The sequence below is a fragment of the Cynoglossus semilaevis genome, chromosome 6 (genome assembly GCF_000523025.1).
Source record: "Cynoglossus semilaevis isolate Cse_v1.0 chromosome 6, Cse_v1.0, whole genome shotgun sequence".
Taxonomy (NCBI): Eukaryota; Metazoa; Chordata; class Actinopteri; order Pleuronectiformes; family Cynoglossidae; genus Cynoglossus; species Cynoglossus semilaevis.
In genome coordinates, this window is record NC_024312.1 from 7,988,505 (window position 1) to 8,105,662 (window position 117,158).

Consider the following 117,158-nt stretch of genomic DNA (forward strand, 5'->3'; position numbering starts at 1 on the left):
TTTTGAGCAGAAGAGCACGGGGGCAAAGCATTTTGAAACAGAGGAGTGGCAAATCTTACCGTCCTGCATTGCTGACATGTTCTGCAGTGTGTGTGAAATTAAATGTCTCCAACCATATATAATGACCATATAACATCAGAGTCTGTAAATATGTCCTGGCCTTCTCCTGCAAGATGAACCAAAACTCCATCCTTAAATGTGTCCTTTTTTTTTAATTCAATATTTTTCACTCTTTCTTCTCTCCACCATAGGTCGAAGGTCGGTCCTCTGTTATCGAGACCTTCAAGCAGCTGGTGGCAGAGGAAGGAATCTGGGTGATGACTAAAGGGCTCTCAGCCCGCATTATATCCTCTACACCAACATCTGTACTCATCGTGGTGGGATACGAGACCCTGAAGAGACTGAGCCTACGGTCAGAGCTGATCGAGTCGAGACACTGGTGAAGGGCCCGTGCAGTCGTACCTGAGCTGACACCTCAGGGAATAAAGACAGTCTGCCCCCATTCTCAAGGTAAAAAACTGCTCGACTGGGTGACTGCTGCTGCTACAAGCCTTTTCAGATTGTATTGTTTTTATTATGCCTACATATGCCACTGGTGTTTGTCTTCAGGTGGTTGACCTCTCTGCTTTCCATTTTTTAAAAATCTTTATCTATAAATACATGGATTAAATTGACAATCCTGGAATATGACCGACTGAAAAGTCCCGCCTGCTTGTTCTGTGCTAATAAGTGCATTACAAGGGACTTTTGTAAAGCAAAGGTTTCTCAGTGGTTGAAAAGAAAATAGTAATAGATAACGACATGTGGCCAGTCTAATTGGTTTTTAACGTGCTAAATTAGACATGTTTAAATGTGTTGTTTCTGATAGAAAAAAAAGCACAAAAACATGATGTGTGTGTTAGTGCATTCCAGTCTAAATGAATGTTGTTGAATTACAACATATTCCACACAAGACAAACTTCCAAATGTTTCTTCTAAATATGCAAATAATGTGTTAAGGTTTTCTGTAAGTTGGCCCCAGTTAAGATCATGTGTGCGAAGGTAAATTCACAGATTAATTCAATCAACTTCACTGTTACCATCTGTTACATAATGGTCCAGAAAGTGGAGAAGACAGCACTAACAATAATTTGGGAATGAGGATGCACAAAACTGTTACAGACTCCAACATGATGTGAATCTAGTTTTTTACCCCCCTCATCACTAGTTCATAGTTGACATGTTAAGTGGTTGACTTCTGCTGGTGTGATTTAAGGAGAAAGGTAAAATGTTTTTTAGTTATTCAAACACAAAAATCTTGAAACTGTGCTGTCAAACAAACGTCTGATGTGTCTTATTTAACTACAATGAAGTCAACATTATGTCAAATCAATGTTACAAAAGACCAGTTAATGCTGCCGTTTAACTGTAACTGCCAAAAAACATTTTCTGGGTTGGACACCTGTAAACTATCCTGAATGTAAATATACACCTGAATGTTTGATTTGTAAACAGCCCCTTTTCAGCTTCTACAAGTGGACATGATTACAGGACTTCCTCAGGAAATTCATCAACAAAACAAATGAACCATTTTACTTGAGGAAATACAATGCCTGGATTCACCACTTACCTGCAGCAATGTGTTGGAATCATTGTGTGTTGAGCACTAATGGACATTTGGTTTGAAGTAATAAAGAATTCTAAGTCACTGTGTAATGACTTTATAAATTCGTGCATAACTGGCCTTTTTATGTCATGGCTGCACTGGTTGAGGAAGAAACTGCAATACATAAGCCGGCCACTAGATGGGACTAGGTTGGCAACTACACAACATGTACTGCAAAATCATAATTTGTGGAAAAAAAATTCAAGTTTTTTTAACTGAATAGAACAAGTGGTGGACTTTACCATAAGTGACTGAGGGCTGTTCATGATGGGTTTTTGATCCTTGAAGCACATACTGAGATCTGAGGAAGGTCTGAAAGTAGTAGGGGAACAAAAGCTACAGAAACAAAAATACAAAACAAACCCTTTTATTTGACCATATCCGGCCAGTGCAAAAGACTTCCATCCTTCCTTCTTCAGTTACGAATCTCCTCTCCAGTGTTGGAGTAAACCACTTTGAATAAATGTCCTCTAATCACATGGGGCAGTCATAGATGTGGATGGCGCGGTCGTCTCCAGCTGAGATGATCTTGGAGCCGGTACTGTTGTACTTCACACTCCATACCTGCAGAGGGCAGTGGTAGGACAGGGCATTGACAGTGAGCATGCAAACATTTAAAATAACATCGTAATGGAACTTGACTCAGAGTCAATACACTTAAGTTTTGTTAAAGATCCGAATTGCTACGACATTTCCAATCTTAGTTTTCCAGTTTTTCCTGGATAAAGCCATCAATTCCTGACATTTTTTCCAAGTTTCCACACTGAATATTAGTGGTTTTTTTAGAATTCCCTACATTAACCAATATGCACCAAGATGAGAGTACATACAACTCTCACTTCATGGTCATAGTGATGGAACGTAAGACTCTCTTATGCATCATCAAATGTCCCAGCTGATATCTGATAATTTTTTTTACAATTATCTTGTTTTTACAACAATAACAGAAACAGGAACCTGATCTTGATGATCGAAGAAAGTGTTGATACAGGCTCTGGAGCTGGCATCCCACACCTTTACACTCTTGTCAGATGAGCTGAAGGCAGAAAGAAGAGAATTCAAGTCAAGTCCATTTATGTTTTTTAACTTACAAAAAAATACCACCATAAAAACATCAAATAACATTACTACACTGTTACAAAAACCTTGACAATTGCAATACAAAGTTCAGCATAATAGTAGACAAAAACCACTTTAATTCTCGTTATTGTGATTTTCAAGCTGCTCTAAGACAAAGATGAAAAGTTGGTTTTACCTCGAGACAAAGTGTGTGTCATCTGGCGAAAAAGCAACATTTAAAACCCAGGATCCATGTCCACTCAGTGTTCCAGCCAGGTTAGCATGTTGCCTGTGGGACATTAAAAACAGATTTATTACAACAACATTTTTTTTATAACTTAATTTTTATTTATTTTACATGTTACTGATGGACAAACATGAAATTGACACAGATTTATCTCTGTGTGGATCTTATTCACATACACGTCATAGATCTTGATGTATCCGTCGTCTGAGGCCGTGACCAAGAGCTGGGAGTCGGGGGAGAAGGTGAGGGATCTGATGGGCATGGCGTGACCTAGGAGAGAAGAGAGACCAAAGTCAATGCAGTTGTATTTACAAAAATGACTGATGAACGGTGGCACCGGGAGTGGTACTTTTTTTTCACATTTATTGAAAAGAATCAGTTGCACAGGTTTATATGCACAAGTCACTGAACTGAAGTGAGGACATGTTATTTAAGGGTGAAGTTAGCTATTACACAAATATCGTGGTCACTCATTCTGAAATTTTGTTAGCATATCTGGTAATGACAAAGTCACACAAAAACATTTTTTGCTGTTGTGTTACCTTCCAGCGTGTGGAGGAGTTTTCCTGTGGCGATGTCAAAGATGTTGATGATTCCATCAATGGCACCACTGGCCAAATATTTACCATCAGGGCTCTAAAGGTAAAAATCAGATATGAATTGATGAAGCACAAAGTCATTTTTTAAAATATGACAATTTTGTCTTTGAAAAGAGAATTTCAGACAACAGGCAGTTTATGGTTCCTTACGTATGCTATACTCAGGATGAATTTTCCTCGAGTATCCAGGGAGTATTCTTTTTTGCCACTTTCCACACCAAAGATGTTGACCTTGCCAAGATGGCTTCCTGTGGCGATGTATTTAGAGTCTGGTGAGAAGGCAACTGACCAGGCATCAACTGAGGAGAAAAGCAAAAAGACACAGTAAGATATAGTCATTGTTGAGCTTGTTTTTTTTTTCTTTTCATTGTGATAAAATAGATTTCAGCCAAAAGCACATTCCTCTGTCAAGAACAAATCTTTGCCTGGTCTCTTCTCTGTACCTCGTGTTCTAAAGAGCCACACATTCCAGAGTACAGTATGTTCAATAGAAGAAAGGGCTAATCCTACTGGGTGAAGTGGAGTATCACTAATGGAAAATGACAGGGCAATTGGATGAAGAAGAACTTGGCTTAAGATTCCCAGCAACACTTATCAGGGTGAGAGAGTTCATAAAAGATGAGGCTGAAAAATGGATTTGCATATTTAGGTTTGCAGCATAAAAGACTGGGTCTGTTTTAATGTGCTTGGAAAACAGGATATGAAACTTCTCAATATAATCAATTAACCTCCCAGGAGTAAACGAAAGTGTTGTTTACTCAAAATCTGCTTCAAAATCTTAACTTAAAAAACGCAGATGTAAAATGTCAGAAAATACTGGAGCAAAGATCCAGTTAATGAGCTGAATAAATATTCTAATTTATTATCTGCAGAGCATTCTGACCCGGTCCAGCATCCATGGACTTGATCTGTTTTCCAGACTCCAGGTCCCACAGACGGATGTGAGCATCCAAGGAGCTGGAGGCAGCAATGGCTCCATTATGACTGATGTCTACTGACACCACACCCAGCTGGTGTCCCTCCAGAGTCCACTGGAGCTCCAGCTTCTCATCTGACCTGCAGTTAGAGTGGGGCACAGGGGTTAATACAGTAGAGTCAGGAATTAGTTAGGTTTCTGAAGAGCTGGGAGTCGATTAAACACATTTCTACTTTTAAGTTTAATAAAATGATAAATAACAAAGAGAAACACCAAACCCGTTGAGTTTAAGTGTGTGTGTGTGTCAGACTGTATCGTTTTTCGTTTTCAAATCACATTGGAAAGACTGTTTCGATCACAAAACAAATTCTTTGGTAATTTGATTATATTAAAAAAATCCATTAAAAAGTTGTTAAGAAAAAAAGCAGTGATACCAGCTGAAAACTTTTTATGCTTTAGCACAAATATGGGTTTCATATACATAGATATGTTGTCAAACACACCATTTCCAGACTTTCACCATGTCATCTAATGAACCTGTGACGATAGTTTCTGACCCATCCGACTCGCTTTTACCCCAAGCTGCTGTCCATATGGCATCATCGTGTGCTGAGAATAACAAACACAAGTCAGAATACAACTAGACAATTTTACAGTAAAAACAAAAGAAAAGATAAAAACAGAGTTGAAAATGTATATGCAATTTTTCTGATGCTCTTAACTACAGATTGTCATTTACTTTGTTAAATAGTTGCTCCTTTCACAGGTCATTACAGCAGATCCTCTGCCACCAACCAACTTAATGAGTCTTTTCCAAAGTTTTAACCGTTTGCTTCTACCTCACAGGGTATCTGAACGTAACTTCTATTCAAGTTTCTGCACAGTTCCAACCTTATATGGCCTGTGAAATCTAAATTTTAAGCCTATTTATCCTTCTCCTGTTTATGTAAGCCTCACATCACCGTTTGTCCATTTGACAGTGCAGAAAAGAGGGGAAGAGAAGGTCCATATTTGTGCACTGTCAGCTTTGGCAAGGTGCTCCCTAAAGTTACTCATCTTTATTTCCTATACCTCAATTTAGTTCACAAATATTTTCTGTATGTGTATTCCACCTAATACCTACCACAGATAAAAACTACTAGGTCATTTGGTTAAAAGTCTGTCTGGGAATGATCTGTCAAGCTAATCATTTAAAGGAAAAATATAAAAAATATAAAAATAAAAAGAACCATTCCAGTGAAACTACTCACCATGCTCTTGCTTGAAAAGGATGCTATACTAAAAGCAAAGACAATATATCGTTAATATATGATGTCAGGCACATGCAAAAGAAATACACCTGGTTAAACGGAGTCATTACTTACTTGAGTGCTCATTGTTTTTGCCTGAGAATACAGTTAACTTGTTTCCACCTTTAAGAAAAAAAATGTTTCGGTTTAGAAAGAACAGAGTTCGAAATTGAACAAAAACGAGTATGTCTCAGTTCTAAAAGCGAAACGCACAAGACTACAATCAAACTGACATGAAGTTGCTGCGAAAAATAGATCAAAAGTATTTTATGTTATTTTGATTGCAAAACTCCTAAATAATTTGTTAACATATAGCAGCTAGCGAGTCTACTTCTATGGTGTGGTACTAGCTGCGCTGCAGCCGGTAAACATACAATATTACCGTTTTCAGCTCAGATTAAAATAGCTATAAACAAACCAACGTTTAACATTCACGACAATGTGCTGGGTTTGGTAATAAAACACTTGCGTACCTTTAAACCATCCGAAAACGTTGTTTTTAAGTATTATTTTCCAGATGCCCGCTGAATTACATGTGAAAAGAAATAACATTCGACGTAACTTCCGGTCGTTTTCTTCTTCTCTTGTTTTAAACGTACAATTCATGCTCACTCGTGCCACCAGCAGACAATGGCGAGACGACAGAGCAACAACGTGGTATCTGATCAGTGCAAATAAAGCAAAAGTGTTTTTTGCTGCAAACATCGAATAGAAACACAAGGAAAAAAAATCCTAAGACCTAAGACATTTTCAGTAGTTGCTAAGAATTGATTGTAGAAGTGCAAATACGTATTTTTCAAAAACATAAAAAAGCAGCTAAAAAGTAAAAGAGTAACTATAATAATAATAATAATAATAATAATAATAGTTAATATAGGACTATTATGACCTGTGAACGCAATGACTTTCAGCTTTAATGTCGACACATTATGTTGACATGTTTGTCCTGTCTCAGTTATAAACAACCAATCATGTTCATCAAACGCTACTGCTGTGCAGACAACCATGTTCATCAAACGCTACTGCTGTGCACAAAGAAAATATACAGTTGAGAAAAATGACAGCTACAACCAGTCCAATATACAGTATACACCTCTGAATAGAGCACCATGACCAAAAATACATCTGCATGTACAATAACTGTAGTGGAGCTATATATCAACCCCCATACTTTTCTGTTGACAGACTTCTCTGTCTACTGCTCTACAGTCACTACCATAGTAAACTTAAACTTAACTTTATAGAAGCACACAATTGACTGCAGTGAATAACTGACTTTCATTAAAACCTCTACATGGTGCTGAGAGACAGATGAACCTGGGTCTGAAGCACCAGCAGTAAAAAAAAAACAATATTTTGACAATCGCTGCTGCAGCATTCTGGGATTCACAATTGCTGAAGTGAAGCTCCAAGGGGCAAACACTCCAGAGAGAAAGTACGGCAGACACTTCCTGACGGCTCAGTGAGTTGAGTGACATTCATAGAAGTGCACCTGTGTGAAGGAGACTTCAACATCTCTGCACCAAATTATATTCAAATTTGCTCAAGTATTCCTGGAGTTAATGTTCACTCCAATTTTAAATGAGATTTTCTTCCAAATGTAACAGACTTGTATGGACACCATGAGATTTTTAACACAAATTTAACTATATACTTAAAAATGCACTTATTCCATTACTTCAGAATACAAACTCCTGGAATTGGAATAAGTTTCAAAGTCAGACAAATCCTGAATGCAAATGCTGACTGGTGTAGTGAGACAGACTAAAGTTTTCACCTATTCTTTTAGTTCCTCGTCACACACACACTTGTTTATTTCCTTACATTAGTCTTCCAGGCAGCAGTTCTACTAATGACTCTACTGCTGCTATTTTCAGCCAAGTGATTCATTTATGTTTTCAGAGAAATATTAATGCTGGGTAATGAACCTAGTGCTATCACATTAGCAGTACCGTGCTACAAACAGCGCAGGGTTTCTTTTGTCATTTCATATAGTCATTTATCTGAAAAGTGAATCCATTTTTGCTGCAGAAGAAACTGGCAAAGGGCCACCGACAGAAACTGCCACATTGTGATTCTCTACAGTGACTTGTGCTCTTTGTCAGGTTATCTAGGTCAATGTCGGGATTGCAGAGGTAGACGACTGCACTTCACTGTTCATCCAAGAGGCTTTTTTTAGTTTGTGTTTCTCAGTCAATTAAAAGGCTTTCAGAATTACTTTCTACAAAAATGTTCAACTGTCAACTCTTGAGTCTTCATTCATAGGTAAGATTTACACACCTGACTGACCAGCTATTTTCTCTCAAGTCATATAATTAATTCATAAATGACCTTTTCACCTTAGTTTAACAGGTTTAATTCTAAAAATCCTAAATATACAAATAAAACACCTGAAATAAAATTACAGAAATTCATTTAAAGGTCAAAAATCTCTATTCTTGTAAAAGAGTTTAGGCCATTAATATTTTTATATATATATTATATATATTATATTTATACTTATTATGAATTGGAAAGTTTTGTGGAACTTTTAGAGAAAACAAACTAGAGAAAGTCAGTGCAAAAAAAAGAAAAAAACTCCCTGAACTGCAGCAGTGCAACTAGAGTTCAGTTGATGAAACCTTTACTGCAGTTCACAATCATGCAAACTAATATGTAATGAATTTAATTTTACTTATGAATGACATGGTACCAATTACTTCAATCATTTATTATGCAATATAACAACATAATATTGATTCCTGCCTCAGGAATGTCTCAACTTTGGTCGAGAAAGACCTCCCTTGATGTCTCAACTTTGGTCGAGAAAGACCTTTAAACGTCATTAGTGCAGATCAAACTATACTGAAATCAGAAAAGGTACAGAAACAACGCAATTTGGTGTGGGTTTTTTTTGGGGTGCATCTTAAAAATCCTCTGACCTTGTCACACCACCCTTCCTGAGTCAACTCAACAACCAAACAACTAAATGCATTGTAACATGGACCATTTCAGACTAAAAGTTTTGGGATTTAGAGTGTTTTTGGGATCATTTACCCAGTGATATTTTTCCCAGCAGTGCAGCTGACGGCACCCAGAGTTTAAATACAGCATGAAAAGTTTTAAAGCAAAAAAGTTAAGCTTAACAATCATGTTTTCCGACAAGCAATTTTCAACTTTGCCGCAAACCCTCCAACCCCAGCTTCTGGTTTTCTATGTTAATAAGGAGTGGGGGGTGGCTTTCTTAAACCAAACATGTCAATGGTGATGAAAGCCCACCTTCACACACTATGAATACACCCCTAAAGAACAAATTCAGCCATTTTGATTCCCAGAGGAGTGTAGTTACGTCAGTCTTGCCCAACTGTATTAATGGGAAAAGGCTTTCAGGGGGAGGGACCTGCCCTGACTCCCATTAAAGACAGTGGCTATAAAGGAGCTTAAGACAAGGCTGCAGCCGGCACAGTGACACAGGCACAGACCTACAGTCAGTAGAGTGTGTCTATGTGCACGTATGTGAGAGTGAATAAATAAAAAGGCACCCAGGGAAACACTTGGATGTAAGTGTGTGAGGGAGAGTCTGAGCCCAGAGCAGAGGAGACAGGAGCACAGGAGAGAAGAGGGCGAGAGAGAGAGCGAGAGAGAGAGAGTCAGAAGAGAGGGAGAGCGTACAAAAGAGAGAGAGAAAGAGAGACAGACAGAGATAGTGGGGAGACAGGGACTGAGACATCAGAGTGTGGAACAGGTTCTTTGTGCAGCACTTTGGACTCAGCCTCAGCAGACATGCCCAACTTTGCCGGCACCTGGAAGATGAAGAAAAGTGAGAATTTTGACGAACTTCTCAAAGCTCTGGGTGAGTCGTCTGTCGTCTCCTCTCTCTTTTCTCTTTTCCACCTTATATGATAGCCACAACTACCTCCCTGCGTGAGGTTGACTATCCATTCATCACAGTGAAAACAGGCTTCTTTTCCACTACTACATTCTTGACTCAACTGCAAAATCTTATCGTCCAGAGAAACTGCCCCGGAGAAAGAAAGATAGAAAGATTCCCTGCAGAGAGATGCTGCTGAAGGGAAACCCCTGGTCTTTACAGGAGGTGTGAGACAGTGGATGCTGAATTCAAGTCTAAACAGACATGGTATTGTTTTATAAGAAGAGGAGGGGGTACAACATTATTCATGTTAATCATTTAAGTAGGGCATTCATTAGCTATGCCAGCGGAGGTCTCTGTGGAGCCCTGCGTCACTCTCCCGCATCTCATCATTTTCATCTCCCTCACTCTTCTAGGATCTGAACTGATGTTTGATGTGACTGAGATTTAGACCAGCTTATCTGGGTCTGTCAGGTTTGAACCCGGGCGGTGGTTGATCATTTTTTAATTTTTTAGATATGGACAGTTTTGTGGTTTCTTTCAGTGATTTGATATCTTTATATATTTCCTCTTTTTTTCCCCGCAACCGTTGCGCTTAGTTCAATTAGGTTAATTATATAGTTTGTAGAAATAGTTTTTTGTACGTTAAAGAGAATTAGAAAGAAGATCTATAGTCACTGCCAATTCAATTAGTTACAGTCAGTCCAGTTGTTACAAAAGTGACCTTCATTTGTGCTTTTAATTTGTTTATTTAACATCACTTAATGACTGAATTAGTGTACTCATAATGAAAAGGTGCTTCTCAAAAGTCTTTTACAGTAAACAAAAGTTTTACAAAATGTATGTTGTTCAAATAATCAGTCTGCATGTTTATGCTCCGAGAAACACTGACACTAAAAAATATACTAAAACATATCCTGTCAGAAAACAGGTATTTGGTGAATATATCTTCTCTTAAACCTATTACAACAATTATTTAATCTAATCTAATTTAAATCCAACTAATCGAGTTTTGAGGCTGAATCACATTTTCTTCTTAATTTTTCCTGAAACTGAAGCAGTTTCTCCCCTGATTTAAAGGACCCCGTCTCCAACTGTCCATCTATTAATGAATGTATGGACCCCACCTGCTGGGCCAGATCACTCATCCACTTCTATGTAAAGAAGTGGTCAATGGAGAGTTTTAATGACGGGTCACTCGTGTGGACGCTTGTGCTGCAGGGTCGCCACTTTACATCAACATCTTCATAATCATCTGTTGACTCACAAAATGTGGTCCAACCCTCAGCAGAAATATCTGCACATTAATAATGAAGACCCCAGTGCAAAAATTGCAAACTAAAAATAGAATTTTAAACTTAGAATGTAGGTGTTAGTAATATACAGGTTTTGGTGAGTGATAAAAATGCTTCTGTTAAACATAAATGTGTGCACAAACACCTAACGTCCAACATTTTTTTGCATATTTTTCCATTTGTCCTTTACTTTCACTCATAAAGTAATTTACATGATGTAAAGGAATTAATATGCAAAAATGCTAATAATGTTTGGAGGGTGATAAGGGGAAGAACACTTTTTCACAGATGCACAGGTAAAGTGGTGCGATGCCTTAGATCATGGGTGGAGTAGAGTGTAAGATAATAAATCAATGTTTTTATATTTTGGGTGTTGACCACACAAGAACTCAGTGGTTTTTGTGGGTCATAAGAATGTCTCAAATTTGATTAAAGTAGATTTGGAGGGTTTGGAAATCTAGACTTTTTATATATGTTTTTAAAACCGAAGGAAGTAAAAAGGGTGGAATAAAATCTCCAGGAACTTTGACAGGACATGTTGCTAAACGCAATGTGTGGCGACATTTTTCTGCAAGGTCATCGATTTTCCACCTGACAAACAAAGTGCCGGATTTTATCTACCCTGACATCCACCTATGAGTTTCCTCCCCCAAAACAGACTTGGTTACAAACTTCTTCACACAGACTTCAGAGCCAAAGTTCCACTGACTTCTCTGAGTTGTAAGAAAAAGCTGAGGTTTCTGTCACAGCCACAGCTATTTCATTTTCTGGCTCCACTGAAATATCTGCATTTATGTCATTTTCTATTTTTAAGCACACACACATCAATGCAAAGACGTCACCAATGAAGGTAAAGTATGAGTCACAGGGACATCAGTATATTTGTTGCCTTGTGTCAAATATAGAGAAATAAATATACAAGGCAAAGAGAGAAAGACATTAGGGTAAAAGAAAATCTGTGAAGAATAACCTAAAAAATCAGTCTTTCTAGTTCAGATCCTGTTTATAGGAAAATATAAGATAATGTGATAAACTGACCGGTCTGGGTGGGGGTGTATACAGGTATACAACATGTCAGACTGAGCACTGGACTATACAGTCTGCTGCAGTGTTGCAACAATGTTGATGAAATGTGCGGTGCATTTAACAGAATTCAATAAGACCTTCACGTCGTCTTTAAAAATTACTTTTACCTTCCAATAGAATCAAATTCCACAAAATGTCCAATGTAGACCATAAACTCTGTTGACTAACAGGCTTTAAACTGTATGTACGTACCTCATCAGGGGTGAACAGCATGCTGAGGAAAGTAGCCGGGGCCGCTGCCTCCAACCCCCAGGTGGAGATCCGTCAGGACGGAGAGCAGTTCTACATCAAGACCTCCACCAGTGTGCGTACCACCGAGATCAACTTCCACATTGGAGAAGAGTTCAACGAGGAGACAGTGGATGGACGGAAGTGCAAGGTAGAGTTTCAATTGAAAAAAAAAAAAAAAAATTTTAAAGCTCTTTAACAGCTCTGATGATCTGTTGAAATAATCATGGTGTTTTGAAGATATTGGAAATACACAGTTGCTTTAATGAAAATATTCATAACAAACGCAACTCTGTTGGGATGTCCCCGATAAATGCAAACTGGATAAATATTAGCAACAAAATAAATATTTAAAATTGGTCACAGAATTCATTGAAATAAGCATACAGGTTATTTAAACACATTTTTTATGTGACTGAAAAAAATATATATTTGTAAATTATATTTGGAATGTTAGGAAGGTTACGGAAGGAAGGGTGGGGGAGTGGGGGGGGGGTGTTGATGATTAATACACAGGAATTTTAATTGTAAAGAAAAAAAGACTTTACTCTTCGGATCTGTGGCTGTGTGAGAAACTCCCTCCTGGGCCTGAAGAGCTTCAGAGAGAATCTCTCCTCCTGCCGTCGCTCCTTTTTCTCCTCTTCCTCCTCCACCTCATCCCCCACCTGACTGAAGCTGCCTTTAATCCACCTGCAGGTGTGAGCATTTTACCAATAGATGTGAATACGTGGAGGCACTCATTTTTTTATTAAAACTGCTAACGGTAGCAGCACCAAGAGACCGCAAGAAAAACAGTTAAATGTACAACTTCAACAGACCAGAAATATAAAAGAAGTTAAAAAGTGTAACAAGAGCGGGAGAGTGGATTACACTTTGGTAAAAACATCTTATAATCTACTATTAGCTTAGCATATAAACACACAGTTTCATTGATAGCACACCCCTGAAACTGGGTTGTTTCTGTTACCGCCAGTGTCATTTCAGTTCACTTACATACATACATACTTCTCTCAATGGTTTAATTGCACTAAAACACTGAGTCATTCAGACAATGTCATGGTTCACTGTGAATAATGCGAGTTTGTACAATCTGAACAATCTGGAAGCCAATCTCAGTTTCTGTCTCTGAGAGTCCGTCACCACTTAGTGGGGAAAAAACATTTAAATACAATCAAGTATTATTCACATCAACAAATGTCCATTATTCCCGTCTATCATGACTGATGTGGACTTTTTTTTTAAAGAGTATAAGTGATTTGTGTCTTGCCTTAAGGACGTAAAAGCATTTGTGGACGTGGTGTTCATATTCTGGTGGTCGTCATCTGTGGAGAACAGAACAATGTTAAAATAAAATGAGTCGGTGTATGAAGCGAACATAGCGACAGTCTGCTTTGTTTCACTCAATTCTTAACCACTTAATATTAATACTTAATAAAATACCTAATATTAAAATTAAAAAAAAATTGACATTAAAAAAACCTACGATTACAACGGTACATAAAGTCTAAAACTGTCTTTTCTGTTTTAAACCAACGTCTTTCTAAACAGCAGGAGTAATTCTAAAGACGGTGCCACGGCCAGAAGAACCTCCTCATTAAAACCCAACAGTCTGTCTGAGCAGCAGATGCTCTGCTGAGACATCGCTCTGCTCTACTCGTCTGACCACAGTCACTTTCTGAAAAACCATACGGAAACACAGAATAAATATTATTTTTGCCAAACCTCTCCATCTCACTGCAAAAGTATCCTCAACTTTATTACTATTAATTTATTATCCTAAACATTCCTGTTCAGTGGAAAGCAGTAATATTCATGCCTGTGGAAAGAAAATATATATACTGCTGCTCGAAATGGAAAAGTAATGAAGTAAAAAAAATAAATAATTTTAAAATAAATAATTTTTGACACAAATGACATGACGCACCAATAAACAAAAAAAAAACACAAAATCTGGGTTTTTTTTGGAGAGCAGGAGTACAGTGTGTCTCATTCTGTCTCTGCCCTGAGGCATGATGGGAACTGGTAGGGTGAAAAGTGAATCCGCTCTGTCCTGATTTTTTAGTTTTTGTCACATACTATTTTTCATGAATAAGTTTTGGCTTCAGTATTTGAATATTCACCGGGTTGTGGTCAGAATATTTGTTGTTACCCACTAATTTACTCAATTTTTAATGGACAATGTGGACATGAGTATTAGGAGAGTTTCCCATCGCTGCCCACCTCAAGAGGTTGGATTCTAATGAGCTAAATCCCACTTTTGATTTTGGATTCCAACCACAAACTGCACATAAGAATTGGACAAAACTTTGGGAATTTTATGAAGACAAAACACAAAAACTAAAAGCTCTTACAGTTTTTCCCAAATGTATTTATTTTGCAAGAAAAAAAAAGCCAAACGATACTCAGATTTAATTTGGCAATTTCTAATTTGTCTCCTTATGTCTAAATGTTGGCCTTCATATTCTAAATGTATTGCCTATAAAAAAACCTTTAGAAAATATTTTTCTAAACAAAGAACCTGTTACTACCAGTTTGCTTTGGTCCATTTTGAATTAGTTAATATTTACACCAGGCAGAGACCAATACTATTTTTTCAGACTTTTTTGATTTGTAAACTTAACTCATGTTAATATGATTTGGAAGACTAAAGACTGGAAATAAATCCATGTTTACTGTCACTGACATATCACTGAGTTAGTTGTTGTGATGTCACGCTGATGCCATGGGAATCTTAGGTAAAGCACCGTGGTGCAGGGACTCCAGTGGGTTTTGGCCGAGGCAGTCCACCCCATAGTTAAAGGGATTACACACTGATCTGTGTCTGGCAAAGAGCAGAGGGTTGATTAACAGGGCCACTAGGTTAAAGATCTGCAGTTAATCTGTGCAAGTGCATTGGGATCAGAGTGTCTCGACTCACATCCAGAGGCAGAAGGTGAGAAGATGTTTGCTTTTAGTCGCAAGGGCAACAGTGAAACAGACCCTGATCCAGCTTTAGTGGAATGGAAGCTGTCATTAAAGTGTTTAAGTACTGTTACTGCTCTGACAGACAGATGGACCGACTATCACCGACACATGGGCTTTTTACACCATCTGGAAGAATAATTTAGGTCAACACTATCAAAACAACATGAGCGATGAACGTTAAAGTTCTTCATCATCTACACCAATCCTGATGATGAAATCTGATAGCTGAATTCTTCTAAAGGTGTAACTGAACCAAAGTTAAAGCAGAACCAAATCGTACCACTCTGTCAGAACCATAGAAGCATCTGGTAGGACCGTTGCTTCTGCCCAGTGGTTGTTTAAAGGAGTGCATCTCTCTTCAGGTATTTGAAATGTCCATTTAATAAAATAATTTATTTTATGCTAGAAACTTTGGCCGAAAGCTAAAACTGAATCACGAAAGTGATGACAGGAAGAAGAAGGCGGTCCAAATGTGGGAATAAAATGATTCCAGATGACTTGTGTTCAATAGTAAAGAATATTTGTCAAAGACAGAGGTCGACTTCTGTGGGACAAAACTGACTACAACTAATCTACAGCTAATCAATTCTCAGTGGTCCAGAGTTCTATTTATCTCTTGGTGTTGACTTTCTAACTTCACTGCATCTCACCCTGCAGAGTTTGGCTACCTGGGAATCTGAGAACAAGATCCACTGTCAGCAGACCCTGTTGGAGGGACCTGGGCCCAAGACTTTCTGGACCAGGGAGTTGAATGGAGATGAGCTCACACTGGTGAGTACCAAGCAAGGATTATTGACTATCAAACTGTTTTGGTTTTGTTTGTTTTTGCAGAAAACCATCAGAGCACATTTTAAAAAATGAATATCATTGTGAGATCAGAGGCCTGTACTCCAATGAGAAACTAATCTTTGGTTTGTCTGTTGCGTGGCTCCGACTTGATGGAGTCAGGAGATGCATTGAAATGAGAACACCCCCCAACCCCCACCCCCGCCCTCACCAGGCAGTGAGTCTACTGTGTTTGAGCAATGGTTAATGAAACAAGGCAGAGAGTGAATAAAGTCACCCTGGAGATTTATCCTTATAGGAAATGAGAGAGGCAGTTTCCCAAGAAACCCAGCTTTCATCCACCCCGCAGAGACATGTGAAAAGAGAACAAGAGGAGCTGCGACGCTGACACCACACTAACACCCCCTGTATTTAGTTAGATTAATATGTGCAGGAGTCAATGGGTCTAAAGCTCCTTGAAGGATGTGCAGAGAGACGTCCAAAGACCAAAGGATCCAGACGAACAGCTCTGAAGAAATCAACGGTTTTCTTCTGTCAAAGTTCAGAGCTCCCCCGTTTTGCTTTGTTGTTTTCTTGTGCATTTTTGTGCATACAAATGCATGACACGGTGAGATAAAATTATTCTGATGGTGGAAAGTAATTACAGGATGTCAGGAGAGAATTATTACAATCTAGAAACATAGTCTGTCAGGGAAGGCCTCAGACATCTTCCTCATATCCAAAAAGATAAAAAGATAGAATATATTATTTTTTTCTCTGTGTGGAATACCGAGTGACTCCGGCTGATGTGTTACTGCAGCTTATGTTGGCAGCACTTTTGCCAAGATGCCCTGGAGGAACTGAACCATTTATGCTCTAATGGAGAATTATTCAGCCCGGCTGGGACAGTGGCAGAAATCTGCCTCTCTCCCTCTCTGCTTGTCTCACCTCAGTGCTCAACCCCTGTCACACTCGCTTAACACAACTACAGACCACACTTTAATCGTAGCTCATGAAAGCATCAAAGCAGATCCTGAACCATAATTAATCACGAAAATGCTCATGTGCTGAGTCACACTCATCATTTTTACATTAGATCGTCCAGATGCCGCAGGTTCATCGAGTTAAACTGATTCAGTTTGTTGCCATGACAACACCAACAAGTACATTTGTTCATCCCACACTGGGAGAAACCTGTCCTAGTTTCAAGTTCACAGCAGCTCAGACAAGTCAGAGTAAAGGACGACCTGATGAAAAGGAAGTGACACATTTTACTGTTCGGGATGGTTCCAACTTTCAACTGCCACGGATGAAATACGACTTCACTAAGTGGAAGAAATGTAGATTTTGAAACAGACAGGCTGGTGAGAAAGTATTTTTCACATCTGTTTTACTGCAAAACATACATCTGCTGAAATCCTTCTTTCTGTCCACCTGGCAGTGAGACAACAACTCCTGCCAGTGAGACAAAGACTTGAAGGCAGCAGTAGCTGAGTGAAATGCTGAGTGCAATTGAAACCACACGTCTTCATACACAGCAGAAAAAGACAAATAGTTTCATTCTAAAATACATTTTTTTGTTATTTTGTCTAAGTTTAGAGAGATAAATTTAAAGAGATTTTATTTAAAATATATTGTTTTTGCTGTGATATTTATTTATTTATTTTTCTGTACAACAAACTTTAAACTGGAATTTTACCTTTTACTTCTGCTAACATTTTTTATGAATTAAAATCAGATTAAATTATTCTTAATCCACTTTTAAAGCAATGGTGTTTTTTATTTTATACCAACATTTCTTTATTTTATGGCCGATGTCAGCCACACAACTTTGTATCCTCATGATACCATCTATTTCTGGAAGGGCAGCAGTCATATCTGCGTGCAAAATATCTTAAACTATTTTAACCCTTGGAATAGACTCTCGTGCTAAGAAACTTCCACTTTTGTCCCCATAGAGCATGTGTTCCAAGTTGTAACCCACGTTGCTGTAGGGCTAGCCTTAGTGTGGACATTAATAACAAACAGCTTCACGAAAGGTGTTGCTCTGTTTTGTTTTTTAAATGCACGTTTCGCTCCACAACATGTTAATCTCTGGTACTTTACAACAAACTAAAATAATTAAAAGACGAAACCGCTTACCTTCTAAACGAAATTTAAATGAAAAAACAGACCCAAATAAACGCCTTTCCGACCTGTCAAAACATATTACAGCTCCAGTAAAAGGCCGCCATATTGGACAAGTCCAATCGAAGGTAAACTGATGATCAACCAATCACCAGTCGGTAATGCAACCAATCATATCACAAGTTAGAAGCAAACATATTTGCATCCGAAATTACTCGTGTACTGACAAAGCTACAGTACAGAGCTAGTGTATTAAGACAAGGTGATAGAGGAGGCAGAGCTACACGATTAAATAACGTACATGGAAACGAGTACAATGTACAGTGTATTAAGACAAGGTGATAGAGGAGTAGAGTTTTCAGAACGATAACAAATAAATAATCTCTAAATGAGGTCTGAAATTGTAAAAAATAATCTCTAAATGAGGTCTGAAATTCTGAAGACTAAATGTGTTCTGTAGCAGAATCCCATTGATTAATTAAATCAATTTTGTGCCATATTTTGGAGAAAATAATTCCTGTAAGAATCATGATATGAGCATAATACATAATAAATCTCGAAGATGCAGATTCAGCTGACTTTGAAGGGCAGTCTTTTACACCGCTGTTGTTTCAAATGCAAAAATGTCTTTGTGTTTCCTGCAGGTATTCGGGGCAGACGACGTCATTTGCACAAGGATTTATGTGCGGGAATAATAACGCTGATCAGGAGACGGCACAAACACAACTGGACCACACTTTGTCATGCTAATCTAATGAAACACACCTATCCTGTGGCAGGCGTTAATCTGCGTAGTATTCATATACAGTAGCATTCAATGTGCCAGTAATCCCGTAGTAATTTCTGCAGTCAGTTTGCAGTAGTTTGCATACTTTTCATCAACAAAAGTCATCATCAGTGAAAACAATAAAAACTTTCAAATCTCAACAAACAATGACTCCTCTTTTTTCCTCGTAATATTATATCTGTGTTCTGCGAAGTTCCCTCGGTTAAAAAACAAAAGATTTACTAGAACATTGTGGAATGTGTCAGTACATCTACTTCATGCTTTCTGTGCATTGTTCTGAAGTGGTGATCGTTGACCCAGTTATTCCATCACATCAAAACTTTTACACATTGCATATTTATAAAACCACCTGCTCTCATTTCAGTTACTTAATAACTGAAAAATAGGAGGAATTATGAATTAGCATTACTCTGTACATGCAGTACATACACCTCATACTTCAACAAATCAAGATAAAAGCCTTGTATTATTTTATGTCACCCTCTCACTCTGCCTCCTCCTCTGCGTCCTCTGCCCAGACAGCCCTCAAGACACTTCTTTGTGTCTGCAACAAGATGAAAGACTCAGTGGGACTGAAGCCAGACACCCTCGAACAAATATGGTGACAGGTTTCAAACCAGGATGCTGCCGTCTGGCACTAAAGTCTTAGCAGATTTGTTTTCAGACCCAATGCATTTTATGCATTTTTCTGCTACTCTCAACATTAATCAATCAGCTTCTCCAGCTAAACTAAAGCTGTGGTTAGTTGTAATTCACCACTAGTAAATAGAACATAATTTTACCAAGAATATTAGTTTGGCAAATCTATATCATAGATATTAATGATTAATAGAAACATTTGATTAATTATTGGACATACAAATGTAAAGTATCAGATGTTTCTAGTAAGTTGTCCTAATTGTTTTTCCTTTTTGGGAATAATTAATTATACTCCTATGGGGCAGCTAGTTGGGATGAGAACAAACTAATCAAGAGGAGGGTTTCCCAACCACCAGGCTGAGGACCAGTATCAGGCCGTGAATCATTTGATACCGGACCACAGAAAGGATAAACATTTTAACATTTAATTTATGTATTATGCATAGCATTTTATTTTGAAATAGGATCTCTTCTGTACCTTCCCTCCCAGCCGTTCAACTAAGGGGGAAAGGCCTAATGATGAGACAATAGAAATCTCCAAAACTGCCACCCAACATAGGGCACAAAAAAAGGTTGGGGAGCACTGATACAGCGGTAAAAGTGTTTCACTCTCTACTGTGGTGGGGAGCCTTGGCATGGACTTCCCGAGGGTGAATATGGGCAGAGAGTGGCACAACTTAAAAAACAAAAAGCCAATCTGTCTCTGTCCTCCACGGCTGCCAGGGATTAAAAGCTTGTCCTTTCAGCACTCAGCCGTGTGAGCTCTCACCCAGCGAATGGCGGCCGTTTCCGAGGTTGCCGGGACATGTCTACACTGTCCCTGGTTTTTCACCTGATATTCTCTGAATGAATGGGCTTCTCTCTGAGTGCACCACAATGCTCTAGGAAGCATGAACCAGGGCGGATGCACGCTGTGATGTTAATTTAATGACGAGCTGCTGTTCAGATGAAAGGGGCCAAGCAGTCAAATAATAGGAGTGTTGTGAGGACCTCGCCCCTGCCCCTCCCCACCCCCCCCCCCTTCCCCCCCCACCCCCCCCTTTGCCCATCATACCACTAGTTATGGCAAAAGACAGTGGAGCTTCTATTAAAAAAAATGCATTTTTTGAGTAATGAAGCTTTACTCAGTCTAATGATCACATTTTTAGTTTAGTTTAGTTTCAGCCGTTTTGAATGTTAAATAAACAGGTAACTTAAAGTGTTAAATTTCTTTGCAAGATGGTGAAATCAGTGTAAGGAAAACTAGTACTGTGCTGTTAAGTAGAAAAACAAAGTTAAGAAATAAATCTGTTCAACTAATGGCTCCAAGAACAAAAAGAGAAAAAAAAACTTGGTTTGATTTCTTGTCATTCATTAGTAAAGTAACAGTTTATTATTAACTTTACTCTTATTAACCTCATGTGTAGCATTTTGTTATTAGAGAGTGACTACTGTGCGTCCCACAGGTCTTCGGGATAAGGACATATAAACTCTTTGCTCCTGTGTTTGTCACTGTCAGCTGGTGCTAAACCTCAACGCTGCTTGAAAAGGTGTGACATGCAACACACTAACACATCAAGTGGATCAGAACGCCACGGGAGAAAGGGAAAGGTCAAGTTCAGCCAAGTGTGTTTGGGGTTGTGTGGGGGTTGCTGTCACATTAAATTACCCAGCCTGCTTTGTGTCTGTGACGTCCCTAATGACGTTCTCCTGTGATTTATTTAGTCACGCTCAAGTCTTGAGAAAATGGCTTTTTCAGGATGAGACACACACACACACACACACTGTGGATGCCAAAGCTCTGCAGGGATGCTGATTGAAGAGAAGCAGAGCACAGCAGGTGGAAGACAATAATACTCACACGTATAAACATATATACACTTAAATACACCTATTTAAATATATATACGTATATATATATTTATTTTTCAATTAGCACCAAATGATATGATGGAACAGCTAACAAGCTTCTTCTCCTAAAAACAGCAAAGCAGTTTAACAGTAAGTTGATCATTCTCTATCTCAGCATGTTCTCACCATATTAATCCAAATTAATATATTGAGAACTGCTTCTTAGCAAGAAACCGCTGTACATGAATAAGCTTATTAAAAAAAAAAAAAATTAAGTGATTAATGCTCTGGCCTTACAGTATTGTTAGGAGTCCAAGTGCAAACTAACTACATCTTCTCATCATCTACAGATGTGTGAAATACAGCACAATCTGCAAAAAACTGAACTCCTCATGATCTGTCACTGACGTATGAGTAGTCGAAATCCATGTGCTCACTCTCTGTTTGTTAATTGCCCTGAATTGTGAGCAACAAAGGCCTAAAAGCTGCAGGGACAATGGAAGCTCTGTTGCAGCGACAATAGCTCAGAAGTTCAGCTAATGTTGAAAATTAGGAAGTTAAAAGCTTTTGAAAGTTCACAAGTCTGAACACCGAGGAAGTAGTCACGCAGAAAAGCTTTCAGAAGAGAGAAGGGTTGGGGGACCTCCGTCCTTTGTAGCCAGCGCTGGCTTTGGAGCAACACTGGCTGAACTCATTATTGGTGTTGCCGGGGGAGGTTGGCTGGCCTCAGTCCTCACCAGGGCCTCAGCACAGTGGCAGCCAAATGGGTGAAGGATGTCCAGCTCTGAGTGGAAGTCTTATGTTGAGGGCATGAAAGCAGCACGTACGGCTAATTGGGTGAAAATGTTCACCCAAAGCTAACATGGACCCTGGCTCTAAACAAAAACATTGCTGCCAGGAAGGGACACAAAAGATGGGCAGATTTAAGAGTCCTCCAATAAACTTGTGAAGAAATATCTACATATTTACTTATGTAGACTCAAACAATATTTACACAATACATTTTTCTTTTCATGATTATTAATTGAAGGTTGTATATTTCAACACCTGTTTACCAAATCTATTTCTTAAGACAAGCCGTTTAACTAGCTTAGAAGAGTTTCTGTATCACAGGTTATTTCTACAAATCAATTCTCAATGTGAAACAAGATGCGGTTGTTGTGAGTGGAATGGCTCCCTCTGCAGGACATTTTTGATTATTAACATTTTGATCAGAGCTGGTTAAAACTTGCTGCCTCATTGATTCACTTTGTTTTTAATAAAATTAAAAAATCTTAGAAAGTCCTATGAACTCAGCCAATGCACAAGTGAAATCAAGCCAACAATTCAACAACACCAGACACATGTAGGCTACAAATGTTTTTATTATTACTTTAAATAATGTCTAAATAAAGGGACTAAAGACATGCTTCTGTGAGACTTCTTCCATTTATCAAAAATATGGTGTATGGTGACATCTGCGGCAGAAATCTATCCAGGAGAGGGAAGTGTGCATCACCAGGTAAGACTGAGGTGGAGTCCATCCAGACCGAACTTTTTAAATAAGTCTCACCATCGCCATGGACGGTGCTGGTCGTCAAAGGTGGGCAGTGATTTTTTTTTTTGGCCGAAACAAATATCCTTTTTGTAGGAAATGTCATTCTTCAAATATAAAAACCAAAAAGGCCTGGATACATTTCTACTCTTCTGAGTTTTGACTACAGAATTTAAAAAGTAACAGACAAAGAACACACAAAGGGGGGAACAGCTATAATCAACTCCCTTTGGTAAAAACTGTAATAAATGGTTTTGCATTTGTCTTTTCCGTGAACATACTAACTTTAGCCATTTATCACTAAGTCCACAGTAACCTTGTAAAGTATTACTAGCACAACAACACAGATTTGTCATAAAAAGTCTGAGACTATGTACAGTGTATTTACAATGTGAGTGGACAGTCCTATCAATGAAGGGTGTGTGTGTGTGTGTGTGTGTGTGAAAGCTGGTGGCAGAGGGCGTTCTCTTTAAAAAGGTTGGACTTCCAGGGCGGCAGGGATCATGTGTATTTATAGAACTATATATAATATATATACACAACACATACACTGGAATTCATGTCAGTATCTGACATTCACGAGCTATACAACTTTTTCAGTCTGAGACCAAACAGTGTTGTGAGGCTACTTTCTTTTGTACATTAGATGCAACAGTGCATTTGGCGATAACCTGACAATATTGTTTGGGGCTCAGGCACAGTTTCTAGTAATGCTGCCAAGTGTTTGTTAGGAGAAAGCAGAGGAAACACCCTTTGTTTCTCCTCTAGTGATAGGTACATAGTTGTGATTTGGCCATAACACAGGAATGTCTGGACCAGACTTTGTTTGAGCTTCCTCCAACATTTCACTTAAGGGGGAAAAAAAAATCCTATTCCTAAATAAGTGCACTTGTCCTCATATTGTTTTACATTGTAACTGTATAATAACACTATAGTAAAGAAAATCCCTGTACGACTGACATACGATGGATGGAGCGTGTTCAGTCAAAATCGGAGTATAAAAAGCACCACTCTGTCTCTCTCAGCTTCACAGCTTGTGTTGCTGAGCCCTGCAGAAATAAAAAAAGCTCAGGGAACTTTGTTTGAGACGTGGTTCTGAGTTGCTGGTAAGAGCTCAGGTCCAGGACTGGAACAAGACCATTCCTAAGTTTTGGCACTGAAGGCCCTGTGAGAAAAAAAAAAAGTGGGCCCAGCTAAAAACGCTGGTAAAATCAGTAATCCTGCCGCCCCGGGTGCAACGCGACACGGCAGCTAGCTAAATTGTGCTCCCATGTCAGCCTTAAAATCACATTAATAAGCCCTCATCCCTCACTCTACTGCTGACCTGTTTGACTTCAGACCAAACACAACCACAGGAATCAGTCTCTCTTTCTGCTCCCTCCTCAGCTACGGTGCTTTTCCAGCTGTGCCGTATTTGACGCGGTACTTGTTGATGTTCATGAAGTGTACAACCTCCGGCTGACGAGCGGTGGTGCAAGGCAATAACCCTTCGCGCCCCTCCCCCATCAGCCACTTGTTGGTCTCAGTGCTCATGTCGCGGGTGACATGCTCCTTGACCCAAGCATCCACCCAGGCCTGGAAGCGATTGTGTAGCCGCGTGCTCACCCTCTCATGTGACTGTTAACATAAAGATATGTTTCAATTTGTGAAACTGAACACAAGAGACATTACAAATAAACACACACACACACATTTTCATATAATTCTATACACACACATGTTTAGCACATATATACATTTAAGTAATTTTAAGGTAATAATTATTAGAAAATCTTCAACAGTAACTTTGATTTAGAGCTCCCTCTACTGGTGAGCTTAAGAGGAGTCGACTTTCACTACACCTGGTTGAATCAACCCTGCATGTAAACTAGTCAGTAAAAGCGGACCAGTGCAGATATACATAAGGCCAGGAAGCAGGTACAAATGTACTAAGATGACAAAAGTGTGCAGTAATTACCTGGTGTGCTCGCAGCAGGGCCGTGCGTCTGTACATGTAATCCTCCGACTTGAAGACGTAGACCATCTTGTAAGAATTGAGTTTGAACATACACTCCATTTTTTCTTTTTCCAGAGATTTCTTTCCACCCTCACAGGCTTCCTTGTCCAGTTGCTCTCGGCCCTTCTGGTACTTCCGGATGCGTCTAAGATTCCTGGATGGGCATAAGAAGAATGACTAATCAAATCCAATTCTTGCAAACTTTTCTGCTTTTCCCCTTGAAGCCAAACCTTCAGGAAAGATGCTTTAGTTAATAAAACTCTAGATCATGAAGACTTTTCTAGACTTTTGTTTTAAGACAGCATTGCTCTGGTGGACCACATAAAATCACCAGTCAGCCATGATTTTGACATTCATGTTCTGTGCTATTTAGTAATTGTTTTTTATTTTTATTCTTTAAGAGTGGCAATAACACACCTGGGAAGAAAGACAGGTTTCTGGGCGAGATGCTCCCTCAACTCAGGTGTGGTGGAATCTGGGTTCAAGTAACGTTCTACATAATCTGACCAACGCTGCACAGAGAAGATAAAACCAGGTCAATGACATTTTAAACAATATTCAAGAACAATTAAAACAATGTAGAAATACACATAATGTTTTATACATAAAATGATATGCGGAAAAATAAAATTACTTTGAAACATTTGGAAAGTCAACAACAAAATATGAGTCCTAATAACAGCACATAGTAGCCCTTTTCTGATTGGTCAGACACAAAGCTTTTTACCTCTGCTTCCATTGGCTCTTCTGAGTTCTCCTCCTCTGTGTCCAGAAGCTCCACTGTGAGCTGCACCTGTCCACAGTTTCTCGAAAACATCACCTAAAGGAGTGACACAGAGAAAAAAGTTCACACAGACTGTGACAGTTTCTTCATGACAGAATGGAAGAGTCACTCAATCAAGAGGCAATCAATAATATTGTGCATACTCGGTAAATTTAAATATTTCTTTTACTTCCCCAAATTATCTTTTTCTGAAAAAAAAAAAAAGGCAGTAGTATTCGCGTGTATACCTTGAAGCAGTTATCTTCAGACATGAGTTGTTCGCCTTTCCGCTGATAGATGACCTCGGCAGAACTTCTTGAAGACAGAGTGGACAGGCTTCCTCCTGTGGCCCCATTGGAGCTCTCTGCCAGGTACAGGTTCATAACTTGGATGCAGATCTCATCACTTACGATGTGTTGGAGCTGCAAAAGAGAAAAACGTCACTGACAGACAGAAGCCAACATCTGACGGGTCAGTTGTGAGCTGAACTGAACTAATCCTCACCTGCCGAACGATGCTCTGGATGAGCTTGTCCATGGTGAAGGCCATGTAAGCGTGGATGGTGAACATTTCCCTCAGCGAGTCTTCGTACTGAGAAGCTTCCATGTTTCCGTCCAGCAGATTTCTGACCATCTCCAGGAAGGCAGAGTAGTAATCCTCCACCTCGATGTCCACTGAAGGAATCACATCGCCAATAATAATGAGACATTTTCATACATTTTTCATACATTGCTCTTTGTAAGCACTTCACCTGGTTTTTGTTTGTTTGTTCTTTGTATCTTGTTGTGTCAGATGCACTTAGCACAAAGAAAATGCTAACTAAAGCGTCACTGATCTCAAATTAAAGATAAGTGCAGCAAACAACTCCACAGATCTTCACTTAAAAGTACCGACATGGCTTGGAAAAATAATAAAATAATAATATTATTTGATTAGGTTTTAGTGGGAATTTAGCATACGCATTGTTTAAAAAAAAAAAAAAAAAGTACTCACTGGGCTCTTTCAGTCTCAGCTGGATGGCCGGATTGTCACTCTTCTCCTTCTTAAATCCGAGGACTTCCCTCTCCCAGTCACGTTCCCTGACCTCCTCTTCGATCTGCCGTTCTGCCTGTCCGTACAGACGTAGCAGACGTGAGCACAGCGTCTGGTGCAGCCGCAGGAAGATGTACCAGTTGTTGTTGATGTAGAAGAGGTTGTAGGCATCGTCGCAGCTGCGCAGCTTCTGCGCTGCAGTGTTGCTGAAGAGCAGCTTGGATTTGGAGGGGCTCCCGGTGCTGGGCACGCCGTTGTGCTTTTTGGATGCTCCCTCCTCCAGATCCATCTCCTCCTCCTCCTCTTCCTCCTCTACGTCAGAGAGCTCACCTCGCTGTGAGAACAGCATGTCTGGGATGAAGTGGTAGATGATCTGCTTGATCTTGTATTTGTCCTCCTTCTGAATGCTCGACTGCCTCTTGACATGATGGATGATGAGAGCAGCAGCATCCTCCAAGATCTGACTGTCTTCGTAGGCCAGGGTCAGCTGAGGACCCGTGGGTGGGCTGGCGTTTTCCTCCGAGGCCTGCTCCTGGCGCTATGGAAAATTAAATTATTCAGTATCAGCTTTAACATAAGTAGTAAAAACTTAAAAAACTGTGAGAGTCAATACTTTTTAATGCTTTACCTCATCATAGATGCTCTCTATTTCATTTAGCAGGGACTTGGATCGAAGCACTTTGGTGTCGTTCTGTTTGAAGTTGATGCCTTGATGGTCCAGAGATTTGAGGTAATACTTCTCATTCTGTTCTCTCCAGATCTTGTTGAAGCCTCTTTGGGCTTCCCGCCACTCCTCCTCCTTTGTCTTTAACCTGGTAAAAGCAACAGTGAAGGCAGACAAGCAGAACATTTGTCACAGATCTGAAACATGTGATGTCACAGATGTTTGTTATTCTGGTGGTTGTCTTTCACTTTTTGTAATTTTGTTATGAGTATTCACATTTCGTTTTACACACACATTTATCACATTCCAAAATAACAGTTTATGAGCCAAACTCAGAAATCCCTGCAAACATCCGAGATATTTTATTGGGACACTTTCAGACTAACCTCTTTAACACGATGGGAACAGAGATCGCTGGGTTTTTCTTTAAGCCGTCTATGATGTCAAGGGCTTTGTCCCCGTATATCCTCTGGATGGCCTTGCGATGCACAACCTCAGAGGAGCCACCTAGTGTGTTGTCCAAGCGGAACTTGGCCTGTTCTTCAGCAGACATTCGGGACAACTTCCGCTGTACTGTCTCCAAGACTCGGATAGTGGCCAGGTTAGTTTCCAGTACTACGTCCAGCTGTCAGTAGGAAAACAAGAAATTTTTTAAGATAGTTTAGTTTAGTTTACTTTCATCATGAATTAGGGAAAAAATTGTATTTATATATTAAAGGTAGAATGTGAATTTAATGACTAAAACACACAATTTGAGGATAAGACATTCTAATTGAGATAAATAGTAAGCACTGCCCACCAATAAAAACTGAAGTAACACCTTTACATGCTTACACACAGACAGCTGAAAACCCAAACTTGTCTAATTGTAATAAGAAAATGCAGTTTTAAATAAACTATAATAAATATACATTGTGATGCGTCTTAGCTGAACAGTAAACATCTGTGCTATTTTGATGTGTGATACTGAAGATTTTAGAGCCAAATACTTTCAAAGGTGGTTTCAGTGTAATACGTTTGAGAACCACTGTTAGAGGTCAATTCCTTAGAACCTTTAATATGTATATAGACTAAATGCAGGGGGAAAAAAGTTCAAATGCTGTGGGAAAATGAACATTACAATCAACAGTTGAGTTGTAATTCCAGAAGATTTCTCACCTCAAATCTTTCATCCTCACATCTGTAGATGTGCTCCTCATACTGAGTTTTTTTAGAACTGACAAAGGTGGAGTCTTCAGACCAGGAGGGGAAGGACACCCAGGTGTCATTCAAAACCTGGACACACACAGTCAAGATTCAAATCGTCGGGAATGTGATAGTCATGTGCATTATTTTCAGTATGTCTACCTCTTAGAAACCATCTTAGAGTTTGTCAAATGTTTTAACAAAATTCTGGGAAAAAAGCAGTCATTGTCTGCGATTTGTTTCTTTACATTAATTTCAAAAAGTATCACAAACGTGAGCAGAGGGTCGTTGAGCAACGCCTTTAATAACACAATCCATTTCTCCTTTCTGACCTCTTTACATAGTGGAGTTCTCCCAGTGCATTTGGGCTGCTGGTAGCTTTTGGGCAGGGCTCTGTAACTGGAGCCCAGTCTCTTACAGGAAGCATAGTCAATCTCCATGGCGATGCCCTCGGTGGCCCGTTCTTTAGGATAAGATTCGATATGAGACATTTCACGATATCCCAGGAAGTTCTTGAACCAATTAAACAGCTCAGGAAATTTTCTGTAAACCAGATTTAATTTAGTTAAAAGACATAAAACAAAACAGGACAAAAAAAAACTGTGACTTGGAACTGTCAAATCAGAACTCACCCTAAAAATGGCAGCACCAGCTGCACCAGTTCAGCCCTGGAGATTACCTCCTGATTGAAGATGACCAGACATCGCAGGAAGTTGTCATAGGCCTCTGTACTTCGCAAGGCTTTTCGGACCTGTAACACAAAACATTTTTAATGGGCCTAAAATGTGGAAAGCCGCACATTACTTTACACGTTTAAAAGGATTATCAACTCACCTTCTCGAAGAACAGAGATTCTGTGCCTACTCCATGCTTGCTCGCTTCCATGACTGGTGAATCTTTCAGATTAAGTAATTTGGGTTTCTTCTGTGTCAATACCAAATCAACAAATGAGAAAAGAGGTACAATCATGAAGAAACACTTCAACAAAGACAGTGAATGTAGATGATGAGTTAAATGATGTGACTGTGTGTGACCAGAGCTTCAGTGGTGAGACTGTGTACATGTACCTTGACGGGCGGCGTGGTCCCTGGAGTTGGATGACGACGGATCTGACAGCCGTTCTGATTGGGCCTCTGTTTGTTATTGAGCTGCAGCTTTTTGGCAGTGCCACCATGGTCGTTCCGTACAGACTCTACCTTCTCAGCTGTGGTCTTGTTTAACAGCTGTGGGAAATGAACAACACCAGTGAGACTGTGGTGCAACAACATCACAACCTGTTCCTAGAGTTGAACAACTTGATCAAATGTCCAGTTTTAGAGCGGTTTATACAAAAATATATGATCATAATTTGGCTCTTTTAAGGAAGAGAAATGTTAATTTAAATCTGGTTTTTCAAGCCACAGTCATGGGAAGTAACTTTTGCAACAAGTTATAATCTTGCTCCAAGAATTTTCTTCTTTCTCCAGATGTTTTTTTCCAAACTAAAAACATTAAAAAGGAACTGGATTTCAGATGAGACAAGAAGCAGGTTGTGACAAAGAAAGAATTCTCAGATACATCTCTTGTGTTGATGAACTTTGGGTCATGACCGAAAGAACAAGATCCCGGATGCAAGCGGCTGAAATTGGCTTTCTCCACAGGGTGGCAGGGCGCTCCCTTAGAGATAGGGTGAAGAGCTCTGTCACCCGGGAGGAGCTGGGAGTACAGCTGCTGCTCCTCCACATCGAGAGGAGTCAGCTGAGGTGGCTTGGGCATTTACATCATATGCCCCCCTGGACGCCTCCCTCGAGAGATGCTCGGGTCTTGACCCACTGTGAGGAGACCCAGAGGAAGACCCAGGACATGATGCAGCAACTATGTCGCTCGGCTGGCCTGGGAACGCCTCAGGATCCCCCCAGAAGAGCTGGAGGAAGTGTCTGGGAAGAGGGAAGTCTGGGTGTCCCTGCTCAGACTGTTGCCCCCGTGACCCGGCCCCAGATAAGTGGAGAAAAGAGTAAAATATGTCAAACAATATCAACCCTCCTACTGTTATTGTTTTTTCTTACCAGCTGTGCTCAAAATGTCACAAGTCAGAAAGGCAGTTGCAGAGGCAAATAAATAAATAAAGTGGAGTGGGCAGACTTTTTTTCACTGGCTTTAAGCAAAAAACAGGTTAAATTACTTGGTCAAATTTTTGAACGTTCTAACATTGTCATGTGTGTGCTCACCACTGAACTGTTGGCATCAGGAAGAAATTGACCAAATTCTGACAGCAGGTCCTCTTGGTTCTTGAAGAGCCTGGCCACCTGAGCGTAGACCTCCTGTTCTGTCAGAGCTGGTGTGTAGTTTCCTGCCGCCTCCTTTGCGTTACGCTGCTCCTTCTGCAGTGAATGAACAAAAAGGTTATAGTAATGTGGTTGGAGGAAACGTTGCAGACGCCAACACAATTTTAATACTGTGCTTCTAGATTACGTTTGACCCTAAGCATATGCATTCTCTTTCAATTATGTTTGACTGGCAGGACAGTCATTGGTTGACTTCAGGTGTTTCAGACCTGGTAGGTGTGCAGAATCTCAAGGAAGGCTTTGTAAATGTCAGGCTGGCCCTGGAATCGGTTCTTTATCTTGTTGACGTAGTTGATGGCATGGTTGAACTCCACAGGCTGGTTGTTCTGCATGGGCGGACCAGTGGGGGTCCCACTGAGTGGCTGGTGGAGCTGAATGGGTGGGGAGCGGGGAGAAGTGTACGCAGGTATGGACGGATTGCTTTGGCTGCTCTGTGTCAAGGTCTGGGGCTGGAGAGGCTGGAACATGGTAGAAAAGATTAAGACTGTTAAAAGGAAGGAGCAACTGAAACAAGCTTTATTAACGTAAACGTAAAAGTGTCAATACTCTTTAGGTAATGACTACAATTTACAATTTGGTAATTACCACTTCCCACTCTGCATTTGATTCTCACCTTGGACACCTTGGCAGGGGGAGGCTGTGTTAAAACAGGTGGGGTTGTGGTGGTTACTGCAGGTGGGAGCTGTGCCTGGTGTTGGGCAGCTGCCGCTGGTAAGGGCAGGTTTTGGACTGAAATGCCATGCGGGGTGATGTGGTGAATCTGACTGGGCGTTGTCACGTTGACCAAATCGTTAGTTTGGACCTCAATCTTGTAGCCCGGTGGTAGGAAAGTGTTAAAGCCCATGATGAGGTCAGGATGTCCTTTAAACAGCTGTGACACTCGGTTTATGACCCCTGGAGTGTCGATACTGGAAACAGACAAACAGAATTTAAATCCAACTCAGCTGTTACACATGAAATGTGACTCAGATAATAATCTCTTGAAGCTATAAAGTCAGAAGGTTTTTTTTTACTTAAACAATGGAATGAACCTTTTGAACTTTAATTTATTTAAAACAAATGTTTAACTTTGCTGTTCAGTCCAAGACACTGACTGCCACTTTTAAGGCATTTAAATAGTTTTACATAGAGACTATAATATAATAATATAATAACAGCTAAAAGGTTTGGAAAATATTAGAGACCTCTCTACTTTGTCTGCAGTGAACGGACTATTAGGACTATTATATTATATTATAATATTAGGACATTTCTATGCAAATTACAAAAACTGTGTTTTTGCACTGATGAACCTGTGCAACAAACAACCCCCAAGAAAGTCTTTGTAATGACTTATCGTGTTTTCTCTCTAAAAAAGATAGCATCCTCACCTTTGGGACTTGAACTCTTTCATTATATCCAAGAAGTCGTTGTAGACCTGAGGCTGGTTTCCAAACTGCAGCTTCACTTGGTCCAAATAAGACAAAGCATCTTCCACCTTTTAAAGACAAACAGTCAACAGTCAACTATCATAAAAATGCAACAAACTGTACTTTTGACCCTGAAAACAGCTTCTGTATTTGAATCACATTTTGTAGCCACAAAAACCTTTGAGAGTTCAGCAGTAAATAAATAAATTATCATCCAAAGTTTAGAGTACAGCACTTCTTGTACATTTTTTTCTTTTAAAGCCTGGTAAATCTCTCTGTAGTTTCAGAATCTACTCTGCTTTCAGTGGCAGGTTTTATCTAAGCTGACAACTCTGCCAGAATATGAAGGAAAAACCCAATCAGTGCCAAACAAAACCTTCTGATCCTTAATATGAATAAACTTCAACACTGGGATGATTCACTAAAGTCTCAAAATGACAGTAAAAACTGCAGTTGTTTATTTTTCTGGAAGAAAAAGCTTTTAGATTCAAACAACTTAAATAAAGTGGCTCGTAGTCTTTGCTGCAGGAATTTTATTTTTACTGCTAAAAATTATGTACACATAAGTTGTAAGGTATCTGCACAAACAACAGAACATGTGTGTTGTCACATAAAACATTGTTTAAAAATGTTTTTTAAACTTAATTTAATTGTTTTTTTATTAAATGTTTAATTTATCATTCAACAAACCTTGAGCCTTTGGAACTGCTGCTGACCCTGTGCTGAGGCCTGAGGAGCAGCTGAATGACTGTGACCTGACATCACTGAAGCCCCATGAGATTGGACAGAGGGACTGTGGTGGTGGGAACCCCCATGGATGGCTGGACTTGGGGTGTGCCCGTGCCCACCACTGTTCTGGGACACAGTGGGAACCTGGTAAACACAGAGCAATTTATAGTAACAGTAACCGTGTTACATCAGATGAATAAAACAAGATTGATCTCACAGAGTCTGACAGACAGTTTGTAAAGTTTTAAATGTTAGGATATTAGTAGAAGAAAAAGTTAATTATACTGCAATATGTTCTCACAATTACACAAGATAAATATACCTGGTAACCCTGTGGGACGGAGTACTGGACACCTCCTGTGGGCTGCATGTTGTCCGACACGGCCTCATACACTGCCGGGGTGGGAGCAGGGGCCAGGACACGATGCTGAAAAGCCTCTGTGTTGCCAGCGAGGCGCCGCTGCTGGGATGCAAAAACCGTTTCCTGATCCTCCAGTCGGCGCTTCATTATGAACTCATGCTCGTGAGAACTGAGAGACCTGGAAATGAAAACAGTAACAGGTGGATCATACTACACACTAGAAGACCTTTATTTATTTGAGTATTTATCAAACTATCAGATTGGGTTTTTGGATTCATCCACCAAAATGACGATAAGCACTTGGCAAGATTCTATTTGTACTTCAGATGTGAATTTATGGATTTACACAATGCCTGCCAGGGAGCCACTTGCAGCATTTGGCAAAGTAACAAAAGTATTAAGTAGTTTGCAGACTGAAATCAGCTACAACTTTAAATACCATTCAGGTTCAGAAGTTAAATTTGCCATTTCATTTGCAAGGTAAACGAAATAAAAGCTCAGGTTTGCTTAAAAAGATTAATGGCTTTGCTTTTGATTTATCAAAAAGTATGCTGTCTGGCTGATTACAGATTATAAAAATATATAACTTGTAAAAAGATATTGTATGATAGTGATTAAATGTGTATATGTTAACGTGTATAGTGAATGCTTTTAATGGTGATACACAACATAACAATAATTATTAATTATTGTTGCTTTTGTAGATATAACAACATATAAAAATATCACAGTAAGTGACATCAAGGTATTCAAAACTTAATTCTGAATATTTGACCAATCTGTTACGTCTATAGCGCAGTTTCATAAGAAAATTCAGAAAGATACTGGTTGCAAACTCCCTCCCTCACTCCCCCCACTCACACACGCACACAGAACGTCAGCAGCCTTGCAACAAACAGGTGTTGCAGAAACCTGGAAGACCCTTCAAAACTTCCTGCTACCAACAACTGCTACCCACTTCAGCAAACGTTGTTTATAAAGCAAAAAAGTTAACCACAGAACGCGGGGAAAACAGAAGAAAACATACAATTTCTAAAACACCTTGCCGACGAACACAAGTGACACAACGACAATGAAGCTCGGTAAAAACCTTCAAAATTCAGATTCAGCACATTTATTGTATCGCTAGGATAATTCGGTAGTATTTAGACAGATCAGCTTGGCTCGACTTTAAAGTTCTTATAACAGGACAGCTACGACAGTAGCAACTACATGCTAACCACCGCATCCAACCCCCTTTACGGCCTAACGACACAAGCACCGACCTCGAGTTATACGACGCTTGCCCACGACGCCCGCCATTTAGATCGTGGCACTAGAGCGCAGCTAAAAACATACAATTTGATTGATGCAAACTGCGTAAGACGTGGACTCTTCAGCCCGGGTGCATTTCATACGATCAGTTTTTGAACTGTTCACTTGTCCTTCACTTGCAACTTGTTTAATCAGCAGTAGTTATGGGCTGCTAAGTTGTTGCTAGCTAATGTAAACAACATGGGAGCCCGACGACCGTGCAGCGTCCGTGGGCTAGGGGGAAGCACATGCATTCGCAATGGAAGAACTCAGTTGCATTGAAAAAAGAAATTGCGGCTTTCGACTGCTCTTTAGGGGTTCGGGAAGGGTTAATCAGATAGACGTCAGCCTCCTGTGCGCGTTCACACCAGGCGTCTCTCTGAAGATATGAAGGCAGCTCGCTGTTAGCTTGCTGAATGAATTCAGCTCAACTCACCGCCTCTCCTCGAACAACGACCCGAACTTCACCGATGATGCGTGTATTATCCTTAACTGTTGGTTTGCCCACAGTGCCTTGAGGACTAGACTATGTCGCTGAGAAAAACGTAAACTTTTCCGTGATTTAAAGTAAACAATTAGGTCTAAAGAGAGTAGAGTGCAAATCTCCCCGAGAGAGGAAAACAATCTCCCTTCGGTTAGCAGTAAAGGAAGGCGTGGTTTCCTTAACTACACCACCCCTCGTCGAACGCTATTGGTCGAGTCATTCTAGGTATCAACGAAAGGCGGGGCGAGCGAATCAGATTGTGCATTTTAGCTGTCAATCACAGATTAATCGTTCAGTCACCAAGCACGCCCATTTTGACTTGAAGCGCGACAATACCATCACAGACTACAGTTCTATAGTGCATGCTTCAGCTCCAGTTACACTACATACTATAGTGTATATACGGTATTTTTTAACGGCAGACCATATAGCTCATGCTCATTTTTTAAACTTATGCAGTAAGAGGCTGTAGTGTTTTACACTAAACTTTTTAATGTGCCCGTTATGTCCTATATATGTATATATTGGGAGTTTCAACGACACAAAAACTTCAAATACCCTCTTATTTTAATGCAAAAAATACAAGTTTGAAAACGTTTTACTCATTTATATAAATATTCTAAAACGGTGTTCTGTGACACAACAATATTAATATATAAGTTGCAACAGTCAGGTGTTGTGGTGTAACACTGTGTTTGATTGACAGCTAGAACCAACCATAGTTTACACAGTCTAATTAGGCTAAAATTGTATGTAAATCACTTTGTTTCATTCATATGTGTGAACTCCGATGTACATGAGCTCTAATATCTATAACTGTATTTTGAGCATTAGCAAATATGCAAAATGTGTACCATTAATAATAAAACAAATGAATTATATCTGCATCACTAATGAGCCAACAAGAAAACGTGTACAATAACAACGCAGTTAATGTTAATTTTGTTCATACGTACATTTTGCACGTACAATAAATATGTCAAACGGGCTTTGGTGGCACAAAACGTTGTCATCATCTTCTTTTCACACATAGAGCCCTCAAGTTTTAAACCAAGGTGTCATAATTAATAATATGCATAAGCGATTAAACCACCTAAATAATATTGCTAGATGCATCGGCCGTAGGGAAATTGTGGTATTACTTTTTTTAAAAACTTTTTATGTTGTTCAATCAATTGTACACATAGCATTAACTCATTTTCACTTCTTATAATCAACTGCTACCTTGTGTTTGACATGCTTGGTTTATCTTGGCTGCTGTTGCTGGAACATAGCGGTTATCCAGTGTCGCATCTATTAATATTTATTTTTATTTGTTTTCAAGAAAGAGAAAACAAATGTATATTATCAAACGTATCTATTTATGGGAATAGCTCTGCTACAAACAGAAATTTTAGGGTGAAACGATGACGTTCTGCCGAGAAAGTCAACGTAGTCGTTGTTGAAATTTGAAGACACGAGACCTTTAAGATCCGCCTCTAAATCAACTTCCTGGAGTTGTGTGTCACGTGACCATACAAGGGGCGTGTATTTGCGCTCTTTTCCTTATCCTTCCTCTTTGTGGACACTGTGGCCAATCATTGCACGGAACGGTCTTTACAAATCCAGAAAAGGTGGAACTTCCAAAATAAACCATCGCCCACGACAGGCGGAGCTGCAACAGCAGCCCGGGATTCCTCCTGTTTTTCCTGCCAGTACAGTCACTGAGCCTGTAGGCTGCGGCAGCAGTAAACACACACACAAACACACATAGAGTCACAGTCTAACTGCTGGTTTTATTTCAATGTCACTGTGTGCGCATTTTACGCAATAACGAACCGCTTCAAACTACTATACACCACTACGCACTACGTTCTTCGAAACGCGTATCGTCGTAGGTTTCTCTGCTACGTAACAAGTCCTTTTTGTCCGAGTTGTGTACACAATCATGTAGAACAGTGCCGTAGAGGAGCTCACTCCACTCAAGTGCACGGTGGTAGGAGGGTCAACTGGCCCTGTCCGCGTCAGCCTCGATCGACGTGGGTGTTTGCATGCCGTCAAACAAAAGGCTTCACGGTGGCATTAAACGCCTCCTCTGCCAACCGAGGCGTTGCGCTACGGTAGCGCATGTGGACACGGGTAAAGTAAGGCCCGTGTGGCTCAAGTTGCATATTTTCTTAGTGGCAAGAGCCGAGTCAAATGCCCTGACTGAACAATGCCAAAGTCACACGAAACGGGAAATAGAAACGGACACAGCATAGCTGCGCGGAAACCTCGGTGGATCAGCGTCGTTCTCATCTGCCCTTTTCAAACAACTCGGCACCATGTTTCCCTGAAAACATGCGAGGATCAGGACACGTCCCCCTCAAATCCCATTCTTTGTTTACTTCAACAGTCTGGGAGTAAAATGTCTAACCTGCCTCACCACAACAACTCCCTCCCCCTAACGATCCATTTGCAAACAAGCGTTACATGCTCACACTGTCCGTGCACACTCACTGACTTCCAGACAGAGGACTTGTACGGATTACCAGCGCACACTGATTTATTATTTGTTTTAAATATAACCAGACACAATAACGACTTGCACGTTTATACACCTCTGTCTCCACGTTATGTTTTCCCTGCAGTTCTCTTGTCGTTTACGAGCAGCAAAAGCAACCCGATAGATGGGTCTAAGCGCACAAAAGGCATCAATAGCCACAAATCACTTCAAACCTTAGTAATAAACATCATTAACTTGTCATCGCCCCGAGGCCAAAATAAATAATTTAGTTTAAGCAGCTGTTACATACCCCAAGAAAAAGACTCCACACTCCGGATTCGTGTTTGTAACAAAATAGTTGGAGACGCCCCCCTCAGCTGGTATTGGCGCACACTGCAGTTCACGTCATTTTACTTTGAATATAACCCGCTAAAACCAGTTGAAAGTGCTCTAGCAGTACATTGAGAACATCACTGATTTGATCCTCAGTCGTAACCGAATGTCCTTCCATTTGGAGTTTCCCTGTTTGAACGCGGATTTCCTCCAGGTACCATAGTATTACCCCACTGTCCAAAATATCTGGGTTAGGGAATCAGGTTAATTGGACATGGTTGACCATGGATGTGAATGGTTGTTGTGCTGAGGTATAGTCTGCCTGGTGACTGCTGCGATTGGATCCATCTCTCCTCATGATCATAAAAACGATTCATCAGTAGAAGATGAATGAATGACTGCTTCCATCACAATTCCCCAACTGTGAATGACCAATTGTCATGAAGACAGGCTTCACTGAATGACTAGGACTGTATATAGGCCTAAGAAAGAGGAGGCACTTTCTCACTTCCATATGATTTCAGCTAACATTTTCCTGGCATCCTTTTAAAATGTTTTAGGCCTTTGTAGATAGATAGATAGAACGTTATTAACTATTATAGACAACTTTATTGTCTATAATAGACCGTTTATGGTAATTCCATTTTAAATAAAATAATATATAATAACAATATACAAGAAAGTATTTAAGTTTTTCTTTATGATTAATTAACCACTAGATTGTCCAGTAGGAGTCTGGTAATATCAGTGACTTTCACTGATGACATGACGATGTTCATATTGCTTTGGACTCAACATCACGTCATTGTGTAATATAAACTAGTTACTAAAAAACTGCCGGGGGTTAATGAGTGGGTTTGTGCTTGATCTCAGAGGAGTTAGGACCTGATGTGACCTGACGACGGTGTTAAAATGCTCCAACACTAGATGTGCATTCAGGTCTTGAGTAAGGGTTATAGATAACTGTCCATTAATAAACCATCTATAATTATTTATGGTCTTGGGTCAGAACAGTTTTTCAGAGAACTGTCAACATATAAAATCTGTTATGAAAAAAATACAATGCTGTTTATAGCTTACTACAAATATACTTATAAAACTACAACTACTTTTTGGGGTCACACATTTTCACCAGTTCCTATTAAGTGTTTGATTGATTTGCAATTTGGCCTACGTGGAACCTACAAACGTTTCTTTTTTTGCCATCCTTGTTTTTTCCATCGCCTTTTGGAAACAAATGTCTGTAGTCAGTGGTCCCTGGTCAGATCCAGTCCAAAATTTGACAAAAAAAAACAAAGACTTTGAAGTCACGTTGGTTCTGTTCCCTTCACACATTTGTAGATTTGTGTCTTTGCCGCTCACGTGCTAACAGCGTTTTGTGCTAACTAGCCATGCTGAGTGACACCAACTAGTGTAGACTGGTGCAAACTTTGCCAAAAAGAGAATTTTAGGTTAAACAAAATCACACAAAACTATTTTCTTTTTTTTGGACTCAGCCCAAGTGTTTGTGGCAGATATCTGAAATTAAATCCATGTTTTCTGGTTGGATGACAACTTCCTCTGTTGTTGCCAAAAAAAAGAAAAGAAAAAAGAATAAAAATAAAGACACAAATGACATGCATACACACGGACATGGTTTGTTTTTAATACAGTATAGCTTGGTTCATATCCATACAAATGATAAAGTAATAGGTTATAACATAACAAATATAAAATTAACGCAGATAACTGTATAATCCTGGCTAATTGTATGAAAACTGTTGTTGAATACAATAGAAAAATAAAACGGGGCACATTTTGCATCTGTCACAAAAAAGAAACATAGATTTAAAATCAAGAGTGCATACGGATGGCAGATTTAAAAAATGCTTCACTACAAGCAAATTCAATATGAATTCTGTAGTAAAGGACACATTTTTTTTACCCAGCAACAACATAATGCAACATATGACACACATACACCTACACACACGCGCACATGCTCAGTACTCGTAGACATACTCTATGTATATTTATGGCAAGACACGGACCAGATGAAGGCACTGATTACCACCGCAGTCTGGTCAGCTTGAAGTAGCACGATAGTAAAAGCTAAAATATAACTGACACTATTTTTGACTCAAGTGCCCATGAAAGACTGTTGGGAGTACAAACACATATTTGTGCATATTTTACTCTATCACTGACTTCCTTTCTCCCTAAGAAGTCCTCTTAATTCCTCTAAATAAAGGTCTTTGCAGATGTTTACAGTGAATCCGAGTGTGTCTGTGTGGTGTGTGTGTGTTACTAGATATTTCATATTTAAGCATTATTACATTGAACAACAATCAAGTTATCCCAGCACTGGTGTATATCTATACAGAATTGCTAATTTAAGCATTAAGTTCTGTCATTCCATCCTGCACAGCCCTCTGTATCGACTCCTCTCTAAGCACACTGTGAAATATACATCATAAACAAACAGACTAATGAGCACAACCTTGATTATTTCATCTAATGTCCCTGACCACAGGCACTGGAGTAGTGGGTTTACTCTGAGATATGTTCAGCAGAAAACAAATGGAAGAAGAAGTCACATTGTTGGCGGACAGAATGTTGTCACAGTGAAGCATCATGATGTCAGCGTCACAGACATTTATTTGCAGCTCATGTCTTGGTCTGCCAACGAAGAATGGCCTAGTTTTTAAATAACACAGCTTCCTTCCTGACTTTACTAATTGGTCACGTAACACGGCTCTGGGTTAACAGACTGACCACAGAAATCTTGGAGTGGGTGGGTTTGCTAGGGCGGAAGCTCACTGATTGGCTGGGAGCAGGCCCTGTCTCTGGGCGTGCTCCAAGATGGCATTGTAGCAGAAGTGGTACTGGTCCGGCGTTTGGATGCTGAAGGCTCGCTGTGTTCGCATGCGCCGCACCGTCTGGCAAATGTTTAGCGAGCCTACATCCTGGAGCTGAGAGAGACAAATGTCCAGGGCACAGAAGGTACCTGTGGAAGACAGATATGTTCAAGAGATTGACAACATTCAATTAATTAAATTTAATGTCCCAATAATAATATTTTAAGCTACTAAAAAGACTCTTTAACATTCCCACCTGTTCTCCCAATCCCTGCACTGCAGTGGACCACCACAGGGGGTCCCAGTTGGTGGCCGGTCCACTGTGCACCCAGAGACTTTACCATTTTCTTCTGTTGTCTCTTCACAGCTCCCAGGAAGTCCACGAGGGTGACAGCAGAGGTGGGAACGCCGTAATCAGGCCAGCTGAGGTACTGGAAATGACTCACCTGTCTCTGTTCACAAGTCTGTGTGGATGAAGAAGAAGAGAAGTGTACTAGTGACCACTCTGATGTACTGCATCCATAACAGTCTGTATTATCATACAGTCATCAAAAGCAGTATGAAGGTGGAAAGAATTAAGAATTGGTGATGAAACCTTAGTGAAGGGTTTAAATGAACGACACTCACTCTCCGGTCATTCAGCGTGTGCCTTTCTCTGCGGTCACCTTAGTGGTAGTCTGTATGGTGGGCTTGGCAGATTGCTCTCTTTAATTTTCGCATGATAATTAGCATGTTTTGTCAATTGCCATACTTCTCATTTATTTTCGCTTTCAATTCTTCCCACTTGTTTAGATTTTTGGTTGTTTTTTAACCGTTTTTTATAGTGTTTTAACAATATTCTTGTCTAGTCTATTTATTATTCTAGTCTAGAGTTTATTTATTAATATCCAGGTCCTTAAAACTGCAAACTTACACCATTTCCTGTTTAGCATGTATGGCCTGACAACAATAATAATAAAAAATAATCACTAAATCCTTTTTAGTAATGCAACTCAATCTCGAACCCTCAAACCCAATCTCAGACCTTTTGGTAGCAGGCCCGAGCCACACCACTGCACTCCACTCCACTCTAGTCTAGTACCAAAATACTCAAACTCGTACATTTGTTTTAAAACCACTGACAACAGTTGAACAACTGCCAATTCGAAGCTCTAAATCTCCTGGACATAGAAACAGCTCCAGCAGAGACTGTATCTCAGTGTGTGCCAGTCATTGGCAAACAGGAGGAGTTGAAATACTGAATGAACTGCATCGTGTCCTTTTACCTCAGTGTTGTGCAGCTCCAGGTTTGTGTGGTTGTAGTGGCTGTGGTGGTCCACCCTTTGGTTCACCACTGCCATGTGGCCGTAGACCTCCTGTCCACCTTCCTCCAACGGCCAGTACTGTCCACATTTTCTGCGAGTGCCCTCGTCTGTCCTGCAGTGCAGAGACGTCAACGTATGTGATGAGGTAAATACTTGTATAACAGTAGTAAGTTTAATTAACAAGATGTCTCAACATCTTGTAAAATACTGTAACAAAACTATTACCATTGAACAAAGCATTTCAAATTACAAATCAATGACAATTGCCTGCTGTGGAACGATTAATGATAAAATTGAAACTGAAATTTATCTAGTTTGCTGTCTCCCGTGCAATAGCTCCATGCCATCTAAGAGTGGCTCAACCCCCACTTTGGGACTCTATGACAGCGATGGTAGGACAGTCACTAAAATACTCATGAATATGGCGTTCTGGTGCAACTATAATTTAAGTAATAAAAGAAAACTCATACAAGTCACGTGGTTTGGACTTCGTATTAAATTTCCATTTACACATTAATAAATAACTGACAGGTATTTACTGGGAGAAACAACACAATCGTCTCCTTTGTGTGTGTTGAATTTCAGAGTATATCAGTAAAAGGTAGAATGGAACTTATTAAATGTATTTAACTACTTAAGCTAGCTCAGTTTATTGCTAGCATGTCTGCTAACCTGGTAGTCATGACAATGACAAGCACGTTTTGCTCCCAGACCATTCTCCAGAAATCACTGTAAGTCTTTTCCAATGGTCCTTCAAAGAGAAGAAGAAGACATAGATTATTATAGTATTAACTTCTGTGTGATATCAGTGGGTTCAAATACAGTATGAACAGTATGTGACATACCCTGTGTACCAATGTAGGCGTTCTTCTGTCTGTAGCCGTCCATGAAGCTGGCATTGATGTAGTCGGATCTCTGAAGGAATAATAATAATAAAAAGTTTTATGTACTAACTGAAGGAAGGGATTCTTGCAGAGATACAGTAGTTTGGCTCCGTTGTCCACAAGGGGCAGTAGGAGCCTTATATCATTTATATGGCATAAAAGCATAAGAATCAAAGCACTTTGTCTAAACATTGTCCTCAGACTGGCTGCCTGTAAACACATTCAACTTTAGCATATATATATATATATATATATATATATATACACACAAATAACACACACATATATCACACTGACCTCATTTCTTCTGGGTTTCAAGCGAACTCTGGTTTGATCAAGGCACAGCACGTCACCGTAACGATTCTTCTCCTGATTAAAAACTGCTCTGTGAACAAAATGAACAAAAGGATTTCTAGCCAGCACACAGTGACCCACATAATCAACAGTTGGTTGACACATCTGAAGGTGTTTGAAGATGCAACTACTGCAGTTCAGTTCAGGCTGAGGTACATGTTCAGAAGTTAGATGATTATCATGGTTTAGGCTCAGCACATATGGCATCAAAATATGAGGGGGCGGGAGGGTCACAAAGTTCTACACAATTTATTTACAAAATTAATTACTATATTTATCTAGCTTTTCTCCATTTAAATCGAATCATACACATACGAAAATAGCATTTTAGTGAGGTATTTTCTTTGTTGAAAATTGTATGGGGTGTCCTTCACATTTGGTCAGAACCTGCTTGTTTCTCTCTTTTAAAGATTGAAATATTATTTCACCTTTAGAAAAAAGATTAAAATGCAACAATATTGAAAATGTGTCTTTTAGGTAGCCTAGAGATCCTATCTTCATATCTTCCAGTATCCTCCTCTTTTCCTCCTGCCTAGCAGCTCCATCACCAACAGCCTTTTTCAAATGTATCTCCATCTGTTCTTAGCACATGTCCAAAACACCTTAACCTTGTCTCCAATCTGTTTAATCTGTTCCCTCCACTGGTGAGTTCTTCAAATTAAACCTTCAGCCCTTTTATCCTCACTTCCTCTGGTTCAGCCTCCTGTCGTGAAGACAGTGCTGGTGTCTCCACAGTCTCACTGCCTGGTGGACTTGTTTGTTTCACTCTTTGTCTCACCCTGCACATCTGAGCCTTGTGTTCTAACCTTTCCACCTTCACTATTCAAACTATACAATTCTTACGAACACATGTCTGATCGCCAAGACAAAAAACAGTTTCCAAATAAAAGTCAACTCACTGTGAACAGCGGAAGGTTCCAGACGGCGGTTCTTTGCGGAGCTCCTCATACTCCTGATGGATTCCTGTGCGCTGAAGCCTGCCAAGATGTGCCAGCAGCTCCTGCGGTCTCATGGACTCAGATCCAGGGATGTGTATGGAGCTTTCCTCCAGAGGCACCGCCACCAGTTCATCCACGGGGTCCACTTTACCATTCTGACCGGCCAACAGCTGCTGGTTCCAGTTGTAGGCGTCTAGTGGCAACAGACCACCAAGGTGCTGGGGGAGACAGTCTCTGGGGAGGTGCTGACACAGCTCGGCCATTTTAACCATCTGAACCTGGTGTTAAAAAACATGTATTTTAATGAGATAAATTGGAGAAATAATTTATTAATGATGATGAGGACACAATACACAATTTCAACTGAACTATATTCAACTGCCGTCACCCAGACACAGATTGTTTAAACTTTAATAACATGAAGCTAAGGGAAAACAATCATTATCATCTTCATCATCTCACCCTCTCCCTCAGCTTCTCTTTCAGCAGCAGGCTGAGCAGATTGTAGGGCACTCTGAACCAAACGGGAGCGCCAACGATCAACACTTTCTTCAGCCTGGCAGGGAACGCCCCCTGGTGGAGAGATACAGCACAACTTCAGAAACACACTACTGTATTTCAACTTCCGGTCGTTAAGTTCGGCATTTACGGTCAATAGAGGAAAAAAAAATGTTATATTGAGATAATATTGCATGGCATTTTTGACTACGTCATCGTCCAAACAATTAACCACAAGCGGAATTATATTTAACAAGACATGTTTTCTTACCTTTAGCAGGTTGAGGATTTTTTTGCTCAGGTCCAGCTCAAAGTTAGTGTAGTTGGAACCAGCCATGTCATAGATGAAGACCAAACCATTCCTCTGGGTCTCAAAGCTACACAAACATCAACACTTTTATATGTTAGAATCCTCTACTGTTACTGACTTTATACTGGCAGATGGAAGATTCCTAATGTCAGTTCTATTAATAATATGACAATCTATTTTGCTCCAAAGTTTTACAATGCAACTAGATGACATGTATGATTGTTTTAATGGATATCTTTATTAGATAATTCTAGAAGTTTTAGTTAATGTTCTTTATATTGATAGACATACATTATTGTGTGTGTGAAATCTAATTATGATTTTTAAAGGAAACCTGCTTCGCACACGTAGAATTGGGCATTTCTGTTTTATGGTTATTTAATTTTTTTACACTAATTTTCACAGTTCTAACAATCTAGTAGATTTATTTCACTGCAATCGTTTTAAAGTTTCAATATAATGGATTATCTTTTAATGCTACGTAGTTTATTGCGAGACATTACGCAACGTCAGTGAATGAACGTGCAGGATGACAAACCCAGTGATGACTTACACAGGCAGGACTTCCTGTGATATTAATAAATTAAAAATTGATGCCGTGCGTGGGGAGCAGAGACGTCACTGAGTTATACAGACTGCACATTTGTGCAAAGTAGATGGACGAGGTTAGTGAGTTATACAGACTGGACATTTGTGCAAAGTAGATGGACGAGGTTAAATATAGGGTGACAGTCGATTATACCTTTCCACTGCCCGATCCAGGAGGTAGAAAAGCGCCTGAAGAACCACATGGTTGCCCGTTTTGTTGGGGTGGTGGAGTTTGGCTGTGTACAAAGCAATGGAAGCCCCTGAAGGGTCTCTTACACTCTGGAAACACACGACAAAAAAAAAAAAAAAAAAAAAGAGGCTGGGAAGAGCAGGTGATGACGGTTTTTTAAAAAAATTGTCGATGTTGGACTAATTTCAGAAAAACACACGTGTTCTCTGTTTTTGCATGGAAAATAGATGTAAAATGGAAGCTGCTCGCGGAGAGACGTATTGACCGATGGCCACTAGAGGGCACTGGAGTTCACATACTGCTTATTGGCAAAATGCCAAAGGGGGTCTGTCAACAAGTCAGCAGGAGGAACAATTCTTGTCAGTACTGATGCTGCATGTTTTCTTTCTTCCTAAAAGAGGCTGTAACACATGTTTCACGTCAGACCTAAATGTGTTTGGAAGCTGCCTACGTCAGGAAATATAAAGGGTCCTCATTTGAAAGCCAGTGCTAACTAGAGAAATTATTACCTGGCCCTTTATGAGCAAAGGAGACTGTATTAGTGAGGATGCACGGCTTAAAATAGCTCAGACAGGATATGAAGCTCACTGCTGAGGCTGGGAAAACGCAGACGTCAGACAAGAGGATATTCAACATCAATGCCACTGTGGCACGTCAATAAGGAAGGAAGAAGGGAAGCGCAGGAGAGTGGGAGTCAGCTGTATGGTTGTGATTTGGCTGACAAAAGGCTTAATTTAACCAGCACAGGAATGTGTCTTGGACTGAAGATCAAACGCAGCTCCTGATTGGGCGTTTGTGCTCAAATAAATACCACAAATCGTCCTGTCAGGGAACAGTTAAGATCAATACACAACATGACTGTAACCCATTGAGGTTTAAGTTTAGGCCAGATGAAAGCTTAATGTCTTTCAAATGGATAAATGGCGTCTCAAGGGAAAGTCAACAGAAGACCAAAAGTTCAAGTTTAGTGTCTGCGTGTTTCCCGTTCCAGTCTGAGTGATTGTTTGCAGATACAGTAATACTGAGAGCTCGGCTAATTCAAAAAAGATAACAAGACTATTGTGGTGGTCTGTAGGAAGAGGAAAAAAATAAGTTACACAAACTAATAACTGAACAACAGCTGAATGTGGGATGTGGGTCAGCGAAGACACTCGAGGATAAAGTCCATGTTATTCTTCCTGTCAACAAATCCATGACAAGACAAAACCAACAGTCTGTCTTCCATTATCTGACATCAGCAGCATGTCTCAAGACACTCAAACACAGCCACACTGATTCCTACTGAGGATGTGAAAACAGCAATAAATATACACAACAGTTTCCAGTGGGTATGTTTCAAAATCAGCAACAAATGTCATCTTTTTAAACACATAAAATCAATTGAAATTTGTTCTTTGTTCTCAACAACAAATGTACTGTATATCTGTGTTATCATTGGCTAAGACAATTAGAATTATTGCATCTACCATGCGTGTATTTGTGTAGTCTGTTAATATCCAGATTTGGAAAGAAATATCCTTAAAATACATAGTTAATGGAGCTTAAAATACTTGAGTGTAATATTTATGTATCTTCTGACTGACCGAAAAAACTAAAATAAATCTGTGTAATTTACTATTTAGAGGATGATTTTTTATTTGCTCAAAATAAACACGTTAGCCAGAAATGAGAGAAGCTAAAAGTTAACCAGACAAAAGCTAAACATTGGTCAGACAAAAGATACAGATTAACAAGACATGCAAAAATGTAAAAACTGCTCTCAAAAAGGCGTTTTACCACTTGAATTTCATACTGTAACACATCTTACAAAATGTTAAAATGTATTTTTATGCTAAATTGTACATGTACAGCACAATTTAATTTATTATGCCAATTATTAAAAAGTTAGCAAAAACAGGCTAAGGTTAGTGTTGTTGATCTGTTGCAAAGGATACATAAGAATAACCAAAAATAAATATACAGCATATGAGCCCACAAACAGCAAAAGCTATGAATACATTTATAAAAATTTGGTTTAAAAAAAATTATATAGCTAACAATATAGCAGAAATAGCTATACTGTATATAGTATTTATAATGTATAATAATATATATAATATATTGTATTTATAAAAACTGCTAAAAGTAGCTAAAATGCTCCTAATAATCTATTAATAAAAAATAGCAAAGACTTATTCAAAAGCCGACCACAACACTGTATTTGTACAATATGAATTTTCTTTGTTTGGAGAGGCAGGTGAAGAGTCTGAAAGATGTTTGTTCTACATGAAAACACAAAGGACTCGACGTGGGCGTCACAAACCTAGAAGACACTCACCAGCACAGTAAACTTTCCACTGAGCAGCTCTGAGCGCAGCGGCTCCTCGTGAGGCTGCAGTCTGACAATTCCTTCTTTCAGGCGTGTTTCCTGGTGAGAACAGATGACAGCGTGTAACAGAGCGTCACTTTGACGTGAATTCTTTTCTGTGAACAATAGGATTTATGAGACTGACTTTCCTGTGGAGAGAAAACCCTCACTACACGCTTCACATTCCTTTTCCATCTCCTGAAGATGCTGTGTGGGAGTTTCTTGGACCTACACTCAGGCCCAACCCTGTCATGTTTGATTTACTCGTGTCAATACAACAATCGGGGTCACACAGTGCGAGTGCGGTTGCCTTACAGCAAGAAGAACACAGGTTCGTGCCCTGATAGCATGGAGTTTCTCCAAAAACTGAAGACAGAGGATTTAGTTAATCATTTCTAAAATGATACAAAAGTGGATCATCGAAAACCAGTTAAGGCACCAACTTAGATGTATTAAAAATGTGCAGATCTCAGGGCAGCCATTACCAACCATGGGTGCTGGTACCAGACCAGTGGTGCCGTCTGCGGGAAGTTTATGAATATTACATGCCAAGTCCTGAAAAACAGAAATGTTGTCTGTCCTCATACAGGTCTACAGTGTTAGGGAGGAGGTCTACGGCACCAAGACCATCTGAGAATTCTTAACAAAAGTTTTCCTGGAAACTTTCCCCCTGAATTTGTTTAGACAGATTACTTTGTCGGAGTCTCTGTTCCTGCTGCCGACACAGCACTGAATTGTGTTAAATCAACTGCGGAACAAGGAGTTTGTTTCATCCTCCTCAAAGGCAAGGTCAGGGCCATTTTGATGCAGGCCACCGTTCACAGTCGGAATAAAACTAACCTTGGTTGCTGGAAAAAACCTGAGTCTGAAAACCACAGTTGGTAAAAGTTCTGCTCCATTCAGGTAATTAGACTTAGAAACTTTCCATTTGCTGCAGCGCACGAGCTGCTGCAGATCTGAGCAGATAAATCTAATTTGGGAGTTTTAAATTTGGCTTGAATTAAGTTTATAGCCCTATAGACCATTTGGGGCTAAAAATGAGGCTCCTCTGCTGGTAGTCATTACGTGGCTTGGAGGAGAAGGCCTCGGTTATGTTATTATCTGGATGCTATTTTCGGATCTCGCGGTGAGTGGGACCTGTATTTGATCTGCCTTTGCAGGTTTCATTCTGTTCATCAATTTCCTGTTTGATGCTTATAATTTCACAGAGGTCATAAATGGAAACTCACTGCAGTCACTTTATTTAATTACCCGCTGGTCTCAGTGAGTAAGAGGCTGTATTAGAAATAGATATAGCCGTCCGGTTTTATAACAGGCACCAGGGGTGACTCAGCTGGCTGCAGAAAGGATAGAAGTTAATGGGAATATCAGTGTTGGGGAGGAGTCTCTGGTCGTAAGAACACCATGTTGATTCCGTATCCCATAAAGAGCTGAACAGACAATTATATGCGCTCTGAATTGTGGACTTAAATGGAAACCGTGACTAATTAATGAAGTAATAATAATAATAATAATAATTATGCCCACTTTGCAACACGGACCTTGCCAAAAGAGAGTGTTTGGTGCCGAGCTCCAATCTCTCTGCATACACCTGGTCGCTGCCTCTTGAAAGATGAATCTCCAGTGGTTTAATTAGGTTTGTTGTTATGGTGTGTGCAAGTTGGAGCGTGCATGTGTTTGGCTTCAGGTCTGTGACTCATCCGCTCTGCAGATCTCTCACTTGGCTAGACCTCAGTAAAAGAATGGTCTTTGTGCAGCTGTGCCCTGGGTGTGGTGAAGATGCTCAATGTTGTCTTTATCAAGATCGACCTGCAGGTGCACGATGATCTCCTGTTCCCTTTCTTGTTTAGACAAATTCCCCAGTCAATGTTTAACACGGCATTTGAAATAAATATGTCATGAACAAGCTGCAATCTGTATCTGTAATAAAACACATGTACAGTTTAGGTTCTTTAAAACTAGTGTGATGTTCCTAACTTTAGATCCTGCACTGAAGCACACAGCAGGAGCTGGGGATGAGTCACTTCATCTAAACTGTGGTGAAGCACAGAGAACTCAAGGTTTTGGTAGCTTTGGTAACACACCAAGAGTTTGTGCTTGGGGTGAGAGCAGCCTATATTTAAAGTCAAGCCACCCTGGGTCGTTTTATTAATACATTTTTTTGTGTATTTTCTAGCCTATAAGTCACACTGTTTTAATTAGTTCGGCTAATCCTGCATCTTATATTCTGTATAAGTATATATAAAACAAAATCCCATATCATCTGCACACACAAGAGGGCAATGTTGCCATTCGTGACAATTAAAAATGAAAAATTAGACATCTACAGTATAGACAAATTTACACATTTTTATCCTAAGATTAAGATTAAGAATCAGGTATGATCTGAACAAAAGTTTTAAATTGAAACTTGTCTTTTATCTCCGTCCCCTGATGCTTTGAAAGTGCGGCCCTAGCTGACAACGGAGACGGCCTGCCTGCAGCCCACGACCCAGATGTTTTTCTTAAGAAGTGTCTTCTGCAGTTTAATGTTGTTAAGAATACTTAACTAAATGTAAATGAAAATAAAAACCCTTTATATGTTGACCTGGAGGTGATGCCAGAGGGATTATGGGTAATTAAAAAGCAGTCTATATTTCTCCTTCACGTGTCAGTGCAGCAAAATGTGTTTAATGTTCTTTACCCTGTAGCTGTGGAACAGCTCGATCGCTCGGAGTACGTCGAACTTGCGAGCCATGAGGAACTTAACAGCCAACTCTCTGGACAGCGGGGACACGCCATGCTGACTTGTCCACTTGTTTATTTCCTCCAGAAACTGTCTTGTGGCCTGAAAAAGACACATACAAGAGGCCACAATTAAGTCAAACAGGAAGGAAGTGAAACTTGATATACTGTATCCTCAGGGCAAGAGTCACCTACAGCCTCACACAGCTGACTGTGACGCACGGGTATGAACAGGTAAATGAGGCTGTGTGTGCACAGTATATACAAACACAACTCCAATTTCCTAAATAAAAAGATTTGGAAAAACATAGGAGCCACATCAACATAAAGTCCAAAAAAACAAAACAGAACTGTAACGACTCAGGCGAACGGTAACATGCTGTTGAATTCTGCAAACTTGAAGCGTGCGAGGGAAGATGGAATCCTGCGGAACTGGAGTCTGTGACATGACTGTGAAGTGCAGTAATGACAGAGTAACTTTTGGCAGCAGTTGACAAAGCCAGTTTTACACGTATTTGCCAAAGACTGACAATATAAATTAACACAACACTGACGGAACACGTTTTCGTTGACCTACTCTTGGTCCTGAACAATCACTGAACCAAACTGTTGACATATTTCACATGGGACTGAAAAATGCTGAGTTGTTCATTTCAAAATCTAAACCCAACCATGAAAAACTAAAGAGGAAGAATGCAGCAGTTGGAGACAACAAAACACCATTATGAATGACAAAATAAGAACTTTGTTTAAAGTTAAAAAAGGTCTAAAATTCATAGAGAGAAATATATTTTTAGGTTTTATTATTGTATATTATATTTATTTTAGAAGAAATGAAAACAAGAAGAATACATTTTATATTATCCCAGAACAATAACAATATGAATTCACATCTTTAGGCGGCCATGTTGAATCACTATGTGTTTTTTTTTTTACTTTCTTCAATGGCAAATACACACACAGAAAGTAACAGAGTAACAGAAAAGTAACAAAAACTAACAGATTGAACTACATGTCCACCCACATGTTTGAAAAGGTCAGGTTACAAATATTCAACCACAACATCACTACAAAATATGAATGTGAATTTAAAGTGTTAATCTAATCCTCAATCGTGATGTTCTTTGACAGTAGATACCAAAGAAAACCCACGCACACACTGGCTAAACATGCAAACTATATAAACAGACCAGCAGTCACTACTGGGAATCAAACCAGTGATCCACAGGCAGTAAGCACTTTACCACTACGTGCCTTCCCCCCCCGCCATTCACTACATCTGTATTTGAAAAAAAAAAAAGTGTTTTCCATAATGCTTTCCAGCATCTTGCAAATAACTTGCATTTCTCCAGGACTCCTCCCCGAGCTTCCTGTCCTCCCCTCTGCTCCTATTTTACACTGTCCCTCAGGTCACCACCCCCCACCGCCTGCTGCACCAGCAGAACAGGCAGCAGCACCCAGTGAATCCTCAAAAGGCAACACAAGACTCGATGAAAGCTCACGCTTTAAAAACACAGGGTTCCGCTTCTCTGGTTCAGACAAAGCAGTCGCGGGGTGTGCATAGGAGACAGGAAGTCAAGTTTCGGGGATTCGCCGGCTCTTTAGGAATACAAAACGATCACTGACGAGCACCGAGCCTGAAGACAGACTGCCACTGTCTCCTCTCAGGAAAGCCAGGGCTTTCACAGACAGGAGGGAGGATTGGAGGGGGGTGGGGGAAGAGGGGGGTTGACTGCAGCTTCTGCTCAGTTTGAATGGTTTAGAATTCAAGGGATGTGGGAGAGCTGCACCTGACAATTTTTAAATAGTCTATTTATGTTGTGCTATTCTTGTCCTGATGTTCACTGTAAGGCCTGTTCACTGCAACACTTCACAGTCACAGCCACATTCAACACCTCTGTGTATAATAGACGTTGCCCTTGCTCTGCGCCCTGTGCCTTTTTTCTTTAATGCACTGCATACTGATAGCCCTGGGGTTAGAGTCAGACCAGGAAGTCAGCGCCACTGCAGCTGAACAGCACATTTGAAATTCCTCTCCTACAGCCTGCTATAGAATCAGAATCACCACCAAATCCCTCCCAGCAGCTTAGGTGTGCAAATTATATGTTTGCCCCTTTTTTTAACGACAATGCTTGTGTGGCTTTGTAAACTGATCAGGTGCACACTGCACGCGTCAGCATCATCTGAGCTCTGTCTGTGTAGTAAACACCACATATTAGTTGCACTAAAATATTAGGTTTGGTTGGCAGCATACAGAGGATATTGGTCCACTTTTGCCTTTTGGGGTTGAATGAGTAAACCACCAAAACAACACAGATGTGAAAATGACACTCAATACAGACTTTACAACTACGATTAATTGATATGTTGAAAAGCGTCCGAGGACTAAGACAGGCCTTGTCTAACAAATGCCCTAAAGCAGGAAGTCTGGAGAGCCTCTCCATTCATGAGTGACCTAATAAACATTATTTCAGTTGTGAAAAAACAGAAACTTTAATGTTGTGCCAGAGGCTCCATTTTGCTATTGATGAGTTTTGTTTTTTTTTTGCTGTCAAACAAGCTGTGGATGACTCGTGACTAATCATGACAATAAATAATTGCAACTAATCGTGATTAATAGAGACAATACATAACCACGATTATTCATGCAATACATAAATACGATTAATCACGATTAATCATGGCAATACATAATGATGATTTGTCATAACTATTCATGATTAATGACCATACATAAATAAAATTAATCATGATTAATTATGACATAATTACAGTCAATCGTGATTATCTAAGATAAATCAACTTTTTTTTTGCATACTACTGGAACAGCTTTTTTTTTTTTACATCTGCTCCTAAAAAACGAATCAGTGATCTTTCATTTTAAATCAGCATTATCTCTAGACATTCTGAACCAACATGGGGTTCAGTGGTGCATTCTTTAAGTGCCTCTCACATTTTGCCCTTAAACCAAGCCTTGGTCCATTATATCAACAGGAGCTGGCCTTTGTGTGAGCTCGAGAACCAGTGATGAACTAACGTGGCCTCAGTTGACGGCGAGAACCAGACCTGGAGCCAGTAAAGAGCTGGACAGAGATCAAGGAAGCTATTCACATTTCATCTCCTACAGAGTTGTGCACAGACATAGGTCGTGATCTCCATAAAAACAACCTCTTATCCCATGACTGATGCTGAAGACTGGGGTCACATGATAAGATCTAGCCAGCTGCTTCCACTGAAAGACTGTTGTATTTAGTAAAAGCCACCTAGAGCCTAAAGGATAGATAAATATTTACCAGTCCACTTCTGATTTTACCGGGGGTTTTCATTATAAACCCTTTATAATTTAAACACCTAGTTCTGGCTCCAAATGGCTGACAAGAAATATAAATAGAGTGAGAGTTCCATGCAACTACAGAATCAATCTGGACCCAGCCCAGAGTCTCATTTCCCATCCATCTTCATTTCCTCTTTTTCTCTCGTGTCAAGCTGCGTGAGACATTAAAAGCAAGTGTTTTTGGCCTTTTAATGGACAGTTGATGTTACTTTATACTGTTTGTTAGGATGGTAAATTGATGTTGTTGACATTAACAGCCAATCACTCATTGATCCTCTGCATTTGGCAGCTTTTGCGGTGAGACCCAAAGGGATGACATGATATAAGTCAAGTCCTGTCCATGAATATAGACTTCAATTTTCTTCAGATTTAACTGTTTATCCACAAACAAAAAAAACCCTATTGAAACTAATTGGATTTCGTACACTATGTTTGTGAACAAAGAGGACTGTGTTTGGGTTTCTGAGGTCACACCGTGTGCTGTTTTTTTCTTCCGTTTGATGGTCGCTTGCGGTTAAACATTTCCCAATCATGTCCATGCACAGGATGCTCCAAGCCCAACTTAACCTGGATCGACTTTAAATGCCCTTGGGGGTCCTCCAGTAACAGAGGACTACAATGTTAGGGACACAACAGTCCGATCAGTGTGTCTCGGAAGGCAAACTGCTTAGGATAACATCAGGAGAACTGCCTGCAAATGTTTGCTGAAAACCACCACCAATGGGAAGAACAGAGAATGTGTCACCTTCTTTGACTACACACACTGTTCGACACACTTTGGCTGCGTTAAGCATTCAACTCCAAGTCGAACACTTGGAGTTCAACTCCAAGCATTCAACTCCAAGTGTTAAATACAACATTTAAACATAAACATCTTTCTTAACATCTCTAAACATCTCTCCTGTGTGGTGGAAGCTAATAGGGGAGGCCTATGCTGCTATATCCTAACAGTGGTCATCATGGTTGTACTCAGAGAGCTCAATGTTTTCTCAGGTGGTACAGAGTATATAACGTTGGTGAACTACTGCCTTAAAAAACAAACAAAAAAACATCTCCATGTCTTTTCAAATTACATTCAGCAACAGCAATTTTCAAGTCCTACACATGAAGTATAGCATGGAATGACCTCAGAAGAGTCTGGATGCAAAAGTTTAAACAGAACAAAGAGTTCAGAGTCCCTGCTCTACAAGAAACACTGCTCCAGCCAACACCTTTGATAAAGCAGGTAATTATCCCTGCTTCGCTGGAAGTCAAATTTGAACACTCCTTACACGTGTTCTCACTGTTCTTTACTCTAGGTCAGGCACAGGTGATTCAAGTTAGTTTTTTTTCCATGCAATAATCCCAAATCTTTACAAATTAATTAACAAGATTATTGCAATATTTTCCTAAATAATACACATTATTTTAATTTACATCACTGTTACAGACCTTTTTTTTAAAAAAAAATCCTTTCACTGATGACATCTCCATCCCACCGTGGTCTATTTTGGCTTGTTCTGCCAGTGCTACCCACACCAGTGTTGCACCACATTTGTGCAGAGCGATCTGTACTCGTTGTTGCTCTTGTGATGAAAATAACCATGACGACACAGGTTGTTGACTGAAGCCATCATTAAACATACACAGTTATTATCCTCAACACTATACCACACAGTGGGCTGTATTTTACTGACGTGTCAGTGCCAGGATGATGTTCTCACACATGCCGACTTCTGGAAATTTCCGGGATTATTATTACTGTTACTACCGTCATGGTAATTTTTACGAGGATTTGTCACCGATGCCCCCTATTGATAACAAAGGTTTTGTATTAACATTCCAGCCAGAGGGAGTCATCGTGTAGATGGGAACTGCACTGAATGGGTGACAGAGGAATTTCTCCTAAAGCTGGATTGTAAACATGTAGAGTGACGTTGGAGTCACGATGACACCTTGATCCCATTTCCTCAATGTTGATGTGGGTACTTTTAACAGGAATCCTGGACATCGCTGTTGCCAAGCGCCTACACTTCACTTCAGCGAGTCCCACCGGGCACCAGTCAATACCAAAACAGGAAGTCAGTAACGTCACTCTCTCTCCCTCTCTTCATTCCCTACTTTCTTTCACTCTGCTGCTTCCTGGGAGTAGACACCACACACAAGCATATGCACGCACACACTGGAGAGCACATGATAGAAACACACACACACACACACACACTCCAGCACAGAAACTCCCCTTTTCCGTGAGTCTTGTGGAAATGCTTTTAACAGCTGCGTTTAGAATTAAGTTCCACTACACCCATGTACATTCCCATGAGATCCACCCCGCCACACACACACAAACACACACACACACAGACACACAAACCACTCACACACACACCATACAGCCTCACACCCCCCACACGGCTGTAGATGTAATGAGGGCGTCCGGTGCCCTAGTGGAGGCCCTGACTTACACAGGAAATGGAGTAGCCAGATTAGGCTTTCTGCTGACCAGATGATGTGAGGAGAGAAAACACGGAGAGATGAAGATTTTAGTCTGAAAATGATTCAGTCTCCGGCTGAAATGTTATCTGAACTGAATAAAACCACAACTTTCGAATGAAAAACTTATGTTATTTATAGAGCAAGGTCAATATTAGTGGATTTCTTGTTAAATGCTATGAAGATAGTTTAAAAAGAATACATTCTATATAGTTACAGTCACTGTGATTCACTGATAAAAACAATGATGAACAATAAGTCAATGATGTCCAAAATAAAAAATAAATGTTTGACTGTGTTTATAGTGATTACAATGTTCCATCACTTTCTTTTCACATATTTACAGTAACATTATTGGCGATTCATAGCAGGTCTCACCGTGCAGGACATTTAGTTAAATGCTTCAACCTTTAGATGTTTTTGAAAACAGCTGGATCATGGATTAGATTAAATTAGAATAGATTGATGTATTGATCCCACACTGCGGAAATGGTTAACAATCACTTAACCTGTGGCTGACCTACAACAGCACTTATAGAATTCAAGGGTTTTTATAGTCAGAGCAAACATGTTCAAACTTGAAATGGTGTGAAATTGCATTTTTAAGGAAGCAAGATTATAAATGAACTTTAGAACAGGTTAACAAATGGGCTAGATTCAAATACAGTACAATAATAAAAAAACAGTGAAAATATAAAATGTAAACAAGTGAAACATTTGCAGAGCATGAATTCATTTTGAATTACCTCCAACCTCAAAAGGTCAGAGCTAAAACAGCTTCTTCTATTGTCTTAGAGTATTTCAATGTTACAAATAGTAGTGGTTTTGGTCATGATTGTACTGAAGTAAAGACAATGACATGACAAGAAGTGAGTGCTGCTCACAAACCACCCATAACGAATGGACACAGCCCAAAGTGAAGCCACAGACGTAGACAGGAAGAACACTGATAATATAACATACACAAGTGATCTGTTCAGCGTCTATGGGATTGTGAGGCTACAATATACAACTGTTTAAATCAATAGTTTTGGTTCATTTTGATTAAAAAATAAAATCCTATCATTATTGTTATTTGGGATATTGTTTGCTATTGGAGAGAAATAGTTGACAAAGAAAGATTCTTTGTACATAATCAGTGATTTTCCAAATTTGTCCAGCAATCATTGGACAGTCCAGTTGGTGATCACATGTTTAATCTACTACCCATCATACCTAAACCAGTTGTCTTTAAAGCCCAGTTATACCTATGGATACTGCACAATCATCATTCCTATTCATTCTGTTTGTTTGATGTCATGCACATTGTGAAATGCAGCCATTCAGACAAATATATTGTCATAAAAAAGTTAGTTATCACCATTGTCTTCTGCGGTGTGAAGATCTAAAAAGGAGGAAGTGAACCACTGGTTATCTATGAAAAACATGCAGTTAAAACCTATGGCTGAGGGAGAACTGAAATTGTCAGTAAAAGATTTCCGGACGTTTCAAATCAAACACGCGCTAATGTCATTTCACACAGACACCAATGATCACTTCCAGTTTTCACCACAGGGGTTGTTTAACTTGTCCCTGTACATCCCAATACAAAGAGACTATTTTAGTGAGCTTATTTAAAAAGTAATAATCAAACTAGGAGGACATTTTCTGAAAGATTTAGTTAATTACTTTGGAGAGTTGTGATTATATAATAATAGCAATGTGATGGAGGCTGGAGCAAATGTTTTCCCTTCTGACAGTGTGGAGTCAATTGAGGAAATTACACAGCCTTGGCGGAAGTTTGATGATTTAATGATAAAGTCCACACACACACACATACATACACAAGCGTGTCACCAAATAGTGACTTTACTAGCGTGTGTGTCAATGTCTCTAAGTATATGACACCTAAAATGATGTAAAATTCCCAATGGAAACAAAACCCGTAACCGCGGTTATTGCGATCCAGTGACCATTAAAACATCAGCTCAGTGAGGGCGATGTAAGTGTTACATCCGCAGACGTTCGACCTGTTTCGCAATCGCTCATCTCAGCCGCCGGAGAGGAACTGACAGTGATGCAACGTGAGCAACAATGCGCCAGAAATCGATACCAAATTTCCGTTCCACACACGGAAGACCCGTTTCGCAACACATCCACCATTGCGCACTGCTGACTGGTTGCGGTGCGGTGCGCACACGTCGCTGCACACGGCCACATACCTCCAGGTAGGGCCGAGGCTGCTGTTACGATCATGGGGGGAAAGAAAGGGAGTGATAACACCGGAATAAATGGTGCCGAGGCCTACCTGCTCTTCGTCTGCTGATAAAGTTGATGCCATGGTTCCCGTCAGATCCCCGATCACTATTCACCAAAGACGCGTCCTTTTTCCACCAAGTGGAGATAGCGGAGATGTGTGTGTGTCCCTCGTGTAGAACGGAGCTTCAGGTTCGGTCCCTTCGGATCAAAGTTGAAGGAGACATGAGAACCACAGCAGTTTGCTTCTTTTCATCAATTTGATTATTAAAACACGAAGGCAAATTAGCCCGAAAATGACATTAGGGCCAAAAAACAAAAAACGATGATGTTTTCAGAGCGGATAAAAGAAGAGGGTAAAAGAGGACAGGAGTCGAGCGGTGAGACCAGGCTTTGCTTCAGCTCGACGATAACTGAGCTCAGACCATGATCTGCTGCTCTTCTGTCTGGACGTGTGGGGATCAGGGGGCTGCAGCTGCCCGCTGGATCCTCCATGCCACGAACGGCAAGTTCGAGCTTTGAACGCTGCCTTTATGTTCTGTGTGGGTGAGAGAGAGAGAGAGAGAGGGAGCGAGCGTACGCGCGCGCGTGCACGCACACAACAAACAAACACACACACGGATGTCTCCCTATTTTCATGAGGACTCCTCATTGATATGAACGACGCTGGTCCACGGGACCTAGTTTAGAGAGACTTTCTATTTTTGTGAAGACTACACAAGGGCAAACAGAACCAGTCCTCACATCCTGGTATGCACTCTTTTCTGCGTGTTGCTCTGCCCCCTAGTGGTTATTAACGGAAATATGCACACCGACCCCCGCCTTCATTCATAAAAATAGTAGAATCACCATTAAAATACGCTTTTAGGTAGAAAAAAGGTGTAGAAATAGGCTGTATAAATAATAATAATAAAAATGGATAAAAATTAAATTTGTAGCTAAAAAAGTAAATGATGCTAAATCAATGAAATCAATGAAAGCTGAAGTAGCTAGCATTGAGATAAATGCTAAATTATGTACCATACATAGACATAGTTACCAAAAATAGACCAAAACGTATACAAAGAAATTTTTAATTTAGTCCACGAATATTTACCATTCTGCTCAAGATACACTAAATACTAAAGCATAAAAGGCATATATTTGTATACATCAAGCCATATCACAAACTATATACATGTTTTTTAAATTATTTTTTATAACTACTAATTATAATTAAACACCAAACAGCACTGTGGATGTATAAAAAAGAAGTGTGCTCTGCCCTCACAGCTGATTTCCAGAATAGTAATTTATTTAGTGAAACTCTTGACTCACGCGCCCCCTGGTTCCATCCAGTACACTTTACAGGAATGGTATGAGATCATAGGAAAGAGAAAATACCCGACAGAATGAGAAATGCGATGTAATGTGACACACACTGAAACGTAGCAGAGGTTTCCCTTCGCTGTTGACAACAATCAGAAGGCTGCATTATCTGCAGCGTTGTTGATGTGTTACCTTAGCATGTGTTCAATAAGAGAAATACTGATGCATTAAAAACGCATTGTAATGAAATATACTATAACAGCTATGGAAAAAAGAAAAACCCCACTGTGAGACCGGAAGAGAATTTATTGTACCACCTCAAGTGTTTTTTTTTAATTCAAGGAAAGGCTAATTATAGATGCATTCACATGCTGTTTATTTATTTATTTATTCAGCCATACACAAATCAAGATAGCACAATTGATAAACTGTAAATAAGGAGGCGTGAGAAAATGTGGACTCTTTTCTTTTTTTTTTCCAAAGGGAAAAGGGAGTGGAAAACAATAGACGTCCTGTGGAACCAGCTGAATCATATCATTTGGGGAAATGTGGCTGATAAACAAAAGTTGTGTCCGAGGTACTTTGTAGTTGTTAGTGAAAATAATTCTGACATCTAACTGCCAGTCCAGTTCTGAAGTGTGTCTTGGGTTGTTTGTAATAATCAGACAAGTCGTTCCATTCAACCAACATAGCTTTTACAATTCTAACCCTAATCTCTGTGGGTCTGTGTAATATCTATATTTATATATACATATATATTTTTTAATCCAGGCTTCTTTGGCCAATTATGTATTTCATCCTGGCCATCTGCTGCTATACCCAAACAGTATTCCACATGTTGCTTCACTTAACATTTTCTTATCGATATACATTGTAGTCTGTCATCGTGGCTCATTGAAGACATTTTGTTTTAGCTGCAGACCTATCTTTGACTACATCAGGGGTAATGTGTCAGCAAAGAGTTGATAAAATAAAAACTAAAAAAATCCGGTGTTTAATTCTTGCCTCAACGCCTCCCTCCTTTTTTTCCTGGAAGACATTATCAGATACTCTTCATCAGACTTTCAATTTCTGACATTTATTCAAATAATAAGAGCCTGTAAGTGGCTGCACACCACATAAAATATTCCATATAAAGTTCCTGGAAGATTTTTGAAGCGCACAAATGACTTTATGACTGTCACGTTGAATTATAATGTGCATTTGAGTCATTTGCATTTCTAAGGTAAGTCCAGTGAATTGTAATGTTGTAATAATGTGTATCAGCAGTCATGTGTTCAGATGTAAAAGGGACTGGGTGGATATTGTTCTTGTTTTTAGCAGGAATTTTACGATTTATGCACACCAAAGCAGAGTATTTACCAAAGCAGAGTATTTACAAAATTCAAAAAAGTTCAAAACCTTCTCCTGAGGACATGCAATTTAACTCGCTTCAATCCTGAAACTTGCAGCTACAGCACTGGTTGCTGCACAGCCACAAACCAACATGCATTTTCTTCTCCTTCTCATGATTTTTTTTAAACAATACCAGAAATTAATACCTATCGTGGAGGTTTCAGAAAAAAAACAAAAAACGAATTCCCTGAAGTATTCTTACATTTAGGTCTGCCTGTGATCACAGGAGCCAGAGCACTGCTTGCACGAGTCACCGCGTGGGAGTCTCTCAAAGTGTTACTGTGAACTGTAATGTGCTCAGTTCCTGGAAAGTGATCTATGCTGCTGACTCATAGCTAAATTCTTGCAGAAACCACACGCTTAATACATTGCTCTCGTCCTCAAACCTCCAAGCGGGTATAAGACATAAAAAACATCCGGCTGTTTTCTATGAACTTTGTTCCACGTGTTGCTCCAACCTACATTATTGTCAATAACACTCTTTGAAATTCCAAATGCAACAGATTATTTATTATTATTATTACTTTTATTTATAAATAAATAATGTATTCATCAATTTCCTCAGAAACAAGTGTTCTGTAACTTTCAATAAGTGACACATGACACTGTGTGATCGGTTTCAGCTCCACTCACTGTGGTGATTAATCTTGTTTCCCAGTAATAGGTGTAGAAGACCAGTCAACATGTTTCACCTGTCAATGTTCCGTGTAGGAGGCACAAACCAAACAGCCACAGAAAACAAGACAAGGACAAACGTTTTGATTACAGTAGAGGCATGAGGGGAAAAAAGTATCATGTTTATATAATGATTGAGGTTAAACATCTAACTAACAAGCCAACAAAAATTACCTTTTCTATACACATCTTTCTAAGAGGAATATCATAACTGTATGATCCAAAATAAGTTTAACAAATCAAATTAAAAAATATTTTGAGCGAGTTCTCCACTTTCATCCATAGTGGATTCTGTATCATCATCCATACAGAAGAGAAAAAAAAAACAAAACCCAAAAACACACATCACTCTGGGGCACATGTGTAATCTCTCTTCTTTGATTGGTTGGATCCATCCATCTAATTAGTCACAATAAAGGGTTAAAAACATGACTACAATGACAGCTCTATTATCCTCATGGTCAGAGAAAGAAATAATGGTCTGATGCCACAGACTGACCCACTATCAAAGGTCACAGTGAAAGAACTCTGTCCAACAGCTACACTAAGAAACAGTGTGTGTGATCATTCAAATGTCTGGACCTGTCAGAAGGTTGTACTGTAAACTGTAAAAGTGCTTCCACCGACTGACAAAGCTGACTGTCCATCTGTCGCCTCTAACTTTTGACATGAATGCTTTTATCTCAAGTATGTTCACAATCTGAAGCTGTAAACAACTCACGTCAGAAGTAGAAGTACAACCTTTCACTTGTATCTGAAACCAGAAGAGTAAACCTCATGGCTGTGACTTCTCTTCAAACAGGAAAACAAAAGGGGAAAAGGAAAACCAGGTCGCCTCCCTTCCTAACAAACCGCTTCGTGAAAACGGAGCACCTTGTAACCCGAGACCAATGGAGGTGTTCTTTCTCAGAGGATATTTTGGCCCAGGTCACTGAAACAAAGTTTACCACTCTGTCAGACAATCTGCACATCTTTTCCTGTTGACAATTTCCACACCACTCTCTGGTTACGCAAATGGCCGAGGGAGCCGAGTGTAGAGGGGAAGAGGTGCCGGTGAATTCTGCTGATTGAGTGGCTGGTTCAACAGCGTGAGTCATGTCTCAACAAATACTGGAACATCAGCTATCAGCAGGTGAAATGGAGGAGTGCTGACAGGTACAAAGTCACAGCAAGACAGTGGAACATTTGCCATTTCAGCTGTAATATCTGCAGGTCTCTATTTGTGAAAGTAACACAAAGCTAAATATTTTCATGGTATGTTCAAAATCAGCAGCCAGAAAGTTACTCTGTGTCACAGAGAAGTGTGTTTACATCAACTGGATTACTGTAAAAAAAAAAAAAAAAACAGACCCATGAATGCATCGGGCAGTGGTGGCTTAGTGGTTAAAGAAGGTGCATGGCACCGTCCCCACACACTGCTCCCCAGGCGCTTAAAGCTGCTGACTGTTCACTTTGGTGATGGGTTAAAAGCAGATGTCATGTTTGGTTGTGTACAGTCGTACTGTGGCTGAGCCGTTACTTGGAAAATTCCAAACAACATTCAGTTGTGAAATACTTGGCAGAAACAGTGTAGGACGTACGTTGGGTATTTGGTAAAATCCTTTGTTTGAATAAAGACACACTTGGGGCAATACTCGTGTGCATACTTGTGCTTATACTCTTCAACCTCACACTGAGGAGTTCATCACAAAGAAATGTGACGCATGGAGTGCTGATTAACACCACTATTAAATTAAAAAAAAAAGTTTCCTGTTTGTGAGAAACGGTCCAAGTTAATCCCTTACTCATCACTCATGTCTGACTTTAAAAAAATCTCTCACCAAGAACACTGAATCAAATTGTTTAGAGTAAAAGGGTTTTATTTGGAAACATATACTTTTAAAACACCTTCAACAATTCAGGTTTAACATACATAGTAAAATCAGCTCATCTCACCTCCAAAAACATCTCGAGGTTACATCAGCTTCGGTCAGAACAAGTCTGATTATAAGGTGTTGGTATCACTACAGCAGCTGAAGTGGGTCAGAACTTCACCAAGAGCTGAGCAGCAAAAAAACCCAAAAAACACCACCAAGTATTTGTTTTTGATCTGACTGAGTGACATCATAAGTACAGTAGAGTAATACTGTCATTATCACCCAATGAATAGCAGCGGCTGTGGCAGACATGTAAAAAGCCGAATGTTTTCAGGGGGAAATTAACGCACACAGCAGAGCTCTACTAATCTGCAGAGTACAGAAAACCTGAACTGTGCAGGATTAGAATTAGCTGTGCTTGACAACGTGTCAGTTCTGCAGGACCATGCAGAACACGTGATTAAATGCGATATTTGAGCAGACGGCGCGTATAGACACGACAGCTGTATCTGGTCAGACTCAGACTTCCATGTTTGCTTCTCTTGTAGGTTGTTGACACAGAAAATCTGCGGAGTCTCCACTGCCCTCTCTTGGTGTAGACAGGTACTCCAGCTCGTAACCTCCGCTACTGTTGGCCGGCCGCACTTCGCTCGATGCTTTTTTGTGTTCTAAGATCTGCTTCAGCTGGTGGTTTGCGTATTTTGGTTTAGCTGTGAGGGGTCCTACGGGAACCTCTATATCCAGGATGTCAGTGACCATGTACGGGCGAAGCCAGCCGACCAGCGGTGTGCTACCGGGAGTGTAGTGTGTCTCGCGGTGGTAGAAAAGCAGACCATCCACCTGGATCCACAAATTTGACATGAGATTGGTTTAAATCTGGTGCAGAGGTATTTTTTGTATCTTTCCATCAAACCTGTTGATTTATTAATCTTGCAAAGAAACGTCCTTACGCTGAAGCTATACTCGTCAGCTAGGACTTTCTGGATCGATTCCGCAGTGCAGGCCATGCTCTCCAGTCTTACAAACCGGAACTGTTGGAATGTTAGTTTAAAAATTAATTAGTTTTAAATCAAAGACATGACACTGCGTGTAACCAGGTTAGCTAAGCCAAACAACTTGTGATGCCTCCAGGATCTCACCAAGAACTAAGATGACGTCTGATTTGCAGGTTTAGTGCTAATCACAGAAAAATGAAGGGACAATTCCTCTGTTGAGGTGACGTTTCTTAAAAATGTTGCACTTGTACAGCAGGTACTTTCGAGATTTAGACACCAGTCGGCCCTGAAAGAGCGTGCCCTTGTATAACAATGTGTCTGTCCAGTTCCAGTAGAGGACAAATGTACTGTAACTGAGTTAGGTCATTGTGCAAATACTCACAGGGTTGCGCTTTGTAATCTGTGTCAGGCCACTGCTCTCCTCCATTTTGGACTGAAGCCAGAAGAAACGGAATTCAGTCTGTTGATGAGAAAACAGGGCTCTGTAAACAAAAAACTCGTATTTCCAATCCTTCGGAAAAGACATGGGCAAAACATTCAAGAGCACATCTGTGGCCCAGACGTAGCTACTTAAGCAATTAGATAAGCATTCCTGGATTGCAGGAGGATTAGAGGCCAGTCTTACCGAGCAGTCATAGACCGGGTGGCCTCCCCAACACATGATATCCAAGATGTAAAACGTTCTGTCCACTTCACTGTAAATGCAGTCCAAGATTGTGTAGTCTTCACAGAAAAAAACAGAAAATATAAATATATTTGTCAACTTAAATTAGTGCTTATGCAAGAAAGGTGTTGTCAGTTTGTGTTTTATATGAAACTGTACAAAAACAAAAAAGAAAAAAAACAAATTGATAAATAAGCCTTACTAAACTCAACATACCATTAACAACCAAAACTGCAAGACATTTTACATACATGGATTAAAAATACTTCATGACAAGCATTGATTCAATGTGTTGCCAAAAATACAGTTAATCCCTGTGTCCTTAATAGGTGCCAGTCCTAGATTTCATGTCAAGCATTGATTAATGATGACAATCTCAACTCTTAAATATTTAAGATAAGATTTTATTCATCCCACAACTGGGAAACTCAGTTGATACAGCAGAAGGATAGACACAGTATTTACTAGTTATTTTGTATATTTTGAGTTTTTACACAGAGATAAAAATTTAACAGGGAAATTTTGGCTACTTTTGCTGGATCTCAGACAGATTTTCCTTGTGTCATATGACCAATAATTTGTGTAAGCCAAACATTTCCTATAGTTCTGGGCTTACAACGATATTCTTTTATGCTAGTTCTTGTAATATATAATAATAATAATATTGTTGATGGACCACTTTTTATTTTTACATTTGCAGTAATTATATTTAAGTCAGTGGCGCTTTGGCCCAGAGGCAATGTCTCTGTCATTGGTGTGGAACCCCAGGGTTCACCTCCTGGACAAGTTCGAATCCCGGTTAGGGCGGTTAATACCTTCCAGTGGACTCACCACCCGCAGGAAGGTTTGGGGGGTTGGTATGGTGCAATGTGATTTGGGTAGCGACTGCTGTCCCCGCAACCCGGTAACGGATAAGCGGATGAAAATGGATGGATGGATGGATGGATATTTAAGTCAATTTAATGGTAATAATCAAACTTAAACTCGCCAAAAGCATCTGTTGAGACACTTCACTGTGTTGCCAAAAATACAGTTAATCCTTTGTGTCCTTAATAGGTGCCAGTCCTAGAATGATGCGTGCCTGTCATACTCACCCTTTCCCCTGGAAGACGTCTGTCTGTTTCCACCAGGCAGCAGGGAGGGGAAACGGTTCACACACTTGCCACTCTTCGTGTACGCTGCAGTAGAACCCTGCAAGAAAAGTCCTGGATGTAAAACAAGGGAAGTCGCCATGTTGTGTGATGTGAAATGTACAAAACCTTCAAACTCTACAAGTCGGTCCATGACTAAAACCACAGCACTCGTGAGAAGTGGAATCACTACATTTTAACTTATATGTGATACAGACTTTCAAGGATTAAGTGACCCATAGCTGTCCAATGGAGATACTGCAGGACAAAATTTCCAAACACTGCATTGTTCTAACTTGATCGACATCAATGAATCAATCAGCCTTATTCTGTTTTCAGTAAACCTCCACATCCTATTTAACATTGGGCAAACAAGCGTTAACATCAGTTATTAATAAGAGTTAGTCACCAGGTGGGTCCGGACTAACAGACTGTCATTGTGTGTTTTTGCTGGTTGCATCACAGGGTGTGTAGTGTTAGTGTCTGCAGGACAACACAGGTTTGTGTGTCCTGATAGAGAAAGAAATGCAGCCCCGGTATGACAGGATGGGCATGTTGTACCGGTTGCTAGCGTTGAGCAGATGAATAATGTCATTGCTGATGTGTGACGGACATCAGGAAGTGATGTCATCACTGAAATGTCTATATAACTGAGGTGCCTGTGATGCTTTTATTTTAAATTATTAGAATGTATCTAATTGGGCTCATATGGCACTGAAAAGTGTGGAAAATGTTTGTTTGGGTTTCCCTAACACTGACATTAAGTCTTCAAGCTTTTCAGAATGAGTCTAATGATGTCTGCACTTGCAGGTCAGGTTTAGGGGTGTAAATATTGAAAATATTGATACACTGAAATATTGCATTATTTTTATTCATAATATTTGATATTCTGCAGCACGATTTTTCTTTATTAACAATTAACATGCAATATTCAAGGCATTAGTAAGTTTTATTTTGCTTTTATTTCTTCTCTAGTAATTAAAAAAATATAAATCCCTTTGTTCCGAACCTAACCCGGTGTTTAGCATGTAACTGCATTGTGTTTTCACTATTTTCATAGTTTTCCTACTATTAAATAGTTTTAAAAAAGTTAAATAAAGAGTTGCCTGTACTGTATTGTTGCCTTGTATCCTGATATCTGGTATTGTAATGCTGGGTTCTTGTAAATACACACCCTTAGTCAGGATTGTATTTTGTTGGAATTGGAAAAAGTAAATAATTAACATTGTAAGGCTTGGCCAAATACAATAATTTACCTTTACACATACCAACTTATAAATACCGTACAGTCTTTGAGGAACCAGTATAATGAAGACTGTTTAGTTATTTGAATTCCCATTATTAATTTTACTTTCCACTACACGATCATTTGAGTTGATGCATGATGTGATTCATGACATTTGGAAAAACTGTATGACATATACAGAGAAAATGACAAAGGCAGTTCATCTTGATCTCCATAATACTAAGAATACATAACTGAAATGGCAAGAAATTGATTCAAATTACAGCAGTCTTCTTAACACAGTAGTTGAATGATGCAGTGACAGTGCATTTAAATGAAGGATTATTTGCTGATTTTTTAATTAATTTATAATTAATGTGTCAGGGCAGGAAGGTGACACATCAAAATCAGCAGGGATGGAAACTGAGAGCAGGTTTCAGACTATAATATGTATTTCAGCAATAAACCCGTTATACTTGTAAAAAAAAGCCTTCAAAGATACTCACCTTAGAGGCAACAATGAGGGATCGCTTCCCCACAGGACAGACTACCAACAGCCAGTCAGTGTCCAGTTCTGATGGCACATCCACCAGCCACTCTGACAGCATGAGCTGCAATGGATAAACAGTTGGTTATTAACACTAACGCTGACTCAATTTCATCTTCATCAACTATCAAAGAGCCTTAGAGCAGAGTCGCTATTGTAGAAAAACGCTGCCATCTACTGGACTAAATTAAAAATGCAAGAAAAAGTATTTAGCAATTTGGTGTTTTTCTCTAGGTCAACAACATGAAAAGCACAGACCTGGTTGGCATAATCCTTGGGGAGCTTCCTCCTCTCAATTTCCATCCCCTCTTCCTCCACGGTGCTGTTTTGCTCCTCTTCCCCATCCTCTTGTTTCTCCATGTCCTCCTCCCCATCACTGTCTGCCTGTGTCCAGTCCCCATCAGCCAGACGACGGGCATGGTTGACATAGTTTAACCTTTTTCTGAGATGTAAAGACAAATAGGCCCTTTATTCCACTTTAAAACATTCTACATCACATGTAGAGTCAACTATGTGCCCATTAGACTGGTTTAGGAATATATTCTAATATGCACCTTTTTTGCAGGTCAAGAAAACGTCTTCGTCTCTCATCCTGCTCCAAGATGCTAAATTTGCTCTTGAACTGGGCCAGTCGAGGGTGGGGGGCAGCTGTACTGTTGGGCTCGGTGGACACAGCAAAGCTGCTTGAGAGCGCTAGGGTGAGGTCATCCATGGGGACTCTGCACAAAAATAAAAGAAATTGATAATGGATGTGGAAACATACATCATTATACCTTGCAGACATGTTGTTCTTTCTCACTGAAAGTAGCCACACATACAACTATACAACTCATGACATGTTGCCTGCAGCCTGACATTTATCCACATGAGGATTAAGCATCTGGCGTAAGCTTAAGCAACAAAACAATGAGAGCTAAACCTAACAAAACATCTGAAGAACAAACCCAACCTCACCCCAGACTGCCAGAAACGTCTGTGCCCAAAAGTGCTGCAGACTCTCGCATTAAGTATTGAACCAATAGAAGGGAGGATGGTATTGTCTGTAGCTGACATGGTGGGATTGTGGAAGTTGTTTGCGCCATTTTTTTAACTTGGTAAAATTAGGTCTATTTGGAGCTGCAGGGCTAATAAGTCGTGATGGGACTACATTGTACATTGAAATAAATTCATGGTTGTGGCTGATATCAGGTTGGCGACCGCTGTCACTGATGAGTGAAGCTCATTCATTCAAACTCACGATCTAGCTGTATAGTGACTGTGTCATGTTGCACCTGTTCCTTTGATTTGATCAATATGAAGTAATCAAAGGAACATGGCCATGTGAATGCGTATGTATGTGTTAGGTTTCTATTGTTTGTATTATACTATGTATCAAACAGGATCTATGTCACAGCTATTTCTTCATCTTCAGCATTCAAACTGTCACAGCAGTCGGAAACATAAAACAATAAAAAAAAAAATAACCGACGTCTTCTTTCCAGCAGTCGGAAACATAAAACAATAATAAAAAAAAAATAACCGACGTCTTTTTAAGATGATTAAGTGCAAATTGGTAGCGGAATATCCATACAAAAACTTATTTCTGTAGAATTATTGTATTGTACTGAATCACAGTATACGCACATACTGCCATTCTCCAGAGCTAGCATTATGCTAGGTCTGCTAAGGCAGTTGCCTCACAAGACGTTAAAAGCTAACTGAAACGCCGATATTTTTGCCATTATATCTGCAAAAGCCCCTTTAAACAGTTATTATAAATAATAATTTAAAATGTGTGAACTAAAATGTGTCCCATATTTAGATAATTACCTGGGGTACGCCGGAAGTTACTGCCACTGCTGCTGTGACGTCACATTGTCAAATTTCCCATAATGCACATCATTATGTTGGCCGATCCTCAGTAAACCATCCCGGAGTTATGTACGCAGTGAAAAATGTCTGAAAAATGAAAAACCCACAATATCGATAAGCATCTGTCAAAACCATCGGTACTATACTGTATTTAAGTATCAAACAATAATAAAAGTCCATTAATATTAATAGCACAGGTGTATTTAAGTTTTGAGTTGAATCTGGTATTCTTGCACTTGCAAATACAGTATTTGTTAATACATCCAAGCTGTATATTTTTCACACCATAGTAGGTACACAATCTTAAAAATATAATCAAATTATTATTATTATAAGATAATAATAAGAACATAATTAGAAATATAATAGCAAGCTAAGAAGATATAAAGGTAATAACAATATAACTATTCTTTCTTATTATAAATCTTATTTAACATTTTGTGGTAAAAAACAAAAAACAAAGAACATGTTGTAGTTATCCAGACAATTCGAATGCCAGTCTAATTTATGACTGTAGACTAATGGAAAACAAAAATGATTGAATATTATAGTTATTCATAGTTTTTGTAGAGGGCCCCGAAGCAAATAAGAATAAAAAAAGCTAGTGACGTAATGTTTTTTTATTTCAAAATCTTACAATTGGGCAGCTTCAACGCTCCCTTGAAAGTTCTGGTTTTGTTGTGGCTGTCCCATGTTTTGCCTGGAGGTGGCGGTGTTGTGTTGATTTCTTCACTTACTGAAGCCCATTAAAGGAGCTGATGAAAAAAGGGGCGAACTTGCTTTCTTCAATTGTCCGAACCCATAACGTCATGGAAAGAGATACTTTGTTGCAGCGCGCACAGCACTAAAGCGTAAGAAATAATAGTGATGTTTGTTGATCGGTTGTAGCTGTTTTGTTTCTGTGGTTCGATAGACCAAAGATGCGCAGGAACCTGTTTACAAGAACAACGCAGCAAGTTTAAGTCCGGCCGGGATGTGGAATGTGGAGCAGCCAGGCTCAAAATGCCCAGGAATATCATTACTCTTCAGTGTTTGTCCTCACGCCGGATCACTTAGTGTTGGAAATATTTTCATCAGGGATCTTGTCTGTGCTCCACAATGAGAAACAAGTATCCCAGAAGTCATCAACGCCAGGATTTTAAGGATTAAATCCAGCATCGCTGCTTTTAGAGGAACTACTTGGTGAACGCAGTTTTGGTTTCGAACCTGTTGAGTTTGTGATGTGAAGTGATGTAGAAATCCTTTGTTGTTGTGTAGCTACTGTTTAATATATGCGTTGTAGACTAAACGTCTTTTGGCTTTTCAGAAACGAAGACAATAGAGACATAGCCTCAATAGACTAACGATGCTAATGCTCACAGCAGGCACGTTTTAGACTGGGTAATAAGTAATAAGGTGATATATAATTGTGTACTTTGTTGGGTTTGCTCATAATACGACCATTAAAATTACATAAAGGTCATCCTGAACACTTTTGTACACCCGATACAATAGTGACCATGTAATGTGAGATGAGTTTTAATATTACAGTAAGCTTGTGCTAGTTGTTTCCAAAACAGCATGCATGAAACCAGCAGCAACTGTATAATCTAGGCACTATGTGCATGTAGAAGTTTCTGCTTAAAGGACGTAGTATTAAAATAACAAAATGTCAGTGAAAGCCAAAGCCATCTATACATTTCTTAGTGAAAACAAAGAGGAGATTAGCATCCAGGAGAATGAGGAGCTAGTTATTTTCGATGAGAATTCCGTGGACGGTTGGTTCCAGGGGGAGAACAGCAGAGGGGAGAGGGGTCTCTTCCCAGCCTCATATGTGGAAATAATTCGCACTCGCTCAAACTCCAATGTGACTGACTGCTCCATCAGCCCAGCAGGCTCTTTAGGAAAGGACTCTTCGTACTTTTCTTCAATTCCAATCACCCCACCTAACCTGCAGCAGCCATACTATGATGATGAAGATGATGACTGGGATGATTGGGACGACAGGTCCACTGTTGTTGAGGATGCTGACTATAGCAGGAGCCCAGGGGCCAATGGACATGACTATCAGAGCCCAGTGTCCAACAACCCCAATGTGCACTACAGGACCAAACCCCACATGGAGCGACAGGACAGCATCTCTAGTTCAAGGAAAGGCAGTATGGTGGGTAGGAACTTAAATCGTTTTTCCAGCTTTGTCCGTTCAGGCGTTGAAGCATTTGTACTGGGTGATGTGCCCATGATGGCGAAGATAGCCGAGTCATACACCATTGAGATGGGCACTGTGGGGCCTCAGTGGAAAGTAAGCCCACAGCCTTTTACCTGCTCTATTGAAGATCCCACCAAACAGACAAAATTCAAGGGCATCAAGACCTACATTTCATACAGGGTCACGCCAAGTCACATAGGGCGTCCTGTCTACAGGCGTTACAAACACTTTGACTGGCTGTACAACCGCTTGCTGCATAAGTTTACTGTGATCTCTGTGCCCCACCTACCTGAGAAACAGGCCACAGGGCGATTCGAGGAAGATTTCATTGAGAAGCGTAAGAGAAGATTGATATTATGGATGAACCACATGACCAGTCACCCAGTCCTCTCACAATATGAAGGTTTTGAGCATTTCCTAATGTGTACTGACGACAAGCAGTGGAAACTTGGAAAGAGACGGGCAGAAAAGGACGAGATGGTGGGTGCCCATTTCATGCTGACACTGCAAATTCCTAACGAGCACCAGGACCTACAGGACGTAGAGGAGCGGGTCGATACCTTTAAGGCCTTTGCCAAGAAAATGGACGATAGTGTGATGCAGCTCACGCACGTAGCCTCGGAGCTGGTTCGTAAACATCTGGGTGGGTTCAGGAAAGAGTTCCAGCGACTAGGAAATGCCTTCCAGTCTATCAGCCAGGCATTTATGCTTGACCCTCCCCACAGTTCAGAGGGCCTCAACAGCGCCATCTCGCACACAGGTCGAACATATGAGAACATAGGAGAGATGTTTGCAGAGCAACCTAAGTATGACCTCTTCCAGATGCTGGACAAGCTGTCGCTCTACCAAGGCCTACTGGCCAACTTCCCTGATATAATTCATCTGCAGAAAGGTAACTTTACAGTATATGTATATTCCATGTATGCCACATAGATGAACATTAAAAGGCACCATTAATTATGACTTTAAGGACAAACCAGGAAAGTATGCATCTACTTGTCCCGTGTGGTTGTAGCATCCAAGAATGTTGACAAGCGGTAACCTGTTGTGTTGCAAAAAGGTAGATCAATTCTATTTATTTGTCTGTGCTATTCATTTCTGCAGTTAGTAATACAGTGTTTTACATTCACCTGCAGCACACATCTCTGTCTTTGCAGCAGTGCATGTCCATTTTTTTTGAACCGGTAAAAGCACCAGATGCAGAAAAAAAATAGTGTGAAATTTTGATTTATTCTCTGGAAATGCTCTCTCCCTGATTTGCATACAACTATTATAGTTTCACTTTTAACCTCACTGACCAGTTATAAAAAAAGGAACAAACTGTCCAAGAAGATTCCTGCTCCGAATACCAGTGGTTGTGTTAAAAAATGGCTGGTTTTCCCAGACCACACAATATAATATTACAAATCAGGTCTATAACAAACCTTGTTTTCCTCAAGATAGGGTGAACATTGACTCATTACTGCTGTTCCTATCAGCTGATTGGAGTTAGTTGAGGAGGAAGAGTGGGCTTGTTTTGAGGAACAATGCTGAACAATGCTTCTCCAAATGCAGCTGGCAGTCATTATCACAGTACAGTGATCTATTCAAGCTATTGACATGTCATCACTCCACCCAGGAGTGAATAAGAAAAACCCAACCAACAAAACAAGATCAAAGTATCAACTCACCCTTAAACTAATGTTTTTATTTTTTAGATTTGTAGTCTGAAGGACTGTTTGGTTATAAATCTAAATATTTAAGACATCCCTGTCATGTGGCCTTTGAGTTAGGTCCAGTACGTTTATTTGTATTCTCTGGTGTTTGCAGCTGAACCCAAGTTAGTGCTCTATTCTACACAGGCACAGAGGCATTAATCATCACTCACTGTCAGTAACCTACATTATGTTGGAGAGGTCGTTTGGTTTCTGCAGAATTCTGAAGATTTGGAATTATATTCTGTCCAAAGATGGACTGGACAGTTTACAGCCCAGCATAAGATAAAACAGTCACTGATTCAGAAATTGAATATAACATTGGAATCCGGATTTGGATATATATGTCAGCTTACCTAATCAATTTGTTGCATCTAATCCTGTACATGTAGAATTAGATCCAAAATGAGTAATATAATTGCAGCTCAGATTTGTGCATATATGTTCATGTCTACGTATCCTTTAACTAACTGTGATGTTAAAAAAAATACAATTAATCTTTAATCTTTTTTTATTAAAGTAATACTTCAACTTTTAAGAATAAAAGACTGAAATAACCATATCTGTAACAGGTTGAGTAATGGTTAATATAGACGAGCTAGCTTAGTATAAGGAAGCGGTCAGAAAAGGTTAGCCAAGGTCATCAATCAGCACACTCACTCTGGTTTATCTAAGTCACACATAATAAATATGTTAATTGATCATAATTACTACATGAAATAAGAATACCCAAATATTTATAAGATATCTTAAACAAAGAGACGGCAAGAAGTGTTTGGTTTTACACTCTGTTCCCCGTCGGTTAAAAAAAACCTTCCATGATGAGAGTCGTGTTTTGCTGAAACAAATACAGCTGTGGGAGAACTAGAACATGCGGAACTGAGGTCAAACGTTTCCGGTTTACTCCTCCTCAGCAATTCATCAAGTTTTTTTTGTTTGACTTTCCTTTCCACTTAGCTTGACATTTTGACATTGTCGTTTTGGATGTTGTTATATTTCCACATATCCCAGAGACCAAATGATCTGCAGGAATGTCAGCTTTCTTCAAGATACTGATGGACAGTGATATGTGGCCTTGATAAAAGTGGGTGAAGGCAGGAGAGCTTTTTGGGAAATGTCAGAAAGATGTCAGGGTGTGCTCCATAGATATTTTTCTTCTATTTTGCCGCTTGTGTTGTCCTTCTTTTGCCTTTTTTCTTTACTTCACTGTTTCTCTAAATCCCTCTGTCACAAAGATTCACTTCTGCTCTTCTAACCTCTCTCTGCTTCTTTTCACCTTTTACCCTGTTTCACTCTTATGACCTTCTTATCTTCAAGTCTGCCCGTGCTGCTGTCCTTGTTTCAACCATCAAAGTAAATCTCTTTGATCCAGAGATTTACTTTTCTTTTTCTATTTTCTTTTTCAACAATTTATTGCATTATTTGGAGCAGATTCCAGAGGTACTTATCTAATTAAATACAACTGAAAGATCAAAGTCTTAGAGATGCATTGCCAAAATGTTTACATTCTGTGATGCTATGAATGCCTGTGAAAGTCAATGACTTAAGTGCAAAAGTAAAAATAAGTAAAATAGTATGTACTGCACACATACAGTATATCCCATAAAACTTAAAGAACAAATAACCCATTAAGCTTTGGAGACTGGCAATTTCAACACAAATTTTCCAAAATCCCTACAACCTATTTTAACAAACTTTGAATAACATTGTGTAAAATATAATATTCTTTAGCGGTTCATAACACAGTTTTAAATTTCATTTGAAGCTATTGAGCTATTTCTGCTAACCCTCATACCTTGATTTTTCCTAGTTTATGTTAATGCCACATGTAAAGACAAACAACTATTCACACTTAAATACATATTGATGGTCAATTTACAATATGCAGATTACAGATTCTTAGATGTTTAATAAGTATTGAAGGAACTGGAGAACCCAGATAAAATCTACAACAAAGAATATCAGTTAGCAACAGGTGATCTTTTCACTGTAAGGAGAAGTTCAATCATGCCACCCCTGAGTAATATCAGAGTTGTCAGTTGATGGTGGCTATTAAATATTTTTACCCATTTATAGCCATCTGTATGCAGTGTACAGCATGAGTTTCTTTAAAAGTTAAATTACGGCACACTTTGCTTCTAATTACATTGATTGTCATTTAAAGGCTTGGCTTCAGCTGCCTGTTATAATCACATGTGGGTTATCACAGTCACTGTAGTTTACTGTGCTCTTAAAAAAAACGAGCTCTTTTGGTCTGGAATCAATTTGTAACCAAACAATAAAAGTCCTTTCTGTGGAAGTATGGATACAGTGACGGCAGCTGTGCTCACAGGAGTTTGAGAGCAAACAGACAAGTTTTGAGGATTCTTCACTAACACAGAGCGAAACCATGCACTAAATAGTCACGAAAGCAAACACACGACGGGGAAAACTAACTCTTACTGGGATGTCGTGTTTATCAGTTTGATCTGACCACTTTTGTCAGGTGAAATCAGAGTCAGGAACTGCGTCGTCCGTAACCCCAGAGGGGCGTGCTTTAGAAAGCAGGACGATTCTGATTGTTGAACTTTTGAAGGCTTTGCCAAAATATGATATGAATTGCAGTTACATGAAGTGAAAGGATTAGCTGAAAGAGGCCCTGGCAGAGTGACTGCAGTAAATAAATCTATTGGTAAGAGATGACAAAAAGCCAGAGTAGAAACAAATGTTTTCTTCATTAAGTAGACCAGACCTTATCTGTTCTGTCTTGGCCATGCCACATTTTCTTGGTTTAAATACTGTACTGCTGGTTTTTAAGGGCCGTTTGTTTTTTCTGTCAGCTGGATAAAATGTGTTGTGATCTGTTTGACAATGAGCTACATCCGCTGGGTTGCCTCCAGCTCATCATCCAGGCTTTAATCTGGACTAAAGCGGACTTGTCCTCCTCAAAGCAACATATTAAAAAAAAACACATGTAGATTTTGAGGAAATTTGTTACCCTTTCATGGTTTATAATAGCACTAAAAGATATGGGATTCTGCTGTATGCAGCTTTTTTTTCTTCTAACATTTCTCAGTATGGTCTAATTGCAGCAAGCAGTGACCAGGAACATATGGCACGTTTTTACGATCTTACAGGTATGTTACTGATTAACATTCCATACACTGGTTACAAACAGCAAACAAGAAACGAAAAAGAGGCACATTGTGAGCAAATACACAACCTGTAACCAGTATAATGACAGCACACTGTACAGTACAGTGACCCAGTTGTGGCAGCTTTTTGAATGGTGATTGTAGGTTATTTTGTGGGCTACACTCTGCTTTGCTCAGGGTGGTGACTGGAGAACAAACCTTCTTTCTCACGTGTTTGCCCAGCCATAAATCTTGACAAAGGCTAGGCCCTCGTCTCCACTCACACTGTCTATCCAAATGCTCCTGCATCCCTGCCTGTGTTGGCCAAGTGCACTGCTGTTTCACACTAAAGGAGATTACAGATGTCTCCATATTTTTAACCACCTCTGCCTACTGCCTTGCTAAAAAAAGATACACCATTAGTGGTAATGTTTTAGAAATAATGAGAGAAATGTTAAACATCTTTAAATATTGTAGTTAATTCACTTATTCTGTGCTTTTTGAAGAAAACTCAACCCCAAGACTTAACGGTAGTTAAAATAGAGTTGGACACATCTGACGCAGTGTCAACAAAAGACTCAACACTCACAACGGTTAAGTAACTTTAAGTGTTAAAGAGAATGCTCTCGCTGCCCCAGTGTACACATGTGGACACAATGCATGTTCCTACAGCTGTACGTTTCCAGGCAACAAACAGCAGTATCAAAGGGCCAGTGTTGACCAAGTGCCAAAGCCAAACCTGCCACTAGGCACATAGATAGAAGAGAGCCAAATCTAGATGATGGAGGTCATAATTTAGCCACTCTGTTCACCTCTGTACATCTGGGTCTGTGTACATCGCATACAATGATAATGTCTCAGTGGAGAAGGGAGTAGTTATGTGCAGGTGAGACAGTGCTGTTACATATCATTGCCAAGTCCGCCCTCCATAATTAGCTTTAGCAAATTAGCAATCTATCATATCACCTTATACTGGTATCACATTCACATTTATAATTAATTTAGAATGAACAATAAACCTAATTCTGCATTGTTTTTGCATAGCCTTGTGATCTAAAGCGACTGTAGTTGTCCTTCCTTTCCCGCTGACTTGATGACTGTTGGGTCTACTAAGCCATTGGAGTATAAATCTATAACAAAAGCTAATTTTTTAATTATGAATTTAATTATCACTCCAGTAATGACAACACCACCAGTACAATCAATAAATTAACTATATTTTACATTTTGAAGATTGTGAGAATTGTGACCTCATAGATCTCTCTCCTGTAAGAATTTGGACCAACAATATTGCAAAAATGTAACTCAACGCAACTGTAGATGAAGACAGAGATAATATTGGGCTTTTTTCATATATTTTTTGTATGTGATATATGCAGGGTATTTGACATAAACTGTTTATCATAACTATTACTGCATTCACATCTGTGAAAAAAAACATCTCAGGTCAAGTGTTTTTCATTAGGTTACAATAACTGGGGATCAATCCACTAAGCTGTTGAATAATGGATGTCCTGCTAACTGCTTACAGTCTCAGCTTTTCAAAATGTCTTTCTCTGAAGTGAAGGAAGTCAGGTATAGCTCTGTTTTTCTTTTCTTTTTTGGTGATAGTGATGTTTCAACCCTTGGGTTGTAGCTAAAACTGTCCTTAATCTCCAGTCTTACCTAGAAAAAAAAAACCCCTCTGTCAGAAAGCCTGTAGGTGATCACCAGCTGGAGCTGGCCTTATGGTTACACCGACAAGATGTTTGTGGCTGGCAGCGAGATTCCCCAGTTCTCAGACGAAGTAGTTTTAGACATTGCATACCTTTTCTTTTTTTGGTTTCCTGTCACGTTGTTTTCAAAGGAAACTAAGAAGTATTTAAATGTTAAGGGAAAAATACCTCTTGTTTCAAGTTTTTGACATTGCAAAATGTATCGGATTATGATATACATGGGATCCTTCCTTCTTCACTGAGCTACTCTCAGTGAATGACTTGAGCTGAATGATGCGTGTCAGTTTCAATGGAGAAAGCGCTGCCCCTGATGATGGCTGTGAGTGAGTGCCATTCACCTTCGTTCTCAGCCAGCTAGGTATCAATTTCGGTACCAAAGGACCTAAGGTTCAATTTGAGGACACTGGTAAAGGAGACAAGGGCACACACCAGTACTCAGGCTAGCAGTGCCTTTGGGATGCACTCATCTCCTCTAAACATCCCAATCTGTATCGAATCTCTGTTAAGATATAATCTCATCCAAACATGTTTTTGAAATATGGGCAGAAAACGGGATAAGATATTTCAAGCCATTAAGCCATCATGGGATTAAAAAAAGTTCTTTACATTTCAAAACCCAAAACAAGATGGATATTTCAAGAGGAATTTTCCTTTTCAATCCACCTTTTATTCAAAACCAATTTTCATCATTTTTTTGAAAGGTCAAAACAAATGCAGCCGAATAAAGAGAATGGAGAATCCAACTCAGCTACAAGTACAGTTCATCATATTTCACGTTCATATAAACAAGCTGAAGTAATGTCTGAAAAAAGTGTAGATTTACAACATGAAAATCGACAGTGCAGTGTTTACATACACATGAACATCTGTCAAACGGCTTCAGTTAAGAACTTTAATTTGCACTTTGGGGGCCGTCAAAATCTTCATGTGTCATTTCTGAGAGTATACATGTTGGATTCATTGTCATAAACAGAGGGGAGCAGTACAGTCAAGGATGCTGCTTAATGAGGAAGTGGACTGATTTAAGGTTTCTGGTAATTCCTGCAATCCCTCTGGAGACTGAGTGGGTGGCTTTGTTTTGAACATTGCTCATCCCTAAAGTAACTGAAATAAGAGAAAAAGTTAGACCCCAAGATAAATAGACAAATGGCTCAAATTGTTTTGCAAGCACATTCCAGGTCAGGACACGCACTGTAGCCCTGTCTGTGAGTGGCTGCTGTAAACTTGATGACTCTGCTTACTCAGCACAGGGGCTTTTTTTGGTTTGTGTATCATTAAAGCTTTTTAGGCACGCTTGAGGATGCTGAAACATCCTCTTGGTGCTTGTCATGTGATCCTGAGCCCGCCATATATTTTCTACTCTTTCTGCTCTTTTTCTGTTTTTACTATTCTGTCTAATTCTTTCCTTAGTACAATACTCCAGTCTTTACACAGTAAATTAAAGCATTTGCAACACATTTTTTTTAATGGTTTTCAATAAAAAATACCACCAGCACTCAAGTCAGTATCAGAGGAGAAATAAGTTTAAAACTGTTGTTCTACCCTTTAAGGACAATAACAAGAGTCTTATACCAGGGAACCTTTTAATGTCCGAAACCGATACTGCAACTGGGAGTATCTGCCAATACCGATACTTTCCTCCTCCAGCATGCCACAGGCTGCTGTTGCTGAGGGGATAGTGTCATTTACAGCAAAGTTAAGTTGAGCATTTGGGCTGAGGTATCGGACGAGCTATAGCTGTTTTTTCAATATTTGATCCTGAAATTTTGACCAATATTGGACCGATTCTGATCCTGAGTATCGGATTGAGCTGACCCTAACATATACATGTACATATACTTGATATTTGGTTGTCTGTTCTTTAAAAGGGCAGATTCATACACTATTAAACAGAGAGTTAATTAAAAAATTAAAAATAATTTACCTCCCTCAGTCATAGCATCCATTAGGGCACATAGTACTGGTAGCTAGCGGATTAAATACTTAAGAATATTTTATATTGTAAAAAGTGTCACTACTGTGTTAAATAGGTAGTAATTACTGATGAGAAGTACACATTGGGCTGAGATATGTAAACAAACCAAACTTCCTTTAGATTTGAGAGAGCAACACTGATAAACAAAGACTCCCATTAGTTCACAGTAGTGCTTGACACAGACGTCAGCTCCTCTCTCTATCGCCTCCTACATGCTAAGGGGACAGTGTCGTTGTCCATGGCAAAGCTCACACAAAATCACACATCAACTACAGCTCAGTGGGAAATATATTTTTCCTACATTCTCCATTACATTCATGATCCAGACTCCAAGGAAGATGCATTTGCAGTAGGGTTGTACGAAACCAATACTTTACTAGGTTGGGTTTCAATAAATATGCAATTACAGCTTACAGCTAGTTTATTGTCTTTTAATTAACACAAGACTATTTCAAGCTAAGAGGAAACAATTATTTCTGTATTAAAGTTTTTATTTATTTAACAAGTAGCAGTTTATGAATGTCTTTGCCGGCTAACATCCTGGAGTTTGCTTTAACTCCTCTGCTACCAAGACAAATGAAGACCTGACACTGTATGTACTGTAGCTTTCTGGGACTGTCATTACAGTTTTTAAACAGTTTAGATGAGCATTCCACTTGTCAAACTGTGTTACACTTTGTAATTAATTACAGAGACGTGACAGCAGATCAGCAGATATGTCACACACACTGGGGTAAACTTAAGAGACGGAACCCAAGCACAAGTGTGATACAAAATAAACATGATTATCTGGAGCCTGTTGTCTGTTAATGCTCACATAAGAAGGGAAGTGCTGTGAAAAGTAACAATGTCTCGGTTTAAGGGGAACTTTCATTAACACGAATACCTAAACGTACGCAGTAACTCAACACTGTAACGATGATACACCACTATCATTCCAACTACTACTATTACCAAGACTCCTACTTCTCATAATAGTATTAACTCTATAAAGATGCAGCTGAGAAGATGGCAGACGTGACGGTTTAAAACAATATATATATATAAAACGGTTAACATAACAATTATAGGCCACATTATCTCATTCTGAAATAATCAGCTTGTTTAATTATGGTTCATTGGATGTTTGACTTAGAATTAGAATTATTTCTATATCTCACGATTGACTGACAGCCTATTGAAAGTGTCGACTTCCATTTTGATGATGTCATTTGTGATTGGCGGAGCCCACTAGGCCAATAGAATTGAAAAGATGTCTTAATTGTACTTGCTCCATGCTTTACACTGAATGTGTTGGCCTTTTTTATGAGCTGAATGCCCTACAGTGTGACTCACAGCAGTGTGTCCTAACATTGTCTGCAGTACCGTGCTTTTGTAGACAGTATTGTTAAGCCCTGTCACGCTTAAACATTTACAGATTTAGCTTTAAAGCTCTGCGGGTTTGTAGAAGACGTTTCATCTCTCATCGAGGAAGCTTCTTCAGTTCTAAAGAAGCCTGAAGAACAATCTGAAGAACAGAAGAAAGCTCCTGGATGAAAGGTGAAAACATCTACTGGAAACAAAGACAGTGGAAGAGCCTTCTGTTTAACTGCAAAAGATGATGAATGAATGTGAATTTAATTTGAAAACTGGGGGCCACAGAAACAAAAGCCTCAGTACATATTATGGACAACATAGTAAAAGCGTTGTAAAGGCACTGTAAAATCTGAATTTTATTATAGCAGCTGGAAATGTCATAAAAAGTCTTTCTTCCCTTCTGTAGTCTACCAGTGTGAAAAGGCACATCTGGCTTTTCAAGGGAGTGGATGGTTAGGTAGAGAGTCAAACTGTGAGATTGATTTACTGTGAGACAGTGTGCCGTCTTTCAAATGAACTGTCTCAGTGCTGTGATAATCTATTTTCCCTTGTAGACAAATATATTTGGACATGTCCTCTCGACCACCGGGGCTTTGTTAGAGTAGATCCAATCAAATCTTTACAAAAACAACAACTATAGCTGATTTTGGTAGAAGAAAAGTTTTTCATCCTCCTTTCTTCTACCATCATCCACTACCTTTCTCTCTTCATGGTTCTATCTGCCCGCCACAGCCACATGAACCTTTCATGTTTGAACCATAAAGCGTGTGAGAGCAGGTCTGGGTAGACCAGATAAACTTATCTGCTGGCTTTCCAGACTACTTCCTGTTGTGTATCTGACTGTACGCTTACCACAGAATCTGGAAAAAGTGGGTAGAATGAAGGGTTTGGGTACACGGAGAGGAGGAATGTATCACAGCTTTTTTGTATTTTCTCAGCATGTGTTAGGTATTTTTGTGGCACGTTAGAAAGCAGATTCTGGCACGAGTGTCAAGCTTTTGTGCCAGCGAAATCGAAAGTTACAATATTAAAAAAAAGAAAAAAAATTTCCTCAAAGCTTCAAGCTTCCTTTGTGATATTGATCCTTAAGATGAACTCCTTTACCCCACTGTCTCCCACCCACACATGTACATAACCAGTCTTTTTTCTTTATGTTCCACAGACATACTATCATTCTCCTCTCATATGGAAAACAGAGCACATGAATCTAGGTCAGCACTACAGGCCCTTCAGTCCACATGCCGCTCACTTGACCTTTTCCCAAATGCTTTTCCGAACTTAATAATTCCAAGGAAGTAATTCCAAGGAAAATCTGCTGCGGCATGAACTAACAGATAGAGCACAGGGATAAGACCTGTACAGTGCAGCAGAGCATTTCAAAGACAGAGCTGGAGCTTGTTTCAACAGATCCTGGAAACCTGATAGTCTACTCAGTGTCTGGGTGAAAACGGTGTACTTTCTGGTTTCGAGCTCAGGTTGTATGAGATTGAGTCAGACTCACTAATCTGCCGGGAAATGTGGTGTGGTAACATACCGTTCAGTTGCCATGTGGTGCATATGGAAAGTGAGGTCATGGCAGTCTGGGTAAATGCGGTTATAGCTTGTCCTCATCTCATGAGACGTTTGGTATGCGAGTGAAACTAAACACTTTTTTTGTGGTCCTGGTGTAGATATAAAGTGTTGACTTTTACTGTCGTTGTTATTTGGGAGGGAAGTCTGGTTTTTTACTGTAGAGCTACAATCAGTACAATGGATTCATTTACTGTACTGATACTGTAGCACTTTGCCTTCAGCAGCTCTTCTTTGAACTGATTGAGCCCCCCCCCCCCCCCCCCCCCAATGTTGTTCTTATGGTGCAAATATAGTTCTTCATGGTTCCAAGCAGCATAAATAATGTTAGAAATTGCTGCTTTTTGTGTCCTGGAGCAGAATACATGAAAACAAACTGTCTTCAGGGCTCTGAACCAGAAGAATTTAGATATGGTATTGAGGTGGAGTCAGAACAAGAGATTGGTATCTCGAAAGAAATCAAGTAAAACTAAAATGACCTGAACAACCACATATCACAGCATACTCACTTAGCCCATTTAGCTAACTCATGCTAGTTTAGCTTCTAATTTTGTTTTTAAGTAATGTACCACAATGTTTCGCTTTGTATTCTTTTCCCGTATTTTTTAATGTATGCATCCTTTTCTTGAACCCAGGTGCCTTTGCCAAGGTGAAAGAGAGTCAGCGGATGTGTGACGAGGGGAAGATGGACCAGGACGAGGCAGACGGCATTAGGAAACGCTGTCGGACGGTGGGGTTTGCCCTCCAAGCAGAGATGAGCCACTTTCATCAGCGGCGAGAGGTGGACTTCAAAGATATGATGCAGGCCTACCTCAGGGAGCAGATAGCCTTCTACCAACGTGTTGTTCAGCAACTGGAGCGCACCCTGCGCATGTACGAGTGCCTCTGAAGACACAGGACGCTCAAAACTACAATCTCTGAAAATGTCTCAGCTCTTTTACAGGAGCATCTACTGCAGACAGAGATGGCCTTGATGGAAATGACTTGCAGATGAGTTGCTTTGTTGTTGATGTAGAAGAAAAAACAGTCTAGGTGGCTGTTCACATGTAGCAACTTCTGTGATGGTTTAAAAGATTCTCTCTTGATTCTCAGGCCAACTTTTCAAAGATGTAGGTCGTGTTTTCACTCTGAACTTTGAATTATCTGCTCAATATCCAAGTGCCTGCTCTAAAACAAAACAAAACAAACAAACAAACAAACAAACCATCTCTAAATCCACGTCTTGTCATGTCTTTGTTTTCTGATGCTACATGTGAACAGCCCCTCACACTTGGATGGATTTACAATACTTCGTAAATGACCTACTGTACTATGTTTTTGTTTTCTGGATACACACTAAGTAAGCAGTATGACGACATATTGTTTGCTTAACGTAATTTAATATTATAATTATGAGTTTTAAATTCATAGTGGATCTGCACCTGATTATATTGTATCACGTAAAAGCCATGAAACGGGTTTCGTTTTAACCCCGCCCTCTCCTTAACATTATGCACTTTTTGGTCTCTACAGGGACTGATTCAAGCTGTTTCAAATATATAAAAATAATATCACAGCGTCAATGTTAACATTCCAGATGTTTTTATTCAGCCTTTTAATATTCTGTTAGTTCAAAAAACTGCACAGTCGTGGGCTCGACTTGCTCAGGTGATTACTGCTTTTGCTTTTTTGTCTTTAAAAAGAGCCATGGCGGCCTATTGAAAACAACAGCAACGTCAAGAACCCTAATTCAATCTCATGTGCTTTCTTTTATTCACAAATGAAGTGCCTTTTGGGGTCTGAGGCATTTTGATTATTTTTTTTAAACAGACCATCTCTCTTTTGATGCTGTTGGCCTGTGTTTAGTGGGATTTATTGTTGGATTAAACCATGTTTAGTGAGTTTGCACATTTTTTAATGTACTGGTGGGTTATAGTGAGTGCGTTTTATGTTTATATAAAAGCAAGCAAATGAAATAGGTCAGTAGTTAAGCAGTTGATTCATGTTACCATGGATAAAAACAAAACACTCCTATTCCGTAAAGTAACAGCGTCTGTTTAGTCATCTATTGTAAGATAAAGTCAGATGTTTTTTAGCAAATAAAGTGGTTGCGTGAGAAAACGTGGTTTCATTGTTATATTAGATTGAAAAAAAATCACAAAAAAATCATAGAATTAAAGTCCAGTGCTGTGATGCATTTCAGGAACCAGTGGCTTTAGAATACATTTTTGTGTTTACATGCATTCAAACCAGTTAGTTATGTTACTCTGACTAAGACGAGACATTTTAGCCAAACATGTTAACATGACTGAATTATTATTAAAGTCAATCAGTTTTCACTGGCATTAGTGCACTGTAAAAGTGTTTGATAGTTGCCTTTAAGGCAGAGGTAAGGACAGCAGGGGGGTCATAAATGTTTTGGTTGATTAGGAATCTTCTTTTAAAGCAGAAGACATTATCTTTTAGTCATGAAAACACTGAGCAACACAGACAGGCTCTGTGAACCAAAGACCAATACACTCATAGCCACATTTTATACAGGGAGCAGAGCATCCCTTCTCCATCTTGACATTAATTTGGGATTCCTTTCCCTGAAAAACCATTAAACAGCAATGGTCTAGAAACCTCCACTGGGATGGGGCCAAAGCAACACATGCTAGCATTTATTTATCAAGAGTTTTTGTCTTCCTTCAATTACAACAATAACCTGAAAAGAAAAAATCGTCTGCATTTCACATGTGTAAAAAACAAACAACAGCACACACACAAATAATTCACATGTGAAAAAACAAACAAACAACAGCACACACACAAATAAGTTTTGTTAGCATTTTTGCTTGCTAACAAGAGTTATTGCGAACTAGCATCACTCACTATGTAACTAGCAGAAGTAGCTCATTAGCATTTGTTAGCTCAATGAATCAAAGTGCAGTTATCTGATTTTTGAACAACACTATGTATACAAATATTTTGTCTGACTTGGTAGATAAAGAAACATTAGCATAAAATGCTATTGCTGATTGGGTAAAATATTTATTCTTTAACATAATAAGAAAACAAACTTTTTTTTTCTGTATGGGGAGCTCAACTTCCAGGCTACCTTTCTTGACGCTTTCCCATCTTTTTTCTAAACAATCCCCTCATTAAAGAGAGCTCAGAATAAGTAGCTATCCACATCTGTGAAATAATCGAACCACTCCTACGCTTGTATAATGAGAGAACAATTAAATTAACCCGCAAAGTAAAATGAAGCTAAAATTTGGTCAAAGTTTCCATGTGAACACAAAAGTGTTTATATGCTGTATGTAGTTGAGCTGTGGACAGTGTTGGATGTGGATTGAAAAACAAAAAAAAATAAAGTTATTGTGGTAAAATATTTGCCTTAGGTTTGTGAATTTCAGGGTTTGGTTTCTTTCACAACAACCAGCTGCTGACTCAGCGTGCAGGTTTTAGCAAACAACTGACCAGTGTGTTGTTGAATGACTTAGATATGAGTGTTGTCTTAGTTACAGCCGCTGCTCAGGCCACATGTGAAGCCTTCCACATATTGCTGTCTACAGTAAATTCTGCATTTTTATATATTTTGTTTTAAAGGTCTGCTTTTCACACGTCAGCGTTTTCACTCATCAAATATGACCAAAAGACCAAAGACACTTGATCTTTTCTGCGATATCCTCCAAGACCAAAGACACTTGATCTTTTCTGCACCAAGCTTCTTTGTTGTTTGTAAATCGGACTGGTTTTGTCAAATTCTTGGGTTCTGGTTATTGGAACTGGAGTTTGTTCATGTCAGGAAAGGAAGTGTGTTCAGAGCCTTGTGACAAGTAAAATGCCAGGCATTTCACACAGATGACTGTTTTTTAACACAGACGTGTGAGCTGATGACCTGCTACAGACCTATGCTTTAGCTTCAGTCCCTGAAATAGCAGATGGTGATTTTCAGTCAGTAGTTTGTCACTTTGTTAAAGGGAAGGGGGTTGAAAAATGTTAATAAAATTTACTGATGGAGAATTTTGTCCGTCTGTGTCATCTGTCATAACCCAGGTATCTCAGGAATTAAATTATTTTGGTAATAGTGGCAGAAAACCACCAGTGATGTCAACACCAGGAATGGAACTTCAAACCAAGAGCAAGACAGTGCTATGACAATATGTCAAAATAAATAGATCATTTCTATTTTGTATTCTAAGGGATTTGGCTTCAGTGATAAACTTAGACTAAGATCAACTTTGCGACTGTTAGTATATTATGTTCCTGACATGAGAATTTCAACATCTTTACAAATTATATTTCTTAAATTTGTTTCCATGACACAGCACATTTTAGTAGTTAATGTCAAAACAATCTTTTTTCAGTGTGTTGAAAAACACATATGTAGTTAAATCACGTTAAAAATTCCAATTATTGTAAGTTTCATTGAGATTAATTGATTGTTAGAGACGTTTGAAAAAATGCCACAATGAAGCAGTCCTCTTCAATTTGTTCCAGGTGCATCACAAACTGTTCAACAACTCAAAAGTTTTCTTTTTTTTTTAAATTTAACCTTGAGTACAGAGTGCTGCTCAAATGCTTAATAGTTCTAGTGGTTTCTTTGTTTAGTTTTCTTAGTTAATTTGCTGCATTCTCAGTATTATACTATATTTTTTTACAGGTTCTTTTCATGACTTGCAAATGTTTCACCTTAAAATTAAACCAATCCAGATGTCCTCCATTCAACCCAGTGTCTGGGTCTGACAGTTGGATGTGAAGCAGGCTCAGGGTTTGGTAGGAAACCAGAGTAACAGGCATGATGTCACCTTCGTGATATGTGCTAGGGCAGGACTTAACACTTTTACCAAAGATTGTTTTTGGAGCACACTGTACATCACAGCGCTGGAGTGGTGAAAGCCTATTTAGAAACAATTTTCTTTGGAATTAAGTTTGTTTGTCTCTTGCTATCAGATGCTCACACCACAGAGCAGTTAGAGAACCGAAGGACCATCTTGGTTACATGATACCATCCTTGAAGTATTGCCAGAGTCGTGTTATCAGTTAAATCCACTGCAGTGAGGATGTGGGAGAGATGATCATCAGTTTTTGGCTAATATTTTCACTTCCTGAATTCCTCATACTGAGGTGTTGCATTACAATCATTAAAATGATTAGCATTTAAGAACTACCCTTCATGCCATGATTTTCAAAGTAAGTCACTTTGCTTCATCTTCAAGAAAGCAGCTCTGTAGGGTCTGCAGCGTGGCTGCAGGGGCAGATGGTAAAAGCGTTACGGCCAAAGTGCCAGCAGATGTCTATAAAAACAAGATGCTTAGTGGAGGAATGGAGCAATTTCATGTCTGCACAGTCAAAAGGAAGGGAAACTTTTCCTTCCTCCGCTTACTACAGCTACTTCAGGGGACACAGCGTACCACATTTGTACCTGAGGCAGGACGGCAAATGTCTTTGATGTTGGCAGGAGAACAGCATCCTCCATCATCCAGGAATCTGCAGACAAAAATTAAACATCAAAAACAAATGTGTTTTAATGTTGGTGTCAAATGTGTTTGGAAAGAGGCTTACCTGAAAGACAAGGTCAACTTCAAATGAATTGTTATTATGTTAGAGGCTGAGCGGACAGTGAAGCGTCACATTTATTCTCTCGACACTAGCTTGGACTTGACCTTCACATTTCAAAGAAGAACACCGTCTTCATCAGTGTCTGTAGAAATAAAGGCTACAGATGGTTCAAGGGCGTTACACATGCTCGGTCTGGTTCTCCTTCCTCCTGATCTCCTTCTGCACACTGCTGGGGGTCAGTCAGAGCAGGTCAAAAAGTCGACATTGAAACCACATTTATCTTTCCGTTGGTTTTATTTATACATGGCACGAGAAGTCTGTGGAGATAATAAACAATCGGAGAGAACAAGCGTTTGAATAATGCTTCGTTGTTGACCGGAGCGGAGACAGTGTAATTCATGGCTAACCACTGCAGAATATTTACCACATCTCAATTAGCCCTCTATTTTTTTTAACACCGTGCAACTCTTTAGCAGAATTTGAAAGGAGACCTCGTCAGAAATGTTCAGCCTTGGCTAACACACAGCACTTAGCTCTGTAGCTTCCACAGCATGTGGTGGTGGGAACTAATGTTGAATGACCTGGTCAACGACATCAGTTCCCCTCCCCACTTCTTCAAGGGCACGGGTCTTTGTGTTGCTTTTCTGCCACTGATTGTATATACAGTTTTTCACTCCTGATTTTTCTTTTCTTTTTTTATCTTTTACTAAAGTTTCACCAAAGAAATAAGTCATATGCAATATCTGGAGAAAGATCTTATCTTGACTCTGGGGCAGTTCATCAGACAAAGGGAAAGATAAAACCCTAACCCTTATTTTTGTTTGGCCCAACATGTAGAGACAAACAACAGTTCACACTCATCCGGCAAAGACCAACAACAGAACCAGGCGGTGGAAGGAAGCTGTGTAGCTGTAAAAGGAACTGACACGACATAATGCGGGGCGTCAATGCAAACCACTCTTCATGTGGCTGTGAATCTCTCCCAGATGTGAATTTGATAATTTTGTCTGGGAGAAAATTTAACAATGTGTATATCACATTATCACATTGTCTGCTCCCAGTGAACAACACGCTCCTCGGGCTTTACATTAAGGCTCCCACTGTCAAGTGAACTTTACCACTCTGGGTCTGTAGCCTGGCAGCAAACAGTTCCTCTGGAGACAACAATCATTTCCTCAGAACTCAGTCTGCATTCCTGAGACTCTGTCCAGTGCCTGTAAACAACATTCCCACTTTGGGAAATAAAGGCCACAAAAAACTATTTACAAAGTAAGTGTATAATTCAAACAATCAAATATGTTTTTTTTCTTAGTAACTACAGTGAAACCCAACGTCTGCCGTCTCTGATTTGTAATTCAAAACCTACTGATTATTTATTATTCCAGATCACAACTGAGCCTAACTGTGATCACACTGTACAGAATTCTCCTATTAACTCTTCCGAAATTACTAAATTGGCAAAATGCCATCTGGAGGGCTATTAAAACAGAAGCCAAAAACACACGAGTTAGACAACTGTAATGTCAGCATGTACTGTATATCTATTAGATGGATCCCCTGCTGCTGCTGCGCTATTTCAAACCCACTCCAGATTTTCCTCCAAACTCGGAATTCCTGGGGAAGAAGTGACCTTAACTTGTCTCGCTTCTTGGTTCTCCGCAGAGACACCAGGCAGCGAGTGGAAGTAGTAAATCTCAAAAGTGGTTGACCAGGCAAAACCCAACAAACAGGAAGGACTTCTGACGTTGGCAGACGAGCAGGAGCGGAGGCTTAAGTGGAACGGCTGTGGTGGTTCAACAGGCCGTGGGTTTGTAGAGAAATAACATGACAACGTGACTGATAGATGGGAACGAGAGTTAGGAGAGGACTAAGTGATGGATGACTGTACGGAGCTGTTGTTAAGCAATGTACATTGGGTAAGAACAGGTGTATGGTTTTGTTATGAGTGGATTATTCATTGTTTACCTATGATTTCAAAATTGTTGGCACGCCAAGAAGTCTGTAACAATTTCCTCCTCATAAAAACAGGATTGTGTTGGACATGACTGTAAACGCTGCTCCTGACGATGCTTCATTTGAGCTCAATAACCAATTGTGCAACAGTGGCCTGTGCTGTTTATTTAACCCGTTTCCATGTGTGTTTAATTTTGAAGTCTTTACTAAAGAGACAACCCCACAATTAAGTGTTGGGATTCAACTGTAAACAAGACGGCCCTAAAGATCACATTAATGTTTGTGTAGCGGTTTATTTCACAATAACATGCGGTGCTGCTTTTTACACAGACACTTTTTTGATCACAGACACTTGAAAAATTGAAATAATGATCGTGTCAACTCCTCACTGATTTAACCAGAAAACAATGTAACTGTTAAAGGGGGTGAAGATTAATGACTGAACATCACAGTGATAATCCTGACTGTCTGATCAGATTTGTGTGCCTCTCGATTGGTAAAACGTCCTTATGACCAAACCGGCCCCGTCCCTTTGTCCCCTGGGACCAAATAATCTGTCTGTGAAATGGAAAGAGCAAATACAGACGGTGAGAGACTGGCATCAGACGGTAGAAATTAAAATGTTTTGTTCCAACGGCACTGTTATAGACAGTGATTCACTGGTTCCTGATGTACAAAACAGATTGCTTCATACTTCAAGATCAACTGCAGAGTCCATCCATTATACCACTGCGTCCATGTTTGGAAATTATTTCATCATTATTTTTTACTTTATGGCCTGCAAAGGGATCAGTGATGAGAAGTCGTGCCAGTTAGCCTCTGTGTTTTAATGAGGAATGACATGTTGTTATTGTCACATGAATCTGTTTGGATTTATCTTTGAATTAAGTGGTCTGAACTTCTTCAGCAACACACATACACACACGATGACTGTGCCAGCCGTGACACAAACATTAAAAAAAAAAAAAATATATATTTGTGATGGGATCCAATAGAAACAGAGAAAGCCAAACATCTATTTCTTGTTTTATATTTTTCTAACCACCTAACGGCAAACGTTAAAGTTAAAATAGAATTCCTCATGCCCACGGGACAAAATGAGGTTTAAAATCTGTCTGGAGGTCGTTTTAGTATCGGTTGGATACAGAATGCTGGGTGAAGCATCAGTCTTTACCACACCTTGTACCAGCGTCTGGCCAGGCGGGATTAGAAAAGCCCAGTGGGAGTTTGCTCAGGTCTGAATCAGCTCACACCAGGCCTTAAAACCAAATAAAGGTTAAAAAAAAAAAAAAAAAGATTGAGAAAAAAAACAAAAAAAAAACAGCACGCTGATGGAGCCCTGCCAACATGTTTCCCGTCTAGTCTGCAGATCTGTGATATTTGTTTTTGTTCCAGAATGTTCTGCTCTGAGTCTGTGGTTTAAACATGGCCAGAGTCTAAATTGTGAACAGATATTAGCAATAATTAGACAGAGCTCAGTTTAAATTCCACACTAGAGAATAAACATTCACATTTTGTGAACACGACACAGCTAAGCTGTTGGTGAACTGTTGATGTACCAAAATATATATTAAGAATTTAGACATTTATATGAAAGAATTTGTGTGGAAAACACAGTAGCTGTGACTTCAGTCTGAATCACCACAGTGAGAAGATAAGGCCATCACAGGTTTTCCTTTCTATTCATTGATAACTGCTAGCTACTGCGCACAGCTAACAGCCCACATTAGCGATTGAGAGAATTTGTTAAATAAATATTTCCAAAAACCTTCACCGTCTTGCAGCTGGGATTGTACAACATGCGATGACAACATATGTCAACATAAGTTCATTTGTAATGAGCCGACCGTACAGTCACAGTGATATTTTCTTCCCTCAGAGACGACACGGTGAAGCCCTTTTCCAACCACTGTTGTGGTGGTCTGTGATGAGCAGCCGTGGAGGCAGACGGCTGCCAGTGAATTTCCAGGAGCGTTTTGCCTTGAAATAACTTCCCAGTCAGTGCCTGCATGCTGCGTGTGCTGAAACCCCCAGGCCGCTCCGGTCCAACCACCACTGCTCCACTGATCACACACACCTTCAGGACCACCTCAGGTCCACACTTCCTCTGCTCAAGTTACAGCTCGGTACCTTCTGCCTCCAAAATCAACCCAGACAACTTTTTTGCCCCTTTTGGCAAATTGTTAGAACTGCACCGCCAACATGCACAACATCCCCACAGGGTGTTGGATTCCTCCAAACACTGAGCAGAAGAAAGGAAGACGAAAAAAAACAACCAAAAACCTGTTTTGCATTTTCACTCTCATGATTTTAAACTGGTGGAGTTTCTTCCTGTAGTGACACAAGCCCAGAGCTAGAGCTCCACCCTGTCGAACTGAGGGAAGCAAAAACAAAACGCAGACCTCTGTCACCCCTCCACCTGAGAAGGGCATTAAGGGCACACCCGTGTCATTTCCTGTTCAATCCACAATCTTGGCCTCTCCGTCGTGGACGTTTAGGGCATTAAGACGGATGAGGGCGAAGGGTGTGGAGGCGAGGAGTTGTGATTGCACCGTCTGCTGCTCGTTGTAATGCAAGCATGATGTAATGCTGGTTCTTTATTATCTGGGTTTTCTGTTCTGTTTTTATTTTCTGTTTATAAATGATGTCGCAAGAGGATTTTTTGGAAAAGACAACTTGCTCTTCGTGTAACCTTTCCTTGCTTAAAATAAACAACAGAATAAAGCGGGCTGAAAAGGAGGCTGATACAGAAAGGGTGGGAGGTAATATTAGTTTTCTTGTTCTTGGCAGTCTCTGTAGACTGTTCCGCCCCACCAAAGGGCATTATACACACTGGCTGAACAAAACACTACAGACATTTCCATGACAATAGTGTTGGAGCTGATGGGAGTGACAGAGGAGTGCGACCGCACAGTCATTCTCACACAAGAAGAGAACAAAGTGTCGCTCCAAGTCGGGACCAGAGGAATTATCTTTTTTCCTGCTCTGGTTTCAGAAACCAAAAAATGACTTGAGAGTCGTGTTGGTGTCAAGGTTACGCTCAGTCAGCGTGGTTCACTCAGAGGGGTCTGTGGTGAGGTTAAGAATGAATCCTGTCAAATGTTTTCATTTAACAACGCACCAGACGCATATGCTGTAATCTGAGTACATGTAAGACGGAAACATATATTTTATTTCTCCATGTTAAACAGTAGAAACATTTACAGAAGTCCAACGACGGCAAACTTGAATTACTGACCTGCTGATGTCAGGAAGTCTGGAAAATTAGTTTAAGGCCTGTGTGGACTTCAAGGATAATTCCAGTGTATTTCAAACATCAGGTTGTTTGAACAGAATGTTCTCTTTCACAGTGCGTACGAGACTTTCCACACAGAGCTGCAGAATTATGTAGTAATGTAAAGCTCATAAAATGATTAAAGTTACAAGGTCCTCTGATAAATATTACACACCAGTGAAGGTGTCTGATTTTTGATCTGTTTTTTTTAAAAGACAATTCTGAAATCAATGCCAAAATTCAAAAAAAAACACAATTCTGAAATCAATGCCAAAATTCAGTTTTTAACAGGACTACAACAGAAATTAACAGTGTATTTGCAAGATCGTTTGATTCAGCAAATTTAATTTTTTTAGCTGTGGTTTGAACTAATGTCAGTTGACTCTCTGTCTGTTGACAGACCTGTTGTTCTGTTTTACTTTGAGACTAAAACTCTCTTTTAAAGCTTGGAGTCATTCTCAATCACCTGAGCCCAGTGACCGACTGCATCAGTTATGGACAGACTGACCATAATGTGACAGAAACCTAAAAACATGTGGTGTAAACAACACACGGCCGTACATCCACATGTACAGAGTGTACAGTGAGTAACAGGCGCGGCCACAGAGAACCACCGTCCTCTCAGCTGTCTGTCCGTCACTGAATGAATGAATGAATGAGTGAATGAAAGGCCTTTCTTTCCCCAGAGCAGCAGGAGGGTGTGTGACTCCCACCCTGGCCAGACAACTGACACTGTTCTCCTGACCCCAACATATGGCCTCAGCAGACCCACCTCCACTGACAGCTGCAGGACTTTACATGTGTCTTCACTTAGACACAGAGAAACGAGCCAGTTTTAATCATGTTCACGGGTGGTTTCAAATATGGAGATGGGTTTGGTAATTGTAACACAGTAATGTTTACCTGGTTACAGGTCCAAACAAAGAGCTCAGTCCTTTTGACTTTTCTACATAACTACAATATGATGGAAAATTATATCATCTTCATAAGGCTTTGTCTCCAAACTCCTGTTTTATCAGCTCTTCCACACTAAAATCATCCAAACAGTCAATATTTGACTATAAAAAAGAAAAACAAATCTAAAAGAAAACAGAACGGCCCACTATCAAAACGGGTACACAGACCACAGACCTACGTGCTGAGGGGGACCAGAGTGGAAACCACTGCACTTTGTTGTGTAACATGGACGACCCAGGACTTGAACATCATGTAAATCTTCATCTACAAAAAAGAAATTCAACGATGGAAACACCTTTTGACCCTAAACCTAAAGTACATGGTTGGAAACACCTTTTTGACCCTAAACCTAAAGTACATGGTCTGTTTTTCTGGACCTCAGAATGACTACACCACAGCAGACAGCTTTAAGCTCCTTAAAGCTTCCATTAGATCTAAGCATCCTACTTAATCAGTTCAGTATTCGCAGCGCCACATGTTCTTTCACTGCTTCAACTTGTTTTCAGCAGAACCACCTACAGAATTTTCTTACGTAACAAAGCCTGAAGGCAACACCCAAAGCAATTACTGAGCGATAACCAGGACGTGCACTGCGGCAGCTTCCTGGTGTTAGCAGGAACTCTACTCCGCACACAGGAGCAAACAAGAACATTTCTGGTGACCACATGAATTTGAGAAGTTGAACGCTGGATTAAGTTCGACAGCAGTGACGCATCAGTGGGCCAGAACTGTTTTTGGTCTGTTCGCAGCTTTTTGAGATGACGCGAGAAGGTCAGAGAAGGTGGGAACGACAAGCGCAGAATCACATCCAGGCTTTCTGTGGGTTATTTTTCTCCGATGTTTTTATTTGTGCCTCCCAAGGCCCGGTTGAGATCAGAGACAATGTAGCAGAGTCTAATCCAAAGCAAACAAGCATGTTTCTGGTCCTGACTCAGAGTTAAAGCCAATGTCAACACACCCAGCTCAAGTTATATTGAAGGGTTAACAAGCAAAGTAATATTCCTACAGTCAGTCAGAAAGGCTGACGAAATGCTGACTTAATTGCTGGCATTTCATGAAACTGGGCTGAGGTTGTTTTTCTTATGGGGCTGCTGATGTTGAGCAGATGATAGATCAACTCTGCAGCATATGGAGAGAATTCAGTTGGTATCAATTTAATGCAAATAATGTTACATACCTAGTTTATACAACAGTTAATTAAAAATAAATCAAATTCAGCATTTTGACTCCAATTCCCACAGAAAGCAAAAGTATTTATCTTCAGCGGCTCCTCCTCTTCCTCCGCTGTGTGTTTTCATTCCTTTTGGTCCACAGGGAGAATAGAGGAGGCGTTTTGTTCCAAACTGATGCTGGACAACATCTGACAATCAGCACCTCAGGCTCCTCTCACCAGACCAACACATAAAAGAGAAGTCCTGCTTTCAAAACCACAGTCTAATGCATACGTGGAATTCTGGATCATCCATAAAACAACAGCAAAGTCCAACTCACAGCCACACACAGACCTGGGTGTTTGCACAGGAGGACACTGGGAGGAGGTGTTGGTCACTCCAGAAAGGAGGAAATGACTTCTTCCCTGCACGTGTTTCCTGAACAGTTGGCAGTTCATTAAAGACAAACACTTCATCGGCAACACTGTGTCCTTAGCCACCATGTTGTTGCTAATGCTTCTTAGCATTAGCCTCAAATACCATGAACACTCCTGTTGGACAAAGTCTCTTTGAATGTGATGTCACAGGTGCGACTGTTAGCTGAAGAACACACACATGGTCAACTATTCCCATTATCCTTGTATTAAGGTAAGTCCTTCATTCGTCCCACAGTGGGGATGTTCACATGGATTAGCACAAAAACATTTTATATTCTTAAACCACACATCTAAACACAAACACACATACACACATACTGCCAACAGCGTCATTAAACAAACAGATTTCTCTGCGTCCCACCAGGGCTGGCCTTAGTACCACCAGTAGAATGCATACCATAGTTTGAGAACCAAAGTAATTTTTTTTTTTAATTTGAATTTCTGTTGTGCAGTTTTAGTTCTTATGTGGTAATAACAGTTTGTGCTATAGTTCTTTTGTGGCTCTTTAAAAAAAGCTGCATTAGTACAGAACAGTGAGTACTTTTATACAGCGCCGGACTAATAAAGTCCACAATACTCATTTTAAACCTGAGTTTAAAACGGGTACAAAAAGTGTCCAATCATTTTTCACCTTCAACTGTGCTGTGCAAGCTGTACTGTCAAACATTCACATATAGTCAATGTAGGCTTAGAGATAGGAGTATATGTTAATAATGATTCACTTTAAGTACAAATGTAGGACTTTGTTTTTTTTGTCGTTTTAGGAGAACTGATCCTGGAGGTGAGATCAGAATCATTTTCATTCTTTCTCACTTTCGTCACCTACTTCTTCCATTTCCTGAGGTTTACAGTTTCACTGTGAAGTACAGGCTGCTTGATGTGACCATATGAAAAATACATTTAACCTGAGCCTCGACTCCGCAGCACAGAGACCATGACATAAGCAGACACATGTGGGGGGGAACAGCTGTGAAAGGACTCCAGCTGCAGCCTGGCGGTCTGTATGAAACCACACCCCCAGAACTATAACCGCTCCCATTCATTTCTTATAGCCAGTAGAAGCAGCCCTAATCACGCCCATTATTACCCATGACCCTTATCCGAGCGTCTACATCCTTTCTGGCTGCAGCAGGAATATTCCTACCACCTTATAAAATCAGCAAACGAGAGCCGCGAGCAGGAAAAGTAAAAAAAGAAAAAAAAGAAAAAGTAAACGCTTTAAAAGCAAAGGCCAGTCGCTGGAAACAATGACGGTCTGATGGCGCAAAACCTGCACCCACTTCTGACTTTTTCTAATGCCAGCCTACTTCACTTTACCGCCATCTGGTGGTCACAACGACAAACAGCATCAAATAAAAATAGTTGACATAAGACTTTCCCTGGGAAAGTAGCGTCTTTCCCAGGACAAACCGACTTTGTTTTTCTACATTATTGATAACTTATCAAACAAAGACAATACCGTTTGTGATACGTGTGAATTTAAAGTTAAATAAAATCTTTAATTAAAGGAAAATGTTAGGAATATGTTTAGTTTGGATTTCTGTCAGGGCAGCTCCTGACACTAATATAAATACATTTTTTTTTGTCCATGACCACGTTTCTCTGTCAGCATAAATGTAAAAATGAAGAACACATTGTGGAAAACCAATGGCAGGTAGCCTTGACTGAGTCATTTATCTTGTTATTTATATCTTTTATATTTAAGCTAATGTGTAAACTATGCAAAATAATCAGCAGTGCTGCTGGATGCAAATAAAAGGAGTTTGTGTAGTGAAGTCTGTTTGGCTCATGTGAACGAGCTACACATAATAGGATTATTATCAACATCATCCTAACTGTTATTGTAAGTCAAAAATTTGTTTTTTAGTTTAATTATTAATTAATTAAAAGTTTAATTATTCATTATTATAATTAAATTAATATAAAATATTATTTTAATTATTATTATTATTTTTAGTTTTTCTTAATTATTAACATATATCTATCCTAACGTAACTGAGCAGTTTCTGTACCCAAGAGACTTCTTTTGTCGCCATACAAATACAATTCGACTTCATACTTTGTTGGAAGGCAGTCTAGAAAGTTGCTGAAGTAACGCACTCAGTCCATTTAAGAAGACAGGTGATACCATTTCTGAAGTGTGTGAAGATGTGCTGCAGCCCCTGAGCTGAGGCAGAAGCATAACGCGTCGTAGTAATCCATCTGTAACGACACAAACGCATGGATCCAATTACCGGGCTGAAATGAGTTTTCTAATGTAATCATGCATCATACATGTCAACAACAGTATAAAAACCAATGCTGAAATGATGTTCCTCCAAAGACACAGGAAAACCCCAGAGGCTCGTTCGGATTTTTTAAAGCGTCGGGGGCTTGTTCACAAATCAAATCAGAAGACTGATTTAACTCCTGCTGACATGTGGAATTCAGGCAAATGATAATAAACAACAGTACAGACACAATTTGCAGTTGGTTAATTTAAAACAAAAAAAGATCTTAAATAACTTTCTTAAAACCTAAGACGAGGTAAACACTATCAGTGACAAGCCGTTGTCAACCGGTGGTTCCTGGGCCACATGTGGCTCTTTAGTCTCTTGGCAATGGCTCCCTGCAACAAACCAGATTTAGCCTGCATCATCACTAATACATAAGACCAGTATAGTATTATAGAGTATACAGTAAGAATTACTGTCAGCACTGGTGAATTCTATATGTACAGTTAATTTATAAAGCTCCGGGAGGTTCTTCAGTTGGATTATTAACAGGTTATTAACAGACAAATGTCTCTGACCTTGTCAACAAGCATTCACTCTAAGTCGTCATTCAAATTAATGTTTCTTCGCAGAAATATTTAAATTGTTTTTAACTGCACGCCTGTCATCCTCTACAGTCAGACGCCGCATGATGTAGGAACACTGGATAAATCAGCTGCTGAATCCAAAACACATTTAAAACTCAAACTGCCACAATCAGCTGTGCATATATAGTGCAGTACACACATCTGCCACCAGGAGAATGTCATGTTACCAAGACAGGATTTGTTGCTTCGAAAGCCTTTTTTATTTCTGTTAATTCTAAGGACAAGCTTAAATGCAGCTTTAAAAAAAGATATTGCAATGCATTTGGGAGAGACAGAAATTATAAATAATGTAAAAAAAAAAAAAAAGGTTAGTAATGAAAACACAAACCTCTACACACACTGGTTTGTGTGAGTCCTTCACATAGAGACAATGCATTCTGTTGCCCTTTGCTCTAATATCACTAATTCCAAACTGAATCTGGAACCTTAACATACTCTGTCACAAGGCGGGGACTGACAAATGTCCCCAAAAAGACAAATTGTTCCTTCAACAACAGTATTCTTCCCCATAATGTCCCCCCAGGGAGCGAGACATAACACATGCACAAAACATCATGACAGGAAACAGATCAAACCACACCAGGAAACAGTTAACCCATCCATTACATGAATAGAACACAATGGCTATTACAGTATGTTAGAGCGTGATTGAAACAGCGCCACACACAGGCCTGGCACATGTACTACAGGGACCATAGTTGTATTCTAAGATTCTGTTCAGACGCTGATCTTGTTAACACCAGATCCGTGTAACCGCTCCGTATCTGGAGGCTACTGCAGTCATATTGTATCGTAGCTGTGTAAAAATACTCAGTCAGGCTATTTATGTGAATTCTGTTGCTCTGTGAAGGCAATAAACATAAAACAAAGAGGCAAAGAGCAGGGGAAACATGTCTATATTTGATATATAACTAATGAGGATTAAGGTGTCATCGGCATACGGTATGATAAAAGAAATATACAGCAAATAGCAAAATCTAGATTGTGGAAAATATAGACGGTCCCTTCTCTCCCGGATTTGATTGTTGCTTTTTTTTTCTCCATCATTTTTTTCTCCTTTGAACTGCAGCCTAAGTAAGTCATCCAACAACAGTCCCATTTACAGCAATGCTCAATATACAAAACAAGTCCGAAGGGCTAAAAAAACAAAACAGAAACAAAATTCAATGAATGTCAGTCGGTATATTCAGCTTACATATGGAATGCTTAAAAATAAAAACAAAATTGCTCAAAATTAATCAATGTTTTCATTCATTATCCACTGCTGTACAACAGGCCAGTATGTATGGATTCCTAACAGCAGACCTGTGAACTGAAAGCCTTTCTCTTTAGTATGAACTCACCCATGCCTGTTAGACTACATGGATATGTTGAAGACAGCCTCTACTTAAATGACAAATCACATGGAAGACCAGAGTAGTTTTGTGGTCGGTGCCGTGCTAATCCAGTGGACACTAATAAGCACTTCGGACGCATTCAGGAAAAAAGACGTGACAGGTGACGGCATTAGTCAGAGCTAAACTGTGTACAAACGGAAGTTTGTACATTTTCTTTCATGAGGAGAATTATTGTGTACTTTTTTTTTTCAAATGGAACTATTTAAATGATTTTTAGGCAATTTTAGTTTTTTAGCTAAGTGAATTGACACATTAGCTAACCTTGGCTAGCTAAACTTTCAAAATCTGTAAATACAAACACCTTTGAGTCAACCCAAAAACACAGAAGATATTTGAGTTATGTCTCTTTCTCTCCCTATGTCTCTCTGTCGGTGACAAGGTTTGTAAGACACATTTATACACTGTTCACCAAAAGCGGATGTGCCCAGGTTTAGACACAGCTTTGGAAAAACACCCCTAATGTTATCCTGCTCAAAACAGTGATGGGAACTTTTCCAGTAAAACACATGATTTGGGAACATCGTGTTCCCAGAGAGCCTAGGTAAAGCATGTAAATAAACGGCCGTCAGAGTCTGCAGCCAAAACATCACTGCTGTCTGATTTATCACCACTGTAGGGACAACACTGCACCTGGCTGTAGATTCACTATTACAGCGGTGATATCTTCTTGTTTCATTTGTGGCCAGAAAGTTTAAGACTAAACGTTTATTTAGTCCTGAGCAGAACCATTAAGGTCTTCATGGTACCATATCTACACGTTAACCTCACCACACAGCTACTGTACACCGTTTAGACAAACCACAAACTAACACTTTAAATTACCTATTCAGTCCAATGAATAATACTGCTTTTGATACCATATGGAATATAAGGACAGAGCACACTCAAAATAGCTCTTGCAAACACTTGGCATGTTTATGTCTTCATCTGTGCTCTTTGATCCAAGAGGAATGATAAAACTAAAATAAATAGACATGGCAGGAACCCCCTACGAACAAAAGGCCTCGTTTTTTTTGCCAGTAAGTATTCAGTGTAAATTGCCTGAGAATTTGTCCACAGTTGTGTTCAGAGACGTAAACAATGGTCATTAGAAATCATTTTCATTTAATCTGCTGTGGCAAGAGGTCTTTAATACTGAGAGGAATGACTTGAGAAGGATTCTAAAACACCTGAGGATCCACCTCTTTGTGTGCTCCAGTTTCTCAAAGCGTCTCAGACCCAGTATTGGTTCTTTTTAAGGGCTGGGTTCGTTGTCCGACAGTGCTGCAACAACTCCGGGTCTGCGTCTTTGGAGTCCATGTTCGACATTGGGATGTTATTGGCTGGGTCGGTCTTGCGGAAAGTTTCGGCGCTGGCAACTTCCCCGTTTTTAGGCTTTGAAGCTGCATTTTGGACATTGTGCTTGCCCGTCTTGTTTTTACGGATCAAATAGTACGCCAAAACGGCTGCCAGCAACAAAAGCAGAAGGATGACCAGAATCGGGATGAGAATTGACCAGATGTTGCTACGTCGAGAGGCGTACGGTTTTCCGTGAGGAGATGACGTGGTGGTAGCGTCTCTACTTGGCCAATCTACATCGCCTCTCCAGCGAGGGCTGGCTAGAGTGGCAGCGGGGGTTTCTGACGGAGTCCTCAGCAGAGTGACAGGGTAGACCCCAGATGCATTGTAAGGACCTGTCTGAAAGGAGAGAACACATTCTGCTGGAGGCACCCCATGGGCTTTGAGCAGAAAGCGAGCCTCGTCTTGGTTGACATCGCTTTGTGACCGTGACGAGCGATTGAGAATTTCCATGGCTACGTGGCCTTCATCTATGTCCCTGTGGCTGAACGTGTCCACTGGCTGGCCCGTGCCAGCACCACCTGACCTCACAAACCGAGCACCTGTGGGCTGTTGGATGACAGTGAACGTGGGTGATGTTCTGGTCTTGTTTGCCAGTGGAGAAGCATCCAGAAGCTTCCTGTCCAGTTGGACTAAAGTACCTTCAGGTAGGAGAGGATCCTGGGCAATGTTGGCCAGAGGCTGGACTGTGATGTTGAGAACAGAGGACACATTGGCGGCACGACTGCGGGCCACGAATGCAACACTATCTCTAGGTGAAGTGGACTTAACAAACCGGACGCTGACTCTGCCTTCTTTTATCTGTTTCTGGGTGAAGGCTGAGGTGGGCTGTCTGTCCACCATGACAGCTGCATATTTAGGAACACTGGTGATTTTATAAAGGATATCCTCCTCCACAGCGCCCCCTGTTGTGACCCGCAACATTTCTTCAGTGACCAGAGTTTCATCATCACCTTGTTTCACCTTAATTTCCGGAGCTTTGTCAAGGAACAAGGTGCGAGCGAGGACGCCGATGTGTATAGTGTGAGGCTCTGTTTGATATTCTCCGTCCGATACGACAAACTCCACAGAACCGTCCACCAAGCGGCCGTCACTGTAGAAGCCCACTTGCCCACGATTGACCATCTCCTGTGTGAAATCGCTGATAGGCCCCATTGTGAATGAGTCCACCAGGCGACCATTGCTTGGAGCTTTGGTCACCCTAAAGTGGACCTCATCTGGAGGACTGTCCTCATCTTGGGTGTTGAGATGCTTCTTGGTCAAAATGGTGATGGAGCCTTGAAGAACTTCCAGAAGCATATCTGCAGTAACCAGTTCAGGTGGAGTGGAGCCTCGCTGTTTGACCGAGATGTTGAATATCTCCTCCAGGACAATGGAACTGGCGAGTGAGGCTGTACTACGACCCTTGGACTTCAGACGGGCCCTAAAAGAGAAGCTGTCTGAAGAGGCCCGTGAGTCATCGTGGAGATATTCCACCTTTCCTTCATTTACATCCTGCTGCATGAAGGTGGGGCTGTTACGAGGCAGGTCCTGGCCCTCCAGTGTTATACGACCATGGTCAGGGAAACGCTTGATCTCAAACACTACATCCACATTATCCTGAACAGTCTTAGGGATGCTAGCCAGAAGGTTGGAGGCATCGAGGATTGAATCGTCGATAGTCTTTCTCTGGCCCTGGACTACTTCAAGACCTGTATGGGACAAAATAAAAATAAAAAAATGTATTGTTTTATTCAATTCCTAAAATATGACATACATTTTCTGATTGTTGATAAAACAGAAAAGCAGATATCTTAATGAAAGTCAAAAGAATAATTCAACCCTTAACTTCGTAGAGTTAGTGGACTTTAGTTATTACTGGGGATCTCGAGCCCCTTGATGGGCATTGAGATGGTATTTTAAGCTTGAGGCGCTTTGTGAAAGAAAAACATTTTTCTGCAGTGTGTGTAAATAACAATGTGATTATTGACTGTAAATGAGAGAAACAGGTGGACAGTGGAATTACTGTTCAATTTTTCAAATAGTTTGAGTCATTTAATGCGGTAGTTCCAACAACCCTACCTCTTAGACCTAAAAATGGTTTTCCGCTCATCTCTGATATTGTTATTTACCTTTGTTTTTCCACAGCTGAGTGGAGATGTTGCTGTGAGCAGCAGAGTAAACGATGGTGATGGGAAGGATGTGACGGACATCTGGAGCAGGTTGAGATGACAGCGTGAGCTCGATGGAATCCTTCACTTCCCAGAAAGGCTCACTGGGCAACTGATGCTCGTAGAAGACTTCTGCTGCCTCCAGCTGGGTAGGTCAAAACAAATGGGCAAGTTTAATTGTATTTACCACATTAGCTGACATTAGGCTTCTGAACTGCATTAAAGGTACAAAGAAATATTTTAGGAGCAAACTGGGATGTGTTCAATTTTCCTGAAATAGTTAAAAAAAATTAATGCATAGACATACAGTGTTTTCTAGCATACACTGAACGACTTTGTATCCTAATGTTCTTTACACTACTTAGACATAAGCTTGAGTTGTGTTTGCAGGCACATTTATGGTACAGACAAAAAGTGTTTCGGTTCAAAAATCATGGAAAAGCTCTTTTCCCCCTCTGATGTTGCTAAGTGCCACAGGAAGCAGAGGCTCAAATGGCTGCAGCAGTGGTTTGGATCAGTGAAGCTGGGATAATGGTTGGAGACCTGGAATGCAATGGCCTGTGTTCACTCTCTGAGGTCACTGTGTCCTGGGCTCAACTCTACTTTCTTCCTTCTTTCACTCATAAAGTACGTTGTCACACTGGAGAATTTTTTAAAACGTTTTTAACACGAGGACAGATTTATTGTCTTGGCTTTCAGAAAAAAGATATTATTCTAGTTCTACACATTCCCGTAAGGTACTGTATATGCAAAGTGGAGGAGATAGGGTTTTGGCTGCAGTACCACTGCTGACCAGAATGTTTTAGATGTCATGGAAATCAAATGCAAAACACGGTCAATCATCTTGTCAGTTATGGGTCGAGCTCAGGCGTCTGCAACCTTGAACACCTAAAGAGCCATTTTTTATATTTCTACTGCTAAATCGCATTCAGCAGAAAGTTCGTAAATGCTATTCTGTGTTGAAGGTTTTAAATACTGTGACTATGTTTCAAAAATATATGGAAATACACAACAGAAGTCTTTTTTTTTACCAGAAGGAAAAAAACCCCACAAAATGCAAACTCCTGTATACAAAGCTCACAGGTCAAAGAAGACAGTGACATAATGTTTGGTTAGCAACAAGCTAAAAATGAGGTGTTTCTGTAAAAGCACCGTCACTGTCACAGATAAGTCAGTGCCTATAGCAGCAGCAGGGTTCACAGCTGTCAAATTTGAAATATCACCGTACATGGAGCCAAAGCTGAGGAACCACAGGTTGAACATTAAAAAAAACCAACTCATAACATATTGTGAAATGAACTGAAATCTAAAGGAGGTGGGAGAGTCTTAAATCATTAGAAGTAAAGTCCCTTAATAAAGTTGGGTTTTTATATTACTCTCTGTTCATTTGCTTGGTTATTGTTGGTTTCAGCTCACGCCCCCGCCACTGCGCCTCAGCTGTAACTGACGATTTACATCAGGGAAACTCCAATCCATTTTTATGATAGGATCATGTTTTTATACTTCTCACACCACAACATTACTTTGACGGATTATCAGACCAGCATTTGCTGTAATTATTGTAAGGAAAAAAAAAAAAAATCAGGCTTTGGATCTTGATAATAATGCATTATCGTCATAGACACCCAGACATTTAGATAAATTAATATGTATAAACACGCATTTTTTAAACTCGCTTAGCTTAAGAACCTGCATGCATAGAATTTGATGTCCTCTGACATGAAGAATGAAAATTAAAAGATAATCTTAAAGGGGTGGAGAGCAGTGGAAGAGCACAAACCCACCAAAACAAACAAACACGAGGCCAATATGTGAAACGCTATAATTAACATTTCAGACCATTAAACTTTTAAAACTGCCGTCAGCTCTGCACTCACCCACACAGATGGACTTTAGATGTTGTTTGAATGTTAATACTTCTCAAAATCACTTTTAGACAGACTTTAAATATGTCAACCATCACCATTAAATGGTTAATTATGGATAAAAATGGATAATAAAAAAATGGATGGAAAAAAAGTTACATTTCGGACCAAATATTCAAATGTTGTTCATACAAAAAAAAAACTGTGTTCCAGTCTACAGAGTTACAGAGCGATTAGAGCCCCCCGCTGGCTGCTTTTTAGTAATCGTTTGTTTTAAATAAATTGAGATAAAATACTACATATATAATATATATCCACTTATGGTAATTGCCTTCTATTATCTGGTATTGAATGCTGTAATAATCTTAATGAAACTTAACAATGTGTATTTTTAGGCTCAAAATTAAATCTGTAATTATTTTAATATCTCTGAACAAGAATTTATACCTATAAATATACATGCACGCTGCAATGCCTTAATGTGCCACCAGAGAACCATGTATCCTTGGTTTGGGAAAGACTATTGTATGTGACAACCCCCTGCTGGCCGAATAGAAGAACATACTGTATTTATACATAGTTTGCAGAATAAATGTTAGTTAATTGAATTCAGTAGGTGGCAATCGATGAATTGATTAATTGTTGAACACCTAATGTACATTAATTATTCATGCATTCGAAACACAAAGGTAAAAAAACAAAAACAAAAAACATCTTTTGTTAAAAAAAAAAAATCTTGGATCAATTATTATAATGAGCTCACTCACCTGTTGACCAGGTCGTTAATGTTCATGACAACTGGTTCCTAAATCTGCTTTAATAAAGTTTGATTAATTAATTAACAATTAGCATGATTTGCGCTTCTTATATTTACTAATATATGGTCAGGAATTGTGGGAAATTAATTTAGTATGTCCTTGCATGCATAGGAAGGCGTTGAGTAACGCGGCAGTGAAATAGTTACCTGTGTTTGTGAGAAGCGTGTAATTTCCTCGTATTGGTTCTTGTCCTTGGCCAGGATGAGTCTCCCCAAACGAGGAGGGCGGATGAGTGAGAAGATGATCTCATTTCCATCGTCACTGGTCACAGCCCCTAGATTGGCACTTGTGATTGGTTGTCTTGTTCCTGTAAAAATAAAACCACAAAAAAGAAAAGTCAGGCACAAACATGCAGCAGTCCTAACTGCCGGGCCTGATGTGTGGAAACCACACTCTCACTTCCTCTCCCTCGGCAGCAGCGGCGACTGTAAAATTAAGCAGTCCATAAATGTCGCAAAACTTAGTGACACAATTTATCGGTCACAGTAACTCGTGCACATTACCGTACAGCACGGTGGAGTTTCATTACCAAATTTTATCCAAGCTCTAAATAAAAACTTGACAATTCCTCCTCTGTGCAGGACATAAAAGTGGAGATTTATTGGGAAAAGAAGAGAGAGGTTAGTGCACTTCTTCACATCGGCCCAAAACATCCTTCTCCTTTTACACTGGAGCAGTGGTGATGTCCTGCTTTTAGGGTTGGAGTTTTCCTAAATCCAACAAAACAGAGAGATTTGTGTGTAAAAACTTGACATAGGATGGAGAAGAAGAGATTGAGATACAAGCACGCTTACAGACGTCGTCCCTGCACTCGGAGCATCCCACGCCGACTTCCGTAAACATCGCTTCTGTACGTAGCGTTATCTACGTGATTTTCTCTCTATTTTGTGCATGTCTCTATAGCAATTAAAAACATGTTTTTTTCATTGTTATTAGCACTAATAAGCACTAATTAATTAATTTTTGTCTGTTATTTCTTATCGAAAAAAAATGATTCGAGATTTGAGCACCTCAAGTCAGAGTTGTCTGTTATAAAAAAATTATTCGAGATTTGAGCACCTCAAGTCAGAGTTCAGTCCTGGAACAGATTATGCTCGTATCTCGAGATTCCAAAAGAGTGATCAACATTTCACATTCAGAATCACAATTTCCTGCAAGAACATTTCAAAGAACTTGATTTTTAACATACGAGTCTTTATAGAACCAAGTGTAAATGAGCAGCATTAGCCGGCTAACTGTGGTAACCATTTAGCACTTACTGTATATGGCCCAACTGTACAACCTAACAGTGTGGTCTAAGAACATTACAGCTCATATAAGTGTCACACAGATGATGAGAAGGAATAAAATCACAGACTTGTCACGGTCTTTTCATCACTGCTGTCACAACAGTTTAATTTCTGGAGGATTCTGGCATCATACCTGGAAACACCATGAGCTCCTCCTGTGTTACCATGGTAATAGTGAGAGGCCTGGCTGTGATGACAAATTGGTAGAGAGGAGACGTGTGCTCTCCATCTGTCACTGTGAAACCGAAACCACCAGACTCTTCACCTACAGGAACAAATGAGATGGATGTTAGCCGTCGTGTGGCTTCGTAGAGATGCTCTCACACGTTTTCTAAAACACATCACATGTTTGTGCCTTCGTCATAAAAGCTCAGTGATATTTGTCTAAAGATGCAGCCGGCTGTTGCACAGCATGTCTGTGATGGAGGAGCAGATCAATACCAGTGACTAACTGATTACATTACAAAGGTATAAATATCACTGCTGAGAGATTCAGACACTCGTGCTGCGGTATTATTATTCACGTGGTGTGGTGGAGAACGCTGTACGAATAGACCTGGACCTGGACTTATGTTTCCCTCACCTTCATGAATGAAGATGACCTCCCCGTTGTTAATTTGAGCCTGGGTGAAATTCAGGATGCTCTCCTCAGGTGCCTCTTTTAATGCCACCATCCCATTGGTTGGGGACTCAACGTGGTAAACCAGCTCATCAGCAGAGGTATCCGCATCATCTGTGCTCAGCATGCTGGAGGTGATATCAGCCTCCTCCCCTGCAAGGACCTGTAAAAAGTCCACAGTAGTGAGGGAGGTGAGGTGAGGGTGGGAGACAGCAGATTAGAGTCTGAGTTATGTTTGCAGAAACAGAATTCCAGCCAGAGGTCAAGAGATTGTCTGCAGATTATCGGACTACGTGCTTGGTGTGACAAGATGCTATAATGTATCTGATCCTCTCTGGTAATTACAGACACAGTGAACTCGGATAGAAACTGGGTGAATGAACATACGCCACAGAAGGAACCTGCAAACAGCCATTTGCAAAGTAACAATTTAAAAGCTTAATTATTCCTCCGTGGCAGCAGAGACGCCGCTGTTATCAGAAGATGGAGCGCAGCACTGTGGGCTGAACGACTCTCCCTTCCCTCGCATCTTTAATGGACATCTAATGGTTGCCAGAGTGAAGGGAGCATTAATTGAAAGAATGGGCTGGACCCCCTTAAAAAGACATTCTTAAATCCATGGAATCAGCTGAAAAAGTAAGCAGAGGGTTCCCTACGTTAAAAGGCACGTATTGATCTTCAAAGTCGACTCTCTTCATCTCCTGTTCTCTCCACATGGTTCAAGTACAGCAAATATTCAGCTATCAATTTGAATTTAAAAATTGATGACAGCATCCTCAGGATATTGACACTTCTTAAAGTTTGATTTTGTGGTCAACAAGGTTAGCAAAAGAGCAAAATCAATCAATAAATAAACACTAATTAAACCTCATCACATGTTGACGCATGCAAGAGAAAAACGGTGACTGTCAATCAATAAAATGCAGAGCAGACCAAGTGATTTTTCAAAATAAAATACCACATATACCCAATCAATAAAATGCAGAGCAGACCAAAGTGACTATTTTTCAAAATAAAATACCACATATACTAATGTTAAAAATAATAGTAATGAAGTAATTTGATGTATTCTATCTCCTCAGAACAGTACAATAGGTCCAGTAATGGTTCCCAGACCCAGGGGTTGGAGACCCGTGATAACACAAATTGAATTTAATTGAACATAAACAAAAAACAAAAAAAGGTATAACCTAAAATTAATGTACCATGGACCAAGACCATCAGCAGTGATGCTGCATTTTTAAAAAGAATCTTTCTTACGTATCAAAATTCTATTGGATTTTAGGTCAAATTTTGCCATCATACTACCGGGATGTTCCATTCAACTGTACAACAACAGTAGAAAGCATGAAACAGTTTTGTCAAATAAACTATTTAGTTGTGCAGAAGGTAAACAAATGGAAAATTCCAGCCCAAAGGAAACGTCCTCTCATGTGTTACAGGGCTTCGCTGCAGGACCCTGATAATCTGCCTGGATCAGCTCTGCAGGCGCTGTGTTACTTTAGAAGACAGACTGTCACGTCACCCCAGTCTTTGCTCATGTCAAACCCAGGATAGGTTGCACCATATAAGACGACATTAGCAAATAGGGCAGCGTTTTATCCAGCACCCTGCTGAAGCCCGCAGTGAACCTGTAATATCTGACCTCAAAGAGTCTCTGCCTCCACGGGGTGGTTTTATTTCAAGCCTGCAGAGAGCTGAACATGATAGTTAGACCGGTCTCTGCTGCCTCTGGTGAGGAGACACCGACTGGAGCCAAACATTCAAAACTAGACAAAAAAATAAATAAATAAATAAAGTGAGCCTGTTTGCCTTGAGACAGATCAAGGACCACCTCCTGTGGACCCAGAGTGAGACTGAACTGCTCCGTTCATTCCCTCCCTCTGTTTTATCTTTCCCCTTACAGAGAATCACACATTAGGTGATAATAGAACCTAAGCTGACTGTAAATGCAGCACTGGATGCAAGCGTGACTCAGCTGATAACAACACCACCCACCTGGACATTTATTTCACCATTATTCTTCCACTACTATTTACAGGGAGGAGACTGTCAATGTTGATTTTTTTCCAAAAGTTTGAGGACTGGCTGAGGTGACAGAAATCTAAACACCGCGACCATGATGGCTGCTCCAGAGCGGAAGTGAACCTCAGTCAGAAAAGACCTGGTTGCTAATTAACCAGGAATGTGATGTCCATGATGGGAACTGTAACGATCACCATGTGGCTCCATTAAAAACCAACCATATAGACCATTCCAGCAGCAGGTGAAATATAAACACCTCGTAAAAAGACATAAAACGTTAGAATGAATATCGTCATGAATAACTTCATTAAAATGTTTCCAGTGAATAAAAAAAGGAGGAAACATCAAATTTCTTTATCGTTTTGTCAGAGGGGATACTGCAGAGCAGTTCACCATCACTACCGCTAGATGGCCTCAGCATCCTGCACCACAGTAAAGCCTGGCAGAGCAGCAGACAGTCTGTGGCAGGTAATCTGAAAATGGCCTCACAGATTGATGGTTTATATAACAATCGATGCATTTAGCGCCTAAGAGGAGGAGCTGCAAATTTAATTTGATTGGACACGAGGTCTGATATTTCATTTGGAGGCAGTAATGAAGAAGCTACCGTAGGCAAATGACTGTGTCTGAGAGCTGCTTCTCTTAAATGTTTAAGACTGTGAGGGCGGACTGCACAAGACACCGGTCTAATCCTTCTTTGTCCAGAAAACCTTAAGTAAAGAGCGAACTGGGGCTGTTTGTGATTGGACGAGAAGGTGAGGTGAGGGCCAGACACACAACAGACACAAACAAACACCGGGCAGGATGACTGTGGCTGCTGCAACTGAGAGAGAGAGGGAGAGAGAGGGGGAGACAGACTGACCAAAGAATCAACATTAAGACAGATGACTGTCTGTCTGACTATCTCTGCTGACGTAAACATTTAATGACACAAGGACCAGGGAAATGAACAGAAAGTCAGTCAGTCAGTCAGTCAGACAGTCAGTCAGTCAGACAGACAGTCGGTCAGTCAGTCAGGGAACCAGTTAGATAGTTAGACTACACTCTGCAGCCCTGACTCTGAGACTGACCCCGTGGGAGAATCATTTTAAAGTTCACCAGAGTCAAAGCAGAAGCAGACAGACAGAGACAGACAGAGTGGAACTCCTAATGAAGACCAGCTGGACCATGTAGACTGGGCCAAATGGGATCACTGGTAAGCATGAACTGAGTCTAATCACGGCCATGTCAGCCATTGTGTATCATCATCTGCTGCACAGGTCACTACACGCGCTGCGCACATTCACAGAGTTCCTGCTGTAAATCAACAGCGCTGCCCGTTCGGGCCACGACTGCGTGTGAGCGTATGGGCCAGACGTCTTCATGTTACTACGGTTCACTCAGCAGTCCCAGCAGAGCCGGCGCAGCGACTGGATACCGCTCTGACTGCTGCTGCTGTGCCATAAAGCTGCGGTCTCGTCGACCATCTTGGTTTTCCAAAAATACAGGTTGCCACGGAGACACTGAGCCGCAGGCAGAGCAGGGAGGACTGAATGACACACTTGGTTTCCAGTTCTGTGAGCTGATTACTGCTGTCTTTTTCCAAAGGCCTTCCTGCTTTTACAGCACGGCGACGTCACTTTATCCCGCTAAACTTTGCTTTTGTGATTTATGTGGAATAGTTTGACAGTGAGTGTCAAAATTGCATTCCTAACCACCTACAGATTCTTTCAAACAAAGTAGGCATTGAAAAGCTTTTACAGCACGTCTACACACATATCAGCAAATGTCTTATCAAATATATTTCTATGCCTGTGAGCCGGTGCATACTGGATGCTTGTTTGTGGCACATGTTGCTAAAAGTCTAATTTTCCATCAGGGTCTGCGAATGAGAGCAGCCACGCTGCTGGACTCACACACACCTGAGACCCACATCTCAGTGGGAAAGTGGGAATTAAGCCCCACAGCCCATTTGGGGTTTAAAAATGATTATGTGAGCCATATTTTTTACATTACCATAATATCATCTTTTACAGCAAAAACAGCCAAGGAAATACCTTGGCAGCACAGTTCCACCATCTGCATACTTTATATTTAGTTGCAAATGTTTCTTTATAAGAAATGTATATAACACATGGAAAATGACGCAACAAGCGATTGATGCCAAAGTTCTGGAAAAAAAGTGCAACAACTGTTGGACAGTCATGCAACAACAATGTCTGTTTACAGGCATCATTGCTCAACATGTCTAGCTGCTGAGTGTTCACTCATTGGTGTTGCTTCAATCATGCTTTAACTATCTTTTTTTTAACTTCAAATGGGATCACCATTTGGCTGTTTTCACAACCTCCCTGTAGTACCTCCAGGAGCTCACTAGGGGCCTGGACCTGCCTGTTGAAGACTTAACTCAATGGAAATCCTATATTTTGTGAATTGCTCCTCATTTCCTGTACACGTTCTATCATCTCGCAACTGCATTTCCTGTAACAACTGAGCGTTACCATGTCTACTGATTGTTTATACTAAACAACACGGTAAACATTTGAATATAAGACATTTATAGGACCAACTCACATGCAGTGTCATCAGGATCTGAGAAGTACATAGAATATTTAAACCTGTATCTATTTATGAATACAGTAGCTGAAAGCAGCAGAAATGGAGTGAGTTAGAAACACAGTGGCTCCAAGTCAGGGACACTGTCATCATGTACCGCACTTGAGTCCGTGTGTATCCGGCCTTCCTCTATTCAGTAGTTCTAGGCTGTAATTCACAACTATCAATTTAATCCCAATGTTTCTAAGTCAAATAAACAATACAGACACGACGAGGTTATGTTAGTGTACAAGCCCTACACATAGCAACATGGAACGTTGAATTTTAGATGCTGAAAATATATGCTACATCAGCATCTAATTATGATATTGATGCCTACATGGAAAAAGGCAGTAGCAGTTAACCAACAGGGGGCGTTTTAACTGCTGCAAAAAGAAATGGGCTTAAACAGAAGTGTACAGTATAATCAGCCTCATACTGACTTGGATTACAGAACTCTTATAGTCACTGCCATAGTGATGCTTTTTAAATCACTACATTCAGGTGATTTATAAATTACAATCCAATTTAAAGGAAAATGGACCACGGACCACTGATTGACAGCTAGGAGTGTTCATTTTAAAGCCTAGATGCAGACAATGTCAGTGAACTAAATTTTCTTATCGAGACCTGATTTCTCAACACTGGACGTGAATTCATTTCTTCTATAAGTTCCATGGTTTTGGTCCTTGGTGCATATCAGCAAAGCGGGGCTGCATTAAAATGCATTGAGATACTGAATCTGCTGCATGTCCAGTAATAAATCACAGCCTCCTTATAGTTATCAAAGTAAAGTCTGTCGGGATTTACAAGTAGTTTTAAATCTTCCTCTTCTTCTTATCTGTCTGACTTGGGCACCAGACCAAAAAACGCACGGTCAGAACCAATGGAAACCAGTGGAAAATGTCTGCAGACTGCTAACTGTACATGCATGCGGCCACATGGCACATATGTCCAAAATGTTACTGACTGAAATAATCTTTAGATGCTCAGAAAGAAAATACATACTTTCTGTCAATTGGTATAAAAAACAATAAAAAAAGAAGCTCTTCTTCTGGATTAAAACATTAAGAGCTCAAATATACAAAACGAAATAAATTTGACTTTTTAAAAAGACTGTCTTGTAGAAATATTTCCATCTCTTGTGCACATTTGGAGAATGTACCAGCTCACATAGCTGCAAAGTGTAATAAATTACCTCCAGGCCTGTGTTCCGTGTCAGTTTTGGCGGCTCGTCATTGACTGGTATGACAGTCACTGAGATGGTGACAGGGAGGCTGCGGCGCTCGGTCTCATAGGCCGACGCAGTGAGAGTGAAACTGTCTTCTGTGCTCTCGGAGCTGTCGTGCATGTAGTAGATGTGTCCAGCTTGTACCTGCAGGAGACAAAGAAAATCCAGATGTCACTCAGATCTGACTGGGATGGGGAGGATCATAAAAAGAGTGTTAAAGGCGGAATACATTTTTACAGTGTTCTTTTATGAAAGTAAACTCTTTCTTTTGAGAAACAGACACATCATCACGTGTTTCCTGGGAAAACTGGGAAACAGAAGTGGGACGCAAGAATGGTCTCTCTCCTACGGTTAAATTCCCATACCTGATTCCAGGATTCTGTTTTTCATCTTACACTTTCTTCTTCTTCTGTTGATAAGACACCCTTCAGTTTGGGCTGACAATAGAACTGTGCTACACAAAGCCTATGTGTTTTCTCTGGATTCGGTGGGTTGCAGTATAGGAAGTGCATTTTCCAGTGTCAAACAAATCACACGACTGTTTGCTTTTTCAAAAAGTGGAGAATGTAAAACGTCCAACGCTCCTCAGCTTATAGTCCACACTGTATCTTTTGTTTTGCTTCTAAGCAAATCACATATGTTTTCAAAGTTCCCATATAAAGGCTATAATCACGTCTGGCAGCTGCTCAGGAACAGGGAGAATCTCCCCTGTGGGATCAAACCTTGAGGGAAACCAGATGCACAATTGAAAGGGTCATCCAATGTTGAACGAGCTGGATGGAAAACAGCACCTGTGGCCAGGCCGAGCCGGCTCTGGTAAATTTCTATATACAGAAGAAGAATCTGAGAGTCTGCATGTCTGTGTTGATGTTCCTTCCAGCCTATCATAGAATCAGTCTCTCCTGTTTTGTCAGAGAGTTTCTGACATTTTTTAAAAAAAAATGTAGGGCTTGTCTGTTCGAAGAAGGTCGAGATGTTTGCTCTGAAAAAAAAAAAAGTCAATGAGCTGCTGTGATGAGAGGACCTGCTTTAGAGAACAGGAAGTGTCAAATGGAGACCATATGACTGGCATCAGCGTGAAGTAACGACCCCCACTTCATCATTCCTGATCCGAGAACGTCAAGCAGACAATCAGTCTGGAAACTCTGGACAATAAACAGTGGGTGGTTGTTGGACATGTGGCCGTCAGATTTATGGGGAAAAAGAGCGATGTGTGTGTGTCAGTATTCAACAGCGTAGCTGCTACTTAATTTATTTAACTTTGCTTTGTAATTTCTGTGAAATTGTGATGGATGTCTACCTGCTGTGTTTGGGGGAATTGGAGAAATAAACCACAGAAGTTCCTTTACTTTGGAGATCATTTTTGCTCCAAAACAATTTTGTGCTTTGTGAAAAATAAGGGCGGCTGCGCGGGCTTTAATAAGTTCCCACAGACGGAGGAACTAATGGAGACCCGATGGAGAAGTGATTAAAGCAAAGGTGTATTTCAGCAAATTAATTTAGATTTGACAACCCCCCCCCCC

At 40.0% G+C, this 117,158-nt stretch overlaps 8 protein-coding genes and 1 long non-coding RNA gene across 17 annotated transcripts in view; 4 read left to right on the top strand and 5 right to left on the bottom strand.

Annotated features, from left to right (window-relative positions):
* The window catches only part of slc25a44a (solute carrier family 25 member 44a), a 4,591-nt gene extending 2,731 nt beyond the window's left edge, over nucleotides 1–1,860 (top strand). For 2 of the 3 annotated variants that reach the window (XM_008311749.3, XM_008311750.3), the window contains one exon: nucleotides 252–1,575. In XM_008311749.3, the coding sequence (XP_008309971.1) occupies nucleotides 252–443 (192 nt within the window). In that variant the 3' untranslated portion in view covers nucleotides 444–1,575. Of the gene's footprint in view, nucleotides 1–251 lie in introns of all 3 variants that reach the window. The other variant, XM_025056468.1, reaches the window with a different exon arrangement.
* Nucleotides 1,861–1,996: 136 nt separating this feature from the next.
* Nucleotides 1,997–6,347, bottom strand: skic8 (SKI8 subunit of superkiller complex). Its single transcript, XM_008311753.3, has 11 exons — nucleotides 6,229–6,347; nucleotides 5,831–5,878; nucleotides 5,717–5,744; nucleotides 4,970–5,075; nucleotides 4,434–4,606; nucleotides 3,701–3,849; nucleotides 3,494–3,587; nucleotides 3,128–3,221; nucleotides 2,901–2,993; nucleotides 2,603–2,681; nucleotides 1,997–2,209 (listed from the first exon to the last, which is right to left on the bottom strand). Exons 2-11 carry the CDS (start codon nucleotides 5,840–5,842, stop codon nucleotides 2,120–2,122), a joined length of 918 nt encoding a protein of 305 aa, XP_008309975.1. The 5' UTR covers nucleotides 5,843–5,878; nucleotides 6,229–6,347; the 3' UTR covers nucleotides 1,997–2,119.
* Nucleotides 6,348–9,131: 2,784 nt separating this feature from the next.
* crabp1a (cellular retinoic acid binding protein 1a) lies at nucleotides 9,132–19,001 on the top strand. Its single transcript, XM_008311752.3, has 4 exons — nucleotides 9,132–9,587; nucleotides 12,187–12,365; nucleotides 15,836–15,949; nucleotides 18,715–19,001. The coding sequence occupies exons 1-4, from the start codon at nucleotides 9,518–9,520 to the stop codon at nucleotides 18,763–18,765; spliced, it is 414 nt and encodes a 137-aa protein (XP_008309974.1). The 5' UTR covers nucleotides 9,132–9,517; the 3' UTR covers nucleotides 18,766–19,001.
* Nucleotides 19,002–22,919: 3,918 nt separating this feature from the next.
* Nucleotides 22,920–37,946, bottom strand: sin3aa (SIN3 transcription regulator family member Aa). 6 transcript variants are annotated; one of them, XM_025056161.1, is made up of 22 exons: nucleotides 37,875–37,946; nucleotides 33,285–33,501; nucleotides 32,924–33,106; nucleotides 32,195–32,301; nucleotides 31,438–31,732; nucleotides 31,034–31,282; nucleotides 30,708–30,860; nucleotides 30,260–30,451; nucleotides 29,568–29,723; nucleotides 29,335–29,424; nucleotides 29,133–29,251; nucleotides 28,833–29,043; nucleotides 28,474–28,590; nucleotides 27,702–27,940; nucleotides 27,280–27,463; nucleotides 26,613–27,189; nucleotides 26,124–26,293; nucleotides 25,868–26,041; nucleotides 25,584–25,676; nucleotides 25,274–25,368; nucleotides 24,818–25,010; nucleotides 24,247–24,477 (listed from the first exon to the last, which is right to left on the bottom strand). In XM_025056161.1, exons 2-22 carry the CDS (start codon nucleotides 33,468–33,470, stop codon nucleotides 24,247–24,249), a joined length of 4,014 nt encoding a protein of 1,337 aa, XP_024911929.1. In that variant the 5' UTR covers nucleotides 33,471–33,501; nucleotides 37,875–37,946. The 6 variants fall into 6 exon arrangements, with proteins under 6 accessions (XP_024911926.1, XP_024911929.1, XP_024911928.1 ...); XM_025056160.1 differs by lacking the exon at nucleotides 37,875–37,946 and adding an exon at nucleotides 35,053–35,593; XM_025056158.1 differs by lacking the exon at nucleotides 37,875–37,946 and having other exon boundaries at nucleotides 22,920–24,477.
* A 1,572-nt stretch (nucleotides 37,947–39,518) lies between these two features.
* On the bottom strand, nucleotides 39,519–59,414 carry ptpn9a (protein tyrosine phosphatase non-receptor type 9a). Its single transcript, XM_008311757.3, has 13 exons — nucleotides 58,965–59,414; nucleotides 50,831–50,974; nucleotides 48,118–48,207; nucleotides 45,765–45,889; nucleotides 44,984–45,089; nucleotides 44,677–44,787; nucleotides 44,176–44,492; nucleotides 43,220–43,307; nucleotides 42,884–42,953; nucleotides 42,711–42,789; nucleotides 42,000–42,150; nucleotides 40,991–41,198; nucleotides 39,519–40,883 (listed from the first exon to the last, which is right to left on the bottom strand). Exons 1-13 carry the CDS (start codon nucleotides 58,995–58,997, stop codon nucleotides 40,693–40,695), a joined length of 1,713 nt encoding a protein of 570 aa, XP_008309979.1. The 5' UTR covers nucleotides 58,998–59,414; the 3' UTR covers nucleotides 39,519–40,692.
* A 242-nt stretch (nucleotides 59,415–59,656) lies between these two features.
* On the top strand, nucleotides 59,657–69,708 carry LOC107988699 (uncharacterized). The gene is made up of 3 exons (XR_001760188.2): nucleotides 59,657–64,370; nucleotides 65,601–65,603; nucleotides 69,694–69,708. It is a non-coding gene; the product is annotated as an uncharacterized LOC107988699 (long non-coding RNA).
* snupn (snurportin 1) lies at nucleotides 64,376–70,634 on the bottom strand. 2 transcript variants are annotated; one of them, XM_025055941.1, is made up of 9 exons: nucleotides 69,662–69,938; nucleotides 69,263–69,426; nucleotides 68,966–69,151; nucleotides 68,667–68,771; nucleotides 66,900–66,996; nucleotides 65,767–65,864; nucleotides 65,524–65,601; nucleotides 65,097–65,177; nucleotides 64,376–64,986 (listed from the first exon to the last, which is right to left on the bottom strand). In XM_025055941.1, the coding sequence occupies exons 2-9, from the start codon at nucleotides 69,296–69,298 to the stop codon at nucleotides 64,666–64,668; spliced, it is 1,002 nt and encodes a 333-aa protein (XP_024911709.1). In that variant the 5' UTR covers nucleotides 69,299–69,426; nucleotides 69,662–69,938; the 3' UTR covers nucleotides 64,376–64,665. The 2 variants fall into 2 exon arrangements, with proteins under 2 accessions (XP_024911709.1, XP_016888677.1); XM_017033188.2 differs by lacking the exon at nucleotides 69,662–69,938 and adding an exon at nucleotides 70,517–70,634 and having other exon boundaries at nucleotides 64,378–64,986; nucleotides 68,966–69,149; nucleotides 69,262–69,426.
* A 588-nt stretch (nucleotides 70,635–71,222) lies between these two features.
* Nucleotides 71,223–85,384, top strand: snx33 (sorting nexin 33). Its single transcript, XM_008311764.3, has 2 exons — nucleotides 71,223–73,638; nucleotides 84,804–85,384. The coding sequence occupies exons 1-2, from the start codon at nucleotides 72,207–72,209 to the stop codon at nucleotides 85,055–85,057; spliced, it is 1,686 nt and encodes a 561-aa protein (XP_008309986.1). The 5' UTR covers nucleotides 71,223–72,206; the 3' UTR covers nucleotides 85,058–85,384.
* Nucleotides 85,385–99,548: 14,164 nt separating this feature from the next.
* cspg4 (chondroitin sulfate proteoglycan 4) overlaps nucleotides 99,549–117,158 on the bottom strand; it is a 63,555-nt gene continuing 45,945 nt past the window's right edge. Inside the window, 6 exon segments of the mRNA XM_025056249.1 lie at nucleotides 99,549–104,755; nucleotides 105,176–105,359; nucleotides 108,044–108,204; nucleotides 109,320–109,451; nucleotides 109,770–109,968; nucleotides 115,603–115,779. Of these exon segments, the coding sequence (XP_024912017.1) occupies nucleotides 102,939–104,755; nucleotides 105,176–105,359; nucleotides 108,044–108,204; nucleotides 109,320–109,451; nucleotides 109,770–109,968; nucleotides 115,603–115,779 (2,670 nt within the window). The 3' untranslated portion in view covers nucleotides 99,549–102,938.

Coding starts and splice junctions, on each gene's coding strand:
- skic8 (XM_008311753.3), bottom strand. Junction 5,076..5,716: donor CCTTTTCAAGCAAGAGCATG/GTGAGTAGTTTC, acceptor TGTTATTCTCAG/CACACGATGATGCCATATGG. Junction 2,994..3,127: donor TACATCAAGATCTATGACGT/GTATGTGAATAA, acceptor AATGTCCCACAG/GCAACATGCTAACCTGGCTG.
- crabp1a (XM_008311752.3), top strand. CDS start 9,518: ATGCCCAACTTTGCCGGCACCTGGAAGATGAAGAAAAGTGAGAATTTT. Junction 9,588..12,186: donor CGAACTTCTCAAAGCTCTGG/GTGAGTCGTCTG, acceptor GTACCTCATCAG/GGGTGAACAGCATGCTGAGG. Junction 12,366..15,835: donor TGGATGGACGGAAGTGCAAG/GTAGAGTTTCAA, acceptor CTCACCCTGCAG/AGTTTGGCTACCTGGGAATC.
- snupn (XM_017033188.2), bottom strand. CDS start 69,419: ATGGATGACCTCACCCTAGCGCTCTCAAGCAGCTTTGCTGTGTCCACC. Junction 69,150..69,261: donor TTTCTTGACCTGCAAAAAAG/GTGCATATTAGA, acceptor TTTACATCTCAG/AAAAAGGTTAAACTATGTCA. Junction 65,602..65,766: donor ACCCGGTCTATGACTGCTCG/GTAAGACTGGCC, acceptor TCTCATCAACAG/ACTGAATTCCGTTTCTTCTG.
- sin3aa (XM_025056158.1), bottom strand. CDS start 33,470: ATGAAGCGCCGACTGGAGGATCAGGAAACGGTTTTTGCATCCCAGCAG. Junction 31,733..32,194: donor AAAGAGTTCAAGTCCCAAAG/GTGAGGATGCTA, acceptor GTCTGTTTCCAG/TATCGACACTCCAGGGGTCA. Junction 24,478..24,817: donor CCCTGCTGCGAGCACACCAG/GTAATTACTGCA, acceptor TTATGTTAACAG/TCACATGAGAGGGTGAGCAC.
- ptpn9a (XM_008311757.3), bottom strand. CDS start 58,997: ATGGCATCAACTTTATCAGCAGACGAAGAGCAG. Junction 43,308..44,175: donor GGAACCTTCCGCTGTTCACA/GTGAGTTGACTT, acceptor TTTTGTTCACAG/AGCAGTTTTTAATCAGGAGA. Junction 40,884..40,990: donor TGCAGGGATTGGGAGAACAG/GTGGGAATGTTA, acceptor TGTCTTCCACAG/GTACCTTCTGTGCCCTGGAC.
- snx33 (XM_008311764.3), top strand. CDS start 72,207: ATGTCAGTGAAAGCCAAAGCCATCTATACATTTCTTAGTGAAAACAAA. Junction 73,639..84,803: donor TATAATTCATCTGCAGAAAG/GTAACTTTACAG, acceptor TCTTGAACCCAG/GTGCCTTTGCCAAGGTGAAA.